The sequence below is a fragment of the Papilio machaon genome, chromosome Z, assembly GCF_912999745.1.
Source record: "Papilio machaon chromosome Z, ilPapMach1.1, whole genome shotgun sequence".
In the NCBI taxonomy this organism is placed as follows: Eukaryota; Metazoa; Arthropoda; class Insecta; order Lepidoptera; family Papilionidae; genus Papilio; species Papilio machaon.
The window spans coordinates 6,849,271-6,993,449 of record NC_060016.1 but is presented as its reverse complement, the minus strand read 5'-3'; the positions used below and the strand labels follow the sequence as shown (position 1 = coordinate 6,993,449).

Here is a 144,179-nt window from a genome sequence, read left to right as displayed (position 1 = left end):
TTCAAAAACTATCTTTAACCGGACAAATAAAATGTTTTGTTTTTTATTTATCAAAGTTGTTCACGATTGCAAAATCACAAACACGTAGACATTCTACGAAATGCGTAGCCAATGATTCCCGTAGCAGTCATTCGTTTCAAACGTCATATCATAGGTAGGTTTGTATAAAAGTTACATTATTTGCGAAATGGAATAAAAGGAGAGATGTGCAATGCTATCTATATAAGTACATAAGTCCGTATCGTTCGTTAATATACTAAAAATTAAAAACTAGTCATATAATATCTTTCAATGTAGCTATGGTTATTTGAATAACAATATACATAAAAACTAAGAGAATTTTATCTATTTATATTTATACTAGCTTTTGCCCTCGAATTCATGCGCGCTTAATTGAAACAAAATCGGAGTTCCATAGCCTGTGCGATATTCCAGACAATAATCTACGAGTATCTCTGTGCCGTACGTGCTGTACGTGCTAACGAACCAGATCAGATCACCTTAACATTCGCATTTACACTATTATTAAGCACTAGCCCGTCCGCGACTCCGTCTGCGTCCGCGACTCCGTCTGCGTCCGCGTCCGGCATTAAAAAAGATTGTAATAAGTTTTACGTCTGTGCCAAATATTCATCGAGATCTGTTCAGCCGTTCTACCTACAAACAAACAACCATCCATCCAAAGATACGCATTCATAATATTAGTAAGATTTGACACTTGTATTGTGATAATTTATATATTATTATCTACATAACAAAATAACTTGTGTTTTCGTAAATATGTCAATAAAATTAAAACAATATTGTCGATAATATAATTATCTTGTGATTCAGTGACGGAATAAGACGTGGGTGATGTGGGTGATAGCTTGCGGTACCTCGCACCCAAGGGAGAGAGAGAGAGAAATTACTTCAAAATATTGCAACAAAAACAAGAAACAACAAAGACAAGAACTTAACTAACAAATACTATAGCTGTAAATATGATTGATTAAATGGTTAAAGCAGAAAATAAGAATCTAAACTAAATCTATGTATTTTTAAGTACTTTAGATTTCATTTACAGGTTACAATTATACTTAACTCCTTTAACGAAAGGATCTAATTTAATACTAGTAGTAACTCGCGTCTTCGCCCGCGCGGAATTAAAGAAAATTGTTACTATTGTAACAATTGCACACTGGGAAGTGTAAGTTCCTAACAGTGAAAGAATTTTTGAAATCGCTTCAGTAGTTTCGGAACCTACTCAATGCAAACAAACAAACAACCAAATCTTTCTCTTCATAACGTTTGGATAAACTACACATAACGATCATCGTTCTACAATAAAATGATAAATCACAACTGCTGCCGCTCGCAACTCTGTCCGCGCGGCTAAAACTTAATAAGCTACGTCTGTGCCAAATTTCATCGCGATATACAGTTCTGGAGATACATTCAAACAAACATTCATCCATCCATCTAAACATTCGCATTTATATAGGTAATATTAGTAAGAAATAAGATAAGTTTTGCAAAGGAAAATTTATAAAATGGAAAAACGTTTTAATAGATGTTTGTTAGACATGAGATGTATGATTAATATGCATGATGTATAAAATTACAATACATTAAGCAAGCCATCAGTTTCCATTGCCGAAACACACGTATGGAAACATATTGCTATCTCTGTATATCATAGAGAGTGGAGAGAGGAGAGGCAATATGAACATATGTACAGGTGTATTAGCGGGGAATCGCACGGTAAAATATTAATCATAAAATTTTCTTGGAAACAACATAATCAATAAAACTCTGCGCATAACTTTACAAAGGCTTCAGCCATTTTGTTTAATCCCTATTTAATTGTTCTAGTAATTACCAGGATTACAAATTTTTGTGAGGAAAAACTTGAGAAGTTTCCGGGAAATCGTTTGAAATCAGATTACGAAAGTTTAGAACGAAGAAAATTAGAAGGCCTCGGGATATAGCTACAGTTACTATCCGTATAAAATAAAATTAATATTTTGTTGAGTTTCAAATACCAATCATGCTTTCTTATAAACTGCATAGGACGCTTGTCAATCAATCAATACATAGTATAAAACAAAGTCGCTTTCGCTGTATGTCCGTATGTATGCTTAGATCTTTAAAACTACGCAACGGATTTTGACGCGGTTTTTTTTAATAGATAGAGTGATTCTTAAGGAAGGTTTGTATGTATAATAAATGCATAATATAGTAGAGAAACACTGATCAATTTAAAGTTTTCTAATGTGATGTCGTAAATAAGCACGTTTTTTTGCGCTTATATTGCAAACTCTGGCTGAACCCTACGAGATAGACCAAAATAATGTACTACAGTATTGTTCACCTTAAAAAGTTCAACAAAAAAGTCCGCGATGGTATAAGTCTATCTGTTAGGGATAACCCAGCATAACCATTTTTATTCTTTTACGAAGTGATTTTAAACAATACAGCATTAATCCTTATCCATTTAAGTACCTTAAATAAATTGTGCATTTATTCTGTAGTAGGTATATTTTGCATTGCACCCGTGCGAAGCCGGGGCGGGTCGCTAGTAAATGATAAAATAAGAATTCAGGTTTTCTACAATTACGACTAGTAAAGAAATCGCAAAAACAAACAAACGCGGTAGTGAATATTCAACAGGTGGTTGGTATGAACTTGTAACAGGGTTCTTATTTTTGCTCGTGACGCGCTAAACTCTAGATCTCATAAAGAACTGGGCACCAAAATCCACTGAATTTATTTTTTTACAAAATCTTAGTAATTAATACACTATATGGCAACATTAATTTATTTAATAAAGATATATTTTCATATGTTATAATTCCAAAATAAATACAAAAACAATATTGTTTCTAATTTTGGAAAAATGGAACAGATTAAATAGTTTAGTGTTCTTTGCAATCTGTTAGACCTGGACTACAGCAAATATTAATAACATCATTGGAGTTAAAATAATAATGAGATCACGTAAAACAATAAATGATTTCACGTAAAAAGCTCAGACTATGTATAAATAATGCAGATAAGTTATTTGTTTACAAACACAGCATTCACCAAGCATAGCGTGCGACGCATTTTTAAATGATAACAAGTTTAAATGACAATTACTTTTTACATTAAATCCAAAGCAAAGTTAGCTTTCACATCACCCTCATTATTATACACAAAAATCTATAAAGAAAATTGCAAAATGTCACTTAAACAAAGCTACCATACGATAACGTATTTAAGCGCACACAAACATTTTTAGTTAAAAATTTATATCTCTATTTTTTTTATATAATGAACTTAATATAAGCAGAAAGATTTTGATAAACTCACCTGACCAGGGGGTCCATGTGACAACAGGTAGTCAAGGCAACGAGTCGTTGTGTTTTTCCCAGTTCGCGTGCGGCAGCGGCAATAGCCCGTCGAACACACGCGCCTGCCTCTCGCGGAACGCAAGCGCGAGCTCCCTCCTCAACCCATCGATTTTCAAACGCTACCTCATCGCTCTATTTACAAAAAGAAACGGCGACCTTCTCATCTTTCCACTTTCTCTAATAGAAAAATGTGTGACAGCCACATTATAATTAAGGTAATAGCGACTATCGAAACTTCTTTTTAAAGGGGCGAGATTTGAAGCGATCATTTTTCTTTTCTTTTTAACAAAATCTCTCGCGTAATGTATATTTTAATAATTTAGAATTCAATTCCATTGCTGGTCCTTACTCCATACTTGGATGAACATGCAATTAGGTTAACAAATCAACAAGTTGGGCTGAAAACATAATTTTTACAATGATACAGTAATTGCAACGTCGCACTTGTTGAATGAGGCGTGGAAAAAACAATTTTTAAAACACACATGTTACATATATTTATCATTTTAAGAAGAAAATAGAAAGGCTGCCAATGTTCACAAAGTTTTTGCAAATATTAAGCATAATCACATAAAAAGTTGCTGAAAAAAATTCAGCAACTTTTTAACCTCCTCCACCTTTTAGTGGTAGATGGTGACATTTTAGATTACATCTTCCCATGCTGACCCAGTACGGATTTGTTGATATATATATGACTGACTATAGATATTTCTATAAAGCTTTTATTTCTTAAAAGCTGTTGCACGCGTCTCCGTCTGTGCGGAATTAAAAAAAAACTTAATTAGTAGCCTATGTGGTTTTCCAAACTACGTTCTACATCTATGCCAAATTTCAAATAACAAACATCCATCCATCCATTCATCCAATTCATCTATCTATTCGCATTTACAATATTAGTAAGATTTTCCATCACCATGTTTTCCTTCACCGTAAGAGACACGAACGGTATTCGAAAATCTAAAAACACATTGGTACATCACGGGAATCAAACCCAGACCGGTTCAATCTCGTCAGATGCCTCACAAATGCGCCATCGAGCCAAATGAGCGTCAGCTTAAAATAAATGTGAAGAAGAAAAAGATAATAAATATAGTGAGAAATGTGAAGATGAAAAAGATAGTGTTGCAATGAACGAGCAATTTATTTAATTTTCATTATTTTATTACTTACTAGCTTTTACCCGCGACTCCGTCCGCGCGGAATAAAAAATTAGAAAACGGGGTAAAAATTATCCTATGTCCGTTTTCTGGTTCTTAGCTACCTGCCCACCAATTTTCAGTCAAATCGATTCAGCCGTTCTTGAGTTATAAATAGGGAAACTAACACGACTTTCTTTTATATATATATATATAGATTTCGTTCATTGTATTTCATTTTCATTAAATAATTATTAATCCCGTTAATTTTCCCAGACAAATAAGTTACATCAGTGTGAAAATAAATACACCATTATTTTTTCCCCGACTAACTGAAGGGGTAATGTTTTTCAAGGTTGAGTAATATGTATAAAATGTAAGTGTGTGTTTGATTTGTGGGTTTGTATGTCCTCGTATGTCCATCCCATTGAGACTAACTGTAGTTTAAAGAGTTTGACCTTTTTTGAATTATGACTTGTCATACGACTCGTATTCAGCCCCGGAGTACTTATACTGTGATTACATTCAGTACAGCATCTTGTTTTTTGTTTTTTTTTTCTCTTTAAAGTTCTTTTTTATGTAGCTGTTTTCCATTATATTTTTTATTTAACTGTCACCTATTTGTAAAATTTACAAATTTAACTATTTAACTATTCTTTATTGAACTAAATATGGATATAACCTACTCAAAAGTAGTGCTAAATACGTTAGTATCACCAGCCTTTTAGTTTAATTCAGAAGTTTAATGTTCCTAAATAACGAAATGTAATTTTTGAACAATTTAAAAAATGCTTAAAATCATCGAAGCTTTTTAATATTTTTTTTTTCGTATTTTGTTCTTCAATCGGTCTAATCATCCATCTGGATCCAAACATGGCAACATTTTGTCTAAAGTCTAAAGTGAATTTCATTGAAATTAATGTCTATTTTGTTTTTGAGTTTTTAGTCGGTGATTAAACCTGTTTTTTGCCAGGCCTAGCCTGATGTTTTTACTAAATATAATAAAAAAAACTTCAAAACAAATTTGATGGTGGTCCTTTTATCTGACAATCAATAACCGATTCGGTGTGCCAAGTGCGGTGTGAATTTCTCAAATGTCGTTTTGCGATCAGGATATTTTTTTTCATTGGTGCGCGTTATGTTACTATAATTAGTTAAAATATATAAGAAAATAATAATTCCAAATTATGTTACCGATTAACTGCTCAGCTATCACTGACAAACTTTGGGTGTTAACAAAAGATAAGCAAAATAATAATACTATGGTTAAATTTTGTTTTAAATTTAATTTGGTGTTAAATGCTATGTAGAAAGAGATGTTTCGCATGATTCTACTATCATTATTAAGTTTACTTATCTAATTATTTTTTCATGTCATTATTTTATTACTCAATTTTTAGAAATTTATGTTTTGTAGTCTTATATGTTTAAAGTCATTTTATCTGTAGTGTGTAGAGTATAATTGTAGTACACATAGGCCTTTTTGTCCGGTAAAATACCACAAATTCACAAAAGAACTGTGTGAATTGGAAGTATACTGTATTTAGCCCTATGATAAAAGGTCTGAAACTGTAATTCCATTTAGAACAAGAAATCTGCACCATCTACAATTGAATTGAAGTAATCATAGTTGTGTTTAACAATATTTGTTTACATAGAATGTGCTAGCATTTAATTTAACTAGTTTTGTGGTGGGCTTTGAAAGTGAAAGGAGTGCCTGGGAAATACCTGCAGCTTATTTGTGCTATGTATTGTTGAGCCAATACACACATCCAGTTCGCTGTTGGCGATAGTGACAGGTTTGGTGTCTCGGTAGGCCTACACCAAGGTTCGGCTTTAAGTCCGTATCTCTTCCTCCTGGTAATGGATGCGCTAACATCAGACATACAGGAGGAAGCACCCTGATATATGCTTTATGCTGATGACATTGTGCTTGTCGGGGAGGATGAATACGAGGTGCAGAGCAGGTTGGAAAATTGCCGAGATAAATTGGAGAGATCTTAAAATCAGCAAAACTGAACGTTTGTTCTGCGATTTTGGTGGTCCGACCAGCTTTTCTCCAATCGCTTTAAATGGTGTTGACCTACTAACCTGCTCCGATTTTAAGTACCTCGGTTCACTCGTCCAATACAATGGTGGTGTTGACCGGGATGTGAAAAGCCGAATAAATGCAGGTTGGATGAAATGGCGACAGGTCACCGGTGTGACTTGTGATCCAAGAATGCCACCCAAGCTTAAGGGACAGATCTACAAGTCAATCGTCAGACCTGTCTTATTGTACGGATCTGAATATTGGGCCACCAAGGTTTCGGATGAAAGAAGATTGCATGTAGCTGAGATGCGTATACTAAGATGGATGTGTGGTATGACAAGAAAAGATAAAGTTAAGAATGTGCATATCAGAGGAAGTTTGAAAGTAGCACCAGTTATCGAGAAATTGAGGAGCAGAAGGTTAGCGTGGTTTGGACATGTTATGCGGAGGGATGATAATCATATAAACAAAAAAGTAATGAGATTGAATGTGGATGGCTATAAAGGTAGAGGAAGACCAAAGAAAGTATGGATGGATTGTGTGAAAGAGGATATGCGTAAGAAGGGGGTAAATTCAGATATGACGGCTGATAGAGATGTATGGAGGAGTAGTACATACTGTGCCGACCCTCCATAGGGATAAGGGCAGGTTGATGATGATGATAGAATGTGCTAGCATTTGACAGCTATCCCATCTGATGTTATGTGGTGATGTGGTACACTCTAGCAGGTTAGCAGGTAGTATGTGTTAGCTTGGTGGTAGTGCATAGGCACTTACTAAGCTAGCTTAAGGCAGTTACTTAATGAGATTTAACAGTGAATAGCCATTAACTGCTAATAATATTCAATTTTATTAATAATATATTAATAGCAATATCTTATATCAATATATTATGTAAAAGAATAAGCTAAAATAGACAATGAACAAGTTACTTTTACAATTGTGTGTGTGAAAAACTACTTAAACTTCAATTGAAATCACACTATTAAAAATACCCACTGTGGCAGCATATTTATAAAACATTTTGTTATCTCATTATGGAATGAGAGAGTAAATTGATATGATAATATATTTGGCAAAAGTGTTTTGTCATTAAAATCCTATGATAAAATTAAGTCAGGATGGGAAGGGTACACTTACTTACAAGAAATCCACTGATTTGGCGGAAGAGGGGATGCTTAGGAAGTATCAGGCATATATCCTCTTTCTGTGCATCACCTTCTCCTTGATTAAAGGTAGGCAACGCATCGTTATTTGCAGATGTATATAGGCAATAGTCTCACTATTTCAGCAAATTCAGTTAGCCGTTTGCTTGTTTAACATATTTTTAATATAAAAAAAAAAAATCCCACCCTAATAAGATGTATTGTGGTCAACCAATTTAGAATAGCACTCTTTTCTCTATGCATCATGCTAAAACAGCCTTATTAAACTTAAATAATAATTCCTTTAAAATTAAAATTTAACTTTTTCAGAATCAAATGCTGCCACTGGTGTTTTCCTGAATTTTTAAAGATCCAGCAGTTTTGGGACACCAAAAGAAGCATTTTTTCACAGTTTTTTCATTATGTGCTATACACAGTGAATCAAAATTGTAAAACTTATTTCTGTAAATAGACTGTGAACTTTAAGAGTACTAGAAAAAGTTGCTGGCAAAAGCTAGTATGTTATAAACAAAATAAATCAATGAAACAAATGACTAGAGATCATCTACTCTAGTATTTTGGTTGGAAATAAGTATTGTATACATCACATTCCAGAGTGTTTTATAATTTGATTGTTGTTGAGTTAAAAAATAATGATTACATGTTTAAGATCTTATCTACATTATATGATTTTTTTAATCTAGTTTATGATAGTGGTGGAGTAAATAGCTAAACATAAGCAAATTCACTGTGGAAAGAACCTATAGTAAATCTATAATAAATACATAGATACAGTTAATAAATTTGGAGTGTCTGTATGTAATATCTAAAAAATAATTATTATCATTTCATGTAAGTGATTTATTTCTTTATCCATAAAAATAAAAAAAAAACTTTTTTAATTATTGTCTTGTCTGTCTGCAAGCCACTATTATTTATTCCGGATAATTACCAAAATGGCAGGACTGATTTTGACAGGACTTTAACTGGAAAGTAGCTAATGCATGCAGATATATGATAGGTCACTTTAAGTAAATCTGCACTGATGAAATCATGGGCGAGTGCTAATAAACAAATTGAAAAGAACTAGAGTTATTAAACTTAAAACTAAGACTGATATTTGCATTATTTTGTTGAAATTAATTTAAGCTACAAAAATTATAACTTTAATATTCCAAAATTTATGTTCTATGGATATTATTAGATGTATATTACATTTATTAATAATTAAGTCAAATGGTTAAATATGTAAAAACCGGTAGGTCTTATAGTTCTGTATTGTATTTTGTAAGCAATATTTTATGGTGGTTTTATGACTGTCATTTAGAGTGGCTTTGATTCCAGAATCCCTGATAGGTTTTAACACATTAAAAAAATATGTTTTATTCGGTTCAACATAATAATGATAATTATGATATAGTTATTATTAGAGTTTCTAATCAAGTTCATTTTATAATGTAACTAGCTGTCGTGTGCGACTCAGTCCGCGTGGTATTAAAAAACTTAATAAGTACTGTGTTCTACATCTGTGCCAAATTTCATCAAGCTCCGTTGAACTGTTCCATAGAGACCTTCAAACAAACATCCATCCATCTAAGCATTCGCATTTATAATATTAGTAAGATTACAAGTAAGATAGTGTGTCTCTTTAAGGTAGGGATGTTCGATTTTATGGATTTTTTAAAAAATCGATTATGTAATTTATTCGATTTTTCAAACAGCGCTATCGATGAGATGTTTCACGCCCTGCGACATATAATACGTTACTTTTTAAATAGAAAAAAGGGTTTGGAAGAGGGGAAGGGAAGTTGTATGGAAGTATCATCAGTTTTACAGCTTGAAACTTATTTTTAGGCTGTTAATTTGATATAAATAAATATGACATTCAAAATTTGTAAAAATTTTACCCTCAAGGGAGCAAAACAACAATAGGGAATGAGATGAAAGTTTGTATGGAAAAATATAAGATTTATGAGAATGTTTTGTATGATTAATATGTTTTGATGTAATTTTTATAATCTTAAGTAAAATAATTAGCCTAAATAATTAAAATGCTATCCGAAAAAAGTATTCCACGCGGACGAAGTAACTAGTACAGCTAGTTTATCATATTTGTGATTATAAATATTTTTTTAGTGTTTAAATGAATGTTTAAAAATTATTTGTTTTATATTTTCGTTTTTAAAATCATAAGTTTGTTGTTTTTTTTTAATACATCTACTTAATTTTATTTTATAAAATGTTTTATTGCAATAAGTGCTTAGGAAATATATTATATTTCTGTATTTTCCCTGTAATTTTAAAGATTTAAAAAAAATCGATTATTTTTTCTTTAAAAATCGACAAATCGATTTTTATCATCAACTGTAAAAATCGATTTTCGAAAAATCGACTTTTTAACTCAATGTTAACATCCCTAGTTGGTGGCCTGTTCCCCCCCACCTCTCTCTCATTGTGTTGCTATATACAATAATAGTAAAAGTAAAATATAACTGTATTAGGTCGGTGTGCTGAAGTCTTTTTAAACATTCGTTAGCGCTTTTGGTTCGATAACTTCATCGATTGATGTTCCGATTTCCTTAACCAGTATTTTACGGCAGTAAAATTTAGTTCAAGTTGACTCGCCAAATTTAGCCGGTTATTGGTAGAATGGTAGCGCCACATATCGGGTATGTTCCGATTTGCACTGCGACCACTGTACAGTGTGACGTCAATTCAGTATATTGTGAAGCCGTTCCTTTATAGCCAGCTATACTGGTTACGATTTAAAACGAAACGCAATCCCGTATACTGTCAGCCGCATTTTTTGACGCAGCATTCAAATGAGTGTATTCAAGTTTTCTAGTACATTAAAAATAACTGTTTTGGAGTACTGACAAATTAAAAATATTTTAATTAATATTAATTGTAAATTGAATTTATAATATAATAAAAGTAAGTACTTTTTCATAAAAAATAATATGTTTTTCATTGCTTAACTTATATTAACTTTGTGTAAGTTTTAATTGTAAGTTAACATTTTCAACACAGTCTAATAAGGTTCATTTTTGCAATTCTTCTATTGTTTTATTTATTAATCTAAACTAATTACAGAACTTTAAAATTTTCCAGTGCTTACAGTAGAATTAGCCAGTGCTCACAGTAGAATATGGCGGCGATTTATGACGTCATATATTTCCCTAGAGTACTGCGGCAGTATACTGGCAGTCCATAACGGAACGAATTTTTCTACAGTGATAGCACTGTGCAGTGCTCGCAGAGCATATCGGAACATACCCACTATTGATGTTACACATTTGACATTGACATTTGGTAATGTCATCATTTTGCATTTGGCCAGATACAATTATAAAATTAAGACAGAAAAAAATATTTTCACAAAACGCATCAATATTAAATTATTAATATATTTTATGCATATTGTTCATCAATTAATTTAAATATTAAAAATTCAGCTTTAATTCAGAGTCATCTATCGGCGGAAGTGGAATTACTTATTGGCTTCATAATATTGAATGATTCGTTTGGTCCACAGAATATCAACGAGAGTTGATCTTATAGTTAACAGTAATTAAACATTAGGTAATTAAAAAATAACTAGAGACTTCAGCACACCAGCATTACTCCATAAAATACTGTTGTTAAACACTGTTTAGTTAAACACGTGTTCCAACCCTTTGATCGCCGATAATTAATATTATTAACGTCAACGCGGTTATATGTTTCACCACAAATATGTATTTATTCAATGCATTCGGTTCGGTATAAGGACTTCATTATTTACTGGTAAATATGGCATTTCGCAAGCCTACGCGTTATGTTTCAATAACCATGTCGAAAATCCACTCCGGGCGCTAGCATTACGGTATAAAAGGGTTGACTTAAGTTTAATTTAAAAAAAATATAAAAAACACTTGTAGTTTTTTGTGGTAAAGCCCAAAATGTGTAAAAGAAAGGATAATGTAGGTGGAATTAGAGGATGTGTGGTTAAGAAACGCAAGTTGTTTATTAACCACACATCCTCTAATTGTTGATTTATGTCAGTGAGATAACAAATATTTTGTATACATATTTCGGAAGTGAAAACCCACAGTTAAACTAAGGCATTGTATGAAGTCGGTATGACGAGCTGTCCTTAAAAATGGAGAAATTTCTTCCATGGAAGGTTTTTTCAAGTCTGTATCTGTGTAATCATCAGCGCTATAATATTTTTATTGTCAATTTGTTAAAATATTTGAATAAACATTATTTAGCATATATATAATGCATAGAACAAAGTGACACTTGCAGTTACAGTTACCCAATTAAATTAATGTCAGTTAGTGATAACTTAGTGTATAATGTAATTGATAAAAAAAAATCATCAAAATCTTATAGCATAAAATGTGGTTAGTATATCGTTATTATTATGAGAGGCTACAAGGCATGGATATAAGTTTGCACATGCGCATTGATGTTAAATTCTGCCCAATTTCTGTATAATTTGTACATATTTACGGAAAATAAAACACATCATGTGAGCATTTACGCATGCGGCTTTCAAAGATGCATGAGAAATTGCGCAATAGATATTATGATTAGAAAATTATGTTCTGCGCAAATTCTACTTTCCTGTTTTGAGCTATACCATATAGAATGTTCTATACACTTTTAATAAATAATTTACTTTATTGTTATTTTTTTGTTATTGATGATGCTCTGCAAATCTTTGTAATAATTCTGGCAGGCTGTTATTTCAAACGTTTTGTAAGAGTTCAAAAAAATCTTTTTATTTTTCACCATCATACTGAAAATTTAAAAACTAAATTGTAATGTATGTATATAATACAATTTATTTTTTATAAAAGATTCTTCTAATGAATTATCCGGCTATTCGCTTCGCTTTGTCTATACTCCTAATCCGACTCTATGCCATTTTTCAGCTACGGATACGGGTGATGTGATGTGTCTTTTCTTGGAAAAAATAACTATTTAACTTCTTTTCATTTAGTTGTAAAAGTATAGTTTGTGTAAGATTTTGAACGTGTAAAAGTTTGTTTCTTGAGAAAATAAAGTGTTTCTAGGTTTAGTGTTTTATTGGTATCTCTAGAAAGAGTGAAATTGCAGATATAGTTACTCATGAAACAAGTGACGGGCTGACAAGTGTTGGAGTTGTGTCCTATTGTAACACTATGGAGTCCGAGTCCGAACATCAACCGAAGCTTAGTCCTGTTAGGGCATTTAGACGTAAGTATATTAGTTCGAATTCTGGGTATCTAAAGCGAACAACACCATAGTTACGGACTTACCATAGTTTTTTACGGAATTACCATAGTTACGGAAGAAACTATAAATTACTTATAAATAAAAAAGTTTTAAAGAATATCGAAACTGTAGTCTAGCGTTAAGAGAATCATATTGCACGGCGCCCAGAATTCTGCTTTGTGATTTTGAAAAATTACAAAACTAGCATTCACAACGCGCATTAACGATCGTAGGTTTCCACAGTAGACATTTTGAATAAAAGTTTTCGTGCTAGAAGATTATAACTATTGCAACTGGCTATTTTATTAGTTTTTAGTTATATCTCCTTTTATCTTTTATTTTATTACTTCATTTTTTTTTTGAGGAAAGTAGGTCCTAATGATTGTATTGATTTAATTTTGTCACACAGTACTACATAGTGGTAACATGGATCCAGATGAAAATTATACAAGCCTTTCTGAATACCATGATTATGAACCCTGCTTGGAATTTGATGATTCAGAATTAGTTCAAAATACTGGTTTAGGTAAGTTCCATTGCCTTGTATAAGCATACTGCTGGTCCAAAATTAAAATCATTAATGAGTAACATTATTTGGAAAAAAGTAAAAGCAATGAAAAATAATATGCAAACCATTCTATCTGAAATATAGGTACTATGAATGGACTATTTTTTATTTTAAAATAAAGGAGAAACAAGAAAAGTATTATTGAAGTCCCTAATTGTTAAATTGTTAGAGCATAATAAAGTTTTTTTTTTTATGGTAGATTAAGTTTGCAGCTGTCTTAACTCTTTGTGGTTATATCATTTACTTTTTTAATTTAGTAACATATTTATTTAGTCTGAACTTTTTTCTATTTAATATATCTTAATATAAAATATTTATGGATAGAGAATCACAATAAGAGATAAAAAAAAACTGTTGAGTGGAGCAATGATAATTTAAATTATATATTATAATATATTGATTTAAAAATAAATTTATAAAACAAAAAGTTAGGTTTTTTATTGTTGTCAATTATTATTAGTAGTTAGTGCTTTTTTTTAAATCATCAACATTTGACTGATTTTAAGTGACCACACAACATGAATAATAATGCATATTCAGTACAAAGGTTAGTCATTAATTATTCTATGAAAAATATAAAATCACACTTACACCTTACAATTCAAACCATTATTTAATATACATAGTATAAATAAAAAATGGCCTAAGTTACTCATTAGAAGAACTTTCTATTAGTGCTAAAGTTATAAAATTACCTCTAAAACAGTTAAATAATATGATATTTTTATTTTATTAATAACAGTATAGCTATAAAATATTTCTAAATTAACATAAGTGCTGAAAAATTGTAATGTTGATTTTTTGTATGACTAGCATTATTACAAGTTGTTAATAAGATAAGATGTGAATATACAAAATTTGAATTAAAAAATACCTTATACTAGGCTGCAGATGATAAATGACAGATGACAAATCTCTTACTGATACATTTAATAACACTTGATTTATTTCAATAAAAAAGTAAATAAATCAAACAGAACAATACTACAACAGTATGAAATTTCAGTTAAATTGTGTTTGTATTCCCATAGTAAGCACGTAGTAACAATAATAGAATGTCTATTTTAAATAACACAATTTTTTTAGCACCATTGCCCCCGGAATTGTTAGATATAGCAGATGACTTTATAGATGAAACACCAAGTGATGGAACCATTGAAGAGAACTTTGAAAAAGAACTTGGTAGTCCAAAAGTTTATGCAGAGGTTAGACATTACTATTCTACACCAAACATACAACAAAATACTTTATGTAAAATTAGTATGTTTACGTCTATCTAATCATTTTTAAGTCTAATAAATATAAAACCAATATATTACAAAATTGAATAGTAAAAAGTTCCAAAAGAAAAGTTCCAAAATATATTGCACTAGCTGTTGTCTGACTCTGTCTGTGTGGAATTAAAAAAAACTACATCTACGTGATCTACATCTGTGCCAAATGTCATTGGGATCCATTGAGCCGTTCTAGAGATACCTTCAAAACATCCATCCATCCCTCCATCTAAACATCCACATCTATATATCTATACTAGCTGTCGCCCGCGACTCCGTCCGCGCATAGTTAAAAAAACTTAATAGGAAAATAGATGTTGTCCGATTCTCAGACTTACTGAATACGCATAAAAATTTGGTAAAAACCGGTTAAATTATGCTGTTAAAATGTAGCTTATATGACACGTTCGTAGATTTACCATAGCAGCGCCATCTATTGATTACTTACTCAACCCAGTCGAAAGGTATCGACATCTGTTAGAATCATTTGGAGTTAACAGATAATTGTGACTGTCAAATAATAACAGACAAATAATTAGCAATAAATTAAAATTGCGACTATAATTTGAGATTTAAACACAGGTGGGCACAGTTAATCGAAAAGTTAACTTCGTTAATTCGTTAATTAAAAAATTAACTTCGTTAATCGTTAAAGCGTTAAATTCTCGAAAATTTTACGCAAGTTAAAGTTAATCGTTAACAGTTAACCATACCAAAATTATACATTCTAATTTTACACTTATGTGGCGACACTTGTTTAAAATAGTAATTTGACTATGAATTCTATAACACATTAGTATTAGAGACAAGCATGAATGCATTATAGTACCCATATTTCATTACGAGTGCGGAAAGCCTGTCATTGCAAAGAGTTCCGACAAATGTCTACAAGTTGACAGTTGGAACAAGTTGTAATGACAGTTTCGCACGAGTACTAAACAACCATTTTTGATACAGTTGCGAAAAAATGAAGCAATTTAATAGAATAATTAAAACACAATAAACTCAACTAACTAAAATGTTTGGAAAATGGCGCCAACCGTAAAAGAATACAAACAGATTTTTATTTGTTTTCTTCACCCATTCTGGGTAAGCAGGAACTATGCCCAAACAGCCAAGTCTTCAGTAGATTATTTTTATTGATATGAAATGAAAATTAAATTTAATGAGATGAAATAAAATGAAACCTAACCTAATTCATTGAGTCAAATCACTAAATTTGATATTGTAACAAATTAGGAGCTTCTTTTTAGAAATATTTCCATGAATCATAAAAACTTCAATGATTTTTTTTTTTTTGGTAAAAACTTCGTGGTTAGTTTTTCTTTATGACAGACATTATTTTGACAGTTGAGAAAGAGAACGCACGAGTTTGGAAAAGCTAAAGAAAAAGCACAAGTAAAAAGGTTTTTAATACAGTTGCTCAAAAAGTGGCGTATTGCAGGGACGAAGAGCGTTCGGAATGTGGGCTATTACATACTCTTGCTTTTATATACTCGTAATGAAATATACTATTTCGAACCTTCTTTTGATTTTGTCCTGTTGGTCACGTCTTTCCCGGACGCTCTGATGCATCACACTTGCACGCGAACTTCACATATATCAATTATCAACTCGTTCGTTCCCATTCGAGTCGCCGACAGTCGCCCAACATAGCTGAACTTACGAGTGTGGCGTGTCACGTAATTTAAACAAAATGACAGCACGTCTCCAAGTTTCTAATTTAACGATTAACGGAAGTTGAGATTAACGGAAGTTAACAAAAGCGTTAACACTTTTTGAAGTTAACTTAAAAGTTAATCCGTTAAGCAAAATGTTAACTTCGTTAATTAACGATTAACGGATTAACGAGTTAATGCCCAGCTCTGGATTTAAACTATCCTATCTCTCAAGTTGGATCGAACTGCACATGGTGTGCGAATTTTATTATAATCGGTTAAGTGGTTTAGGAGTCCATTGAGGACAAACATTGTGACACGAGATTTATATATATTAAGATATATAAAAGAAAGTCGTGTTAGTTACACTATTTTTAACTCAAGAACGGATGAATCGATCTGACTGAAAATTGGTGGGCAGGTAGCTTAGAACCAGGAAACGAACTTAGGATAATTTTTACTCCGTTTTCTATTTTTTATTCCGCGCGGACGGAGTCGCGGGTAAAAGCTAGTTTGTAATATTAGTAAGATTTTTTGAGTGGCCAGTTTTATTTTTATCCAAAAGGGAAATAGTTTGCATTTAATGCATAAATATTAATAGATGTGCATTAGTAGTTAGTGAAGGTTTTGCAATACAATAACTGCTCTACAACAAACAGAAATTAGATTTATTTTGGTTACTGGTTTTTAGATTGCAACAACTAGTCAGGAGTATGACTACTTTGCGGAACTTGCTAGAAATGGTGCCATTGATGTAGTAGGAGATGATGAAGTTGGTCGCCGTATCATCGTTATATCTGCGTGCAAACTTCCCTCTAGCAAAGACTTGCACCCAGACAAATTGTTAAGGTTTGTTTATTTTCATACTGTTTGATAAATACCTACTTGATAGCTTGCACTATTCTTGCAAGTATTAAAACGTAATTTCCCTCAATTCACAGATACTTGATGTGCACATTAGATAAATACGTGGAACAAGATTACAGTGTAGTATACTTTCATCATGGTCTCACTAGCCAGAACAAACCACCATTATCTTGGCTGTGGAAAGCTTATAGAGCCTTTGATAGAAAATATAAAAAGAATCTCAAAGCTCTATATCTAGTTCATCCTACAAACTTTATACGTATTGTATGGCAAATGTTACGACCCGCCATCAGTGTTAAATTTGGACGGAAGATGATGTACGTGAACTCGTTGCATGAGCTCCAGCAGCACTTGGGCTTAGAGAAAATACCCATTCCAGAACAAGTATTGGAGTAAGTTCCTTTATACTTTTTTTAAATCGTACAATATCGATGGGACCCATTGCGCATGTCGCCGCCGAGGTTTATAAACACCCTGACAGATGTCAATAAAATCATTTCGCTCAGTTTGCCTGCGCCGCTCTTAATAACAAAACACTGTGGTACCTGTGTATTAATAGGAGAGCACTGGTGACAGGTGAGTCGCTTGGATCCGACCCTAAGTGGTAATTTTATTGATTGGGGTTTGGTAATGTGAAAAAACGTAATTTGGCTGAGAATACTTGTTGCTTCTTTGCTTGTATATAAACATATGATCGATCTTCTTAGCACGCCTTTACACATAATTATTTTTCCGACATTTTTTTTTTTTACTTTTTTCGTGTGCATCTTATTGATTTCATAAAAATATCTCTTTTAAGACATCTTTTTCTCATTTTTGTCGAAATTTACTTAATATTTCCTCAAATATCAGACTATTTCGATTAACACCTTTGTAACATATGGTAAAGAACAAAAAGGTAGTTAAAAAAATACGATAGAGCGAAATAATTGAGGATGACTAAATGTTATCATTTATTTTATTTCTAAAGGTACGACAAGATGTTAGAATCCAAAAATTCACGAGGTGGGCGTCGCAAGGAAAAAGATGGTGGTGCACCAGCTAGACAGGGCCATAGTTCGTCAGATGCACGAAAATACGGATTGTCGCCGCCCGCCACTCAGCAGTTTGGAGTCTCGCTGCAATTTATAAAGGAAAATAATCCCGATATGATTGATTCCATTCCGCCCATAGTGCGTCAATGCGTTGAGTTTCTCTCCCAGCCAGATGGTAAGCTTATTCATTTGGATACAAAACACCATGCAATTTTTCAATGATATTAGGAAAATAAAAACAGTAGAGTAAAATGTACTGTACAATATTAATGTACATATAGCCAGCAACTCACTCGATTGTAATATAATAAATATACAAAAAATACTTTTTGCTAACATAAATAATTATAAATTTTAGCCCTGGAGACCGAAGGGATCTTCCGTCGATCAGCCAATGTTACAGTGATAAAGGAGTTGCTCAGGGCCTGCAACAGGGGTGAACCGCTTACATTCCAAAATGATCCACACAATGCTGCAGTCCTGTTGAAGACTTTCCTTCGAGACCTCGAGGAACCACTGATGACGTTTGAGTTATATGATGAGATCCTGAAGTTTCAAAGTAAGTTGTGGAACAAAATACATTTTAATTTATTCTAATTCAGAACTTAACCAAAGTGGTAATATACGATTGGCCATTATATTATTATTCACTTTTTATTAGAATGAACACCTTGGTGTTCCCGCTGCTCGTTTGCCCCCTTCTCTTATAAAAAAAAAAGAAGTTTGTATTGTTATGTGAAAATGAAAAATAAAGTGAAATTATTTACATTGAATACTCAATATTATATGGCCAGTGAGACAATTTTGTGAACTTTGCAAAATTGTATAAATGTTTTGGAACAAATAATGAATGATACTTTTTTTAAGTACTAGTCATATTTTTGAAAATAAGTTTCCCGAAATTTTTAAAAGAGTATGCATTTAAATTTTCAAAATTTTGTTTAATTATGCATATTTATATAGTAAGGCTATTTTACATGCTCAATTACGAAAACATTTTCCTAGTAGCTTCCACAGTGTGTACACAATACATCAAGCTCTTTCCTGTGAATTTATTGATTTATCTGCCAGACAACATACACTAACAACCTTGTTCCATTTCTGCGCCCTATATTCCTGGAACTGATATACATAGAAATTTATACCAACTTTAAGAGATTTTCTTGGAGTTGTTTACTCATTATACTGAAATACCGAGTAAAGACTCTTTAATATTTTTTATGTGGAAAACATAATGAGGTGCTTAATTTTTTTTTTCTTTTGTTATAGCCTGGTCTCATCAGGAAAAGTCTCGTCAAGTGAAGTTTATGATTCGAGAGATGCTACCTCTCGACAATTACAAGCTGTTGAAATATATCATACAGTTCTTATGGAAGGTGAGGAATACATTAAATAATTATACAGATTATGAAATCAATTCTTAATTTAGAAAAAAAAATTGTAATTTTTTAAATGACTCATTTTAATAAGCCTTTACAGAAACAAATGACAATTTAAGTAATTTTAGTTAAAATAATAATAAAGGGATATAATGTGAAATTATAAAGAAAAACTTAACTTGCTTGAATTTACTTTACTGTACTGCGTAAAAAGCCTTATTTATTTACTATGTTAATTAATTTAGGTGCAAGACAGGAGCTGCCTGAATAAGATGACGAGCAACAACTTGGCTGTAGTGTTCGGCCCAAATCTCGCATGGCCTCCAAATGGCCAAATGTCGCTGCAATCCATTGCTCCCATTAATGCATTTACCGATTTTGTTCTGGAGAACCAGGAGTCAATTTTCATAATCTAATTATATTTAAAATAACCCAACGAATCTAATTTTAATCTTACTTCGAATTATGTTAAGTTGCAAATGATTGTTAATCGCCTCAAGGCAATGTTTTCTCTATCTTTTAAATATAGCTCGAGTGTCAAACAATGATACCCAAATGCCAAATGTAATTGTACCCTTAACTTAATCAACATGATTATTATCTTGATGATTTTGTTTATTGTTTATTGTCTAATTAATATTGATGTTATCCTTCTAGTCCAAAGTTACATTTGATGTTAGTAGAAATGTTTTAAGTAAAATATTATTGATGTTAATTTACTATAAATGATTTTATGATATGTAAGTGTAGTAAATAATCGTAGGAATCTAACATTCTAGATGATCCCAATGTACCTGCAATCTACCAAGTAGCCTGTCCCTTTCCATTCAAATCATCTTCGTATTTTAAAAGGTATATTTATTTTGTTTGCACTTTCTTTTTATTGTGTAAGACTTTTGAGGTGCGGAAGAAAACAAGTGGATACAATCCTAACATTGCACAAAATTGGAAAATATTATGAGGGATTATTGTTCCATTTTGAAAGAAAATGGGCATGATTTTTTTTATATGTATATGAGATTTTCTTCCAGTATGTTTTATTGGTGATTGGGATATTATGTTATCTGTGACTAATTTTTTGTCATTACTTTGTCATAATAAAGTTATTCCATTGAAGATTATAGTCGCAATTGAAATTCCTTTAAACACAAATTCTAATTAAACTTGGTGCCATAGAAGTTTCGTAATTGTAATATTTTTTGCCACAAATATTTTTCATGTTCAAATAAAAAAAAGTATATTTATTATTTTTAATGTGAAAAAGAGCATGAAATAATGACCTACATATCTTTTTAAAACTAGGCCGTCTTTTTCAACCGTCTAATATGTTATTTGTAAACTATAATATGAAATAAGGGTGTGTATGGAATTGTAAGACTGTATTCTATGTATGAATCTCCCAATTTTTTATCATTCCACTTTTTATATTTTTTCATAGCTATGTTTTAACATAGTTGTATGTTCAAATCTTGTTTTTAAGTTATTATTATAAGAAACATTTATATTGAATCAAACTTCTAATAAGTTCCAAATAGGGCCTAAATCGCCGATATTGTGTCGAGACACAAAATATTAAAATGTAGAACTATTTCTACAGCTAATTAAACTTATACATTTGAATACCCTATACTGTGTAGTGTTTTTTAATGATTTAAAAGAAATGTTTTTACATTGATTATTAAATAAAAAGTAATGTCCCACCTGTTAAATTATATTACAGATATATCTCAGGAACAAATCAAAGTGTAACTGAAATACTGACATTGAATTTTGTGAATTAACATGTAGTTGAAATGTCATTGCCTCATCTTTCCATGCTTTCTTAAGACCCACTGATTCACTATTGTACCGTAACAAGTATGTAAATCTGTTTCTAATGCATTTTTTCTATCTCAATGTTTTAACTGACAGATAATGTAATTGATGAAATATGTGTACTAATAAAAAATAATTAGCAAGTTTTAGTTCATTTAACTGCAACCTTATCATGAAATCCCGATGCCTTGATTTTTTAAAAGGTTTTTATACAAGGGTTATTAAACCCCACAATCAGGTTAAACACTGCTGTAGGAGCAGTGGTATACTGTTTGAAAATGTCATCCTTAAAGAAATACATCAGGGTATATGAGAAAAGCAAAAAAATAAACAGCCCCTTAGTCTCATAAAGTGAGTGTGCTTCTTAAATGAATGCAGAAATGGGAATCTATAACGTGTGCAACATGGAAACATTTTTTTGTATTACATCCATATGAAAGTATCAAACACACACGAAATACTTAACCTTGAGTATTAAATTCCAAAAAATCTATACAAAAACAACCCTGTATTTTCTTGTACAGATATTATGACCCCAGAAACTGACTGTAACAAAATTAAACCTGGATCAGCACAAAAAGAAGTCAAGTAGAAAGACCACATACATAAGGTTACCTAAATTAAGTTAACCTCAAATTATGGGTAAATATAGAAATATAGTTCTTTGACTAGAAATGGAGATAAGCAGCAAGATAGGAAGTGTATTCATGTTAAGGTGTTCTAACAAACATTTTATACTACACACAAATCTGAGCTACCATTTACAGAGTGTAGTAGTCTTTTTTTTTAATTTTACACCACTTGAATCTTTCTATTTATTTACCTTTCTACTTATTTTGTAAATGAAAGAGATTTATTTAGAACGAAAGTTTAAAGTTTCTTCCTCTTTATAATTATAACTATCTATACTAATATAAAAAAGAAAACTTTTGTATTTTTATATATGAAGAATGGAATAATTCTTTCACTATTAGAAAGCTACAATATCACTGAGTAACATTACCATAAGTATATATATGTATACTATAAGCTATGCATAGGCTATATCACTAGATTATTTTATTTCCAGTGCGGAAGAAGTGACATAAAGATGGATGGATCAATGTTTCTTTCAAGGTATCTCCAGAACGGCTCAACGGATCTCGATAAAATTTGGCATAGATGTACGTCATAGTCTGGAATAGCACATGGGCTACTTATTGATTTTTTCAAATCCGCGTGCGACAGCTAGTATGTAATATTCTTCTGGTGGATTTATTGTACATTTAACAACGGTAGATGCATTTTAGTTGATTTTCTTCAACTCCACTTCTGGCGTATATTTGGCGAGTGAGCATGAAATGGTCTCGCTTCCCAATCAAAGTCTTCGTAGAATGCCAACAACCTTATGTCTACTAATGGTGTGTCAGTTAGTGGCACACTAAGCAAAGATAAAATACACAGTGGCAGTTAAGGAATTGTATATATAATAGGAACAAACATAATAATAAATAACATAAATATCTAACACAGATGACACGAAAGTTATTTAAAGAGTGACATTCTCCATCTAAATATTTTTTCCGTTTAAACTTTGTTCTATGTGAATTCCTAACATTAACTCCACTTTCCCCAGATCTTACATCTCAAATCTAGAAGTTAAATCTTTTTTCACTTTAAGCATCTCTTGCTTATCATTCCAAAAAATGAGTATGACATCGACATACACAGCTAAAATGATAATTTTTCCATCTTGTGACCTTAAACAGACACATGGCTCATTTTCGAATCTCTTGAAACCCAATTTTATCAACTCCTTATGTAATTTGGTATTCCAAGCTCTTGGGGCTTGCTTCAATCCGTACGGGGATTTTTGTAAGCGACAAACATAATCCTTTTTGCCCTTGGCCTCAAATCCTTTGGGTTGCTTCATATAGACGACTTTGTTTAAATCTCCATTTAAGAAGGCTGTCTTCACATCCATATGGTCGATGTTTAGTTTTAGCTTAGTTAATTCATCGTCAATCTCCTTACCAAGACCACTAAGTGTTTGCGATAAGGTCATCATGCTTGTAACATAGTCCCTGACTGTATTAAATTGCTCTAGCTTAGACAATGGTCTGCACCGATTGTTTAGACCTTTATCTTCAAAAGCAGACTTGAGAGCATCCCATGCTTCTTTTGCAGACTTTGCTTGACGTACATGAAAAAGGCAATGTGGTTAATTCGTTAAGCAAATTTTTGCTCTTGCCCGTTGATCTCTCCTAACGTCAGCGATGTCACTTACATCTGGTGTCGTCATTGTGTATTGCCACAGGACATCATAGATGAGATATAGTTCCATCATGAACTTCCATGTGCTGTAATCTATACTGCCGTCAAGTTTCTCCATGGCGGGCAGACTCGAATTTATATTATTTCCATGGGAACTATGCGACCTACTGTCGATTTGTGCTGTGCAGACTGCACTCCCATTGTTGTCCATTATTCCACAAATTCCTTCAATGCTGGTCTATAACCTAATGGTGTCAGTTAGTGGCGTAGTAAGCAAAGATAAAAATAACCAGGGGAAGTTAAGGAATTGTATAAATAATAGGAATAAACATAATAATAAATAACATAAATTAGATACACAGATGACACGAAAGTTATTTAAAGATGAGTGACATTCTCCATCTAAATATTTTTTCTCTACTAGGTATTCAAACTTATGTCATACCATAAAAAAGTTAGCACTCAATAGATTCCATCTCTTTAACACCTACTGTCTATATAGGTACATTTTGGTTTTGCTATAGTTTGACTTTTCGTTCGCCATCGATATTCCCAAGTATTTTTTCTTTTATTCATTTGATATAATTTCGAACGTCAACCAAAGACAAAGAGCGTTTAAATTTAAATGTCAGCTATAAAAACAGGCAACACAAACAAGGAACTCGATATATACTGATTGAGACGCAAAATTACTTATTATATTTATTGAGCAGTGAAATAAGTATATTTATACTAAAACTTAATATATTATATAAAGGTAAGAAATGCATTAAATGGATCTTGTGACACTTTTCTGCCGCTGAGAGCCATTATGAAAAAACTGACCTGAAAAAGAGGGGCGCTAGTGAGCCGTAGAGGTATTATGTCTTATGACTTATGTTCACCGGGTTAGAAAATATCCTTGTCGATCTTTAAGAACTACATGGGCATGGACCTGGGAAATTACATAAGTGAAAACATGTTAAGACAGCTAAAGATAAATATGCATGAATTGTGGAAAAAATTGTACTTCAACGGCATCTTGATACTTACATTTTCAGATTTTTATTTTATATTTCGTGTTCAGATTTTTTATTAAGTTACTATATTTATTCTAATTCGAACTAAGAGACTTCGATTTGCACTTATCTACAAGGAATCTAAGCCGATCCCCGCCATGTACCATTGTGTTATTCAATTTCTGAATTTGTACTGTGAGCCTAGCACAAATATTTGTGCCATCGTATCGTCATCGATAAAATTTGTGTAGTGGGCGTCAATACACCAAAAACCTTATACTAATTTTGACATAATTGACAATGACGATACAATGACGAATGTCACAAATATTCGTGCTAGGCCCCTTGTTCGTGTTCCGAACATCCGAACATCCGATGTCCTTACAGTGAATGAAAACATTTTGTACATATGTAAGAAGAAATTCAATGGCTACGTCAACCATCAGCAACATATCGTTGGTGGCTGATCATCTTTTGTCCCTGATAAATCTCATTGTATTAGGTTCAACAAAGTAAAATTGCATAACAAGATCAACACCGCGAGTGACGCAGACACCGTGCTACGTGACCAATTTGCAAACCCCCCCCCTGTCGTGACGCGCGATGCGAGCAAGGTGCGCAGTACCAGAGTGAGGAATAACAATTTGTTTTTTATGCAAGTGGGTGGACACTGGAAATTCACTTTTAAACTCTCTTTTGATATTGTAATCAAGTAATCATGAGTTCTAAATAATATTTACTTCAATAAGCGTTAATAACTGGTATTCAAACTAGATAGAGTATTATTAATAGAAACAAAAAGTACCAAACCATTGAACAAAACGTAATAACGAAGATTTCATAATATACGATTATTCGTGTACCAAGGGTGTAGGTAGCTCAGGGGTTAAGTGTTGACCTGCAGTCTACAAGTCCAGGTTCGATCACCGTCATGTACCAATGTGATGTACCATTTTCGATATTCGAATTCCATATGTATATTTAACCGACGTACTTATGGAGAAGTAAAATATCATCTTTGAAAAAAATTAACACAATATGTGTGTAGTATTCCGAATACAAGGCCCTCGGCGGGAACGTGTTGCTGACGATAATAATATACATAGTATACGAACTTTGAACGCGCAACAAGTGGGATGAAGTAGTCTATTAAACACTAACTGTGCAGTGATTTTACAGGGAATGTCGGGCCTCACAGCTCCGAAGTAGATAAGCACTGAATAGAACATAGTTCTTCTCTAGCATCTTACATATCAAATGCTACAAGAGTTTACACTTTTAATTTAAATACATACTATTTTTTAATCTTATATGTTATATATTTTGTATTTTTATATTGTTGTGTGTTTAAAAATAAACTCAAAAATACTGGATCTATTCAAAAATAATTTTGCCATTAGAAAGCTACATCATTAAATAACAAAGGCTATAATTATTACTAGATTTTTTAAATTATCTTACTAACAAATTTCATTTCAGTTATTAAAACGTTTTAAAGGGACACAAAATATGTTTAGGTAGATATCTAAGAGTTACTCGCTTTAAATGCTAAGCTTATTTTCCTCCTTACTCCCTACTTTAAATTCCTGAAATCCTGCATAATGATATTGTATTGATGTCGATGTATCACCGTGAACGGTAGTGCGCAGCAAAATTATGTAAAATTTGAGATCGTACATTAAAGCGAAGTAAACAAGATGTATAGCGAAATAAATAATTCATTCGATATCATTTACAGATTTACAGTCAAGGCATCAGTGCTACCATAATATACGTAGAAATGTAGGTCAAGTATTGATTTGTATATTCGAGAACCGGCAAAGCTTCATATTCATACCTATATAGATACTTATTCTAGGTGTTGCCAGCTGCTACGTGGAACATTTCTTGAATACGAAAGTAATAATCAAATTTTATTTTATTTATTCAGTGTGATTTAAAATACAATACGGGTTAATTTTTATGATAACGGGCTATATTTTAATACTTTTTATAGGTTTTAAGTTCAAATTGTCCGAAAAATATTTTGATGTTGAAAACAAAGCAGTGACAAACTTCTCTTTTTATTTTGAACATAAAGTTAGTTATATAATGATTGCTGGTTTTTACTCATGCCTACTTCTAGTTCAATAATTTTGAGAACTTTTTATCTGATTAATATTGAAAATAAAATTTTTAGCAAAAAAAACCTTTTCTTTTGTTGAATACGCAAGACCATGCTTTATTTTAGTTTGTCCGTCTACTCAATTAAAGCCGAATGGGTCATAGAAGGTAAATAATAAGGCACGATAAGTAAACGAATTTAAAGCCAAAAGCAATGTCATGATAGTAACATTTGATAGATTTATTAATTCGGAGTTTATGAACTTGATTTTTCTAATAAGTCTATAAAAAAATGTGTTTTGATTTACTTTCTGTTCTTACATTTTTTTAAATAAATCGAAAACTGAAATTATGTTTTAAATCAATAGAATTGAAAAATAAAAAAGCCAAAGTATATGAAAGTTTCTATAAATAGGAGAGAAAGAATATTTATTATGGCAACAACAATAATTTTCTCCACGGCGAGCGCCAACTACCGGCCATTTTCAGTACATGTTATTGATATCTCTCATTCTCAGTTCATGTAAAATTTGCTTGATAAATTATTCGTCTCGGTAACAATATGTGATCGTGTTTGTTCGGATATCAGCGTAAACGCATTGAAAACTTTGTCTCAAATGTGTTATGCGATAAGTTCCTTATAAAACTAATGACATTATATGAACTCGATGTGCTTTTGGCCATTTTACTTGGCTTGCGTTGGTGATTCGTATATAGTCACGTGACCAAGTGGATTTTGGATCAATGGCGCCAAATGTCTATAGCAGAAAATGTAAGTGAAATGCAATTGATTTTACATAAACGTATTTTAATATCTAAATATGTTAGTTTGCTTCTTCTTTCTTTCATACATATATATATCTTCATAAATATATATAGATATATATGAAGCAATGTCTATAGCTACAAAAATGATGCGTAGGAATAACGTCAATCTGGCAACAAAACAGTGCTGCTATCTAGTTGTCAATTTTGTTATGTAGTGTAATGGAGACTATCCGCGTAATAAATATTTACGGTTTTAATAATTAGAGGATGGAATTCCAACTGTTTGTGTTCGAAATTTGTGATGGTAATTTTTATAATGTTTATAACATAGTTTAGAATCCCGACTGCAACCTAAAATTGCGTTGTGGGCACCGCAGATACTTCGGTCGAACAAGAGCCATCCATGACCCGCCATACATTTTATTCTTGCAATAATGAAATGTCAAATGATTATGTTCGATTTTTGTTGTACTGTGTTAAAATCAAGTCGATAGTGTCTTTTATCATGTAAATGTTCATTATGATGGAATAACAAAAGACCCTTAGGTTTTACCATTATTACTTGTTCTCAATCTTTGTAAGAATCGGTATTGACGTATTTGTTCTGAACAGCAAAAATAAACTTTTATTGTAAATAATCTTAGTTATAGACACAGTTTGCCTCAATTCACAGATTTGTCATTGCAGATTTTGTCAACTGTACAATGCACCTGTATTGATTTATTTCATAGCCCTGTGCTGCTTTACCACGCATATTTATGCCATCTACTTATGTGAACAGTATTGCCCACCTAGATAAATGTGTACATATGGTTTTTGGGAATGGTTTTTTCTTTAATTTCACTCTTTGAAGCTTGAAATTGTGCAATTGTATTGTCTTTCAAAAATAATTTTAAGAAACAAAAACATAAAAAAACATGACACTTTCTCAAACTGGGAATATTAAAAGCAGATTCAGGCTTGATATACATACAAACTAGTTATTTTTGAATACAAATTACATTTTAATAACTTAATAAATAGCTGTTTGTTTACAGACAATAGTAACACTTATTTATTTAGCTAATACTTGTTGTATTTATTTTCAGGTTGCACCAGTTACTATTATGTGGATACAATCTAAAGTATCATCATGTAGTAGAAGATGTGACATTTTACACAATGTTACTACCACGTTCTAAGTGTAAAGCTTTAAGAGTATCGTGAACATGTAGGTTAAGATAAAGACTAATTGAGATGTCGTTACGAGGCACAAAGAGGGCAAGTGGTGTGCGCAGTGAGGAGGCGGGCAAGTGCAAACGTCGTAGGACAGATCCCGAAGACGCTCTGTGGCAACTACCACCTGTCAGTGACCTCAAGATGTCATCAATATACAATAGAAGTGCTTCTGAAGCACCAGCTGAACTATTCAGGTTTGTGTTCCATTTTAATTTGAAAGGAAATTAAAGTATGCATAACAAAATGTATATCTTGTTGCAAAGTGTAACAATCAAATAGAATTGTGATATTCATATAAACAAGTTTAACAGCTGGGCAAATTTTGTTTTAATGTACAAAGCTTTTGCATTATTCATACTATTAGCAATATAGCAATCTATGTTTATGTTTTCACTTTAATATCATTTTGCAAGTGTATAGGATGATAAGATGACAGTATTTCTATTTTGTTTACAATTTTTTTTTTGCTTGCGTTTTTATTTTTTATATATATAACACACTGCAACTATAAGATGTACATTCTTTGAGGATGCAGTTGTCTAGGAGTGCACTGTAATAGCAATGCGAGATTATATCAGTCTGGAGATACAGAGTGCTGGTTTATTGTAACCTGTAGGTTTATACTGCCCTTAATCTTATACAACCTGTTGTTGTGTATATTGTGCTGTGCTCACCAATGCTAAGATTTACTATCAATCTTTAAACAATCTGGTTGTTAAATATGTTTCACCTTTATGAAGTGTTCATTTTAAAATGATTAAGTAGTTACATCAAAAAGTGATATTCATTTTAGTTTGGAAATTAATATAAAAGCAAGGAAAATTAAAGTTCTTACACTAGTATTAACTTAAGCTTTTAATATGCCAAAAAAAATACTAATCATTTGATAGTTGTTGTAAATAACAACAAGTAACAACTGTAACTCTGAGGGGTAACCAGAAGTTGGCCAACATCCTTGGAGAGTTTCTGGGGTTTTCTTTTCTATTTGTTTGGAGTTTTATCATTCATTTAGTAAATTAAAGATAGAGATTTTTCTACTGAATTTTTAATTTATCATAGTGTTATCAACTTATATTTATTGAATATTAATAATAAATATGAAGTATTGTTACTAATCCAAAAGCTTTGTACAAGACCCTCTATAATAATGACTATCTGTGCTTTGCGATTTCATCTGTCGCGCCATAGCTTTACCATGAATTTCCACTGCTGATACCCATATAGAAACAAATTGTTATCTTTGTTCTTCAAAAAGAATAAGAAGGGTGATAATGTGTTTTGTGCAAGTATTACTGCAGTGGAAACCAATGATAAGGTTTGTATCATGTTACTTAGTCTAAAATAAACTTTTCTAATTATCCTTTAACTTCAATAGCTGACCAGTAAAGTTTTGTGATTTATTTATAGCTTTTACTGATTAAACATTCTAACCAGAAAGTTCTTTCCAAGCTATCATTGCACAGCATATAATAAGGAAAGTTTATGGAAATAGACAAATAAAAAATATATTAAAAATGTTTACTAGTGTTATGTTTAGCCAATTGCAAATGCAATGAATCTTTAGGGTAAGGTTTTTATAGTGTGAGGTTGATTTGTAAATATGACTTTGTTCTATATTGTATCTGGATATAATTGTAAAATTTGTCTATGCAGAATTTGTCTTAACAACCTAGCTCCATATTGTAATTTTACTTGCCAACTCATGTTTAGTTTAATAATTAAGTATAAGATAATCATAGAAGAAAAATCATTATAATGTTAAAAATGCATTAATGACAGTCAGTCTGTCCATACTAGCAAAGCGGTCAAATATTATTTGGCAAGTAACATTTTGGTATGTTGGTATATTATATATGTAATATATTGTTGTGAAGTTTTTTTGCTTGCGGAACTGTATTGTACCAAGATTAAGCCATAATTTGAGCTCTTTGCCACTTGTCAATGAGATAAAATGGAACACACCATTTATGTTACAATACAGTGCTACATGCAGTACTGTGATGTAATTGCAAAGCTGAATCTTCAACTAAAGTTGTTTAGTATTATTGCTTCATGAAACATTAAGTTTATTTTACATATTATCAAAGAAACATAATTCAATAAGTGGAACAATCAAAAAATTAGTTTAGCTTTGTATAATATTTATTTAGAAAGTTTTTGGAGCCATATTCTAGTTCAAACCTCATAATGTCATATATTGAATAAGATAATATGCTCTGCTGTGTTTTTGCTATTTTTTTGCAATAAGCTATTGTTATAACATTTAATATTATTTTGTAATAGATGTTGTATAGTCTATATCATTAAAATATTAGGTATCATGACATAAGTAAGTGAATACAAATTATTAACATCATAATATTTGCATTGTAACAATCAGGGTAAATTTTCTATACTAGCTATATAAGATGAGCAGGCGCACATAATGTATTGGTTAAGTATCTATTCACTTATACATAATTTTTATTTAGGGAAAGAACTATATTCAATATAATTGTCTGTGTGCAACTACTTCTCTTGTCTTTGAAAGATGTCACAAATTTTGCTTGTCCAGGAATATCTTATTTATTCTTTCGTAATTTAGCTACATACTTGGAAACTTCAATCAATATTTTAGTAAATATAATAACTTATTTGTAACAATTAAATGAATTCAGTGTGAATTTATAGTTTTGTATATTGAATATTAAGTCTTTCCCAAAATATAAAATAATTGATACTTTTTCAATTATTTGTTCTTTTTAATTTTAAAAAAGATTTTATTGTCTTTTGTATTCACTGTTCAGGTTTGTTATAAAATTGATTTTAATGTGATTTTAAACTACTTTTCTTTTTTTTATTTATGAAATCAATTATATTTACTGAAGCCTTTTTTATTTCCCTTATTTTATCTGGATAGATGTATTTTTTTTCTGCAAAAGGCTTGATATTAGATGAATTATTCCATTTTCAGCATAATATATAATACAACATGTATAGCATAATATATGTGAACATGTATAATTTTAGAATTACTATGGGTTTTGAGTTCAGTGACACTTGTATTGACACATATTGTCTGTCATCCCTCACATTCACTTTGAAATAAACAGTGACAATAATATTGTGTCAGTTCAAGTCATGGGGCAGTTGAAACCTACAGTTATTCCTTATTTGTCATGTAAACATTCCAATAAATAAATTAATATAAATTTAATTTAATACTACTATAATTCTGAATTCTCAAACAAATATTTCAGAAAAGATCTCATCAGTGCTATGAAATTACCTGATTCGGAACCATTAACACCGAGTGAATACTGGATTATCACCGATACCTGGAAACAGGATTGGGAAAGAGGGGTACAAGTGCCTGTTAATCCAGATTCACTGCCAGCACCGAAGGTCAAAATCATCGAAAATCCTTTGCCTTCAAATTTTGAAGAATTCAAACTGTAAGTTATCAATTTCAACTGAAATGAATGTTTCTTTTTTATAATTTTTAATCACTGTAACCATTTATTAAGAGTTATTTTCCCAAGTATAATATTTACTGACTACTAATTAAGATCCGTGCAATGTTTATACAATGAAACCTTCTGAATTTATTTCATGGAAGTCTTGTTAACTTATATAGTATGGTAACTACATAACTTAGACATGACAATACTGTTTATATCAATTCTGTTATAATACTAATAACCTGTAAAGCACTAACTATTCAATGTAATAAAACTTTCCAAAACAAATCCACAGACCAAAAGACAAATATATACATTTGTCTCGGGATGCACACTACCAGGCAGACAAGCATCACCTTAGTGCAACACCGGCTCTAGCCGAAGCCGCGTGCAGTTACGACCTCGACGCAACAGACACGGCGTGGCTCAAGTTGCTGAACGCAGAGCGGGCGAGAGCTGGCGCCTCCGCTGTTACCGAAGACCAGTTAGAAAAGGTCATTGAAGACTTAGAGGTAAGACAAAATTTAACTGAGAGAATCAACCTCTTGTCATCATGAAATGGTTAGATGTAATTAAGAACTGTTTTAAAAGTATTGAATATCACAATACACAGAAATGACTGGATTTTAAAATTATTATGATTAACACCAAATTTTTATTCCAAATAAGTTTTGTTTTGTATTACTTTTTCTTGTGAAGAAAACCTAAGAAAATTCATTAATTAGTTTTTAGGTTTATTGCTATCAAACATATACAGACAACAGACAGGATTGAAAGATTGTTTCACTTTTAAACTCCTAGTGATGAAGTCGCTAGAATAGCTAGTTTTAATATGTGAATGTGGAGGAAAGAAATATGTTTGTTGATGTCTTAAGGCGGTGTTTTATACTTTCAAGAAAGGGTAAGGAGATAAAATGAGATGGATGGATGGAGAATTGAACACAAAAACACCAAAATATAACTGCATTAATAGTTATAGGTATTAATTTCTTTGTCAAGCTCTTGTAATATCTTCTGTACATAAGTTGATTATAGAACTCTAAAATATGTATAGTATACCAGGAAACTGAAAGAATCTAACCAGTATTCAGGGTACATATATTTAACCATGTGGTCTAATCTATATGGGGAAAATTGAATTTTTTCTATGTGTCTCATAAGTGTTCTAAACAGAGGGCAGATTTTGATGCAATTTTTTACAGCTACTTGGGTATTTATAGCCAGAGTACCTACTCTCTGCACACACCTGTGAGCCCTAAAAAATTAAAAAAATTAAATAAAAAAATAACTTGGATTTTTTTTAAATTGAATTAACGTCTCAAATTGGTGTATAATTTGGTGTTCATTTCTTGTATTTCTTATATTATCTGCTGTACCCCAAAAACGCATAGATTGAATGTAGAATGTTGTTAATTTGATGACTACAAAGATAGAGAAAGACCAAAGAAAGTATGGATGGATTGTGTGAAAGAGGACATGCGTAAAAGATGGTGAATTCAGATATGACGGCTGATAGAGATGTGTGGAGGAGTACCACATATTGTGCTGACCCTCTGTAGGGATAAGAGCAAGTTGATGATGAATTAGCACATTGGGTTACAGGAGTTTTGGGTCTTTCACAAAACAGTAAATATACATACAATTTACAATGGTCTTGTTTATTATAGGTTCGGACGTGGGATAAAATTCAAGCCATCATGAAGTCTGAAGAAGGCTTGGGCATCGAGTACGACGAGAACGTAATCTGCGACGTCTGTCGGTCGCCTGATTCAGAGGATGGAAATGAGATGGTATTCTGCGACTCATGTAACATTTGTGTTCACCAGGCGTGTTATGGCATTACTGTCATCCCAGATGGTACGTATGGTCATGGTGAGTCTTCAACAGGCCCCTAACCCATTTGAATTCTATTTACTTGCTTCTTAGATTTTTTGTAATTATAGTTTTTTCTTCTCCAGGTCAATGGCTATGCAGACCGTGCGGAGCGGGCGTTAGGCCTACTTGTGCCTTATGCCCGAATCTTGGTGGCGCCATGAAGTGCACTCCAAATGGTCACAAGTGGGCCCACGTAAGCTGTGTTCTCTGGATACCCGAAGTATCCATTGGTTGCGCGGAGAAAATGGAACCTATTACGAAAATATCGTCAATTCCCCCGTCGCGATGGTCATTGGTATGTGTTTTGTGTCGGGAGCGCAAAGGCGCCTGCATTCAGTGCTCCGTTAAAACATGTAAAACCGCGTATCATGTGACATGCGCATTCAAACATGGTTTAGAAATGCGCGCAATTATTGAAGACGAAAATGCCGATGACGGTGTTAAATTACGATCCTATTGTCAAAAACATAGCGTGAATTCAAAGAAAGAAAAGTGTCCAGGGTCTGGTTCAGAGGAAGAGGAGGTAAAAAGGAAACGCCGCAAGGACATGACATCAGAAGAAAAGACTCAAGCAAGAGCAGCACGTTTACAAGAAATAGAGAGAGAATTCGACCGTCACGTCAGTGTTAAAGATATAAGCTCTCATCTGCTTGACGTGGATCAAGATGCTATTAATTACATTTACAACTACTGGAAACTTAAAAGACGAGCTGGTCATAATCGGCCATTGCTACCACCTAAATCAGATGATAGTGAGCTATTGACTCACAGACAAGAGCAAGCTGATCTTGACAAAATGAAAATGTTTGTACAACTTAGACAAGATTTGGAAAGAGTACGTAATCTTTGTTATATGGTGAGCAGGAGAGAAAAGCTATCACGATCTTTCTTTCGAATGCGGGAGCAAACATTTCATAAACAAGTAGCTGTTTTATCATCAGAGCCAGAATTGTCAGGAGTTGATTTAGCAGCTATTATCGAAGCTAATCATGGACCATCTATTTACGACAGATTATATTCTCATCCAAATGCACCAGATCACAAAAATGATTTTGATGAAATTTTGGCTCGGATTGCACCTCAAGATTCAAGTGATGAAAAGAAAAAGGATCGAAATGGTCTGGTTAAGGGTCAAAAGGCTTCAAATCCATATAAGAAGCATTATGTCAATGGATCTCGACGGAGTGAAAGTATGTACAGTGGTTTATCCAGTGGAGATAGTTCAGCTGAAAATAACCGATCTACAAAATATCGTGGACGAGCTATTGCCTCTAGTACAGATGAAGATGTTAAGAAACCTAGCAGCTCTCCTAAGAAAAAGATTTCACCTAAAGGCAAGGGCAAAAGATCACCGAAAAAACCGGAAAGAAAGAAGAAGAAAATACCACAATCCAAAGCAGTGGTTGAGAGTAGTAGTGAAGATGAATCTTATAAAATGAGTGTGAAAAAAGACAAGTCACGGAGCAAAACTCTACAGCAAATGGAGAAAGAAATGGATGCTGGAAAAAGTGGGCTGTCAGGTACTGATAGTGGTGACTTAATGCCAATGAGATCTACACGAAACAGGAAATTTTCGGGTAACATATATTCTGATTCCAGTGATGATACAGATTCTGAAAAAATTGATCATAAATCAGCTAAACAGAATAAAGGGAAGACCATTAGAAGTCGATCTGAAGGTTCACCTAGTGGTATTGACTCGCAGCAAGGTTTACCTAGGACAAAAGCAGCTATGAAACAGTTTGGCTCCACACACCCTGAAAAGAAATCAGATGACAAACCAGCTCCAAAGAAACGAGGTCGAAAACCATCTAATAAAGAAAAGAAGCCGTCTACGCCCGTTAAAACTCATGAGTCTGATGATGAAGCTAGAAATAAAGAAAACATCAAGTTATCCAAGCAAAAGGATAATCCATCTGATTTAATCGTACCACAAAGACAAGCTGCAAAAAAGGCCTCAGAAAATATGCGTTCCACCACTGCTGTGAAAAGAGAAGAATCAAGTACAGAAAAACAAGCTAGTAGCGACGAATCACGAGCTAAATCGAAGTCAAAGACAAAAGGTAAAGATGGCAAAGACAATGCATCTAAAAGTAGTAGTAAAAAGTCATCTAAAGATATTGAAAAGGAGCCCATTGCATATGTACCACAAAGACAAGCAGCTAAAAAAGCAGCTGCCCATATTAAGAGTGGTCTTGGCAGTAAGTTACCTGTTATCGATCCGTCAGATTCAGATAAAAGAAGGGAAAACGATAAATCTGATACAACAAAATCTTCACCTAAGAAAAATGAGGCAAAAATTTCAAAACCATCTTTAACTACTTCAAGTTCCTCTTCAAACACTAGTAGCAGTAGTTACTCTTCATCTTCAAGCTCAGAAGAAGAACAAGAAAAGCCAACTATGAAACCCTCAGCAAAGGCCCGAGAAATAAAACCGATTTCTAGACCACCATCTATGTTTTCTCCCCCTGGCTCTAGACCAACAGTGGACTTGCCCTTTCTCGACAAGGTGTCAAGACCATTGTCTTCAACTAGTGCCTCGAGTGATTCTGACAGCACTAAAGAATCCAGATTTTCTGGCTCTGAAAGTCCATCTCCGAAAAGACCGCGACGTCCCAGAAGGGGAAAAAGTTTCTCCAACGATGGTCACCCACGCAAGGCCCCCAGCAAGAAGCTTAAAACTTCAGAACGGGGGTCCGAGTGTAGGTTATCATCGCCATCTATTGAAAGAGAGAAATCGGTTAGACACGATGATGCGCGTGCCTCCGCACGTTCTCGGGCCAGAAGCGTTACTACAAGCGGAAATATGTCTAATAAGTGTGACGCCAGACAGAGAAAACCATCTAAAGACGACGTCCTCCTTGCCTCTGGATCAAATAAAACTCCCGAAGAGAGCTGCAAGTCCCGTAAACTTTCAGCTGCGGAGCGGCAAGAGAACGAGAAGATAAAAGATGAAATAAAAGAAGAGACATATGTTACCACTGACTTGATTAAAAATGATATTAAAGCTTCAAGCAGGGACATTACTCGACGTAGCATTTCAGTAGAAGAAAAACAAAAACCGATACCAATTGATACTGAAAGCTCAACAATTACCAAAAGTAGTCCAAGAAAAACTATTGATGTAAAGCAAAAGAACATAATCAGCAGACGCATGAGTGTTAAATCTTATCCATTTAAAGATACTTCCATCAGACTTCAGGGTCCCTGTGAAACTATTACAAAGCCGATTAGACGTGCATCTCAAAGTTATACTCACTCTGATCATTCTTCATTCTTAGTGAACAAAAATATAGATGTTGAACTACCACCATATATAGAAAACACAGAAAAGAAAATTCCATCCACTGTATCTGACGAATTTGCCAGTAATGATAAACATTGGTTACCGAAAGCTACAAGTCCTCACATTCATCCACCGCCTGTAGAAAAACCTGGAGACCATGAAAAATACATGACGGAAGATAAGTCATTTGACTCTGATTGTACTGATAAGAGTAGTATTAAAATGATTGCTAAGATTCAAGCTACTCTCAATGAAAATACTATGATTAAATCCCCAAAAACGCCTATGGATGCGAGAACCATTATGTTAGACCCTATGGAAGAAAATTCCTTATCAAGAAATATGCGTAAACGTTCGGCTGTCGATACAGAAAAGAAATTTATTATTCAAGATGTTAGCCATGTCCAAGGAGTCGAAATTTCAAAAAGTGCTAAAATACCCTCAACTGCAAATCCATTTCCAAATAGATCAATGTTTTCACCACAGTCTAAAGATACTGAGCTATTTGAATTTGACATATTGGATGATGAAGGATTTAACCATGAAGATATTATGAAGCCTTTTACTACCTACCCTGAGTTTCTTTTTAAGGAGGATTCCAAGGAACAAGGCGTTCAAGAAACGCTTAATCTCGTTGACCGACTTCGAATGCAGCTTAGTACCAAAAAAGCTGCCCCTGAAAATGTACCACAGGAGGAAGCAATTAATGTAAATGAGGATAAAGAAGCTATAGATGCAGGAGAAAACAGAATTGCAGTGGATACAGGTAAAGAACAGGAGGAAATGATTATAAAACAAACAACGCCTACTGAGCTTCAAGATATAAGATCTCCTATTAATGAAATCCACCATCCCAATCATAAACAATGTTCATCGACAGACGATGTGAGTCCTCAAGATGACATAGTCGAAATAGTTGATGACAAGGACGAAGAATCAGAGCAGTTGGCTAAAGAAAGTTGGACTGATATGCCTGTGCCAACAGCTCAAAGTGATCCGCAAGTAGAGCCAGCAGAAAGAACTTATGCGCATACTATGGCTTACAATGAAAATGGCAAAGAAAGAAGTCACGTTCACTCTGATGTTCAATCGATTTCTGAAGTTGCAGATACTATATCACTCTCCAAACAAAGTGATGATTCACAATCTCTGTCAGTTGTTGATCAATCATTACATAGTAACGATCAGGAATTATCACAAGACAACCAAGTCTTTGATAATAACAATTCGTTGATGCATTCGGATTGCGCTACAATATCCCCGCCATATGTGACCCAAAATTCAAAATGGAGGGAAAGCAAAATAACAACTAGACGATCATCAGATTCTAGCACAAATTCTGAAGGTTCGGTGTGTTCCCGAAAGGCCGATTTAAAATCTCACTTAAATAGCTGTGATTCACATCCTGGTGCCATGATGACAGATATCGATCAGTACGCACCTGTGCCGTCATATTCTTGTCCAGTTGAACCTTCAATGCCTCTGAACCAGTACTCTAACTATGCTCCAGACGCTTCACCATTTTTGAATCCAATGAGCACGCTTCCATTATTCGCGACGGGCGCTTGTGCTTCGTCGCAATTACCTCTCCCATCACCAGGTCGGGGCTTATATCCCTCTGGGTTGTCTTTTACTGCTGCGCCATTGATTCAGCCTTTGACTAAACCTCCATTTCCTCTATGTGCAGCATTTACTACGTCATCACAAAATATCGCATTGACAACGGCGATGATTGCACCACCAACGCCAAAGCCTTTAGATTCACCGCGCGATGACATTGATGTTACTGGAAGCGATAAGTTTTCGATTCATGTGCCTAGTCCTACAATAAGCGTGGATTCTTACAATGAAGCTAGTAATACTAGACCGCCCACCAAAATGTCGAACGATAGTAATGAGACAATGTCTATTCTTCACCCCCAAGAATCGAAGTCGCCACCTAAGACTGCCAAGATTACATCCAAATTCTCATCCAAGTCACCTGGAAAGAGTCCAGGTATTTCACCTAAACAAAGCGACGTTTCCAAGGGATCAAAACGGAACAACAATAGAAGCAATAGGAGTCAAAGAGGTCGAGGTCGGTCAAAAAGCCGCGGCCAGTCTGTGCACGCTTTTCCTTCCACAGAATTTACAGGAAATTCTATTCAAAGTAAATTGGTTGGAACAGTTTACGATTTTGATGAAGAGTTGGCCAATGATGGTGTTGATTTGAAAGCACTGCGGGAGAGACGAAAGTCTGTTGACATTAGAGACAACAGAAAATCAGATCATTCATATAAAGATACGTCACAATCACCAAAAGTTTTAAGTCCCCAACAGAGTAAAACTCCTGCAGCAGAAGTTAAAGAGATAGAACCTTCTATAGATATTGATAATTCGCCTGGTTCTCCTTCAAGTAAGAGTAATTCTGAGTGTACACCCGGATTCTCTCAAGTCGAGCCAGTTTTACCTGGACCTGTGGATATGCGTACGTATCAACAAGTCGATGCTCCTGTGCCCCCAACTAACGATGGCATCCATTGTCATCTTCTGGCATTCGCTAGTGGCACAGCCGAACAGCCATTGGTAGAAATAGACGAAGAAGTTGAAAAACAATTACACAGTGCCTTAATGGCTAGCAAACCACGACAAAGTACATCAACCGAGGTATCAGCTTCTGAAGTCATTCAAGAACCAATAAAAGAGCCACCACAATTGCCGAAAGTTTCATTGAGCGACTCGAGAAATCAATTAAAGGTTAAAATAAAAGGACCTTTCTTAGATGCAAATTATTCTACAAGTTCAACACAACCTACAGCACCGCAGCCACCGGCGCCTGTTCATGATTCCAATATAAATATTCATAGTAATACCACCAGTGGATCCGCTAGTTCTATGATGACCGGATCTACAAATTTGCGACGAATGCGAAAGAAGGAATTGTTGCGGCAATATTGGACGCAAGATATGAACATGGACGATCCCGCTAATGCATCCAATACTGGAATTCCGCCGCCTCCTGCTGCACCACAGCCAATACCTCGGGCTGTGATTACTATACCAAAAGCTGTTGCCTCGATGACTAGCATACCTACAAGAGAAGACTATAAAATATCTGATACTCCGGTCGAGAAGAAGAAAAGAAAAGTTTCAGGTGTTAATAGAGAGCTGCGACACTTAGAAGTAACTATGAATGACGATGTTGATACATCAGATGATATGAAATTGTCAAACTACACAAGTAATACTATCCAGAGCCATAAGAGACGTGGTCGTGTCGCCATAAAACAAAGTAAATCCCAAGCCACATCACCGGTTGCACCAAAATTGAAAATAAAAATCGGCTCTAACACTGTGCAGCAAGTGAACGACGAACCTGGTTTCCAATTTCGTCCACCGAAAAAACGACTAACTTGCAGTATTCCTAAACCTAGTTTAGAAGATTTACGTCGTGAAAGCATGAAGTATCGACGCATGGTGATGGCAGATTTTGAAGAAAATGAAAAAGAGAAGAAATTGAAGCTGAATAAGAGTGAAAAACGTAAGAAGAAGAAGGGAAAGAAGTTGGAAAAGGAAAAGCTGCAAGTGATAAATAGTGAAAACGATAGTGCTACAAAACTAATTATAAAAATAAAGCGCAAGAAAGAGGAGGAGGAAGGAAAATCGGGGTCAGACGAGGCCGGCTCAAGTGCAGCGTTAACGGTGTCGGAGCCACCGGTGGACCCCTTTGAATACGACCCTACGGCGCCGGATCCCCTCGCCATCGACCCCCCTTGCAGTTCGGTGAGCGGCACGGGCGTGCGCAAAGTGCGTACTGCAAAGTTGACGCCGATCCGGTTAAAATTGGCGCGCAGCTCACAGGGTTCGGGGTACGTGATGAAGGAGAGCGTCGAGGAGGCCTCGAGCACTGCGCCGGCGACTTCGGAGGCGTCGGCGGCCAACGCCGCTTCGGCCACACTTTCAGTTCCCCTCAATAAACACTGTCAAGTGAGATGATATAAAAAGAAACGTACTCGCAAATAAATTGCAAATTAAACGTGCGACCAAGCGTCGATCTCGTGTATATAAAGGACTGAAATGTTCAGTTACATTTGTGTAATAGTTGTAAACATAACATAATTCACTTTAATCATGTAGTCTACTTCAATATTTATTTATTTGTATAAATGGAAAGCTCAATGAACTAGCTTAAAGATATTGTAATCTAAGGTAAATTATACTACTAATGTGCATTATTAAGCCAATGTACATGTAAACTATATAATATTAATTAAATTTAAAGTTTTTGTTCATGTAAAATATGTATAAATTTTACTTTGTGCCTCATATTAAGGAATCTCATTATATTCGTCATAAAATTGATTTAAGTTCTTCTTGTTCAAATGTACTAAACGCATAAAATACCACTTATACTTTGAAATTATATCCCTGTACAAATATTATATGATTTACAAAGTTTTATGACATTTGCTTGCTACAATGGATTACACATGATTTGGCGATGTTTCGACACTCTTCAATGTCTTTCTATTTCTTTTTTTTACATTATTCATGCATTAATTATATTTGTCCAGTGTTCATATATACATTAACAATCATAGTTATCATAGTTATTATTTATAACGTTAATTAGTTATTAAAACAGAATATCAGTTACAAATCGTAAATAATTAGCAATCCGTTATTTTTCAAATTGTGAATGGTAATTTTGCACATGTTTCCCTTCATCTCTTTATTTTATTATATATCCTGAGATCACTAGTCCGATCGATGCTCGTTCTTACATTTAGATTGATTGTTCGTTTTCACAAATTTGACACTTGAATAGCTATGGTATTTCTCAGATACATGCTTCAACATATGATTACTAAATTATTTCTCAGCACTAGGTAGGTTTATCCCGTTAGCCACAGAATTGCGAAGTAAATAAAAAATGACAATTTATTATTAATGAATTCTATCTGTAAATTAATACGTATGTTTCTTTTTGTTTAAAACTGTGATAAATACCGGTTTCATTTGTTAAAAAATTAACTCTTATTTTTTGTATTCAATCTGTAAATCGACAAGTTTATCAAAGAACGATAGCTTAGTTTGCATAATCATTTTTTTTAAACTGTGATAAATATTGCTTTTATTCAAATATTTACACACTTCTATGACTAGTTATCACAACCATGTTTTGCTGATTTTACTACGATCTTACTTAATATCTTTAGGATTGTGATTCTTAACAAATTATTTTTTTGGTTTCGAGTAATATTTGCCCGTATAAATTATATAAACCTGGCGGTTTGCTATAATATTTATCGCTATCCGTAATAATTTTACACTAAAATTCTTTCTCATAATAAGTACATCCCATATTAATTCGTAAGATCTTGGCTCTGTTTTCACCAAAGACGCTAAATTTATGTATTAGAAAAGCGCATTATTTAAAAATTACTTCATTCACTTTTTCACATTAAGTCGACATCCTTTTTTGTCTATACTCAAATACAACTACCTATATTTTTTATTTTTTGAACATATAATAACAAAAATATTATGTATTTATTATGATCTTTGTATAAATCGCGATATTATCAACTTTATTTAAATTGTACATACGTTATTTATATATTAACATTTATCAATCAGTAGACAAAATGTAAACGCTTTGTGTAGAAAAAAAAAATCAAATTGGTATCTTTCATCCGCCAAAAGCACCCGCAAGTTAAGTGGTGCAAATGTATATAATATATTGTATATATGTTTTTTATTCTTCATTAGCATATCAAAGTAAATCGCGACAAGAATAATTGTTATCTTAAGCGTAACTTGTCATTGTATATAGATGTATTATAATGGACTGAATCATAAGTTTGATGATAGCAAGAATATGTCCTATCCGTGTTGTGTGCAATATTTGGCAATACTCATCATATAGTCAAGGTTAGAGACCTAGATGGGATATGTTAGTTTAAGTGATTGTTAAAGATAGGTTAACTTCGTAAAATATTTGTCCTATTGTTAATATGTGCATAAAACAAACCGACTTGTAAAGTGAAACATTGACTTATGACGTATTACAACAAACGATTGTCAAGTTTTGTGCATCCAAAACTCGATATGACAGAAGCTTAAAAACAATTATTCAATTCACAACACAAATAGTGTACAACTCACGGAAATACCAAGAATATTCGATACAATATATTAAATGTAACATTTTAAAATGTTCATTGATCCATACAGACCTTTACAGATTTGCCACATTAATGTAAGAAAGTTTTAAAATTCCATAAATATAATCATAGATCAGACTTTTTATTATTCGTATCTTGTCAATATATGGGCCTAAGTGTATCTAAGAGGAAGTTTTTTTAAGAGCTTTTTAGAAGTCTTATTGCGATGTAAGTCCGCGCTGTACATTCTATCCGAGGATTTTGATATTTTTATAGTCATCTAAATTTGTCTTTGATGAATTTTTATAGTTATCTAAATTTATCTTCGAGGAAATATTTTTTTAAAGTATTTATTTTTCTCTTACAATCATGAGTTAAAATTTAAATGCTTATCTTCACCCGCTTCTGTATTTTGGTTTAGAAATATAATAATTCTGTATATGAATAATCAAATCTATGTACATATTAATAAACTTATTATAAGGAACTAAATGTTTAAAAACTATTCATTAATCAGTTAAATATACAATTACAATAATGAGTAGATTATGATGAGCTATTGTTATAAAGTCTTTTTCAATTATAATGCAATAGCGTAGATGTAATCAAAAACAACTTTTATCTTATATTTATTATAATTGTCCACAGATTAAATGAAATAAGTGAATACCAATCGTATTTCGGTTGGAATAATCAATGCTGGATTTAATCATGTTACATTAAAATATTCTAACAAATATCCCAATTTTTCTAACGTCGCGCCCAATCATCCCTTGGTCACAAGCAAACATAATGCACGAAAATGTTATTTAAAACATTAATGACTAATCGTTATTTGCATTTCGTCTGGTAATTTTGTCGTTCGAGATCCAATACCTTTTCCGTCCTTTTTAGTTTTTCTTCCTTCGAACTGTTTCCTTGTTATATATTCACGTTAATACAATATCAAAATAAATTTAAGTGAAATTTTTGCCTCCATGTCCTAAAAAATGTTAGAAATAGCCGATCCCTGAAAATTTAGTACAGTAATGGAACCAATATAAATCTAAAACCAATTCATAATTTTGTCTATTGCAAGCTTATAAAAGAAGCCATGTACTCGTAACTACTCAAGTGCATATTAGAATCGCGGTGTTTATTGTTAATAACGTAGACATATTGTTAAGACATTCTTCATTACTAATTTAAAAATTTGCAGTGCCATTCGGTCCAATCCTCGGTAGATAGGGTGCGTGATTAATTTTTATTGTAGATTGAAACAGTCGCAATACAAGCCGTTTACACTTTTTAAAATCCTAAAACATTTAAATCCATTTATGTAAATAGCGAAAATATTGAAATGCGAATGTTTAGTAATCTTACTGGTCTGATGTTTTATTCTCCGTAGGGTCAACTACAGTAGGACCAACTCAGTGTTAGCGATAGAGTCCATAAAAACATTTAATATAAGAAATCCGCACTTATTAAGGGCAATGAATTTCGTTACCATAAATATAAAAATGGATTGTAAATAAACTGATCTTACTATTATATAATCTAATGTAAATACAATAAATTATTTTTTAAAAGATAACAATTTATTTTGATATTAATGTTGAGCTTTGCGCTGTCACTTTTTTTTTAAATCAAACGTTGTCAATTGGGAAACATTGAATAACTTTTAGGTAATTCATATAATTTCATTTAAATCGTCCGGAGCTTCAAATTTCAACGGTTTATTTAAATACTTTGGCAATTATTTTTTTGAAAAGAAACTAACACGATTTCTATTTACATATTTCATTTTTGTCGTTCAGATTTCGAGTGATGTTCCCAGTGTAAATAAAAATGACGATCTTTAAATATTTAGATCTAAAGTTTCACTTTGAACCATTTAACCGTAGTTCTTCGGTGTGCAATTTATCTATGTCCCCGATAATCATAATATTAAAATATAAATAATAAACCCCGAAATAGAGCTTAATGATAAACTGTGTGTTTTGAATGTTTTATAAAATAAATGATAGAAAAACATGTAACCATTTTCAAAAAAATAGATTTAGATGATGCATGTCATAATTCTGTTAAAGTCAATATTTAGTAATATATGTACTTTGTAAATAAACTCTTCATTGAACGGATGTCACTCGGAATCGAGCTGGAGGCCGACCGTTTGTCACATTATTGACTATATTATTAACTTGTCTTATTAATAAAGTATATAATTGAATGATTGATTGAATTGAATAATTACTTGGTACAAGCGTGTATTTTATTATCATATATTACATATTATGTCTGTGTCTTTTTATGAACAATATTATTAATAAATATATAAAATAAGTACTTTTAACGTCGATAAATGTTACAATGTCGTTTAGGACTCTTTATGTTAATCAATACGATTCTTGTAGTAGTAATAAAGCAGCTAAATGCTGGCAGATGATCGATACAAATGTAAGTTTAAATCATAAAATATTGAATGATCTTATTATGTCATTGAGCTTCAGTAAGCGATAAAAATATTTCCATGTATCATTCCTAATAATATTGTTTGTAAAAAAGTTCAAGTTAAAATTAAGTTCCTATGTATTGAAATGAAATTATTTGTATTGCCAAAAGTTGCAAATTAAAAACTTCAATGGAATTTAATCTATTCGAACAAAATCGAACAAGACGAATGTATTATGAGTTCTATATATTTTTTTGTTGAAACCAAATGTATTGTACATAACAAAACTCTTACATATTTTTTCAAATTACTGTACAGTACATACCTAATTTTAACTAAATCGTTTTACGAATCGTCTTCCGGCAAACTTTATCATTGTGGAGCAATATTTCGTTGAAGTTTGAGTAGGCTGAACTACTTTTTGTTTCATTGAGTAAATTGGTCTTTCATAAATTATTTTAAGTTACGCACAAAAGAGAAATTATTTTCAAATGAAATATGGATGTCGTTTATTACCTTGCTACTGTGATTTGTTTTATTTTAAGATTATTGTAAATCATAGTTTGGAATTAGTTTTGACGACCATGTTACGGAGGGTTATGATTTAACACAATACAAAATGAGTTTTAAACTAAGTAATTTTCAGTTGTATATGAAGTGGCGTATAATTTAGTCAATCATAAATCAGAATGTAATTAGAAGATATTCAATGTCGTCGTTCGATGTGTTTATCGTCACCCTTCTTTTGCGATGGAAAAATATCGTAATCAGAGTAGAAAAGTAATCCTTTATGTTATTTAATATTACATTTTTGTACGTTATTGAATTATAATTTTTTATGTAATGGAATGATTATGTGATTTAATAATGAATTTCTGATAATTAACAAATTATAATTTTTATCTTATATGTAATCTTTCTATTTGTAATAAATGTAAATTTTTTTGGTACTATATTAGACACGTGTTATTAAGGTTTCGTGCTTTAAGCGCATGATTATATATTAATTATTTTGTGTTAATGAGTGTTGAACATTATAAGTGTTGTACGGAATTGGAATTAAATTTAAGGCTTGTTGATCGGAATGAATGTTGTTGATAGCGTCACGTGTTTATTGAGTTGAACGACAAAGCAATTCAATTGTTACTATAGCGCAGGAACACTATATGTATTCTTTCTCCACATTCACTCCTAAAAACTCCCAATAGTAATAGTAAAACCTTTATATAGGTATTCTTTTAGAATATATTCCGATTAAAATGTGTAGTTTTAAAATATGATTATTATTGGGAGTACATAAATCAAAAGTCCTGTAAAACTATTTGAAATAACAGAAAAGCAATCATAAAAATTACACTAATATAGTTGTCAGCAGCATTTAAATACTTTGAAAATAATCTGATGGAAGTTATAGAATCTTATGACTAACAATACATAAACAGCACCTTATTCTGTTAAGATTTATTGAATGGGCTCATTTTGCGTATATGTATGTATGTGTGTATGAATATGAATGAAAGGGTAAGTAATACATGAAGGTTAATCCTAGCTATATGCTTACTATCGCACTGATGTTTCCTAAAGTGGAAAATGGATGAATATTTTCTGAGTTCATTTAAATGTGTAATATGTTTGTGTTGAAAAAATAAAATATGAATGAAAGGAGAGCTTGGCACTATCATTGAATGGATAAGACGTATGTAAAGTTAGAGCAGGATTCGATTTATTTCTGTGGCGGACAAACATGAAAACAAGATGTGTATGAGAACAATGAAAATACAAATATCTCGTATGCATAGCTACCTACGCTGTTCGCCAGTCACCTCCACTTACAACGGTACTTCTCGTAAGCTCAATTGTTGCAATATTTTTTCTAATAGCAATTTATCAACCATCTTTGATGTTACAAAATAAATTGAAACATAATTTACCGATTATTATGAAATAATTTGAGTAACGTTTATTTGGATGGGACTATTTTTACTTTTCCCGCAATTGGATCATTCCCCACTTTTTTTCTCTTCTTTTCTCTCTTTTCTCTCTTCTTATTTTCTGATGCAATAAAAGGGAAAAACTGAATTTTGCCTTTTTTGATTGCTTTCACAAATTTGTCGTGTAGTATCAGGATTAAAATATAGAACATTTCTTCATTTGTTACTTTCTCCTTCCACTTTTTTCACTCTTGTCGCGTAACAGAATCTATAGATTATCCATCAGATAACTGAATAATAGATCTTTGAGTGATGTGATGAAATAGTAAAAGAGTAACTGGTAAGGCAGCTCCGGAAGAGATTGTGGAAAAACTTTGGCTAACTGTAATATTGTGTTATATGAATGGCAGTGAAAGTTGGTATTAATGGAAAAAGCGCGAAAGAATGGTGAGTAATGTATAGCACATAGCTTTTGGTCTGTAACTAGATGTCAAAAAAAAGTTAAAGCGAGGTAATTATGACTTAAAAAGGCATGTTGTAAACGCAAAAGGGTACGCTCTGGTGATGTAGGATATAGACTGACAAGGAAAAAGATGACGAACGTGCGTTGGTTTATGCGAAGCTAAAATATTTTAAAAAGAACGAAGAGAAAAGTGTAGCTGACAACAAGTATATATTGAAAAAGTGTAACTTTTACGTGCCACATTCGCAAAAAGTTAGTTATCAATGTTAGAAATAACGTCTTGACTGCGCAATTCGTATCAGTCATTAGTTTAACAATATTTCAAAAATAACATATGTTTATGTAATTTTGAACACATATGTCGAAAATATATAAGCAAATGTTATATTTATAGCATTATCCTTATAATTACGATCAACAATATTTCCAATGTTTAAAATTAGTTTGTTAGAATCTAGTTTGTAAGGATATGTTGTACAAACTGTGTACAGTCTGTAGTATGTTTAGTGAATGAAGCTGGAATCGGAAGAAGATTGTAGTGGTATTGCTGTAACGCGGGTGTTGTAAATATTGTACAAGTGGTTTCAATGTGCACATAGTCGCCTCATTCATTAATAAATTTTTTAGATCACTTTTTGCTTTTATTGTCGTATACTCCTGAAAAGAAAAAAAGAGTGTTAACTGTAGTTTATATATGATTTTTCCTCATGGAAACCCACTGTAATGCAAACAATAACCATTAACTCAGTGGTTATCAATAACTACTTGTTATCTAGCTGATTCGAAATTTATCGAATGTTGCAGTTTATCTAACGTGGCTAAAGTACTGGCGATACGACGCGCAGGTTTAGAACTCCGATTAATTTATTATTAAACAATTTCTTTGGAACACAACCGCAGGAAAAGTGCATAAAGGGAAATGTGTAAAATAACCATAGATTTGAACTACAAAAAAACACATGTGTATATGAATATTGTTCGATAAACAGAGATAATCAGATAAGTATATGTTTATTGTGCGGGTGTTGCAACCCACGGAAAGGAAGTGAAATAAAATAAGAGCATGTGTAAAAACATGTAGTTATGATTTTTTTAATTACCAAATGTGCGAGTAAACGATAATGAGCAACTGCAAACGTAAATACGGGACACCGAAGAATCATCTGAAGCTGTTGGTAAGTTTCATTAACTTACGATTGACTTAATTTTTAAGGCTATAAACTATATACCTAACTACGAGTACATTACTATATAACTATAAAAAGGCTATTAAACTTCTGGAAATGGGCTGCAAAACCCATATTTACGTTTATCCGACTTACCTCCTTGGCAGGAAAGAGGAAGGAGTACGGACACCTCTAGACGACAATTGCTTTGCAATCTTCGATTTAAAAATATGCTTTTTTATTCGCTTGAAATTATATCTTCTACCGAAAAAACAGTCAATCTTCAAAAGATATCTTGCCTTCTGGGAAGAAGACAAGATTATGTGAGACTCGACTTTCTAAATCCCGAGGGGGTTTTAGTAAGTCGAGATCACTATCCTCGAGTGCAACTGGAAAGAAGAACGGGATTTCCAAAGGAACGCACCGGGAAGTTGTCTTGTTGCAATCTGGAAAAAGAACGATTCGCATACGGATTATATTATGATTAAGCTTAATGAAACAAAAAATTAGTGGAATTTATTTGGAATTTATAAATATATATTATTGGATTACAATACCATTGGAACTTTTAAAAATTACATTGAACGGCATCATATCCTATCATATTAAGCATGTATTTCCGTCTATTGTCGGTAATTAGTTTTTATTGTGCTGAGATAATAAAATTTTGTAATGATAAAAGTACACAGAAAGTTTATTAATTTTAGATACGTTCAAATAGCGATAAGTGCTGCAAACAGATTTCGATGCTTTTAATGAAAGTGTTTTTCTTTCATCTAAAACTTTTCTTTATTTAAAAATAAAACTGGTAAACTTACGCTTTCTATGGACTGTAGGAAAACATAAAAATACTATTTTTTATTACATTTACCTGGAATCCACACCTAGTCAGTTCTGGCAGGCGTTTAAAAACTTCGAATTACTTTGAAGTTAAAATGAATTCTTCATTCAGAAAACTTTCCTATGCTGTACAATATTTATAGTACTTCAGCTACATTGGGAACCGTGGAATGCTCTGTTGTATATAATTAGTAGTAGAAATAAGTAGTATAAGCGTTATAATTTTTTATTAAAACTTTAAAATGCCCCTTGAATGACTTTGCTTCCGTACAAGTTTATTGATATATAGATCGTATAATAAATGAGATAGAAATCAAAATATAGTCTAAGAGCAAGTAAGACTATCTAAGAGATGGAAACAGATAGATGAGGGTCGTATGAGCATAAAGGACTGCGGAACAAAAAGTGCAAAATGATAAATTGATTGAATTTTAATGTACTTTTTTGGATTGGAAGTATGGAGATGAGAACGTAAATTATATCTTTGGAGCAGTTAAAGTGGAGTCTTGCCATATTGTTATCCAAGAATTAGTTTCGTGAAATAAAAGAAACGTAATAATTCTATACTTAAGATAATACAATGAAATATAGAAATTTAGTAGCAAATTATGTAATAGTTAGTCTTTGGATATAAGTCTATGGCCACGGTAGATGAGGGGTCAGAGAGCGCATGTGCCAGTTTATGAACGGGCGTGCGGGACTGCGAACGCGGCAGAGCACCGCCACGCTTACGTGTGTTCTGATCGACCGGTAGCGCGCTAGTGAACCGAAGCCATCGCTCGCGACCTCATCATGCAACCCCCGCCTAGAAAGGTAAGTTTACAGCACGCATTCTATCATAACCCCAAAAATTCAAAATTATTACAAAACGCATTCACAATTTTTGGATTATCGAAACTTAATGAATTAGAGACAGAACGTATCAACACTTGCCTTTAGTTATTTTTATAATTATATAACAAAAATATTTCTGTCATACGTATAAGTGTAAAAACAGTGCTTTGGATTTAAAGCGAAAGATGGTTTGGATGGATGGATTTTAGTATAGTTAATTTAAGGATATCTAAAAAAAATTACATTTTGAAATTTAGGCCTAGGGAATGCTTTGATGCCAAATCATGTCATCCAAAAGATGAAAATCTCGAGAAGAGATCGATAACAATGTTTTCTGCTTCATATTTATTGCGGAAAAGCGCTAAAAACTGTAGTTTTTTTAAGGTTTCTTTTAGAAAACATGCGTATTACATTAATGAGTAACGTAAATATATTGAGTTAACAATGATAAAATAAACAAATAGTAAAGGTATATATCAAAGAAACCTTTAATAAATTACATAAAGTTTAATTTAGTACAGTTTTAATTACCTTATTTAAAAATTACAAAAAAATAGTGATAACAATATTGAAAATCATTTGTACCTGAACGCTTCCTGTTTTATCCAGTAAATAATATAGCTTAACTTATTATTTATTATAACAAATAACATGTTATTACAATAAATAATGACCATTTCATAGTTTTAAAAGAGTATACATTTTAGAATTTCGTTTAATTATATTATATTAATAAAAAAAACAAAAAGTTAAATTTAAGATAAACAAAAAAATGTATACTTATGATATTACACATATATATTTTAAAAATTGTTGACTTAATAATCAGCCATTAAAATGTTAATGTAATTTTAAGATATTATTTAATTTATTACCCTTTAATTAGGTTTTTATTTGTGAAATCGTCGGCATGACCCCCTCGATACTTCAAAGATAATATAAAAAATTAGTATAGTTTTATAAATTTCTTGCATGTATGTTAAATTAGTCATCGCATACTTGATTATAACCGATCATAGCTGATGGAAAAGTGTTTTAAAAACGGTAGAATATGGATTCTTCAGACGATGCATAGCGTCATCTATTACCCGTGCTAAAAATCTGAAGGGAACTGCGTATAACGCACTTTACATCAGCTAAAGCGGCCATTTAAAAAAATAGGTCATTTGTCATATAACTTCAAATAAACGATGCGTGTGATCTATATTTCGGAAGTTATTCATATATTAACTCCCACATTCGGAGCTGGTCACTAAGGAAGGCGCTTACAGTAGATTTAGTAAGGGACTGTTTGTGTAACAATTAAATGACTGACCGTGGGTTTCTGAGACCAAAATCCCAGCTTAAATCATACTGTTATCTCTGTTTTGTCAAATATAATTACAGGGATGAGAATATATGTTTACACCGAAAATGACGCAAAACTAAACATGTACGTAACACTCGTACGTACATGTTTATACAGACATTTTGATCTCAGAAATCTACGGTGAACGAGGCTGTTATTAGCAACAGATAAATGACGCGCGTTTTAAATACACGCGTTTAAACATTGTCGGAGGTTTCCGCCGTTGAAACATCTGTACAATAACATATATTGCTAACTCTAGTTTTTTTAGAAGAATGAGAGAGACGCTAATATATTTATATGAGTGTTTAGGCAGTGGAAACACACTATTAGGATATATCTATACTAAGTATCTTCGCATTGAAGAATACACAGTAACGCCCTTCCCATAAACGAAATGAAAACACAAGCAAGACCTTTTAGAAATAAAGGTCCAAGTCACTGTAAACTAGAAAAACTCTATATTTGCTAATAAAGGGGGTGTTCCCTATACGGTTAACCAGCGTACTGTTCGGCCCAATAGGAAAAATTAATTTGGCTGTATGATCGATCTGATGTAGGCCGATCGTTTCTATGGGAAATACCCAATGAAAGTAAGACTTTATGTATAATCATAGGGTTTCCACTGTCATAAGCGTAACAACACTTGAAAAAGATCAGATGTTTAATTAATAGCAAGAAATAATATGGAAACATATGTGATATTTTTAATATTTAATCTTATGACCATAGAATACTTATTCACCGTCTCCCTGGTCTTATCCCATTTTATGTTTTGGCTTAAATTTTCTATTTATATGGTCGGCTGCCTAGATGTCTCCAACTCTACTTATTGTTTACCCAAAAAATGTATAAAAGCTCTTTTTAATTTTTGAAATCCGTAATTTGAAATTTAATGCAGCTATTCTGAAATTGAAAATGGGCTAAAGTTATGTACGTATGGATATTCAACCGACATGTAGTTATCTGAACTCACTTTACGATTATGTCTCGTAAAATAATATATATACATATTTATAGTTCGACACTGACCCTTTGATCGCAGATGATTGAAACTATGAACGTGAACGTGTGAAATATGAACGAACGTGGTTATAAAAGCTTACACTTACTATTAAACATGTATGTACCACCAAATCTGCTTCTGGTATACTTATTTTGTAATTTATAAGTCAAGATCGCACTTCGGAAGCCGACACATAATCATGATTTTGATAATGTCTTATATCAGCGTGCGATGATAGTGTTGCCATATGTTTTAGCTAACATGTAATTGAAGTTTTTTATTGTAAGGTCCTAAGTCTTACAGTTGATAATTGTTTACTATTTAACCCTAGCTAACGTCTATCGTGTCACTACTATTGTTACATACTAGCTGTCGAACGAGACTCTGTCCGCGCGGAATTATAAAAGAAAACTTAATAAGTAGCTTATGTATTCTTTCACTTTATGATCTAAATTTCATGAAGATCTGTTCAGCCGTTCTAGCGTTCTAACCTTCTAACAAACATCAATCATCCTCAGTTTTACCAGAGAGAATTAAAAGGATGACAGTATTGGAATTCTAAGGTAAGAATTTCAGTTAAATGTTAATTGTCTATTAGCATTCAGAACAAATTGAAGAATAATTGAAACAGAATATGATTTATAGAAATCCCCATCTTGTCGTCATCATGCAAATATATGAAAGGAAATTCTCCGAATGAAATCGAGCTTTCTCGACGTCGTTTGAAGTGAATACACAAATGTGGGGAATGCCAACTAGTATTGGAATAAGTTGTAGTTGTAGGGAGATACATACGAATTTAAAATATTTAATAAGAGTGCTCTTTCAAATCGAATATTGGAAAAGCTTGTTCACTTGCAAGAAGGAAAACTTTATCAGAAAGCTGTATGCTATGTTTTATCACATCAGAGGCTAGCCTTCTCAAAAATTAGTCACGTGTATATAATTTTTTGTTCCATATTATAAGTTTAGCAACAATAACTAAAGAGTAAAAAAGCTGACTATAAAGTTATAATTCCAAATAATATGTTAACAAAGTGAATTAAATATGAAATTCCAAAATATCATTTAAAAAAAATAATGTAAAAAATGTATCTTTAAGATTTGATGTAATTTGTATAATAAAATAGGTACGTTTTTATTTATTTGAAAAGTAAAAGTGAAATGTGCTTTATTTCACTTTTACTTCAAATAAATAAAAAAAATTACGACATTGTTGCATTTTGAATATTTTCTTCTCGATTGTTATCAATGTTATTTAACCGATACATTTCCGCAAACAAATGTTGTGATCCACGTCACTTTTATGGGTTTTATCATAAAATATATTGTTTCGGACGACTTTTCTTCAGTATGTATTAACCTGCGCACATTCATTTTGATAGATTTATTATTTAAATAAAACAATTCCCATATACCTTAATTTAATAAGTCTGTTAACAAAACTATATTAACTCAATGATATACAACTATTTATAATAATAAAAGTTTAGATGACTACTTTCTAATAGAAAATAACGCAAACATTGAAACATAGTTACAATTTCAAAGGCTTTTGAAATCGTGGAACTAACGAGAATTGACATTAATAATTTAAATTAACGAGGGAACCCGCTCAACTTGTACTGCAAAGTTTAAAATAGTGTACGTACTTGTACATTACATCTGAAGCAGTTACTCTACTTGATTTATATTTCTATGGAATTTTTAAATTTTATAATTTTATTCCATTGTCCTGAACATATCTTTGAGTTTTTTTGTTTTAAAAATTCCAACTATATCTTTATTATATAAAATTCTCGTGTCACAGTTTTCGTTCCCGTACTCCTCCGAAACGGCTTGTCCGATTCTCATGAAATTTTGTGAGCATATTCAGTAGGTCTGAGAATCGGCCAACATCTATTTTTCATTTTTTTTTTAACTGCGCGCGGACGGATTCGCGGGCGACAGCTAGTATATATATGTATTTGTTTCTTGTTTCATAAGCGTTTTTACTGTTTAGTTTTATTAAATTCTACTAGATGGCGGTGTACGTTGGTTAATCGATAAAATTCTTCAATATTGTTTGACATCTAGTTTGCAAATACACCCAATAGATGGCGTTGTGTTCCATTTCTTAGAATATAAATTCTTTACTTATTAAGTTTATTGTTAATTTTGCGCGGACGGAGTCGCGGGCGACAGCTAGTATCGGTATAAAGTTTTATATTGTTAGCACTAAAAGGATTTTACACTTATTTTATTAGAGCATCGATATAGATAAAAAGGTTTATTCAGAACTAACTCTTATACTTTAGACTAACTTTTCTACACATACCTCAGGTATTATGACATTAACAAGTTACGTCTACAACTTTGTTAAGCTACTATGGAGTAAAGTGCTCTAAATGGCCAGTGTTGGAACTTTACTATGTAGGATGGAATCCAAATCAAGTTAAAATTTAACGTTATAGATGGCGTTAGAGAGCTTTTAAATGCGTGCCAATAGTTTTAATTTGCAATCCGAAAGTTTAGTACTTGTTCGATCTAACTAGCGGCGGACCGCACTATTTACTCACGATATCAATTAAGTTTAACCACTTTGAACCGTTCTTGAATGTTATAAATAAATAATGTCTATTTCTAAAAAATTGACTTGCTGACAGGATAAAAAGATACGACTTCCTTATTATTGCTTTTGCACGATTATAGAATGGGAAGTGAGAAGGGAAACAGGAAAACAGTTTCTACTGTCGTTCTATGAATTCGTATCCGCATTGCATGTTTCCGTCTTCACGTCCGCTCTCATCTTTGACTTCATCCCGGCAATCTCCTCACCGCACTTCCGCTCTCGATCTATGTTTTGTAAATTGCAAACTCTGACGTAGATTAATTCAGGAAGAGATCAAGCACTGGACTCATTATCTATAGATGGGACTAGCTTCATGCAAATACCTATGTGTTTTTATTTACGATATACCCTCATTCAACTTTCTTACGATGAAGGAAATCATCATGATGTTGCATCAATACGCAATCTTTCAAAAAATTAAAAGATGTGTAATAACCAACCTGTACTGAACCAGCGTAATTGACCTAGGCCTATTCAACCCTTATATTTAACCCAACTTAGGGAAGAATCCAGCTCCTGGTCGGGAGGTATATATTAGTTAATACGACTGCAGATTCATAACGATAATGCTCGATTTTAAACGTTACACAGGTAAAAGGCTGTTCATACATACAACATGAAATTAAATGAATACCTAGTGATTAACACATATTGAACGTCAGACAAAACGCTTCAAACATGCACGCATAGCATAGTACACATGCTAACACATAATATTTACACTCACATCAAACTACCATATCCTTTGTATTCTACACCGAACGTTAGATAGCACATATGCAAACGCCGATCCATTGCAAATCATTTTAGTTGATTATGATTTAAACAAGGAGTGTGCTCGAATAAGCAAAACACTTCCCGTAACTGGCATGTTCAGTTATCGATATCACTCCAATTGGAACTAGTTAGAACATTTTCACACCTAAAATCTTAATATTCTATAATATAACTAATATATAATATAATAGAACTTTTCCTTATAAGCAAAAGAAAATAAAAAATGGAAGGAAAAAAATCTCAAGCTACTGTTACAATGATACATGTACATGGTTGCTGTTGGGTAAAATGAGATTCAATAATGTTTTATACTTGTTTTTACCTCTACAAATATAAAAGTTGCGCTGATGCTTTTGTTTGGAGGAATCTCTGCAGCGCCGCTTGGTAGTTTTACAATAAAAATTGTTCACAGACAAAACAACTGCAAGAAGCTCGGTGTGAGAGCTTCGTATGTTCACTAAAAAAGACTATATTAACGTCATTAAAAAATATCTTCGATAATTTGTTAAAAATATTATAACTCATAACAAAGGAAATAATAGAAGACTATGAAACAAATTGCTTTCATGCTTCTTATATTTCTCGAGTACTTTACAATACGAGAATAACGTCGAAGCATTTCAGATGAACATAATAACTTCACCGCAATAACTCGTTGGTATAATTGAAAATTTCAAAGAAGTAAAATGAAGACTGCTCGAATAATGTTCAATATACTGACATGAAATATAAATATTTCATTTTAATCATTTAATTAAATAAATTCATTATAATTTTGTTATGATTTATTTTATATTTTATCAGTTTTCACAAACTTTAGGAAGTATTCTACAGCTTCTTTATTCCTATTTAGCATGGTTTTTATCTATGATGTTACGTTGATTCATCTCGGTGATGATATACTTTTTTTTTTAGTTCTAACCACTGTTTCAACAAAAAATATGTTATGAAATAGGTAACTTGAGTTTCACTGTTTAACTTTCAAAAATGACTAGTTGAAAGTTAAGTGAGTTAACAGTGTAGACGACAGTAACAACAACATCCGTTACACGAATTGGCCGGCTCGCCCGGTCAAATACCACGACCACACAGAAGACAGGCGTGAAGTGGAAGTAATTCCGCGTTTCGACTGATGAGTGTGGTGCCGGAGGCCTAATTTTAGTCCTCTTTCCCTTCCCACCCTTTTCTTATAAGGAAAGGATAGGAAGGGGAGGTGGATTTGATGGAGGAGGAGATGCATAGGAAGGTTAAATATTCTCTTGTTGTGCGTCTTCTCCTTCGTCGATTGGGGGTAGGCAATGCATCTGCAATCGCGAATGTCTATGAGCAGCGGTCGCTTCGCCATTTCGGCGAATTTATGTGGTCGCTTGCTCGTTTGCCACGTTGTAATATAAAAAAAAGTTAAGTGATTTGAAGGAATTGAATAGAAATTGTTTAGTTAACTGTTTACAAAGTAATTAATATTATAATTGTAGTAGTATTTTCATCTCGGTGTCGTTTAAGCTTGATAAATGAAATGCAAATTTACGAGTTTCACCGTCCATTTATTAACAACTGAGTTTATATCGTTAGGGGCAATTACTTTGAATAGGTTTTATTTTCTTCGGACAATTGTAGGAGAAAGAAGTCTCACTTAGAACTAGTTCTTATTTCTTTCTTGATAAGGTACAAAGTTAGGTTACAGTCCGGAATAGTGCATAGGATAACATATATCTATCACTTTTACAGTTTTCTCACAATAACCATTTTTGTCTTTATAATCATCAATAAAATTGATGCTCTATTTCCGACGATATTATTCGAGTTCATTATTAACCCTTATGTAAATAAATGTGTTCATTATCAAGAGAATTTAATGTAGATTATATTTAGGAGATATCGAAAGAATAAAATTATGCGCAAACGAAAAATGCTACATCGCGTTACAATGAAAAGCACAATTTTGCTTTCTTGGCTTACGTAGGTCAAACTATATGACCTACATTCAAATGATGTATGGAGTAACTATAGATCCTTAAATTTGCAAAATTAAAGTCTCTGATGGTATATATCTATCATCTACGGATATCTCACAATAACCATGTTATTGTGAAAAAACGTCGATTAAAATGCACACGAATAACAGCATCGTAAGCTTACGGCGCTAATATACTCGTATTATATTCGGTGTGAATCCTTATCTAAATAAATATGTTTGAAGGCTAGAGTATTAAATGTAGATTAAATTAGCCTTTAAAACTATAAAACATATATGTTGTGTGTATACAATTTAATTGGAAAGTCCTTTCCTTTTTTTGTCTTATTTCCGTCCTCATACAAATTAAGATAATTAAGTAGTTATCGAACTTCAAATTCGCTAAAAATAAAGAAATAAAAAAAATTAAGAAAAAAAAGAAAGCCGACTTCATAAATTATGAGATTATCTCAAACAAAATGCACTAAAAAGTAGCAAAATAATGTCACGAATACTCTAAAAAGTAAGAAAGTTCTTTCTTGTAACATGTCTATATTGTATAATTATTGTTATTTCGCAGTCGGTGTTGGCCTAAATAGGAACATAAACGTAACTAGGTCTGAGAGACCTCAGATATAAAATGTCACTTATTTACCTCGGAGATACATAGGAAGGGTAAATATACTCCTTCAAGGCGTCCCCTCCTTCAACAATTAAAAGTGGGCATCTGCTGGCCGCTTGCTCGTTAGCAACATATCTAAATATTATAGAAGAAATATTCAGTGGTTTTAAATTTAACATTTGTCTATGACATTTGTTAAATCGAGGTTCAAATATTCAATAAGCTTCAAATTCTTGTTTATTAAATATTAAAGCTCCTGAAATTGTTCAAACCGATTTTGCGTCAATCATCCATTATACTTGAGAGACGTTTTTCATATATAACGATTATTTATAGCGGTTATTATTTTCATTATTATGTCAGATTTGATTGAAAAGTTCACATTTATGTTGTCTACTTAACATGTACCTTTGTGTCCATTTTAAATCATCACGTTACAAAATCTATAGTTTGTTTATTTCAGTATAGTCTCTCTATTTCAGTTTAGTATTTCTATAGTTAGTTTCATTATAATTAGTTTGACAACTCACACCTATGAAGTATCGAAATTTGTATGACAGTTTATATCATACTTAATTGACGTGTGTTGTAGGTACGGACCGCACGGTAATCAAACAAAATAATGCTAAAATTTATGTATTTTTATTATCTATCGCATGGTTAATTGCGTACCATAATTATTAATCTTGATTTTGAAAAAATAAAAAGGAAAAGAAATTAACAACTTTATTTTCCCTCAAAAAATCCTTAATCATTATTGTCTATTATATAATATCTCATTATACTTCTTTTACAATATTTATGACAACAGCAATAACGGACTTTTATTAAGAACAAGAAATAGTCGTTGCTAAGAATTTTTTTTTGTTGTAAAAAGTTAAAATCATTTTCAACATTGAACTTGAAGTATTGAAGTTCTCAAAATACATAATTTGGTTGTTGATAAGTTAAACAATAAAACAAAACAAAAACAGTTGAAGACATAAGTTTTTTGTAAAAGTTGGGATCAAAGAAAACTTAATCTCTTAATGTAATATAAACTACTACAACGAATATTAAAACCTTCGCCTACGAGTTTGTTAGAAATAAACTTAAATATTGTCGGTTACACTGAGATTTTGAGATTACCTACGTCTTCTTCGAACATTTTCAATAGACGCTTGATCGCTTTCAATATTACTTGGAAAACTTATTTGAACATCCTCATCTTATGAAAAAATCTTTTTTTAGTTATATTTAGACGAGAAAAATATTTCTGCTAAATATTTATTCATTGTGTATACTTAAAGTATATATCTAATATTATAAACGCGAAAGTTTAGACTGATCTCGAAGAAATTGGCTTGGATGTAGTACAAAGTCTGGAAATACACATTGGCTACTAATTAAGTTTTTTTTAATTCTGCGCCGACGGAGTCGCGGGCTACAGCTAGTATATATGTATACATTGCACAGCAGTAGAAAATACTCAATTCGAAATGCAGTGAGATAGTAAAAAGTGCAGTAAATTCATGTACACACGTGCTAGTGGCCGTTAAATTGTAACAGTGTAAAGACATTTGAGATATACCTGGCCCGGGCTGGTAAATCCATTTTAAATTTTCAAATTTCCACAGATGAGTCAGTTCCGAGAGTCAGAATCAGTTCTACTCAGAGTGTGTTCCATTGAGCCGATCGGATTTAGACATATAAGTTTTGATTTATTAATGTTGATAAATATGCATAATATTTTATTTTAACTTTAACGGATATTGTTTTAAGCAAGTCTTACCCTCGTCGTCATGGTAACAACATTCTATTGAATTTCATACAGTAGATTTATCATCACATCCAATTATCTATTTTTAAAGTCCGTCCTGTAATTAGTATTAGACTAGCTATCACCTGCTATTCCGTCCGCGCAGAAGAAAAAGACTATGCGACTATGCCAAATTTCATCGAAATCCGTGCAGCCGTTCTGGACATACCTTCTAATAAACACCCATGTCAAACGAATGTATAGGTATAGTTGCAAAGAATATGTAACTACTTCGTAGTAGGTACATCACTATCACAAAATAAAATTTATAAATTTAACTTTATAAAACTAATTACAAGTACTGTAATGACTACATCTACAACATTTTTAATAATTAAATCCTGAATAAACGGTTACCGGTCTTCATCTAAAGGGAATTTCGCCATAAAATTCCTTTTTCGCCTATTTTCCGAACTGAATGAAAACTGCATATTTCGCATTTAAGAAATCGTTTTCTAGCTGGCATTTCATATAAGATTATTAAGACAGAGTTAAGCCGCGTTCACATTTGTCTGACGTGTCGTGTCGTGATGCTTTCTGTCGTGATGGCTACTGTTCACATCTATGTGACGCGTTATGACGAATTTTTAATCAGTTCCGTTATAGCTCTCAGAGAGTTTACACATTCGCAATGTTTTTTCATGAATCATACGATTCAGATTCAGATTATGAAGAAGATATGCAGTTATTGGTACTGGCAACACTTCTAATAAAACAAAGAAAGAGAAGAAGATATATGGATACATCCAGTAAATACAAAAAGAGAGACTAAAGGCGAGTTTCATTGTCTCGTTAAAGAGCTTGAGAGTGATGCTGAAAAATTTCATCAGTATTTTAGAATGTCTAACATCTGACGCGTCACAACACAACACGTGCGCGTGCACACTAGTCCGACCCGCTGTGTCGTGTCGCTGCGCCGTCCCCCGCACCTCACCCAACTGACGCGGACCGGGATCGCTACTGACGCGACACGACACAAGCCATCACGACACACTGCGTCAGAGAAGTGTGCACGCAACCATATTAATTGTATGAGACCGATACCTTTCTGACGCATCACGACACAACACGTCAGACAAATGTGAACGCGGCTTTAAAATACAATTATCAATTAAAACTAACAATTATAAATCTTTAAATAATTTAGTGACATGCTTTGACGAAATATACTTTGACGAGGGCGTTCAAGTCAAATATTTCAGCTGTGATAAAAAAAGAACGCGTAATGATGGAGTGAGAAGGGTTGGCAGCCATGAAAACGCCGCCAAACTCATACAAAATAATTTTGTTCGAAGTTTCGCTAGCCTGTATAGTTGTTTTTAAGTAACTTTCCACAATGTAGTCTACAATAACAATGCTTATCAATAAAAGTCACGTAAGCTATTATATTTATCAATATGGACGTAATACTAAATTTATAGACAGTTAATTTCCATTTATTCTTGGTAAACAAGTCTTATAATAGTCTTATGTCCGTTGTTGGCCTTGTCAGTTGATTGGATGTTATATAAATAAGTTGTAATTAAGGTTGATAACAGACACTATTTAATTAAACAAACACCTTCGGAACTTTAGAAATTCCATTTAAAAAATATTGTTACCAAAAAATGGATATAAAAATATTGAAAAGTGGTAGATCCCGCACAATATTTGTTGGATGCACGAATGGGGCAGGTCGAACGGTGCAATACCATGACCACACAGAAGATAGGCGTAAATTAGTAGAAGCAATTCCGCGTTTCGTTTAATGAGTGTGCGTGTCCGAGGCCTGATTTTAGTCCACGTTCCCTTCCCAACCAATTCTTATAAGAAAATAATGAATGAGAAGTAGATTTGGCGGAGGATGGAACGCATAGGTAGGGAAATATCACCTTTCTATACGTCTCCTCCTCTGTTGATTAAAGGTAAGCGTCACATGCAACTGCAATTGCAGATGTCAATGAGCCGCTTACTCGTTTGCCACCTTATAACAAAAAAATATATCAATCGAATACATCATTTCTTATATACGTTAAAAAAATCGGGCCTTTATTGACTAATACTACAGTAAATAAAGTTATAAACATGTACATACCAACGTGTACTTAGTGAGCAAAGGCAGAAAGGTCTTCCGTCCGCATTTTAACGTAATCCAATTATAATCGATAGATAACGTTCGATTCTGCTTTGATTATGACAGAACTAAACCTTAAGATATACGAGAACTGATGATCATCATCATCCAGCTTTTGTCTGTCAACTGCTAGACATTTCCCCAATGCCTGAGAACTGATGAATGTTACAAATTTAATCTGTCTGCCGAAAGTCTGATTTAATTAAAATTGATACAGATTAACGTTTAAAATAAATAAATTGTGCACGAAAAATTGTATCCATTAAAAAAATTACGATCTATTTGTGTATTTCGTAAACATTTGTATGATAAAGGAATACCTCGAAACACAGAGCGATACGGTTCACTTATTCCAATATTTTAATAAAACGTACATGGAGGAACATTTTAATCTGGTTCACTTTGTACAATGAAAATTGATAAAAAAACTCTGCTTATTCTTACTTCTTTCTAGTTTTCTACAAATAATTTGAATACATTTAACTAAATATCAGGTTTTTAAATTAATTAAGTCAAAAATACTTTTATATATGAACATACTAGATGTCACCCGCAACTCTGTCTGCGCGGAATTAAAAAAATACTTAATTAGTACCTTATGTGTTCTTCTAGGCTATATTCTACATCTATGCAAAATTTCAGCAAGATCTCGTTCTGGAGATACCTTCTAACAAACATCCATTCATACATTCTTATTTATAACATCAATAAGATAAAAATACTTCCACATGTCATATTAATACAATATTCTTTACAACAAACTAAACAAATCCTTAAATCTATTTCCAATAACTAAAAGTCTGTCAAAGGTATCTAAATGGTCGGAAGAGTTAGCAGTTAGCTCTGTACAAGAATTAAACTAAATAACACACATATATAGTTCAAACACACATGCATACATTAATTGTAATGCGAACATAGTTAAGACGCACCTAACACATTCACACACACACACACACACACACACACCTACACACACCTACACACACACAGTTCACACTGTTTTAATAGCAAAGTTCTATAGTAAAATTCATAAAACTGCAAATTTCAATGTATCATAATCAATTAAAATCAAAATCAAACCCACTTTGTAAAATTTATTTGTAATATGTTTGATTTCAGTTGGATATTTTATGGTCTGTGGGACGAGGGCCTGGTGATCCATCACACAGGGTATCACCCTTGTTTAGACACCAGTCCCTTGTCCATAGGAGAAAAACAATAAAGTTACTTTTATTTATTTTTTTACTATTTATATTTATTTGATGCTATATTCAATTTATTTATTTACAAAGAAATAAAAAATATTCTAAGGAATTATTAAACGATATTAAAAATATCGACTTATAAAAACTGAAATCAATTTCTACAATAACACCGTCCGTTCTAAATCTCAGTCATGCGTTTTACAGAAGACAATAGTTTGTACTGCATTGCTACATTCGTTGCCCGAGAAAGTCTCTCGCCGTTAAGTCGATCTTGTGCGGCTCGAAGACCCACTTTAGCCAAGAGTGGGCCGCCGAGTCGTGAGCCCTTTTAACACTACACAAGCTGTGAACTTTCGACCAAGCATAGGTTGAGTAAACATTCAGAATTACCTTCTAACGGTTCCTCGAAAGAAGGAAAATTATGCAACAAAGAAATTATTTGCTGATACTTTGAGACAATTTACGAAGGAGGAACGGAAAGAAAGGATGAACTTTACGTCTTTGCTCCCGTCACCTTATTTTGTAAAATTTAAAAGATATTAAAGTCGTACCATAACTAAGCATTTGAATTAAATTTAAATTCTTTTTTCTTAAAAGTCTTTTCTCCAATGATAATGATAAAAAACCTCGCAGAAAGCAAATACAGCGAATACAATTTCCTGTCTACATTAAATTCAAGAGAATTCCCACATAGTAGTAGTTTGAAGCAATCCTCTGCGCAAAATATTAGCACAGCTACATTGTAGCCACATCTCCGACATGATGTAATATGTGAGCACTAAAGCTTCTTTACAACGAGCGAAAGGAATTGCATTCGTCCATAAAATTTTATGCAAATCTCATTTGCTTTGAATGTTTAGATCTCAGTAGTGTCGCTAAGCCGTAAATTTCAATGTAAAATAAAATAAAGAAAAACTTAGGTGCTACGTGAAATGGCTTACGAGCGGTGTGGTTCCTGCTAGTTTTATGAGACATTTGGGGCCATTTATTAATTACGTAAGGCTTCCGAGGGCAACTAAGGGTGCCAAGAAAATCTCTATATGATTTTATCTTAGGGGAGAGAGGATTAAAATTAATTCTTAATTCTTTTTAATGAGCGATTCGACATAAGATTTAAAAAAAATAGTGATAAAATCTTACATGTATCGTAACACCCATTAATGAATTATCGCTTAACATCCTATTATATCACAATATAATATATGCACATCTATCTATATATATAAAAGAAAGTCGTGTTAGTTACACTATTTATAACTCAAGAACGGCTGAATCGATTTGACTGAAAATTGGGGGGCAGGTAGCTTAGAACCAGGAAAGGACATAGAATAATTTTTACCCCGTTTTCTATTTTTTATTCCGCGCGGACGGAGTCACGGGTAAAAGCTAGTCTATATATATAAAAAAAAGTCGTGTTAGTTACACTATTTATAACTCAAGAACGACTGAATCGATTTGACTGAAAATTGGTGGGCAGGTAGCTTAGAACCAGGAAACGGACATAGGATAATTTTTATCCCGTTTTCTATTTTTTATTCCGCGCGGATAAAAGCTAGTAGTAACTAAATACAAAAAGTAAAGTAAAAGAAAGATATCTATTGAAAATAAAACAGAATTGCTCAATTAATACACAACCTAACCCTTTAATGCTTTATCGATTCTAATATTAGTAAAACTAGGACATTGTATGCTAAATGAAATTATAAAGACACGGAAATACAAATATCAGAGTAGTACTTAGTCATATGGAAGTGAACCATTGTTGGGGACATAATTGGATTATCGCAGTTTGTACGACAAAAAGCAAAGGCGAACATTGTTCATGACATATTTAAACTCCTCGCACTCATGTCTTACTTGATACTCGTATTTTAAATTGCTATAATTTTCTATAAACGGTTTCATTTTCTGAAGCATTGCGCTTTGATAATTTATAGTCACATTTCTTTCTTTGCTTAGCCAGTACTTATATAGGAAAATAAGGACTTGACAACTTTTTTCAAAGTAAAATGAAAACCATTTGAGATGTTTCAAAAACTTTATTATAGAGTTGAAGTCCATTCAAATCATTTAAAAATGGAACTCGACTTCGCTTATAAGGCCACCATGGGCACGTTTGCAGCGGTCGATTCTTTGGACCCAATTTTCCATGACTCGGCCACACATTTCGGCCGAAACGGCTGCTATTTCGCGTTCAATGTTGGCTTTGAGCTCTTCCACACAACATCTTCGGTTTATTAGCACAGAACAATGACTTGACGTAGCCCCAAAGAAAAAAATCTAGAGGCGTTAAATCGCACGAACGAGGCGGCCAATCGACTGGTCCATATCTCGAGATAACACGCTCATCAAACTTGTTCTTCAATAAATCTATTGTAACGTGTGCTGTGTGCTTGTGGCGCCATCCTGTTGAAACCACATGCTGTCCAAGTTCATATATTCCAATTCGGGCCAAAAATAATCGATAATCATGGCGCTATAATTTTTTTCTGTAGTAAATTTTTAAGATTTGCAGACGTTGTTCGTTCGTATATTTCACCATAACGAAAAGGTAATGACGATGTTAAGTGAAAAGGTGCATTCACAAACTAAATTCAAAATTGTGAAGTCCTTATTGGAAAAATTATTGTTCATGATACGAGTATAAAAAGCTCACTTATTTTTTAATTTGCCATCCATCTCAATATACTCATACAATTTTAATTCAATCTAGAAAACGCAAGAGTTTAGTAAATTCGAGAAAATATAAATAAAACTCGAAGAAATTTAATTATTGGACTGCAAATAATATTTATCGAGATAGTTGGAGGGATGGAAGATGCTTTAATGCTCAGTGGTCGTCGTTGCCAATCTTCAATCTTTAATCTTATTGCTTCGGATTAGTTTTAAAACGAAGCGGCAGGACAATTTATTTTTAGATTTAAAATTTATGAAGTAAGACGAAAGTAATAGGTTGAAAAATGTATTATGGAACCTTTCAAATTTCCCATTCCTACGCGCGTTGCCGACTTAAAAGGCATTTATCTGAGTGTGTCAAAGTATCAAATAATGTTCAAATGGTGTTTTTTTAATACACGTCGACAATGAAAAAACATGTCAGAAATTCTGCTAGAGAATTTTTATTTACACGTTTATTTTATAACACAATATCGTCTCACCGTTGTGTCATTAGAACTTTTAGCCATGTTCTATACATAAATGAGGCCTCGTAGTAGTGTTTTTTAGTTCGCGTCAAGGTTTTTTGATAATTTAATTGAAAATTTGTTACACTCTTCTATGGATGAAAACATTAAAAATTTATTATTTTATATTTCGATTCAAACAGCTAGATTACTGTAAAATCATAAGTCTCAAAGGAAAAGGAATAATCTATGGTTATTATATGATACTATGCAATTTTTAATAGTGATGACTCATTTGAAATTAGAACTCGATACAAACATACTAATAATTAATCGGATTCTGTGTACATTATATAGTCGAGTTGTCAAGTAACTAATGTTCAATATGTTTCACAAGTAATCAATCACCTTGACGTAGCAGATCACAGCGGCTTAACGTTATATTGAAGGTTGGCGTAGTCCCATTTACTAACAACAAGGTTTCGGACTACGAATAACCCTTCACTAACATTGTTTCTATAATATGGTGTATATAACGTCATCATTTTAGAAACAAGTTTCGTTAACTCAATATTGGTAAACAGTATTAACATCACCCATTCAGGGTTGCGAAATATTTCATGCAAAACAAAAGTTGGAAAATTTCGCTGTGAATGTTTTACCTTCACCTTGGCAAATTAGACCATATTTTTGGGTTTGTAATGTGACTAGATTACTGAAAACGTTATGATGAGTACTAGGAGAAGACGTGGAAATTTGGAAGAGAGGCTCAAGTGGTAAAATTTATTTATTGTTTCAGAGTAATTATACGAAGTTTCTAAAGAATCTTCACACGGAGCAGATCGCCAAGCTCCACGCGAAGAATCAGCATGAGTGCGACTTGCTGGAAGATCTGCGAACTTACATCATCAAACGTTCCGCCATCGAAAAGTCCTATTCTGAGGTAAGATGAAGAAACTCGCTTTAGATTCTGTATGGATCATTATCATTATTATCATATTTAGCCTCCGTCATTTTATTTCTGCTCATAGCCCTTACCTTAATGTCTTCCACCAAATAATTTTATTCAAAAATATATTCAAAAACATTTTTGATTCAAACCATAGTTTGGCTACCCCTGGTTAGAATATGAATGACGCACTCTAATATATTCTAGAATCTAAAGAGACTACGTTGCGGGCAACATCGATGTAAACAAACGTTATTACTTATTGTTGTCGGATACGTTTTCTGAACGAACCCCCGACCTTGGAAAATTTTAATAGCCTATTGTATTTATTATACCCATTTAAGCGATGAACTTTTAACAACGACGTACAAATTTGTTTCAGATAAAATATAATATGTGGGGTTTAACTAAATAATAATAAAAAATAGGAAGTTTCGCCCTTTTCTGCTTACGTGAGATTTGGTTAGTTGTAAATCCATAGCCAAAAACATGACAATTTACAATAAATATATATCTTTGGATTATTATTATTAATTCTGAGCGAATAAATACACTCTATCGATTTTTGATATCCGAATCTATGTCGACCATCGGCAATCGTAATCCTCTTTTAAATCAAGTCTTCGTTCAAGAAATGATACTCAAATGCATACCTTCTCAGATATGACGAATGTTTATTAACGGTGATTTGCACTTTAAAAAAAAGATGGATATTTTCCTTTACCATATCAAAAAAAGTCCTACGAGGTTTCTACGAGTATGTTAGTTACTACTTATGTTCTGCACAATTTATGTTCTATATTTGTATCTTAGAAACTTGACGAGATTACAAATGTGTACATTACATTTTTATTAGAATTTGGAGGTAAAACTTAATATTAGTTTACTTTGTACGGTACCGAAATTTGTGTTTGGAAAAACCCTGTTACTTTCCACGTTTACGTTTCACGGCGAAATTTTGGCCAAAATTGATTTCTGTTCACGGTATTTTTTTTAGATAACTCATGTAATAAATAAAATATTTATCTTATAAAAGTATTTAGTCTAGATTGTTTTTATTTGATACTTAAATATCAGATCAACGATGTTAATTAAGGACTGTTACCGGGAATGGAACACCCCACGTCTTAATTGAAGCCACGCTCAATCTCAATTAGATTGAGTTTGTTAAAGCAAAAAAAGGAATGATTTAATTTCTTACTTCTAAATAAAGTTTTCATTCTTGAATACAGATTTTTTCCTTCATGCAGAGAAAATGTACAAAACTCGAGGTCACTGCTTACTGTTAATTTTTATTTCTTTTCTAATTTATAGTTGATTTACAAAGAAATATTATAACCTTAGACAACACTTTGTCGTTGATTATACTGGTCTACAGTAGTTTTGTTGCCATAGATGTGAAAATTATTTTGGGTCCTTTTGTGCACACAATTCTATCAAACTATCAATGATTTTGTTAGATTTGCTCTGATTTTTTTAAATCTTTATTTTCATTTTACATTATAAAAATCAAAAAACGAGAAATAAAATAACAGATATATTTGTAAAGTCAGTAATATTTTGAGAAATTGGAATACATCGAAGTAAATAAAGAGGGAAAATGTTGAAAATATATTTTGTATTTCCATGAAACGCCTTTTATGAGCTTTTCCTTTATAATTCTTCAGGGGACAATCTCCTTTCAAAGACCAGCAGTAAACTGCCATCCCTGATGACCCTGATATCTTTCCTCCATCACTTTTAGATCTTGGTGCAATCGCTCTCCCTGTTCCTCACTATAATTTCCTAAATTATCCGGAAATATTTCTAAAGTTTCCGAGCCCAAACAGTAAAAGACTAGACTTCTTACGTACGATCAAACAGCCCATAGTCATTTAAGAAGGTGATCATAATGTTTTTGGTTTAAAATCTATCTAAAAGATACTATTTAAGTAACTCTGGGTGTGACAGTGAAACTTGTAATATAATGAGCAAAGCAACGGCTCGATAGCCCATGCGTAGAATGCAATTGGCACTTAGCCACCGTAAAACGTGTGATGGACGAATTCTTCCATGTGCAGAGTAATTCATTTGTCTGGGTCGATATCGACTACAGTCATTTTTTCTAGTACCAAAAAATGTGTCTCGGTCCCCGAAATCGTTTCGCGAACGGCACAGTCCGTGTGTCTACTCCATTATTGTACCAAAATGTATGCGTAAATAATTACCGTTAATGAGGCACATTGAACATTATGTATTCAGTAGAACCAATTTATGTCTCTTGGAATTATAGAGAAATCATTTTTTCCATTCAAAGAAGTATATAAATATAATAAGTAACTGTCGTAGACTACTCTGAATTATAAATAAACTTACTCTCTTTGTGTTCTTCCAGACTCTGTTCTAAGTCTATGCCAAATTTCAGCCGTTCTGGAGATACCTTCTAACAAACTATCGCATTTATACGAGGCATGCCTTTTAAGTTTTGTCGTTTGAAGAAAAAAACACAACTAGAATCTTATAATACTTTTTATTGTTTTTAAAGGTATTCACCACGTAGCTTAATACACTTTTCCATTCGCTCAAACCAGTTATTATAACATTTATTCCACTCTAAAGTGGGGGTGTTGAAAATGACTCACTTGAAAGCGTCGACTGCTTCTTCACCAGGCTGGAACCTTTGACCACGAAGACTTTTCTTAATTTTAGGAAATGTAAAGAAATCGTTAGGGCTTAGGTCAGGACTGTATGGAGGATGGTCAAGAATTTCTACTTTTTCCTGCTTCAAATACTCAATCGTTTGACGAGCGCTGTGTAAGCTTGCGTTGTCGTGGTGCAGGATAATGCGTCGCTTTGAGTTAGATTTTCGCATTTCGGCGATGACTGGTGGTAAACAAACTGTGGTATACCACTCTGCATTCACCGTTCTACGATCTTCAAGTGCAATTGTCGCAACATGGCCTTTTTTTCCAAAGAAGGTGGCCCACCATCTTCTTTAAAGTGCTTCGCGGACGAACAACTTTAGTCGGCTTTGGCTTGTTTTGAAAGACCCAGATTGTAGATTGTTGTTTGGAATCAGGATCGTAGGCATAGATCCAAGATTCGTCACTACTGATGATATCGTAGACGTGGTTTGACTCTCCTCGGTCCAACCTTTGCAGAGTTTTCTTACACCATCTGACGCGGGCCGCCTTGTGATCGTCTGAAAGCAGATGCGGTATCCAACGGCAAACTAGCTTTCTCACACCAAGCGCTTGATGCAAGATCTTCTGAATAGTTGTCCCTGAGATGCCTAATAGAACCTCTATCTCTCGATACGTCACATGACGATATTCGAGAATTAGTTGTCTCACAGCAATGATGTTATCTTCGGTGAAGGCGGATTTTGGACGTCCTTCGCGAGATTTTTCACTAAGACTAGTATGTCCACGCTGGAATTCTAAATACCAGCGTTCGACAGTCCGCAGACATGGGGCTTCATCACTGAACACAGATGTTAGCTCTTCAAAACACTGAAGCCGTGTCAGGCGTCTTTTAAAGTTGTAGAAAATTATTGCACGAACAGTTTCCTTAGAAAGATTCATTTTCGTACGTTACCTGGCAGATTCAAATCGACGCTGTGACTAAACAGTAGCATTAATCTTAATACTTTCAACTGTTTTAAGATTCAAAATGTAAGCACACTCGAATATAAAACAGTTCAAATTTCAAAATTGCCGGGAAATATTAAAACGACAGAACTTAAAAGGCATGCCTTGTAATATTAGCAAGATTCCTAGACTTGTTTATGGCTTGTATGAATTTGAACAACATGTTTACTTTGATCTCATTTTGAAACTCACATAGAAATCTCGTAAACATGTACGCTACAAAAGCTTCGTGCCTATTCGTGTCGGCTAATTATTTCGCCTGCGTATTACGGTTACATATTTTTCACATTTGTATAAAAATGTATTTAAATGTGTAAATAAAAATCTTTTTTTTAGACGAGGCACAAGTTGAATAGCTCAGAAATAATTAAGAAAATCTCAAAATCTAACACATCACAAGAAAGTTATGTCTGTAGGTATGTTTTTGCATCTTAATATTTCCTTTTCAAAATATTTGCTACAGGTTGAGCACCTGTCTTTTGTCGTACACATAAAAACAACACAGAAATGAAAAAAAGATAAAATATTGAAAACACAAACTTGTAACCCTAACGGTAGATAAATCCTAGAAATATCAATATACCTATGGTATGAAGTTACGTTATGGAATGAATAATTAAACGTAAACTGCAAGGTAAGAACAATAGTTGCGGCAACCTGTCAGCGTGAGGCTCGACATCTCACAATATGTTCCGTTTGTTTTTGTTCTCGACTTCATCTGTACTATAACGGAATACGAATACTGTACACAATATACAATTCTTTTGATAGAAATAATCTTAGTTCTTACACAGCTTAACACACAAAAATTAAATCGATCTCAAGTTAATTATTAGAATGTGAATATATAAATCTTTTTCGCGGCGAAAGCCTACAAATGTTGGAACAGAAAGTACTTGTCGTTTTATAACAGACAAGGTTAAATCTAAGGTTAATGAAATATACCTTTTATTCGACTTAATAATGCATTATTAAAAACTAATAAAAGGTTCTAATCTGTAAATAAAAACCTCATAGTTCTGTAAAATCTCGATTTTGATGCATGAAAAACAGCATTCGCAGCATGCACGAAAAACAGCATTCGCAGCATGCACTACTTTACTTATTTCATCAAAGAAAAATGTGTTTTAAAGGCATTGTGAGCTCGTTGAAATTAACGAAGAGTACGCCACGAGTATTAAAACATAAATAGTATATGTTCAAAGCCGATAAAACTGAAATTATTGGTTACTAAAATGAAAATAGTAATTAATTGAAATTATATTTCCATCGAAAAGTGGACTCGAAGAAATGTTGCTATTAATTGTATAAGTTATACACTATATGACTAAACTTTTACGAAACTAGGTGTGTGAAGACACCAATATCCAATATTAATTGCCTGAAACTTCTTTGAATTCTTTATCAAGTAACTGTTATACAAAAAAACAAAATTTGGTAAAAAGTTGAACATCTACAATGATTATAGAGTAAACTTTCATTGCTAAAGTAGTCATTATCTATTGATACGTATCAATAAAATTGTAGTGTCCGACCGAATATCGAAAAAAAATTGTCTACATATAATTTGTGTCTAATTATGAATTCCCACCGCCGAAGCACTTGTAAAGTATATCTCTACTTTTTCAAGGAGAGGGAGCGAAAAGACAATATCATTTTGTACAGGTGTTACAGTGGAAACTTATAAAAGTAAAATAAAGTTATAATATGTTTCTTTTCAAGCTTTGTTACTTTTAAACACATTTACATTTGTTTATAACTAGCTTTTGCCCGCAACTCCGTCCGCGCGGAATTAGAAAACTTAACCAGTCGCCTATGTGTTCTTTCAGATTATGTTCTACATCTGTGCCAAATTTAATTAAGATCCTTTGAACCGTTTCTGACATACCGTCTAACAAACATCCACCCGTCCATCTATCCATCTAAGCTTTCGCATTTCTTATAATATTATTAATATTAAAAAAATAAAATATGAATTTATATATTTACCTATATTTTTTACCTGATGTAACTTTCTCACGGTGAAAGGGGTATTTAAAGCACTTTAATCATATAGTTTGCAAACTACACATCTAAAAACAAAGCAACTTTTCCATTCTACATTATTAATAAATAAATTTGTAACTAGAATTAATAGAAGTGTTGTGAAAATACAAATATGAAATTAAAGGTTTTTTGATGTCTTTAAAATAACAAGAATCATCATAAAGCACCAGCTTTCATCTTATAACATTCAATCTCATAGAATCTTTAGATTTCTGGAAAGGAAAGATAGTAAATTAACTGATTCCAACCTAAGAATCGTTTTCTAACTAGATTTTCATCTGTGACATTTTAGTATGCAATCTAACATTAAATCAATATATTCATTTTGTTCCCAGGCTCTACTGAAAATATCTTCGGCCTATCTGAATAAGAAAATACCAAACATCCCTGACATTAAAGTCGATGGAGCTGAAGAAAAGTGGTATGTACTTTATTTTTTTAATACTGTCTCTAATACATTTTAAGTAAACAGCTGTGCGTTATTTACATGTTCGATTTTAAACAGATGTAATAATAGTATAAAATACAAATAGAACATAAAATAAGAGGTAACTCGAGAGCTTAGAGGTAACGTTTTGCACATCTGACACATAAAAAGTCACTTCATTCAATGACACAATGTCACACAAATTTACAGTCGTGAAAAAAAAAATCTCGGTACCCTCGACAACAAAAAACAATATCATCAGTCATCTTTATCACTCGCAATCAGTCGCAATGACAATTGTCGATAAAAGGGAAAAAATAAATGGATACCCCAGGTCAAAAGTGACCACTGTCATATTCAACAAATCTGTCATAAGTTATTGATATGTCAATTTATTAACATTCTTAATTTAGCTAACTGCAACCGACAGTGCTGCTGAACCGTCTAGCGAAGTATTAGGTCACCTCGTTGACCTCTTTGGGATATCAAACTGTGCAAGTCTATTACTGATTCTATTCACATAAGTACATGCATATAAACTAAAAAGCAGTTGGAACTAAAAAGCAGTAAATTCTAGCAAATTTCGATGTATTGCTCTAAATCCTTATTAATATATTACGACAAATTTAGTTGCGGTTTTTAACAATTGGTTAAAATTGTTTACAGAATTTATTATTTATGGTTACAAATAAAAAAAGTTTCTTTAAAGTAAATAATGTTTCAACATTGTAGAAAATTACATAATGCAAGATATTCCGCCATCTCTTGAAAAGAAACTCTGCGATATACATAGTATTGTAGAAATTATAATGAAGAAACTGAGTATTCAATTGGCTGAGTAAAAATTATAGGTTATAGTCCAACAAACTTATCTGGCACGGTGAGAGAGACGCGCTATGACTACGGTTAATTGTGTCAGGAAATATATAAAGCCTATTTTTAGTTAAACAAGGATATCTGGCCGATGAAAGAGGTGATTTTATCGCGGTTAGTTCCGTTTAAAAATATATTAAACCTACATGGGCATGGAAAATGGCATGAATAAAAAACATGACATATAAGGTACATATATTGTAGATATCTATAGACGTAAAAACGATTTATGAAAGAGTAATGTCTTGACAGAGATAAGGATATTTTTGACCCGGTAAGTCAAACTAAAATGTAATAGGTCACTAGAGTCCTCCTATTAATGTCAAAAAAGTGTCACAAAGTCCTATTCATACATATTTTCGTACTGTTGCTGTCGTGTCATTTTATTTTTCCTTGTGCCATTTTCTGTATCCTGGTGATTTTACATATTTGATATAACTAACCGCTATAGTGGCGCCTCTCTTAACGGGCTAGATATCCTTTTTTGACTACAAAGTAAGAACAAGGATTTTGTTTTTTAGATTGACAGGGACATCTGTGTGTTTTTGTAGTTTATTTTCACCTGTTTGTATTCTATTGGGTCAAATGAGTTTGCCAGTTTATAATATTACTAGCTGTCGCCCGCGACTCCGTGCGCGTGTAATTAAAAAACGTAATAAGTAGAATGTATTCTTCCGGATTATGTTCTTCATCTGTGCCAAATTTAATCAAGATCCGTTGAGCCGCTCCAGAGATACCTTCAAACAAACATCCATCCATCGATCCATCGATACTTTCGCATTTATAATATTTGGTTGTTGCGTTCATGTATCCATAAGAAAGTATATATTTTACATTAAACAACATGAAATAACGTCAGAGCACATTGTAAATTAGCAGATTTTAATTAAAACTACATCTCTTAATTACTCAATTTAACCGTATTAATGATAGAACACTACACAATAACCTGCTAAATGGAAAATTTCCACAAAACAAATTTGTGCATTAAAGCTTTGTGGGTGTTTTCGCATAAAATTATTATTTGAATATTAATAGCCGTCAGATACGATGTGTAGTTACATTGAAGTGGAAGTTTATTGGAGCCGACGGAGACGTATTGTTCAATAGCCCTTCATATATGTTAATCAAGGATGTGCTGGAATATGTTAAAGTATTAAGACCATACATTTACCTATTAATTCTACGATCTTATGAAAAAAGTAATTACTGTATAAGATTTTTTCCTTTGCGTATATAGTTTTAAATACATTTGTGTTCATATTTTTAAATAATCGCTTAGCGCTAAAGAATATTCCTTGTTCACATTCCATAACACATTTTAATTAAAATGCTTTTAATATGCTCAAGATATTATCGAACGAGCATATTAATACTGACAGCTTACATGAAGAGAAATGAATTATTATTATACTGTTCTTAAGATACGGGATTCATACAACGATTAGACTGTTTGAGCTCCCGATATTTCGGCACAGATTTATACGCCATGATCACGGGTTGACTGGCGTTGTGCGGTAGTGTGTCAAAAAACCTAATCGTGGTAAGAATCCCTTTTCTTACGAACTGTATATTAGTAAAAAACATGAAAGTTAGAAGTTATATATGAATTATTATGTTTAAACCAAAGCTTAAATATTTTAATATTATCAATTCATAATTTAAAGTCCCTTACTTTTCTATTTATTATGAGAAATCTACGTTAGAGAACTGATTCTAATTTATTAAATAAAATTATTGCTAAAAATGAAATAAGATTAGCATTATTTATTCATCTTTCCTACGCCTCTCCAAGTCGAAGCTAATAATTATACGTTCATATGTAATATAATCGCTAAATATAGCAACAGTTCCCAAGTGACATAAATATCTCTTCATCTTTTATAAGTTATTTTTTGTAGTAATTTTATACATGATCGAAAAAAATCCTTCAAGCATTTATTAGAGAGGGCTTTCTGTGTTAAACCCAAGAGCTTACAGTACATACTGTCTCATTATCTTCGAAAAAACAAAGATAAAACAATATTTCTGATGTACAAAGCTCTTTGAATGTCAGACTTTTTTACATTTCGATGTTTTTGTAACGCTATATAAATGGAATTGAAATGTTTAATTTTTTTGATATACTTAATGGAATAACAAGGTTTTATATCTATAAATATGCTTTGCTTCTCAAACGGGAAAGTTTTCGTTTGGTATTTCAGAAACTGTAGCTTGCTTTCGCCTTACGAATTTGTATGCACATTGCCGCAAAGCGACTGCTTTTTGGTATTCAAATATTATTAGGCAAATGCAACTTGCTTCTGTCGACCTCTACGAAGCGAAATTGTAACTTTCCGAGCTTATGATATATGTATATTTTATATTACCATCACAGAGCGCTTGTTACTATTGTTCTACTACTGACTACATCAAATATGATATGCAGAAAATGGTCCGCGAAAGTCGAATAAACTTAAATAACTTTTTTTAAAGGGACAAATAAATAGAAGTATGTACTAATGTTATCTGAAACCGGCCGTTTAAATATTATTAAGTGGCAGGATGACATTAGGGCTTTATTGTAATATAGCAGCAACTCGGCTAACTTTATCTTTCTCTTCTTAAACTCAAGAAAATTTAAAAAAATCTTTTAACCTCTTAGTCTCTCTTGATTGCTAAACGATCCTAGTTATTGTGAATGCTTCATCTTTTCAGACCCTTTTTGTCCAAGCATAAAAAGCTTAATCATAATCGATTCTACAGTAGAATTGGAAAAAGAATAAAGACGAGAATAGAATAAAAGCAATGTTTACTACAATTTTCACGTGAAACCTAATCGACGCGTTCATACCCGTAATGCTATTATTGTCTTTTTCGCGTCACACGTAATCGGCGCTCCATTTGTTACAATAATTGCTTCTTTTGTTGCGCTTCTCGTTTTATCCAATATTCTACTAAAGTTCTTTAAAATAAAAGTGAAAAATGTAAAAAGACTTCACGCAAAATGTATCAAAGCATCTCTCAGAAATATCGTGTTTTAAGATAGAATTAGAATAATATAGATTATTTAATTTTACAAACTTTGAGTGGATTGTAAGTTAATTATTATGCCCAAAAAGTAAGGGAGCAAGTTGTTGCGTAAGATTTATTTTATTACATGAAAAAATGAAAAAATATTTATTGACATCCAAAAATACAGTGAATTATCCAGGATCCTCGCACTAGGCGCAGCCTGTATCGCGAGGACCCTGCTCAGTGATTTAACAAGAAACATCGTTAGATGGCAACACATGGGCATTAAACAATGTTAGAATAGTTAGGAGTTAAGTGAACTACACAAGAAAACAAAATATACTCATTATAACTCACATGTGTTTATTATCTTTCTCTTTCTAGAAATATTCTGTGCCAGCCATGCTTCTAGATGTTTATAATTATTACCATACTTCTAATAAGTTATGGCCAGAAAAAGAATTCTATCCGATAACTTAGCGGTAGCAAAATGCGTAGGCACTTGAATTATCTGTCAAAGATTTGGCGTTCGGTGCGAATCTTAATAATTTTCGTTTTTAATCTGCATATCTTTAAATATTCCGTAATATATATTTTATTTAGTTACCACTTATATGCATACTTAAACATATAAGTGGAATGGAAGTCATTTTAATAATAATAACAAAATACACATTTAATTTTAAAAAGTAACTTAAATAAAAAAGGTAGAAAAACAGTAGTCATTGGCCGATCTAAAAAGGTTTATTAAGTAAGGTGCTCTGGCTATTTAAAAATAAACATCTTAATACTTTTTTTACAAAGTATAAATTGAAAGAGAAAGATGTTTTATAGGTAAATAGGTCGACTGACTCATTGGATTATACCAAATATATCCTAGTAAAATTTAACGAATAAAGACAAAGATTTTCTATACTGTACTGCGTTAAACTCGTAAAATTTGATCGTTTACAAGTTTTTTAGCAGCATACGGCAATGTTTGTTATTTTTGTTTAAATTTGTATTGAATAGCTTTATGAAACAAATTCGTCAAACATGTTTAATCGTTTACCGACCTTGTAGACGTAACAATTACGAATGACGTCATTGATTTTTACAATGTTGATTGCTAAATTATAACTTATATCGAGATATCGTGGATAGAATATAAAAGCAAGTTGTTTATTAGGAACATGTGGAATGTCTGGCGCACGGTACTTGAAGAGAACGAGAAGTTGGCCCGCGCCCGGCTCGCTGCCTGCGAGGTGTTCCAGCAGCAGATCGCTGACGAAGCCAAGTTCCTACGCCAGCATAAGATGAACGTTGCTAAAAAGGTAACAGACTAATAACCTCCGCATATAGTATTCTATTTCTCTCCGTCTTTGTGTCACCTCTTTCTAGTGGATCATATCGACATGTTCCTCAACTTTTCTCATACGATGTGAAATATATTTTTACCCGACTGATAAAAAGGGTAATATTTTACGCGTGTATGTAAGCTTTTTAATGTACAATGTGGGTTTATATGTATGTATGTAAATTTCATTGTGACGGCCTAGAGCCTCAATGATTGAACCGATTTTGTTGAGTGAGGTGTGATATGATTTGTCTTCTTCCAAGGCGCGTCATATATATTATATATTATATTGCGTATATTATATTGGCACAAAACACATCTAGTGAACGTGAGAGATGGAATTAAAAAATGTCACTCGCCAAATTTTTTTGTTCATTATCTTTTCGATGTTTTCGAGTATATTCTTAAACAAGAATGTATTACAATCTATTTATTAACAAAAATCTTTGTTTTAAAACTCGAAACAGTTAGGTATTTTAGTTTAAGGTTAGGCTATTGGCGGAATATCCGATCACCAAATAAATCAAACACTCAGTGCGTTTGCTCAGTGTTTGTTTTACACTATCAAATAACTGAACTATAAAGAACACAAACATAATGAGAACGGAAAATACGATTAAGTATCTTTATTAAGGTTAATTAAGCGATGAGTATATGCTTAAGCATTATTTATTCATGTCGCCCAAAATACAAGAATGTTTAATTTTACTTTAGCCTCCGTCTGACTCTATTATCATTAAAAAAGTGTTAATTAAAATATAGATGTTAATAGATGACCTGTGTTTTTGAATTGCTATAGTAACATATTTACCTATAGGTATTAACATGAACATGTTTCAGTCACAAAGTGTGGTATTAAGAAACAAAATTTTTTAAAAACAAAAAGTGATGTACGTTTTCGCTAACCTCTAAACATAAAAAAGCTAAAGACCGTGGTATTTTGTGCCTATTTCATTTTTACCATTTTTGCGCTGATGGCTGCGTTTGGTAGATTTGATGATGATTTGAACTACTAGTTAGATAATATTAACTGTCACAACAGGCGCGTTAGATTCGGTAACAACCTACCCATTTATAGAGATCAGTAATTATTTTTATAACATTGTCACAGATTATAAAGTCATTTTAACACATCATTAAACATGTTAATTGAAGAAAAAACTTCAAAATACGTGTAAACGTTTCATTTTTAAAACAATAAATAAAACACAATATTTTGAAATGAAAGCATTCAGAGTTAAGTTGTTTCAGCATTATATCGTCGGAAAATGTACGTAAATTCTAACCTTAACTCTGGCTCATTTATCACATCCTTTCTAATGCACGTCGCAATCGCAGTCATCTGTGCGACAAACATCTCGAAGGTTACCAACAACTCGTACATTACACGAAGCTTTCGCAAAAACGAAATAAAGTCTTTTACTTTCTATTCACTGTTGTGAATACACATTACTTCCATTTCGTGAACACTCTGTCTAACTTCTCTCGAGTCATACAATACGTTTTATACTTACGCTGATATTTTCAATCCCGTCTAGTATTTTTCATAGTAAAACATTGTAAATAGTAACAAGTGTATATATTACGCAAGCTTTTATATTATATACCGTTTTGTATGTAATCAAATTATTTCTTCTATTATTAAATTAAGGATTAACCAAAACTTTTGCAAATTTCTACGTTTATCCGCTTGAACACAACCTGGATATCAATCGGAATGATATGCAAGCGAAGTATACAATAGTGCCTAGGAGTAATTTGATATTTCATTTATAACTTACTTTACTACGTAGCACCACCTAGCACATTCAATAACTAACGCATGTCGTTCCTACATATCTTACAATTTTATAACCTTACTAACTATTGCCTGCAGCTCCGTCCACGCAAAATTAAAAAAAGAAAACTCTATAAGCAACTCTTGTTTTTTCATACTATGTTCTACATCTGTGTGAAATTTCATCAAGATCCGTTGAGATAGTTTCTAACAAATATCCCTCCATCTAAACATTCGCATTTATAATATTAATAGTAAGATTTTGCTCTAGGCAAAAGCCCTTTGACATGCGGGTGTGCGATATAAATGGTCTGCTTCCTACACATTTTTCATCTTTGTTACCGTCCTTTGCATACCCAAACGAGTTTAAATTGGTTTGGTTACACAGCTCTTTGGCACATGCAAATGGGATAGTGAAACACTTTACGCTGAGGCATTTTTATACAAATTTTCTCCTCCTGTCTGCACATACTCATTGAAAAGGACTACGTTTCTACTAACTTTTCTGTAGGATGTGTCACGGAGAACTCAAACAATATTAAATACAACGCAAATATTACTAATACCATTTCCAGTCACCAATGAAATTAAAATAACACGTTCAAATATTTCATTGCCAATTGTGGACAACTAGTTTGTATACAATTAAATATTGCAACAAGTCTTTGTAAGCATGGAATATGCTTTTCGCACTACCAGGTACGTACAATGTTCCTACAGTAGACGTACTGTTACGTGACATAACGTGTTTGTTTTATCGGAACTAATCTCTCATGTTTGATTTGTCTTCGAACATGCTACGAAGGTGCTACGAGATTACATCGACAGTTAAGTTATTCGTAAAGAAATAGCTATTTTAGAACAAAACACTACTAAAAGTTTATTATTAAAAACTGAGGTAAATTATTAACTTAAGCAGACCAACTTCTTGAAATAGTCTTAAAGCTGTAAATCCATAAAAGGGTAAGAAGTTTTTGTTAAAACATTTAAAACTATAAGTTTTAGTTTGAAACTATTCGCTCGGTAACAAACGCGTAATGAAAGTGTCAACTTAGTTTTCACCGACAGCCCCTAACGTGATTAATTAACGCTGCAGGTTGCATGTCCTGATGTTCCGTGTAAACGGTGCGGTCCGCACCAATGCAAATTTACCTTCCTACGGTCGAGCGCTGGTCACTGAATGCACTAAATGAATTGACGCCGTACTTGATTAACTTAGAGGTGAACTTGTTGGACCTGAACATTCAAAGGAATGCAAATTAAATGACTTAATTTATTAGATATCGGAATTTTTTCATTTTTCTAGAATCATATTAATGTTGAAAAAATTGCGTGAAATAAAACAGCACAATTTGTATTTACCCTGATATTTTTTTATGAATATGTGGGTTACATAGATTACATTTTGGAATTTCTATATCAATTACTTGTTATAACAGTTTCTTAAACTCGTAGTACAAGCCGGAAAACGAGCAATTTTGTTAAAATACTGAAGTGACTACAGCCATAGATGCTCGTAGTCTAAGAGCCGTTGTGAGGTCGACCTTAACCCATTTGATAACCAGTTGAGACATATTTTTATCAAACATTATTGATTAACAAACATGCCTATGATCCGTTACTTTGAATTAAATTACTCACAATCAATTTTCTTTTTTGCAGTCCATCCTATACGATTATTTTTGTAATTATATTATCTTTGTACCAAATTGGATTGATTTTTAGATCGGTGTAATTACCTATATTGACTTACATGTTCACGCCTGCTGGCAAATTAGCCATGAATAGAAATATTTTAAATTCTATTATGAATAGAAATATGTTAAATACAGTTGAGATTAAATTCATTTGGTTATCAAAAGAGTAAAGACGATGAAAAAAAATCAATTCAATTACAAATAACTTTGAATACATTTCGATAGGCAAATAATCATAGGCATGTTTGTTAATCAATAGTATTTGTTAAGAAATATGTCTCATGCGGTTATCATATGGATGGAGGTCAACTTTCAGCGCCATCTAGTAGGCAATAAAAAAGTTGTAGATGTTTTGCCTGCTTTTAATATACAGAAAAGAAGATATGCACGAAGAAGATTTCATCCCTTTTTGATAAATTTTGTCTCGACCAAATCCACTAGTTATTAAATATGGTAATTTATTTATCAGAGCACCGACTTGCTGGCCCAAGCACATAAGGAGCTGCAAATGAGCGTGCTCGATGTTGACAAGACCAAGAAGTTGTACTTCGACGAGGAGCACACAGCTCACGACGTGCGTGACAAGGCAAAGGACATCGAGGAAAAGTAAGTGCATTCATATACCTCTTCAACCTCGTGTCTAGCCGCGTCAACCGCGGTTCATTGTAATTCTTATAATAAAATGTATTTCTCGGTCACTGTTCAAAAATTATCAATATTTCTCACATAAGACAGAATTCCGTGAGAACGAGTTACAATTCTGGCGAAGCCGTCTGCCGCCGGCTGCTGTCTCATAGCTTTAATCTGTTAATTGAGATTAACGTCGAGTTCTAATGTCGCCCGATCCTTTGACTTATTAAAGCTCAAAAGCTTTAGTTACTCTAACCGCATTTAGGTGAAGTAAAATCTAAATATTGATTCACCGAAGTGATAATCAACCTAACTTCAACTTTTAAAAATAAACAAGGTTTCTTTAATAAAAGAAAAATTAAAGTTGTATTATATTCAACAAGTTACTCATTATATTAGATTTTGTAACAAATCGTGTGCATGTCGGCGGAACGGTCTTAATATTTTATACTGTAAATGAGCGGGCGGTAAATGAGGGAGAGGTTCACAAAGATTACAAAATACATAAGCAAAACAAGTTCCTCTGAATTATTCACTAACAGACTCACTTTAATATTTTCTTAGCTGCTAGACTTTCTGAACCTGAACCCTTTTAATATACATACGTGTAAATTAGCTTTTTCCTTCAATAAAGACTCCTTTAAATGTGATATCATCACGTGATGATATGCATACATGTCTTAAAAACATGTGAGAAGTCTTTTTCTCTATACAAAAACCACCACTTGTAATAATATATAACTTTCATATCAATAAAATTAAAGTGTCGGTAAAAATAAAAACATAAGCATCATCCATCATACCTCGATTCATTGTTCGTGTTTTAGATTTAACAGAATTTACACGTCAGAGTGAGCAGAATTCGCTCTCCGTAGTCTGTAATTCCTCACATGTACATTGATGTAGTACCCTTACTGACGTCGATATTATAGCATCTATTGTCCTGTATCGTATTGCTCTTAGCTTCAGCTAACTGGCAGTGATTCAATTAAGAATTGAATATTTCACTGGCATGGTACATTCTCTAAAGTTTAACTTAATTCAATTACGTCTCAGTCTGTTACGGTACACAAATTATATTTTTTAAATATCAGAAATAATCAATAATTACCAAGTACAGATAACTTTTTTTACTTTAGATTGAAGAAGAAGAAGGGTTCGTTTTTCCAATCCATTACATCCCTTCAGAAAAACAGCGCTAAAGTTTCATCTCGTCGTGACCAACTCGAGGAGAAATCTACTGGAGCGAGAAACGATTACTTGTTGAGCATTTCTGCAGCTAACGCTCACCAGGTAAAAATATTAAAAAACATGTAGTGCAATTTTTAATCAGTTATTATATAAAAATATTTTTATAGAACCGATACTTTCTGGTGGAACTTCAAACATGCATGCAAAATATGGAAGCTTCAGTTTACGAAAAAGTGTCTGAGTTTCTTACTCTGATGGGTCGCACTGAGCTTTTGACTTGTTCTGCCACTCAGCACTCCTTTGGTAAAATTAGGGATCAAGCCCAACAATTGACAAGGGAGTACAATTTGCAATGTCTTTACCTTTACTATCCCGTGCTTAAGCAACACATTCAGGTAAGAACTTTTCATTAAATACTTCTTAATATACTGAAGGTTATCTATCATTAGCCATGATGTTTATTATTTGTGATTTATATCAATGTCAAGAGAATTCAAAAAGTTAGTAGCAACTATCAACAACCGACTACGCATCAATTGGTAATAGTCTTCTAACACTACTCTTTCCAGTGCACACACGCAAAAAGGAAAAATAAACATTTACAGATTCTAGATTAAATAGATTTTACATTTAGAGATTTATAGATTTCTATAGAATATTCCTACGTATGTCCTCCACGTTTAAGTAAAATATTAATAAACGTAATTAGATATTCCGCCTCAGGTGATTCATTTTCCCAGTGTTCTTCATTACAATCAGTCGCCGTTTGTGAATTTATAATCACAGCGGGATTGACTCGTCTATAATTAAATACTGTAAAATGTTTATAAGCGAGAAAAATGTAAAACATTTTAACTTGTGCATTTTCCACGTACTTTAATTTACACAATCATAGTACCTTTACGGCACATTGCAACATCATTTTTAATTGCTCTTGGCTGACTTAAAACATTTTTGTAGTATGAATTTGAACCATGCGATAATGATCCCATTGACACCGTGACTATGGAGCACGAGTCAGTGTCGCAAACTCTGGCACAAGAAGCTCGTCGTTGGGCGACCCGTGTAGTTCGGGAGACTGCTCTTGTAAGAGATGCAACTCGTAAACTACAGCTTTACCAAGCAATGCGCGATGCAGGACAGAAAGTAAGATTCAATTAAAAAATATAATCTGACTTAACATTGACACCAATGCAAATACAAATCTTTAATTGTAACCAGGTTGACCCTAACGATCCCAATGGACCGGAATTAGAAGTGCGAATGGATGAGCTACGATCAAACATTCGTCGTTCTGAGACATCGCGGGCAAAATATGAGGCTAGACTGGAGTGCTTGAGAACTAGCGGTGCTCCCGTAGACGAATGGCTCAAGGAAATTGACTTATTGGCCGTACAAGATACATTGCCGCGTAGTAGCAGCCTGCTTAGCGTTCGTACCGATGCCTCGGGCGCAGCTGTACGTAATGACTTTATCTGTTTTGAGTTTTGTTTTAAAATTTACTACATTACTACGTACTTCATATTCAGGATCAACCTAGCTCGGATTCATTCTATGACAGCGATAATACTGAGGGTGAAGCAGGTACCTCTGCCGCTGCTACAGCTGGAACAAGTGGACACCAGCGTACCACGTCCGATTCTCAAAACGAGGATGAGCAAGATGAAGAAGTCGATGGTACTGATATTTTCATACAAAGATAATAACGAAAGATATTTTTATACTAGAAAATGTAAACTTCTGTTTATTTTCTAGGTGATTTGGAAGAAGATCGTATGCGTATAGAGCAGCTGACCGTTGGATGGGATGATCCAACTCAAGTTAATTGGGACGAGTCAGAACCTGAACCAGCAGCCCCGGAGACAACTACTGAGGCACCTGCTGCCCCATTGTACAAGTGCACTGCTTTGTACTCTTACACAGTAAGTTCTACAGCTAAAAATATCAAACTTCTCAGCAAAAACAATGTACAAAAATGAAAATTTTAAAAATTGTAGGCTCAAAATCCGGACGAACTGTCCATTATTGAAAATGAGCAACTGGAAGTGGTAGGAGAAGGTGACGGCGATGGTTGGCTCCGTGCTAGAAACTATCGCGGAGAAGAAGGATACGTGCCCCATAACTATCTGGATGTGGAAAGGGAACAGGTAGGTACAACTCGTAGAGGATTAATGGGAAAGGTAATAATTTGAAAAACAAATGTTAAAAAAATAATGTGACTTAATTTAGCCTTCCAGTACACCAGGACTCGTTACTCAAATTTCCTTCTCTTCTGTGGACTATACCGTGGAAGGAGAAGATGCTGATGTGGTGGTATCGCCAGATCAAATTTCAGTGATCTCAGCTCCGACCGCTAAACCCGAGGAAGCGAAGGTCGAAGAAGTTCCTAAAGCCGAGGCACCGCCTCCAGAACAGTTGCCCACTCTCGGTTTTTGTTTTGCTCTTTATGATTATGACGCAGAAGCATCCGATGAGCTCAATCTCGAGGAGGGACAGGTAAATATTTAATTACAAAATACAGATCACAAAATTATAGATAATAAATTCTCAAACCTAATTCCAAACCAAAATTTAGTAATTAGGGAGGTATGGAAAATTTAATTTTAATTAACCTTCAGTCAGAGCAAACGATGTTTGAAAGCTGAAGCCGACGCATATTACATGTATTACGCATATTTGAAATAATTTTAATGAAAGATACGCAGTTATTAAACTTCTACGTCTAGTAATTAGAATAAAATCTTGATCTTCTTAATCTCAAATAAATGATGTTTTAAATAAATAGAAATAGATTTAGATAAACTATATTCATACCATGTTTGACTATTTCAAGCGAAATTGTAGTGAAATACTGTTTTATTTATAATGATGCTGGCGCAGCCACCCAAAATAGGTCTTGACCTCTATTCTTTCCAAAATATTAACTTCTATTTCTGAACAGATAATTCGTATCGTCTCACGTGAGGCTCATGACGTGGATGACGGCTGGTGGCGTGGAGAAGTTAACGGCGTCGTCGGCAACTTCCCCTCGCTTATTGTCGAGGAGTGCGATGAGGTGAAATTAAACGAAACGAAATATGCCATAGTATATGCCAATCTTTTACCTTTGTATTACCTATATTTATTTGTAAAATATTTTAAGAACAAAGGAATGAGTATTTGTATAATGGGTTCACCTAATTTCTTTTTTGAATTTTTCCATAGTCACTTTACATACTAGATAGACGTTGATCAATGCATTTTTTAATTTAAATCTTGAAATGTGATTAGAATGGAGAGCCGCTGAGTACTGGCGAAGACTGGACTCCTCCAAGCTCTGCCCCCCCTGTGTTTTCATCTCCACCGAGGACTCCCGAAGCCGGCTATGATGAGGAGGGTATGACAACTTTTATATTGTCTCTCATTTTATTTTCCTTTCTGCCGCCGCTCGCACTGAAACAACTACTTTCTTTCTCTTATTTCGTCCTATCTCTTAACCGATTGTGTGTTAACGTAAAACAGTGTTGTTCCCGTCCGAACGGTAAATGTTTGTGTTGTAGATGTGTCTTATATGTTTTATTGTAATGTTAAACACATTGTAGCGGAATAATGTGCAATTAACGCGATAGATAGCTTTTTTGGCTGATTGGGTAAATGGTTGTCGTTTTAAGCCCCAATTGGAATGGTATTTTGTAACATACTGTATGTTGGTAGAATTCGTTAGGTAATACGGCGCTGAAAATCATAGGTCATCTACATTATCATGTTTGCATGAATAATTGTTTAATTTTGCACGATTATGCAGTAGCGGTAATTATTATTCAAATAAATATAAATATAAATCAAATAAATGTCATGAACTACTTATCGCCGTGTTGATATTTATACAGCTAAATTATTTGAACGGCAGAAGACATATGTTGTTATAAAATATTCTATTTAAATTGCAAGATGATGTGTGCATTTGAACAGTACAATTGGTTATCCTATGTCAATCTTCATTGTGTTTCTACCTTCAAGTTTTTCCACTTGATATTTCAATGACTTCCTGCCACTTAAATCTTTCTTCCCGCTGTAAATGTTTGTATGAAATCCAACACGATAAAACAAAACTAAATCTCTATAGTTAACTTGAACGTAGTATCAAAAAATTCACTTTGAAAGAATGTAAAGAATGTGATAAACATCAGCCTTTGTTAACTATAGAGAGGTTTTGCATTGATTTAATATTGTTAGGGTGGTTTTTGTGGTTGAAATATATGTACCCTATCCCTGGACGCCGCTAGTTGTCATGATGGATAACAACAATAGTAAGAGCGTCGCTCCGCCGGTCGAGCCGCCGCCGCCCCCGCCAGCCGACCTCGGCGACTCAATGGACAGTCAACCTGACTTCAGCTTTAATTTAGAGCTAAGTAGGAACCAACACGAGCAATACGATCTTCAATTCGACGAGGCAAACAATACCCAGATCACCCCCGCTGTCACCATAGTAGGTAAGTATGCGTGTTTACGGAAATGATGTACATATTGCAGTTATAATATAACCATTTCAATGTGTAGTTTACAAAAGAAAATAATTTTTAAAAGATAAAAATGGTACAAAATACTTTTTATGTTGTGTGTACTATACGAGTTTTATTTTTTTATTATTTTGTATATGAATGTTAATAATTGCAGCATTTATAAAATAAGATATATTTGTGTCTGGTGTAACTTAACAAGTTCACCCATACTAAGTTGAACACAAGCTCAGTGAAAAGTGGATGAAGCTCATTATCTGCTTGATTTCAGCTATATGATAATGTGATAGGTGATACAAGTACAGTGGAATTCGTTCGCGGTATTCCAATCTCCACAGTGAAAATGGCTTAAAAGCCTTATCCCTAAAAGTCTAAAATCATTGTTATACATAAATACGTATTACAGTTTACAACTGTAACTGTCATTATGGCATTTGTAGTTGAGAGTTGCCAGGTTTTAATTGAACTGGAATACCACCAACGATCGTGCTTGTTCACAAATTATGTAATGGCGTAATATTAACCGTATCCGAATTCTTTTCATGCACCAGTCGATGAAGTTGTCGGTGATAATATTGAGGATGAGGTTTGCTTTTTGTTTATAAATTTTGTAATAAAATATTAGGCATGCTTTTATTTCTTGCAGCGATTGTTTTGCAGTGTTTCTGTTTCTTGGCACTTGCTGCTAGATTTTACAGTGCCAGATGTTACACAAGGAACTTTCTGAAACATTGCAACAAATTGTATAATTAACTTTTTATTAATCACATTTCCAAAAGTAACAACCACCTATGACTTTTAAAATACTTACAACATTTGGCGCTTGAATAATTAGACATAGCGTATCGATAAACGTAATAAGCTTTAGTAAAGATTAAATAATTAAAAGACATGGCTATTTTAATAAATACTTTGTCTTATATATGTTGATTTATGAACTTCCATTCTTGTTTTTTTTTTTAATATAGAGTTATAAAATTATACTATTTAGTAATATTTTAAATGAGTAACATCACATTCCATATAACCATTATTAGTTCTTCCATGGCTTTTCATTCTGCATGATTAATGCATGCACATATTTAAATTATGACAAATAATTTAATACCTATTAAATTATTTATAAATAATTGTTAATTGATATTAACGCTTAAATATTATTGACTCCACGATTTTACGATGTTCTTATGTGTCTTTACTGTTTTTAAACGTGTGTTATGCTAATAGGACGAAGAAGTGCAGGCCCCTCCGCCGCCACCGCCCCCGCCTCAGCCCAAACCTGCGCCTCTGATTGTTGAAGCTGGCAGCAGCGGCTGCGGCCTCGGAGTGGCGCAGATTGTGATCACCGCCGCTACACCCATGGTCGAAGAGCCTGACCAGCCGTTCCCTCCGCCAGAACAGGAGCCCCAACCCCAGCAAGACGAGAACGATGACGAAGAGTCCTCGCTCTCGGAGCAAACGGCCGTGTGCTTGCGCGACTCCGGCGACGGCACGGCGCCCTCCGCCCCTCACCCTGCATCCAGCTCCACTGCGTCCGAGGGCGAGTCGACCGGCGCCTCGGTAGCCTCCGGTCCCCCCACCGCGCCTCAGTCTCCCCCCGCGGCACCGCGAGCTGGCCGAGCCTCCATCCCCGACGAACTGGAACCCGCACAACTCGCGAGGCTTACCGACCTAAAGGAGTCTAACGCTTAGATCTGAAGTCTCCGCTGAATGAAACTTCTTACTCTATCTCTAAGCTCTGTAATCGATGTTACTGACCCGTCGGTAGGTTTTTTTTCAACGATGCTACGCGATCATCCCCCAAACGTTTAACTAAAACTTTTATACATATATATAGTAGTATCTAATGATTACTATATTTGATCAATTTTGTGATCTGTATCACTAAAGAACATCGCGCAAAATATTATTTACTTACATGAAAATAATAATAAAAGTATTACATAAGAAAAAAAATCGAAAGGTAGTTACTTGTCACGTGTTCATTTCTTTATCCCCCACTATTGTTTTAGTTTCCATCGGAACGACATGACCTATTTAAATATAAATCTTTAACACTCTAGCTATGGGATGGATCTTAAAAAGTATAATACGGTTCGCACTCACTCGTTGGTGGTCTCTTTGCGATGTGTTTAAATAAACCACTAGGCCGTTTCTCAACGCATGCCTTTAATAATTCGAATTTCAAATTTCGACGGTAATTATGCAGTAACAATTACTTCATCATGTCAAATAAGCTTAACTTAGTTATTAAGCTATTTACGAACTTTTATACACAAATTAATAAGTAGTCAAATTACTTTTAGTATTTGAATATTTGACAATAGAACTAATAGAGAAGCAAGAACTTTGTTGAAGTTTGTAATTGATTAGTATTTACTACTTTTTGTATTAAGATAACGACATCGCAGGATCTTAAAACTTTTATAGAGTATTTTATGAATATATTCCTTAGGCCTAGTTAATTCTAATTTTGTCAGTACGATAAACAGAAAATAATACTTATATTATGTTTTCAAAACACATATATTACATTATGATGTTACAAACGAGCATTTCCTCGATGTCCTTACTCCTTTAGTACTTCTATGGATTCTGTCGAGTTAGTGACGTCAAACAAACTAGAACATCCATTGGCCGATTAAACATCGTTATAATAATATTTTGTAACAATCACTCTAAGAATTATATATTCAAGAAACAAGTATCAAATTCGTATTTTGCTCCGTAAGCAATATATAAGTGTTGTATAGTACTTAGTTTACAGTTTGTTTTTTTTTAATATTTTATTGTAGCAAAATTGACTTATTGTAAATACATTTTACAATTGGATAATTACTTAATTTAAAAAAAAACAATATTTCCATTTTGTTAAAACCATACGTTTATGTTTTTAAAATTTATTTTGTTGATTCCATTGCATTATACATTTGCCTACAGTGGCCTAACAACTAAATAAGTCAATAATCTTAATAACTTATCGAATATACGTTTGCAGTGAGAAGCGGTCGTAAAGTAGAGATAATGTATATAAATAAATATTTATTTACTAACTTCTAGTTCGCTGGTACAGCACGTATATAAGGAATGTCAAATAGATGGCATGTTAGTGTTATAGCCGTAGATATAGCGCGTTGTCTTATATCTTGATATTTTCGGAACTAATTTGTTTTTAAATTTTAATTATCATTTTTGCATAAATAAATGAAACGTAGTACATACTGTGCCGACCCTCCGAAAGAAACATTATGACGTGGTCCATACCTAGTGAAAATAGTTCTTATTTTTAAGTAACTTATTGTTTATTTCACTTTTTTGTTTTAATATTTTACTGTAAGGTAAAAAGGAATTCAATATTTCGATATTTTGTTCCATTTATCGGGACAAATCCCAAGATTTGAAGAACCCTTTGAGATAAACTAATTTTCAGTGTGAAAAGGTATTTAATTAGACTGCAATGAGATTATATATGGCACTTTGGCGGTAACGAGCAATTTCGTATTATTTATTTTTTAGCTACGTCATTAACCGAACTATACGGATGATGTCTGACTTGACTCTAGACTTATAATTTTTATTTCTACTTATGGTCTTTTTAAATAAATGTACTTATACTGAAAATAACTTAATATAGATCAATCAAACAGTTTTCTAATATTAGTTTAAAACTTGAAACTGTTAAGATATAACCAAAGCGCAAAGGAAGTTTGGTATAGGAAAATTAGGTTGTTGATTATTACCACTGGATAATGTAGGTGAAGAGGAGGTGGGCAATTTGTGGTGAAAATGTTCAAAGTCAAATAATCTTAAGAATATACAGGGTGTTACTACCTTCTCGTTTCTGCTTCATCATAATTCTAAATGAAACATTTTCGCAACTTTGTAATACTTTCTTTACAGTATTACATGCTATCTTACTAAAACTATTGGAGGGATATTTGTTTACTTTATTATTTAAACTTTTCTATTAATGTAGAAAACTTTATAACTAAAAAATTATTATAACTTTTTTTTTTCAATCTGTTACCACGGGTTCATAATACTTAAACGTATTTCAATTATTTGTTTATAATCATTTAACAATTATAAACGTAGTTAAATAAATTTTGCTTAAGATTATATTAAATGTTGTGTTATAGGATTTAAAAAAAAATATTGTAGACACAAATATGTAATTACACGTTAGTAATAACGTAATTAACGTTAATTGTTTAATGTCAGTAGAAATAGAAGGTTCATTATCGATCATTTGAATAATTATATTATCGTCGTTCATCGGTCAACTTAAATAGCAAATTAATGATTTAATTATTGTCACGCTGCTACTAAGGCTTTAGTGGAAATCATATATTTATTCGTAGATATATCATTAAACGATCACTATTAACTAGAACTGTATTTAGTTAGTATTTTATTTAGTTCTCTAAAATTCGTTAAAATTTTATTTTAGTTCTTATAATTAAATATTTAGTTTTTTTTTTGTTGTTATCATATACCTCAGTATTATTCCTTTGTTACGTTGAAATGGTTGTGGTAGATTTAAAAAAAAGTTTTGGTTTTTAATTAATTTTCATTTAAATAAATTCTAATGATAATTTTGCACATAATTTATTCAATGTATACCACGCACAAATCTATAACATGAAATAATAATCTCGTATAATATTTAGCTTGGAAAAACCATACCAAAGGAAACCATCTCAAAATATTTTGCTGCTATTTTAAGTCGCCAAATCCACAAGCGAGAGAAGCGAAGTGTCGTAGCGATGATGCGGTGATAACATCACATACCGTAATAGTTACGTGGAGATTACGTAGCACATAGTGTCGCACGCGCAGCGATTTCGTACCGTATATTCGTAGCGACTTGTAAAGCTTACGCAACATATCAGCTATATTCGTGTATAATGTCGTAAAGATTACTAAAATATGTTTAATAATAAATTACTATATAAATACCGGATTCTTAGTAATTCCCTCGCTCATGCTACGGTTGACTCTAGAGCAGGTCTATATTTACAAAAAAATATTTATAAACATAATCGTCAATTTCCTAATAATTTCATCAAAATTCAACTAGAGTAAATTGTTTTAAATTATTAAACACTTGATATTTATAGAAAATATTTTCTATGGTTTTTGATGTTTTAGTAATTATTATAAAAAAAAATATTATTAGTAGTAGAGTTAAACCATCAGCTTAAATAATTAATGCTGCGGAATTATTTCATAAATATTAAGATGACATTGTATTACATTTATTACGTGTTTCGATGTTTTAAATAATTCAATGATATTTTGCTCTCTGAGAGGATTGTAGCACTCTGTAGAACATAATATCTCCAATCACTGTATCTAATAATGCACTGAAAGTTATTTATTAAATACAAACTGATGATGTTTATGATATGATATTACTTTACCTAGAAGTGTTGTCATATTAAAACTTTGCTTTGTCTTTGAATATATTGGAAAAGTAATATTAGTCACTTTAGTCGGAGTGTTGAATAATGCTTAAATATATAAATACACACTCAGATTCGTGTTTTATTTTAGAATTTATACTAGCTTTTACCCTCGACTCCGTCCGCGCTGAATAAAAAATAGAAAACGGGGTAAAAAATATCCTATGTCCTTTTCCTGGTTCTAAGCTACATGCCCAACAATTTTAAGTCAAATCGATTCAGCCGTTCTTGAGTTATAAATGGTGTAACTAACACGACTTTTTTTTATATATGTATATAGATTTATTTCTACGGTTTTGCGTAAAGAAATTGGATGGCTATAAAGGTAGAGGAAGACCAAAGAAATCGATGGAATGTGTGAAAGAGTATATGCGTAAGGTGGTGAATTTAAAAATTACAACTTATAGCGCCCCCTCCCCTTCCCGCAGGGATAAAGGCAGGTGGATGATGATGATGACCTCTGTACATCTACGTCAGTTTTCAGTGAAACATACGTTCAAGTAGTGAAAAGGTTTCAAATGACAGATCACTCGAATTTTAATGAAAAAGTTAGAAAAACAACTTTATTTTAAAACTTGACATTAGTAAAGTTGATCACATTTAATAAAGAGCACCATTTTACTGCAGAAGTTGTATTTTTGTCTGAAAACATTTAAATATTCCTATAATACGTTGATATGAAAGTATGTTTGTTTTCATTGAATAGGACAACATTTTAAGGGAAACAAGTTATTTAAAAAACTTTTTATATTTTTTAAAACTGAGTTTTAATGTGTTTTAAATACCTTTAATACCATTAAAATTAAATTAATAATACAAATTATCCCGCATTCTGAGGTAGGTTAGATTGTGTTAAATAATTTTAATTTATAATAATTGACACCTCTGATAATGGCCTACATAGATAAAAATGCTTTAGTAAATGAATATTAAATTTACATAACTTTGTTTCAAATATACGCGTTACAAAACAACAAATCATCATTACCATATAAAATTCATTCTTTTATATTTTGCCATTTAGAGTACATTTAATATTTATAATTTCAAACAACATTCATTTTGTATTGATCGTAAATTTCACGGAACATATCACGACAGTTCATTTTTATTTTAAGTTTTGAACAAAGTAAAAATACACCAGATAATTTTCTATGGAGTGAATATATTTCTTCAGGAGGTGGGCACAATCTGTGAGTTAATATAGTCGGTACTAAATCTTGTATACGTCTCGTTGTCTTCTGTGTACCGAAATCAAATTCTCCGCTACCTTCACTTGTGAATACTTCGCCCATTATCATCACCGTGTCGACGTGGGATTCTTCCATTATCTGAACATACAAAAAAAATAGTTAAATTACATCTTAAAATTGGTAAAAGTTTAAAAAAAAATTATAAAACTCGACTGATTGCCCCTATAACACTTCGGATAAGATAAATTAAATCTTACTCGTTGAAATTGATTCAGATAAACTCCATTTAACAATTTAAATTATATACAAAACCACATACATATTTTTATATCAAAAGGTGGCAAACGAGCAAATGAACACCAGAATTCGCCGAAATAGCGAGGCGACCGTTGCCCATAGACATCGGTAAATACTGATGCGTTGCCTACCTTTAATCAACGGACAGGGAGACGTACAGAGAAAGGATATTTTCCCTTCCTATACGTCCCCTCTTCCGCCAAATCCACTTCCGAGGGTGGGAACGAAAGAGGACTAAAATTAGGCCTCCGGCACCATAAACATGAATACGCGCGAAAAAGATACAATATCAATCAAATAATAAGTAAAGGTTAAAATAACGTATACACAGTCAGGTCATAAGTATTGTCACACAGTAAAAACTTTTCTTTTAGAATGCTGGCCACAAAAAAGTTTATTGAATTACAATTTCGCATTGTTCATGAAAATAAAACTGTATACTTTTTAGAATATTACTCATTTTTAAATATGGAGTGGACGCTTAAAGAAGACCGTGTTGCAGTTATTGCGTTGCATCGTTGCGGTTACGCGCCAATTTTAATTCTTAACATACTGAAAAAGTTGAATATAACCAAAAGATTCGTTTATCGTACCATCAAACGATACAATGAAGACTCTAGTGTAGATGACAGGTCGAGAAGTGGTCGCCCTCGGTCTGTTAGGACTCCAGCAGTGATAAAAACTGTGGAGGCGCGAATTCAAAGAAATCCCAAACGTAAGCAGAAACTGTTGGCCCTTCAGATGGGGTTAAGCAGAACCACGGTGAAAAAGGTGCTGAATGAAGACTTAGGGCTTCGTGCATATCGAAGAAAAACAGGACATCGTTTGAATGCTTGTCTAATGGACCTGAGACTGAAGAGATGCCGCGCTTTGTTGAAGCGGTACGCGGGAAAGAATATAAAATTCTTTTTTCGGATGAAAAAATTTTTATCGTAGAAGAGAGTTACAACAAACAAAATGATAAGGTGCACGCACACAGTAGTGAAGAAGCGAGCAACCGTATTCCGCGTGTCCAACGAGGTCATTTTCCATCCTCGCTCATGGTATGGTCGGGAGTTTCTTATTGGGGCTTTACAGAGGTACATTTTTGTGAGAAAGGTGTAAAAACGAATGCAGTCGTGTATCAAAATACAGTCCTGACGAACCTTGTGGAACCTGTTCCTCATACCATGTTCAATAACAGGCACCGGGTATTCCAACAAGATTCGGCGCCAGCTCATAGAGCGAAGAGCACACAAGACTGGCTGGCGGCGCGTGAAATCGACTTCATCCGGCACGAAGACCGGCCCTCCTCAAGTCCACATTTGAATCCGTTAGATTACAAGATATGACAACACTTGGAGGAAAAAGCGTGCTCAAAGCCTCATCTCAATTTGGAGTCACTCGAGACATGCTCGATTAAGGCAGCCGCCGATATTGACATGGACCTCGTTCGTGCTGTGATAGTCGACTGGCCGAGCAGATTGAAGGCCTGTATTCAAAATCACAGAGGTCATTTTGAATAAACTTTAGTGTCATTAGAATCTATGTTTTGTTAAGTTCATTTTGGTATATAAATGGTCACATAATGAATAAACTTGTTTCAATTATTTTATATTAAACATGTGACAGAATTTATGACCTGACTAGGTAATAACTAAAAGTAATATGTTATCCAACAAAACACAGGATTGACTTACTTTAGATTCATAACCGGTAAGAAACTTCATGTCACGTGACATGCGCAATATGGCCGCGCGATCACCCTCTGAAGCCGCTTTGATTATTTCAATGTACTGATCCATGAACTCCTTAGGATACTCGCGAGTCGCACCAAAATCCAATAAAACAACCTAAAACAATAATTCATCATTACATAAATTTAATTTTGAAAAAATATCATAATATTAAAGTTAATAATTAAAGTAAAATTAGGTAAAATGAAATAAAAAACTTTAAAATAAATTGTTCAATCACAAAATGACTTGACATTAGAAAATAAAAATATACTATGGAAGGCCTGAAAAAAGCCCAAAATGTTGTACATTGCATAATAATAATTAAAAATATTAAGACTTACACCATAAATAAAAATGAAATATTACACAGAAATAAACTGTTAACCAAAGTACTAAAATTATGACTTCATCAGTGCGGAATAAAAAAAAAACTTAATAAGTAACCTATGTATTATTCCAGACTATGTTTTATATCTATGCTAAATTTCGTTCAGCAATCCCGGAGATACATTCTAACAAACATCCATCCATCCATCTAAGTATTGTCATTTATAATATAAAGTAAGATAAAATACTTTAAAAATTAATTCACTGTAAATAAAAATCACATGTTCACTAGCAAACTGCTTACCTGTTTAGTTGATGTGTTGTAAAAGAAATTCGCCCAGTTGGGATCAGTCTGCATACAACGCAACACAAACATCTCACGCAAGCACAACTGCATTATTTTCCTTGCTATATCATAACGTATCTCGTAAGGTGCGTCAAATAATTTATCTAAAGGTGTTCCATCGATAAGTTCAGTTGTTATCACCTCCGCTGTACAAAGATCATCTGAAAGACATTTTACAAAACTTTTTAATTTTTCTGCCAAGTAAGGTTGGCGAGCGGCAGAAGGCCGGCCGTAAAAAACACAACTCACCCTAGCATAGTATGGATAAATACTTATATTTGAAACATTTTATAAGGATTTTAACATTAATTATAACCATTATATTCAACAATTAGAATTTATAAAATGTTCAATTTAATTAAGGAAGAGAAAGAATGTTTAATATAAGAGAACAAAAAGATAATGTCAATATCTTACCTATAACATCTGGAACGAAATATTCAGGGTACGGTGCAAGGAGTCGTTTAAACTTCTTTGTACATTCTGCCTCCCGGATATAATCTACTTCCCAAGACAATTCCTTCTTAGCAACTTCAACTATATTATCAATGAACATTCCCTTCGGGAAGACATTCCACACCTTTAAGACGCCAACCAAATTGTCAATATCACTATTGATGCCCTTAGCTACACCTGGATACTGTACTTTCATTGCCACTTCTTGACCACTGTGAAGAACAGCTAAATGTACTTGCCCTTAAAACATAAATATAACCCATTTTAAAATAACTCATATGAAATATAATATGAAGGTAAGGTTGTCTGGCAAAGATCGCTGCTTAGCGATAAGACCGCCTTTTGTGAAAATCCTGATGTACTTTCTTTTTTTTGTAACTCCATTTTAGTGCACAATAAAGTATATTTGCATTTGTATTTGTATGTATGGATGTTATAAAAAAATAATTATGTGTAATATATTCATGTATTATGAAACAAAATAATTCATTAGAGCGAAAATAGGTAAGAATAAAGAGATTTTAATTGATTTTCACTTTAAAAACAAATCAAATTCGCATTAACTATATTTTACAGTTACTTCATAATAAATGAGGTATTTAGTTGAGGGGCAACATTGAAATTAGCTTACCAATAGATGCAGCAGCAAATGGTTTGTCTTCAAACTGTTGCACACGATTACGCCAATCGGGACCCAATTGGGAACTCAATACTTTCTCAACTTGCCAATTGGGCATAAAATCCGCACTCTGCCGGACTCGCTCAAATATTTTTTGGAATTCAGGAGATATCACCGTTTCGTCTTGAATACTTAACAATTGTCCTAACTTTAAGGCTGCACCTATAACAAAAACATATGGCTATAAAACTACAGCTTCCATAATATATGGATATAGGACAACAATAAATTGTTATTGAAACATACATATTTACTACTGTACTATGTAAATTTTAGCCTAATTCATTCAGTCATTATAGTTACCTAGTATCAATCATTCATACAAACATCTTACTAATATTACTATTACTATAAATGTAAAATGGATGGATGGATGTTTCTTATCGTGTATCTCCAGAATGGCTAAATGGTGGTAAACATTAGCATATGTGTCTGGCGTAAAAGGTTATTTATATTATTAGTAAGATTTTAAAACAATATTCTCACTCACCTCTAACTTTACATAATGTATCAACAATTCTCTCTGCATTAGCTGGCGACAAGAAAGCATTACTCGATTCATCAACCTTTCCGGTAACAGATTGTATTGTATTCCGGGCGTACTGTGCCACTGTCCCAACACCCAACCCAGCTGCCAATGAGCCAAATGAAAACATCCTTCCAATTCGTGAAGATGGTACTACACGTTCCTTGGAGTTCGAACTCAGCTGTAAAGTTAACAATTGCTATAATTTTAACTTTAACTTAAAATAATTTAATGATCCCACTTATTCAAGTAAAGAAAAGAGGACCTCTTTTCTTTAAGTTAATACTTTTTGATGAGTTCTTTTCTTAAATTTATGAGTTTGAGAGATGTAGAAAGATTATTAATTAATTGTTAATTTAAGTAAAAATGTTGTATGTTATTTCTTTTATTTATCAGAAATGCAAACCTGTTTTTATTTGAAGATTGAATATTCCTATTATATTCATTATACAGGAAATGAACATGCTCAGTTTTTGTTATACTGAAAGTTATGACTTATACAAAATTTACATAAATTAATCCTTTCAAATAGTATTAAAAGTATTAGAGAAAAATACTTACCATAACTTTAGGCTTCTTTTTTGCAACTGGCTTTGGGATTATATTTCTATTCATAGATTCCTCATAAGAGGAAGGGTTTACTTGTTGCTCTGGTTGTTTGAGCTCAGTTTTTATACCTTCTAATGATGTTTTGACTACACCTTCCATGTGAATTTTCTCTAAAGGTGCTTCAAATTCATCTAAATTTTTCCGTTCAGTAGATGATGCTTGCATATCTTTTGCCTTATTCAATATTTCAAATGTCTTATCAAATTCTTTATTCAACTCCTCTATCTCATGTTTCAAATCTTCATCCAATGCAGCTTTACTTTCTACACTAGTACTAACAAGAGGAACATGCATGGTGGCATACTTTCTAAAACCATGTGCCACTACAAACACTCGCTCAATTATATCTTTTGGAGCCACTTCATTTGCCTTGTAATTTTTAATTGTATTAGTTGGGCAGTTCTGTAAAAATGGTCTAATACTAGAATTATTCCATAATAATCTAGAATTTTCTTGCTGTAATTTAATACCTGCTTCAACTACTTGCCGAAGTCCCTTTATTACTCCTAATAAATCGCTGATTTGTGACATAGTCTGAAAAGTATCAACAATTTAGTATTAAAGACTTGTATATTGAACAATCATACTGTTGCACATAATGACGCCGTTAGTTTGAACTAATATTATAAATACTAATAATGCGAATGTTATATGGACAAATGGATGGATGTTTGTTTGAAGGTATCTCCATAATGGATGAAATTTGGCACACGTGTAGAACATAGTCTGGATGAACACATAGACTACTTATTTTGTTTTTTTTTTAATGCCGCAAAGAAGGATTCGCTGGTGACAGCTAGTCATAAATATGTTTAATATTACTTGTCGTCCAGTCCGTCTTAAAAGTTATTAAAGAAAGATTGAATGATTTTTTCTACGAAAATGTCAAATACGGACGAGGACAAAAAGCACAAAGTATTGCATAACATAAAATCACATTTTTTTAAAACTGATACTTCATAAAACTAATCGAGACATTACTTCATTTACAAGATTATTTTATTATATGGTTTTTAATATTTTACAATTTAAATTCTTTACCCCGATTTTATTTACATATCACAAACAAAGCGCAAACGCAAAAATTATAATGTCCAGGTTAAGTACTGTATGCAGAAGGGTCGTATAAAAAAGGTAAAAAAAGAAGTAAAATTGTATACACCCACAACAAATGCCTTTCAATAATAATTTATCTTCATCGAACAAGAAACAAACCTACTTTTACTTACAATATTCAGATAAAATTTTTGCTAATGTCAATGTCAGAGGTTTGATTTGATATTCTAGTGTGACGTGTGTAAATCTAATCCACTGTTGCCACCTCCGCCACTCCAAATTATGCTAAAAGAGCTGTTAAAATGTGCTATTTAAAAAAATATCCTAAAATAAAAAAATAAATAAATTTTAGTTGAGTTAGTCATATGAGATGATATTAACCTGGGAATTCTTAGTTGGTTTTTCGGAACAAAATTATTCAACGAACAGCTGTAGAAAAGATCATTAAGGAGCTCAGATGAAGAATTATATAGATTTGGCATGCGCGTTCACCCGTAAGGGACAGATAGAGAGTACTATAGACTATACCTATATATAAGTAAAAGGATTGGGGTTACCAGTTATTTGTTTTGTCCCGAAAATGAATAATTACGATATAATTTAATATAGACCAATTTATATATTCCCAATTAAATTGTAATTAATAAACGTAATAAATATAAAAAACAATGCGTAATTTTTGTTTATGTGACTAAGATTACATAAACAGATTTTTTTAGTAATACTTAGTCAGGTCATAAATTCTGTTACATGTTTAATATAAAATAATTGAAACAAGTTTATTCATTATGTGACCATTTATATACCAAAATGAACTTAACAAAACATAGATTCTTATGACACTAAAGTTTATTCAAAATGACATCCGTGATTTTGAATACAGGCCTTCAATCTGCTCGGCCAGTCGTCTATCACAGCACGAACGAGGTCCATGTCAATATCGGCGGCTGCCTTAATCAAGGATGTCTTGAGTGACTCCAAAAAAAGAATTTCCCGATATTTTTTTCCCGCGTACTGCTTCAACAAAGCGCGGCATCTCTTCAGTCTTAGGTCCATTAGACGAGCATTCAAACGATGTCCTATTTTTCTTCGATATGCACGAAGCCCTAAGTCTTCATAAAAAGCTACAAAAAACATACCAATATTATAGTCATATAATTTTAAATTACTCTGTATATCATTACAGTGAACACTACATGTAAAACTACTTAATATTAAACTATTTTGATTGTAATTTCTAAGAAACAAAATTTACATGGGACAAATTAAAAAGCATACTCTTTAAAATCAACGGGATAAGAAAGTATCAAATATTTAAAAACACAGCATATACCAGAATTAAAAACTCCTTTTGAAATCTGTTGAAAATAGTATAAAAAATGTGAATTGTTTCATTTATATACATTATACATACTATAATTTATTTCCCCTAAATTCAGGGTAATTTTTACAACAAGATGGTGGTATTATTTTTACGGGTAATAACCAACCAATTTGAAAAGAAGTTTAATATGGCCGCTTGTTTCCCAGATCTACAGTATATTATTTGACACAAATGACATCTGCGTTTGGGCGCATAATGTTCGAAAAATACTATTTTATTTTAGCTGATTTTACCCGTATTTTAACATATTAGTTATTACAAAGACTGTAAAGAACAACTAGTTTGTATTTTCTTCCTTATTTTGTATGAATACATGTGAATAAGTGCGTAGTTTCAGTACTTACGAGTGAAAGGTTATGTTTTTCTCTTTTCGCTCACTACGGCTTTTACAACCGACGATACAGCAGTATACCATGTTTTATAAACTTTACCTTACTAAAACTGTAATATCAAAATATTTTTGCACAATTACAGCCACTAAGTACTCACAATTTTCGAAAAATAGCACGAATGTCAAACTGTGTTAGGGACAACCTAGGTTGTTTGTAGGGGACAACCTTTGTTCCAAACAAAGCCCAAACCCTGGTACGCAGAAAGGGACGGAAGATAGTTATCCCTGTCTTTGTCACGTCACAGGAATTGTGTATAACTGTATCTCTCTCACTCACGGTATTATTATTACCGTGTCATAGACTTGTTAAGGAGTGTAAAAATAAATGCGTAATAAAACTACATTTTAAGCTTTCAAAATGACTGATTATTCAACAATGAGCTTAAATGTACAATTGTTAAAACATATATTTTAAAGTTAAAAGGGGCCACCCGAACCACCGCGCCCGCCATTTTACCGATATTGATAAAATATACCGCCCTTTATTATTGTGTTCGTTATGTTGGTATCAATATTTTTCTTCGTGTGACAGAAAATTTAAATAAAACATTATTATTCTGGCAATTATTTATTGTGCAAATAGAGAAAATTCAAATTGTTTCCGACTCTTACTACGCAGTAGTTACATACTCTTTGATATATATAGCCTTTTTTCTCTTTTGTAATGTCTGTGCTCAGGATCTGAAGCACAGAATCGGACGTTTCGTATTTGTGAGTTGTTTGTTTTTTTTTAAAGTGGTGTGACTCGCATAAAAATACGGCTTACACAGCTAGAAACTTGGTGGTAGCTGCCTTTGGAAAATACATAATAATTGTAAAAATAGAATACTTGAAAGCAGCGACAAAGAAAATACTACAGAATGCTGAAGCTATTTTTCCGTAGTCTTTTTTCTCCACGTTTGTACAGGAAGCACAGGGATGGCCCATGCGACGTAAGTATATTTGCTACTAATATCGCTTTCGATTTTATTCAATTACCCTAACACTAGACGTTTAACATAAGAATCATAAAAAAATCGATAACGCTGCCGAAACCGTTGGAAACCGAATTTATACCTGTTTAACCATTTTTGAGAGTAAAGCGTTAAATTATTGATTTCTTAATATAAATTGTACATTCGACGCAACCTTAAACGCTTTTTGAACATTTTATTTTCTGAGATAAAAAAATTCTAATAAGTACTTGGGTTCTTAGAGGGATCTAGAAGTTGAGATTTATTGGTGGTTATTATTACTATGTCTTACTTTCGCTGTTTATATTATTCAGATTTAGTTAACCTTATCTAAATACATTTGACATACAAATGACATGTAAAACCGAAGACTTACCAAATAGTTGTGAATATAGTAGTCTGAATAGTTATGTGATCATTGTTTATCTCAAACATTTATCGTGATTCATAAGATTTGATTCCAATACATGCTAAATTTTAAACTTTTTGGACTTTGACCATGACAAGTTAGTAAATCTTGGGATTTTTCAGAGTTTGTGCTTTAACAGAAACATATCAATGTAGGGACATTATTCTCAAACTGTACGCTCAAAAAGCATGTACCTGCATGCTTTTTGAGCGTACAGTTTTGTGAGTCATATTTGCATGTTCTAGAACATTTGCCAATATTTTTCATAAGGTCCATCCATTTTTAAGTAATTTTATTACAGTATCATTATTTAATGTTAGAGAAGTGATGCTTCATATATGTCCAAGCCGAGGAGCTAGGACACTACCTAAATTTGATATTTTTTTTAAATTAATGTAAATCAAATAATTTAAATTCTTGTAAAAAATAATATGTGCACAAATGAGCCGGGTCAACTTGTGAAATAACACAACCATATAGAAAACAAGCTTGTATTGGACACAATTCTGCGTTTCATCTGATTAGTGTACATGTTGCACCACATTTGCTTCCCATCCTTTACTTTTAAGAAAATAATGAGAAGAAGAAGTGAATTTGGCAGAAGGTGACATATCCTCTATCTGTGGGTGCTCTCTATCTCAGCTATGGGCTTCGCTATTGGCAAATTCAGATGGCCGCTTGTTCATTTGCCTTTTTGTCTTAATTTATATAAAACAGTAATAATATATAAAATACTAACCATGGGTTTCTGAGAGCAAAATCTCAGTTTAAAGCATATTTTTATGTTGTAAATTTCTTTTGTGGAAAATATAAAGTTAATTGATTATTTATGCATCTTCACTATGTATTTGAAATACCTAAAAGTTTATAAATCCCAAGTGAATAGGAATAAATGCTCCAAAACTAACGAGATCACATAATTGTTCGGATTTCTAATTAGGCTAGTTCGTAAATTTCGTAACAGTAACATATACAAAATATTCAATGATGGGATATTTTGCACTATGCATTCAGGTACATTTTTTTGAGAATGCAGTTTCGTGTGTTATATTCGCATATTCTAGAACATTTGACAATATTTTAATAAGATCCGTCTGTTTTTAAATTGTACTTAGTTTTTATACATTTCATATGTTATATATTTAATATCACTTGCCCCACCGAGGGGCAAAGAGATTTTCTAATTAGATTTTTTTTGAAAGTTTTTTAAATCTAATAATTTAATCCTTTTAAAAAATAAACTCAAACTAAATAATTTTCGTGAAGGAGAAAGTTGGTGGGTCAGGTGTTAAGCACTTGACTTGAAATTTGCAGGTCCTAAGTACGAATCCCGCCATGTACCGATGTTTTTCGACTATCTATTTACATATGTACATTTATCCGATGTTCTTACGGTGAAGGCAAACATCGTCATGCAACCAACTTTGAATCTCTTCTCAGATATGTGCAATATCTGAGAAGAGATTCAAAGATATGTGTGAAGTCAACCAACCCTCGCTGGGTCAGCATAGTTGACTATGGCCTAATCGCCTCTAAATTAGAGTAGGCTCTGAGTCCCTCAGTGCGGTTGGGGTAAGATGTTCTTGAAAACATCCTATTAATAGGTTGTTTATCAATCTTTACCATACATTTAAAATACCTAAATCTTTAGAATTACCAACATACTTTTTGGGCTCTTACTATAACTTTGGTAATTTAACGGAAAATTTTAAGACTTCGAGTTCGTATTTTACAGTAACTTATACGTAAATTCGATGACGGGATATTATGCACGATGCATTCGGGTACATCTTTTGAAAGTATAGTTTCGTGCGTCATATTCGCATGTTCTAGAACATTTGCCAATATTGTATAAGATTCCTTTTATTTTTAAATAGTTTTATTACTGTATCATTATTATACATTGGAGAAGTGATGTGTCATATATTATGTCCCCACCCAGAGGCCCAGAGACTACCTAATTTGATTGTTTCAAAAGTTATGTAAATGTAAAAATATATTTAAAAAAAATTAAAATAAACTAAATGATGTTCTTGAAAATATCATGTAGGGTACATGGCTGTGCACAGTCTGGAAGTATAGATTACGATCCGGTCCAGTCAGGTGCTTGACTTAAACTGACCTACACCAACTGATAAACAATATCCTACGTCGCATTTGTTTTGACGACGTACGATGTTATTTATCTTTTTGTAGGTACAATTGGTTTTAATCTTTTTTGCGGCTGACCTTCGGATGCGTGCTGCGTAGTACTCCTCCCCCGTTTCACGTTAAGCCCCGCTACACATAAAATTATGTTCTGTCTAGCCACTGGTATAATATGACGAATAGCCAAGGTGTTTGAAATAATGTGGGGAGCGTCGATGTCTCGATGGGAGTGGTTAAACACTTGACTTGTAACTTGCAGGGCCTTATGGTTATCTGTGATCTAGTCACTCCTAGCCCCTTGACGGGAGCATGATAACAAATTATCTGTCGACAATTTAATGCCCGTAGGCAGAAATTTTAGTAGAAATAGATTGTTTTTGGATACATTTGGTTTGTATTGGATATAGATTGATTCTTATAATGCATCTTGAGTTCTATTCTAACGTGTTCTTTCCAAGTTAACGGTCTTTTGAGATGTAGACCTAGGTATATAATGCAGCAGTTTTCTTTATGTAGAGTTGTAAACATTAAGGTTTACGTGTACAGATTAATAGACCTAGTATAAGACTTTTATGCCAAACTGTATCAAAGGCTTTTTGTATATACAATAAGCCAATAACATTCACGTTTCCGTAGACAATTAACATGTAAATAAAATAATAACATTTATTTCAGGTACTTTATAATCCTAATAGTTTGGAAAAATGGGGTGATTTGGTTATCAAAACTGTAAGTAAATATTTTGATAACTTGTGGTTTATTGGATCTAACTTTATCCCTAAGAAAACATTTCAAATGGGAAGTAGATTTTACTTTGAGTGCCCACTGCAGAATAACATTTTTTTTTAATTGAGATAACTATGTAAATCTCTATATGTGACATGTATAAGAATCATTTTATTTTATTTCAGGTAAATGTTGTCGCAAGTCTAAGCTTTTACACATCACCGTTTATTTGCATGTATGTTTATCGAAAAGGCTTTTACACTTTTGAGAAGTTACAAACTCTTATACCAGAAGTTGTCGTACTTGGTTGTCTCGTGGCTGTGTCACTAATTATGCGAGCGATTGGGAGGGTGACCAATCCCAAATATGTTGAATTTTTGAAGGCTTTGACTGATACAAATACTGACCCAGCAAGTTATTTACAATCCCTGAGAAAATATGATTTTGAGTTTAATAACTGGCCTGTCTCATATACTGTTCCACCCATAAAGCGGTAAAATTTTATTTTAATATTTTATTACATATCTACAATTACAATTGTATACATGTTTATATATACATTTTATTATTCAGTTCTACTTGGCTGGAGGTTAACCCTTTTAGTCAATGCTCTCAACCTGACTTGCCTACGTATAAAAGAATTCCACTTCAACTGTTGGCATTTGTAGCTGCACACACATTTGGAATGAGACTTATCTACCCAGGGGCACTCTATATTATAGTTTCTTCGCTGTGTAAGTTGATACATCATTTGACCAATTAATTTATTCCGCAAGTTGTATTCTTATTCACTTATATTTTTTTAGGGAAGTTCTTATTAATAGGCAGATCTCAACTTGTTGAGACATTTGGTGGTCTTCGAGCGAAATTGCGGACTGCTGACGGGAACTCTATAGACACTATGTTCGTTGATAAGAGACTAAGTTCAGACAGGGGAAATACTTTGGTTGTATGTTCAGAAGGCAATTCAGGATATTATGAGATAGGTATAATGTTCACTCCAATAAGAGCTGGTTATTCTGTCTTGGGTTGGAATCATCCAGGATTTGCTGGAAGTACGGTAAGCAAAAATAAATTCAACATTAAATGTTAACATTTAAAATTTATAAATTTAAATATTATTTATTTAAATTTGTATAATTATATAGTAATAATAAATATTTATTATTGTTATAGGGCAAACCTTCTCCATCTCAAGAACAAAATGCAATTGATGCAGTAATGCAGTATGCTATAAATAAACTTGGCTTCAAGGTTGAGGACATTGTTCTCTTTGGCTGGAGTATCGGTGGTTATAATGCAACTTTTGCTGCTGTTACCTACCCCGATGTTAAGGCTTTGGTAATTATCAAATCAATGTTTATAATGTTTATGTATATGTTGTAACATTATCATACTGAAATTAACTATTTGTTACAGTTGTTGGATGCGACATTTGATGACATTCTGCCAATTGCTCAGAATCAGATGCCCCAATCATGGGCTATACTTGTCGAAGAAATTATCCGTTCTTACGCCGACTTAAATATATCTGAGATGTTACAAAAATACAAGGGACCGGTATGTCTTGTACGGCGTAATAATGATGAAGTGATTTGCTTAAGGTATGACACAAATACAATATTTTTTATATTAAATAAAGATAGAGAGGGTCCAAAATAGTGATTTTCTCATTTACCATATAATATTGAAGTTAATGTATTTTTTCAGACAAGGATTGGTTCATACAAACCGTGGCAATAATCTTGTTAAGAAGCTTATCGAAACCAGATATACAAACCTATCGAAAGAAGAATTGGCATTAGTTGATAAATACATCCGTCTTTTCGGTCCCCATCGGGCACTCTTACAAGCCAGAGACATCGGAGAAAGTGACCAAAAAATTTTGAAATTGGTAAGTGAATAAAATAATTTCTTACTTAAACAAATCAAACAACTAACGACTTGGAAATATAACATCAAATTAATACAAAAACAATTTACTTTGTATTGAAATTATTCAATTTCCACAGATTTCGAAACACATGCAAGAATTAAATGGGACCCACTGCATACCTTTGCCTCACGAACAATTCATCAACATCATGAACTCATTAATGGAAGATTAAAATAAAATACCTAAAAATAAGTTGGTGTCTGTAGGTGTTTAAATTTTTCGAAACTCCATATTAAATTTCAGTAGCTTGCAATAGTCTCTAGCCCTAACAGTTTTGGTTTCATAAGTCATGACTTTATGCTTTCCCAAATAAAATAAAAGTAAAATTATTTTAAAATTGTCTCAAAATAGAAAGTCCCTTGCAACCTCATTATTACAAAACTAAGAACTATGTGGTCAGTTAAAATGTTATATTGCTGTTTTCAAATATCTTGTCGGCCCAAGGTCATCGGCGCTCTGCGCAGTGCCCTCACCCCGCATCTCTAAAATTGTGCTCTGAGTAGCGACTTGCGTAAAATTAAAAGCCGCCAAGATATCTAAAAACTACAATAGTTGTTTATGACTCTTGAAGGGAGTAGTTTTTGGCATCTTGTTGATATATATAAATGTTAGAATAAGCAAAATTGATTCTATTGGCTAAAAATTTTGACCACTGTTTATTTTCATTTACAAGTATATAAATATTTACTATTTAAAATGTGAGTGTAACCCTATATATCTGTGATTGGCTAATGTAGTTGTTTAAATTATTTTTCAACAAGAAATCAGACAAGTACAGCAAGTACAGTCATGAAAAATATGTAAGAAAAAAGATCGGAAATAAAAATGAATACTTAAATGTAATCTGCCAGCCATATTTGATGATTTTATATTTAAATTATTGTAAACTAATATGCATCCCGTCTTACTTTATTAATGTTATAAATGCGAAAGATTAGATGAATGAATGGATGGATGGATGTTAGTTATTATGTATCATTATAACGGCGAAATGGATCTCTATATAATTTGATATAGATATAAAAGACAATCTGGAAGAACATTTAGGCTAACAATGATCCCGGAATTATGTACAGTGCCCGTTGGATACATTTTATTAATTTTCTCTAAATTAAAGTAGTAGAGGGCTAGGGTTCCCACTACTCCACGTCTAGCTATATTTTGCTTGGGGGCAGGATGGATCACTCCTGCCAACCCTGCTCAACAAAGAACCCTAGCATTTTACTCGACAACTCCATAATAGTTCAACACATCTTTTTGTAATTTGGCACAGATATATATCATAGTCTCGAGCAAGACATGATACTTTTCACCTATTTTTTAATTCTGCGCATACGAAGTCGCGTGCTATAGCTAGTTATTTAAAAAAGCAAGGAAAGTGCTAACATTTTGTACATTCCAAGAGGCCAAAACATATACCTCGCCTACTTAATGCATTTCAGCAACTTGTTTGCTTTTCGTTTTATAGGTTGTTTTTAATTTATATCACCATTTTAACCGGCAGTTTATGTGTGTGTGTGTGTGTGGTTTTAAAGATAGTAGAATATAAGAGGATTTTATTTATGTATCACTTATCTCTGTTTATTATTTATGTATATTATTATAATAACAGGTGTCATAGATTTAAACTACCTAAATTTTTATGACCAAACCAAATCTAATTTAAAATGTAATTTTTAGTCGTTTTGCTGTATACTTATACACAGCGTAATTTTTGTTTTGAGCTGGGTCCTGCAGTTTTAAAATCTGTAAGATTTAACTTGGTTAATTTAAATTTGGTTATTGTGTGAAATGTTTAAGTCATAAACTTTAATAAAAATATGGTAAATCCAGCATGCCTAATATACTTATTAAATTATTGTAACTATCAAAATTGGCATTTGATAAAACCTCTCTGTACAGGTAATACATATGATATACATTTTTTTTATTTCATTTTTAATCATTGAAAAATGTTATTATTTTGATATTTTATCAATATGAAATTGGATTTATGATTTCTATATTACATTATATTATTTGTGTGTACATTATATTATTTATGGATTTTACTGTAATGTTCCATTTCTTTTATTTATGTATATATGATATGTATTCAATGAAATTGTACAATAATGTGTCTATTTAAGGATAATTAGTTTAACAATTGCTGTCAATGAAGTAAAGAATTAATTTTGTAAGAGGATTAATGTTTTTAATTGACGGTTGTCATAGTCTCAGACCGTATGTTATTGTTATAGTAGTTATTTGGCTATGTATCTCACAATTAACTAAAATAACATAAATACATCTCTTTTTTGTTTGTGAATACCTCAATTTTTGGCCTAAAGTCTTATTTCTTTACGTATTGAAGAATAAAATAGTCATAGAAAGAAACAATTTTTATCTATGTTGTAATGTAATTCAAAAACAATAATCACGAAATTTTTGATCGCAAGTACTAAGAAAACAAACATCAAAAATCGAAAAGATATATAACCGATTTTACTCAAACCATATCTAGTGAATTATCAAGCTAATGAGCCTTAAATAGACACATACATACTTAAGTTTGCATAATTGTTATGAACTATAGAATATTTATTGAAAATAAAAAATATTCATTTGACGACTGGCATTCAATTTTTTATAACCAAAAGTAGGTTTTGAGAATAACATACCTTAAATTATGATATTTTAGCCCCTGCAGGCTAGACTTTTAGTCACTGAATGGGCTCCAAAATTGTTTTCAAACAAAATAATCGGCCGATTTCTTGATCAGTATGGCGTGCTATGGGTGCACATGCTGCCAATAGTTTAGTCGGCTGACTCAGCTATTTAATTAATTTACTGCTCCCCTTGGTATGGCATAGACATGCATTTAAAATTGTAATAATTGAAATTGAATTACAAGAAAAAGCTAAAGTACTATTATGAAATTAAACATCAATCTTAGGTTCTTTATGGATTTCTTAGAACTATTTAATATACTATTATATGCAAACTACCAATGTGTATGGCAAGAGCTAACAGACATTGCAGCAAATGATATATATGTAAACAAACCAAGGATAATATAACATATTTATTGGTAAATCATTTTTAAAACAGAAGTCACATAATTTTCAATACTAACACGGCTTAATCCAAGCCCAAATACTTTAATATTCAACTTCACTACTAGTAAGTAAGGCAACCACTCTACAAAAATCGTATGTCGGCCTATTGTTAGTCTAGTGTACCCATAACAAACCCGACTATTTAGTTGTTCCAGTGTGCGCAGTTATTATAGCCCGACCTGATCGGGTGATAAAAGTCTCTAGTCTGCGCGGGCTCTTAACCAAATCAAGTAATTACAATAGCATATTTACATCTACAAATTACGAGTTTTCTACATAGAATTAAAATAAGATCATCAAGGCCGTCAATTTTTATAGTACAAGGTGGCAAATCAGCTAGCAATGACACGATTTCTTGCCGACTACACTAAAATAGGATTCATTCGAGGAAACACGGAATTACTACAGGCTTTCTGTGTGAACGTGGATTAGCAGCGGTCGAGGAGACTATTCGAGCAGTAGGCAATGCAGGTGCAAGCTCTACCACTCATCTGTATTAAGATAGTGAATTTTCATATTTAGTTTTTAATAAAACAAAACTAAAATTTGTTTATATTTAATGACAGAACACGACAAGAGCGACGTGAGGTAACGTGACGGAATCAAGTGTTGCAAATGGTTGCAATTGTTCATATGCATATTATAGATTTCTTCACTTTTATTCAAAACTGACTTGATTGGAACTAAAATATATTACACGTCAAAATTTTAAAGCAAGTAAACAAGGTGACGTTTTGAATTTTCGTGTTATGAAAATAATAATAGGTATAGCCAGACCAAAATATGCCATGTCTATGCATCCAAGAACTAATGTCATTAAAAAACAAATCCAGTATTTTAGACTTACATCACGTTAATTTTATAGTTAATTACTTTTCAACATATTAACTATTACTATTAACACATGAAATAATCAAGTAGGTACTCAATAATTCAACTCGACTCGACGATGCGACGGCATTCAACAATGTCAATGCCATGGCAACGAAACAAATTTATGAGCTACTGACCTCTAAGGGCCTACGCAGACCGGGACGGCATGGCAAGGGATTTTAATTTTTACTAATGGACATTCAACCGTACTATTATATAGAAATACGACAGGTTGTTTTTTTTCTTTTTAATTTAATTCCACGCCGACGAAGCCGGGAGCAACAGCTATAACTTTTCGCGGGATTATGGATAATACAAATATATGTATAATTACAAGCAGGCAAGTGTCGAATGTGTATTGTTCGTTTTTAATTAACTGAGTTCGCCATTAAAAGTCAAAGGGTTTTAAACTGAAATATATATATTTTTTTAATTATCTTGCAACACCGGAATTTTGCGTATGCACTTATAATCTATGTTCCCATCGTTTTTGGTTGCTCGATTGACTTTTAACTATTTCATTTTACTTTTGTATTTTATTAAGATATTAGCGAAAAACTCTTTTACTTTACATTTCCCCTTAATATTAATTGTTATTTCGGTTATTTTAATTATCACTGCATAGTCATGAAACATGATGTTTTTTGTGAAAATAGTTTGTTTAACAATTTTATTAACTGCAATAATTGTAACGGGAAGAATACACAAATTGCCTCTTTTGGTTCGTACTAATAATATTAAATATTAAAAAGTAACACATTGCGTTAAATTTCATGGTGTTCTATAATTTTAATATCGGTAATAGTCGTAATGCAGTCGGATGCAATTTAACTTAATACTAATGTTACAAATTGTTGAGTTTACGAATTCCCTTCGATAATAAACGTCTTATACACTATATAAAATGGCCTAGATATTTTCAGTACAGTATGAAGGTTTTACTCTTAACTGTCGCTGTTAATTTCATTTATTTATCCGTAATTCAAAAGTAAATTGACTAACTTTGTTTTCAGGATGATGAACGCCATTATGTGGATTTGACTACATTTGGATTTTTTCAAGGCGGAGTTCTCGATGTACGCATGCTTAATTTTAAGTTACCTTCAGGACCTATTTTAGGGGAGGTAAATTTATTGATTTTAAAAATACGCCTGTTTGTTTTTGTCTTGTATTGTAAAATATATTTTGTGAAATTACCTCCCTTTTTAGTATGGATTCACTTTGGATAGAACTGCAAATGATGCTATAAACCCTTATTTAGAAGCACACTCTGATACTTGTTTTCTCAAAGAGAGTGTCAATAGCGTTGTATCACCAAAACATCCATCTATTGTCTTCCTAAAAATGGATTTTGTTAATTCTAGGTAAGTACTGGTTGTTATTCACTACATGGTGTTTTGTAATTTATAAGATGTATTTTATGATGGTTGATGGTTCAACAAACAAAAACAGAAAAACAACATGATGTTTGTGGAAGCTATTTAGTATTGTAGTGTATAATAATTATATAAAATTAAATGTCTGCATGTCTGCGCTGTCACATATTTTTATAGCAATACCATTGCAGTAACGTAGCTGTGCAACAATTTGTCACACAATTTGCTTCCATACACCTATATATTTTTTTAGGTTAAATATCTCTTGCAAGGGTGAAATAACCGCATTACATCTATATCAAAACCGGACTGCAATACCTACAGATCGTGCCAAGAGACAATCTCAATATTTGTTTATTAATCGAAAAAGGAGTGTTCCAAGAGGTAATTTTAATGAACATTCAATATACATATTAAACATTTATTTAAGATTTTGTTAAAAAACTATGAATACTGTCCTTATGTAGGGTCAACACATAATACTTTGTACTCCATTTCTGTGTATCTTCTGTCATGTCACCTTTCATGCAATCTATCCATCTTTTCCTAGGCTTATCTCTACCAATATAATTGTCCGCTCAATATGTTAACCTTTGCTACTTTGTAAGTACGATCATTCTTAAAAAGTTGTGCTTAGTTGTGCTTAGTTTTTAAATGAATATCCATAAAGACAACATTACTTTATGTACATAAAATTTTTTGTATATTAAATTGTCCTTATTTCTAGTTTTATAACTATTTCAATTAAAATTTTTGTAACTTAGATGCTGAACAAAGTGATAAGAACTATGTAACACAGTGTTCAAATGCTGTACTGCCAATAACAAAAGAATCTCACGGAGGATATGATTATTACAATACTAGTGTAAGTACAATTTATTAACACGGTTACATGACAAGACATAGTTATTTATTAACTTTTACATAAAGTTATATCAAATATTTTTTAAATATGTTATTTTTTTAAATAGTTTGCAATGTATGTGGCGTCTGATAATGAAGAAGGACTGTACAACTTATATTTTCATAATTGCCCAGGAAAAGAAGATCCTCCTGCTATAAATGTTATGGTAAGTTATTGTTTTGTCTTATTTCTCTATATTCTAATATACATTTCCAACTTTAAAACATTTTTTAAAATTTTAGTTGGAGATATATGAGAGCAATGATGGAAACTTCCTATCAGCAGGCGAAATGCCTTTACCAGCTTTATACAGTATGATGTCAATTATTTTCTTCTTGAGTGCTGGCTTTTGGACGTTTATCTTGAAGACAAGCAGACACACTGTGTATAGAATTCACATTATAATGTGTGTTCTTGTATATCTTAAGGCACTCTCATTAGCTTTTCATGCCATAAACTATCATTTCATACAGACAAGAGGTGAACATGTAACAACATGGGCGATACTGTATTATATTACACATTTGTAAGTATTTTGTGACTTAAAAAAATTGATGTATGTTGAAATTTATCCTAATATAATATTTATATTTTTAGATTAAAAGGTGCCGTGTTATTTGTGACAATTGTCCTTGTAGGCACCGGTTGGAATTTTATTAAGCACATACTGGCTGATAGAGACAAAAAGTTATTCATGATTGTAATACCATTGCAGGTAAAGTGTTTAAATAATATTTTTTGTATTATTTCCTTTCTATGACATATCAAGACTATTGTAATTTAAACATTCATTGAAATTGATTAATATCTTTTAAGTTATGAGTAATAAAAAAAGGCATTTACTTGTAGTAATTTCCATATCTTTTTATATTAAGCTATGCATATGTCCTAAATTGAAGAATAACTGGTACCATGTTAGGCCAGATTGACCAGTGCAATATCATGACCAAATACCAATAAAACAAAAGTATTCAGATGCTTAAGGATCTTTTGGTCAATTAATATTAGGTTATGACTGATGGACCCGAACTAACCCTTGAATTGAACCCGCAGGGTTCGCTCCGAGCCCCTCAGTTGGATTTATGATAATATAAATACTATTGATATGTGTTTTATTTAGTTACGTATGCTGAGACCCCCACGAATGCCCGCGTCAGCGAGATATTCTAAAAACATTGTATTACATTGTAACAATCATTGTCTGACTTAGCGTAATGGATGTTGATAACATTCCTGAGGGTCAAATTACCAGATAGGATAATATTTCTCTAGCATAAGAACAATAGCATTGTAAGTTAGTCTTAAGCCAACTCTGATAGCGAGCATACGAACTTTCGTTAGCACTTGTAATCAATATACATGTCTAATTAAAATAAAGTCGTATTTTTAAAAGGCCTTCCAGCTCCCACAACACTTGACTATTTTGTATTAGTTGACAATTATGTTTGTATTTATTGGGTATCAACAATGGTAGAGCTCACACTAAAATCTTTTGACCAATACCACACAGACAGGCCCCAAGCGAAAGCAATTCTGGGTCTGATGAGTGCATATGTGTTTAGCTGATGTCTACGGGCAATAGTTACTTTGCTATTTTGGTGAATTATAGTGTCAACTTGCATATTTGTCAAATTTTGCGATTAAAAAAAATTGAAAATATATATGTTTGTATAGGTGGTTGCGAATGTGGCTGAGATAATAATAGCGGAGAGTGAGGAGGGAGCGGCAGAGCACAATACATGGCGATATCTTTTCATCTTTGTTGATCTGCTTTGCTGTGGCGCCATATTGTTTCCTGTTGTATGGTAAGTGATTTACAATAGTCATCCAATTAGTACTAATGTAAGTTTATAGCTCAGTACATCTCACTATTCTATTGATCATCATTAAAATTTACACAAACATTATCAGAAGCACAGAAAAAAAACTTTATTTTAATTGGTCAGAGACAAATCTTGTGAAAGGGAACAAAAGGAACTATAATGTGTACTTAATACAAATGTCACGACAAACAAAATCGACTGTTGAAGTTTTGAAACTAAAGCATTTATTAAATTGTAATTATATTTATCTGCCAAAAAATTTAAACGCCAATCATTTTTGACAAATACAATTTTTTGTTTTATTGCGGTAAAAAAAATTATTAATTAGTGTTTTAATAATGTCTAAATTAATTATATTATTAAACTTTACTAATAACTAAGAAATAAACAATTAATAACTAAGAAACAAACAAAATAAGAAAAGAGGTTATATTTGATTTATATAAATATTTTTATATAACAATAACAACATTTTATTTAGGTTACATGACAGTGGTTGGAATTGTTTACAGATATATCTAATTACAGCTTGCGCTCCTAATTGGTAGTTATACCAACTCACCTTTTAGGGCAAGTGTTGCTATGTAAGCACTTTTATTGTGGTTTTATATTTAGTTGACAGCAGAATTGAAACAATAAAAACGTATCATCACCTTGGAAATAACTTCATATGGATATTTTAAGTCAGAAGCATAAATTTTAATATATCTTGGATTAATTTATTTGATTAAGGTAAATGTATGTTGCTTTCAGGTCAATACGTCATTTGCAAGACGCTTCCACCACAGATGGTAAAGCGGCTATCAATCTTCGTAAACTGAAATTGTTCCGCCATTTCTATGTAATGGTCGTCTGCTACATATACTTCACGAGGATAGTTGTTTCACTCCTTAAAGTAATTATTTTTTTAATTTAAATGATATTGAAAAATAATGTTTTATAAACAACTAGCTTTTACCCGCGACTCCGTCCGCGCGGAATAAAAAAAATGCGCACAAGATAAAAAAGTTCGTATGTCCGTCTCCTAGTTCTAAGCTACCTCCCCATCAATTTTCAGCTAAATCAGTTCTACCGATCTTGAGTTATAAATAGTGTAACTAACACAACTTTCTTTCATATATATAGATGTAATAATTTTTACTTTTAAGGCTTTGTAACCCAGTGGTCATGTCACTTTTTTTTCAGATCTTAGTGCCATTTCAATACTCTTGGATTGATGAGATGTTCCATGAAATTGCGACATTTGTGTTCTTTGTGATGACTGGCTACAAATTCAGACCTGCCGCTGCTAACCCATACTTTACACCTAATTATGATGATGTCGAACCAGAAGTGTAAGTATATGAATTAAATTGTCATTTAAAGTATTAAATAATTCCACTACTTAGTCTCTGGTTTTTTTAAAGGTAGTTAAAGAGTTACTGTATTTTTTTTTCGAATCAAATCGAGTGGAAATTTATGTTTAAATTGGAAATGCTAAGGTTCCGCCTTAGTGACCAATTAATGACCGTATAGAGTAGCTTTAAAAATCAAATAATCATATAATTTGCAGGTTAACAGAAATTGGTATTTTGGATGGTGTAACACGTGTACCGAATAGAGAGAAGAAGCGTGAAGATATGCAGCCTCTGATGCAGGAGACCAATTATAACTCGGATTAATTATAACATTTCAATTACTTGTATTAGTTTCTATAATATACACTTCACACCATAAAATTTATGTATAATCAAATTTTTTTTTACGTTATTAATTGTTTGATTCAAATTAATAAAAAAATAGTTTTTAGTTTCTAAATCTTAGTTTTTCGATGCTCCTTGTAATTTATTTTTTAGATTAAATTGTGTAATCTAGAAAACATTTTGACCAGAGGGGTCTGGTGAAATGTGATGAGATTTTAGATTCCCCCTCCCTCTTGTACCTAAAAATCATGTTTATTTTTTGTATAAAGTATATATATATATATATATATATATATATATTGAAATTTTTAAAAGATTCACTAAATTTACGCCATCAGTCAGAAATTAAATGCACGTGATATTATTTTAACGCCTCTTCGTGATTTTGTCAAAATGTTTCGTACCTCACGTGATTAATGTACTAATTCTAAGGTAAATATTTTTTTATATATTGTCTTACGAGATATGGATAAATGCATCAATCAAATTATGGCGCTGAAGCAGTTTTAATTTTGAGTTATGTCATTGAATGACACCAATTAGGATATAGTTAGTTGGTGCTAAAAAAAAATTATAGATTCGTAGCTGATTAAATAAATTCACCTGAAGTATTTCTTTTTTTGGTGTGAAGTGTACAAGTTGAAATAGAAGCAGTATTGTATATTTATAAATTTAAACGATAGTAAGTACTACGTTAACTTGGATTTTTATTTTGAAAGATTTCTAAATTACCTTCAGATTAATTTATTTAATAGATTGTGTGTTAATGGAAGTTTTTACTTAATATCGACTTAAATATTTTCTTTAGCAATACATTTACTTGGTAGTGACATCTTATGAATGAATTTTTGATTTATACAACCTTAAGAAAAAAGTTATTTGTCTATGGGCTATGTCTCGTAAATAAAATGAATTAATATTAAATGAAAAATAAATTTGTATTAAAATTAAAGTTTCAAATGTAACGTGTTTAATGTGTATTTACATCACATCAGTGGAAAAATAATGAGGCAAAATAATTTTTCGCAATTAATAATTCTGGATAGAATCACATAATAATTATCTCTTAAATAAGCTAAAGAAATCTTTAGTTAAACATTTTATTTGGTTGACGGATTTTCAAGATTTAATACTACAATAAAAAAAAAATATTCTCCAATCAAAACTTAATATTACGGCAACTCATTTGTGGTTTTACTTTTTTGTCTAAAACAATAGCTTTATTGATAAATTATAGCGAAAATGTAATACATTGGCGTTCATAATTAAACCAAATAAAATATAATTCCTGTGAATCATTGGTGAAAACTCAAAATACTGTATAAAACTGATAGCTATCTCTGTCTACAATGTAGACAACAATCACGTGACGTTAAGATAAAATGTAATATAACTAGTTTGTAATCTTTTTTTTAAAATTAAATTTGATATAATATTTCAAATATTTTATCAATAACTAGATTCGTCTCCTGTTGTATATATCATTAAATTTAATATACATAGATATAGGATATATAAGTTATATGCTAACAAATGTGTTGTAATATGTGAGGGTTAGATTATATTCTATTTAATATAAAGTATGGTTAAAATTACATAATCCCAATAAATTTTTACATTAAATTCCAAATCAAATTATTATTACAGGGAATTCGATATTTTTTAAATTTTTTAAATTTTTTTTTTTATATAATTTAGGTTTTTTTTTATTTGTTGAATCGACTCCCAAAGATGTTAAACTCTTTCGTATGTTTATTTTACCTTTAAAATCTATTTTACCATTGCATCTGATATAAAACCTCTTTTGAATAGTGTATCAATCATATGACATTCCTTAGTAGAGATATTTAACTGTTAACATTGATTTAATTAAGAGGATTTAGTAAATAGAAAAAAAAAGTTTTTTTTTAAAATTAAGATACTGTCATGACGTCATTACAAACCATTAACAAAATTTGTCCTTTCCTGTTAATGACTTATTAGAAAGGATTTAATGTAAATAATTAAGACGTACATTTTAATCAAATATTTATAGTCTTATAATTTTTACTATTTTTAATTAAGCCGTCATTTTGTACAGTAATCGAGGCGCTAATACCTCAAAAATCCGTATTAGTAATAAATAAATTAGTATCAATTTCATAATTAATTAATTGGTTTAAATGTTAGGGTAATGAGGATATATGATTGGTTTTTTTAATAAAGGGGTCATTTAAAGTTATTTAAATTTTTAATATTCATTAATATTTTATTTACTTTTTTTAAAATATTTTTATTCCCAATCTGGATTTAGGGTTAATGAAAGGGTTCTTCATTTTTAATTTGTTCTAAAATTAGGGTTCATTTAAAGTTATTCGTGCTTAAACTGTATTTGAAACTTATCCATCTAGCTTTGTTTAAGGTTTTTTTTTTCTTTTATTTAAATTCGCACTGTTTGTTTTTATGTAGAATTAGGATTTTTAACATTATATCTTGTTTTTATTGTTTTGTTTAGGTTGTTTTTTCTTTAGCAATTTGGTTGTGGTATTAATATTTTTTACTTAAATTGACGTTCGTTTGTAATTATTAATTTTTAATCAATATTTTTTCCGCTTCTTTCGTTACTTCTACTATTTTTTTGTTAATTAAATATTCTTAATTTTTTTTTATCGTTAAACTTTTAGCTATAATTTTTTGTTAGTTTTGTACATTCATATAACGGCCAAGTAGTAACCTCAATACATGTTTATCCTTTTTCTTAAGTAAAAGTCGAGCTGTGAGAAAGTAATAGTAATAAGAATAATAATTGATATCGTTTTTTTTTATATTCAGACGTTTTCATTGTCAATCTATTTTTAAATATTCATGAAGAATTGAATTTATCATTCAAAATTTTAATATCTGTTTTATTTTTTGTATTTTAAAGATATTTAATTGGCTGTTTAATAATTGGATGAAGTAAAAAAATATTTTTCTGACCTGGTTTTAACATAAAAGACTTATGGTTCGTTGTCCCAAATAAATTATTGCAAGTGCACAAAAATATTAATATACTGCGCACTTTCTTTAAGACAAACATGGGTCAGTCTATCACAAGTTTTCATAATCCAGGACAGAGTTATTTCTTGTTTTTTTTTTAAATTCTTATTTTATTTTGCCTAGCTCTGAACCCTTTAAGCAGAGTCCCTAAAGTGTTTTGATATAGTCTTTGAAATATTTTGAATATTTCAAGTTTTTTATGATTATCTTTTTGTATTTAATTATTTTTATTTTAAAATATTAATTAATTAATAAGGTTTAAATATAATTTAGGATTAAGGTGTGTACAATGTTTCAAGGCTCCATCACAACCATCACAAATTTACCCTTTCTTAGTATATTTAGAAAATGTTCATTAGTTTATAGAATAACGAATTCAATTTAAAGTTAATGCTATGGTACCTATGTAAATAATCGTACCGTAAAAACAGATTATTTGGGAGTGACACTACATAGAAACAAGCACCCCTTCATGAGGGCGCCACAATCTCCAACGATATTGCAACATTTACATCTACGTCAATACGTCCAACGAACTAATGTCATTTAAAAAATCAAATCTAGTATTATTATATGACTTGTTCTATGTTAATTGCTTAAATATAAAAATTACATATCAATACAATACAATACTTTGATAAATCGACAATAATCAATAATGTCAAAGGCAGGGCAACAATTTTTTTTAATGAAATTGTTGCCAGTAAAAGAAATTAGTTCCGTAGGTTTAATATTCTGTTTATTTTACTTTCTAATTATAATAATATTTATATGTAACTAGATTATCAATAAGTCTAAATTGTGGAATACGATTATTTACATAGGAGTCATCGATTTAGTTTTTTTACTTTTTGTGTTAAATTAATGAAATAGTTTTAATGCCGATTTTTTGCATCAATTTTAAAAACCTATCGTCAACTAATTTTTTGTATTCAATTACAGCAAATTATTATTAGATATTGTAAAGAAATTTTAACTTGGAAAAAATACCTTGTGTTAGGAACAAACATATTATTATCATTTAATCTATGTCTAAAATGTCAGTATTTTTGGGAAAGAGTTTTCATAATTTGCATTTTTAACACTTGACCAACTTCATTATTCAAGACTTAATAATAACACTTAGTACGTATTTTTTTAGAATATTTAAAATAATATTAGTGTTAATTTGATGTCATATATATTTAATGACACTTTTAATCTTAGGTCTAGTGTTTAATTAAAGGAATAATTGGTCTAGTGTTTAATTTGAAATGCTTAGTCTTAGTATAGTAGGTTAAGGCTACATTTTGTACAGTTATCTAGAAGTTATTACGCCACAAACCACCTGTCGAGGCCTCCTTCTTCCTAATCTGCGTTCTGCCAGTGCAAGGATCTAAAAATATTTTACTTTTTCTTTTTATTATAGTTCAGATTGTTGCATAAACAATTTCATCTGCAGAACTGTCATCCTATAAAAAATTCTTTGCTTTTTATTTAGAAAATTTATTCTCGCTTGCTAGTTTTTCGATAAATTTAATAAAGATTCTTTTGTATAAAGGTGTCCTAAAAAGTTTCTCATCTAATGACTATTCTTATTGATTAAATTTACTATTTAATGTAAATAAATAAATATTATAAGTAATAATAATATTATAATTGGCCATTGTCAACAATCTTAATTTTTAGATTTCGTAAAATTACAATACTGTTTTTATTACTGAGTCAAGAGTTAGATTCCAAGAAATAATATCAAAATGATTACGAATAACAAATATGTATGAAATGATTGCTTTCTATTTCGTATGGTTTTTAATGTTTTTACGTTATATGTTTCTCTTAATTTTGGTTGTTTTGTAAGTATTTTTAGGTTAGAATAAAATAATACATAAATAACAAAAAAAAAAAATAGATTAGAACATAATGAAAATTTAAGATACTTAAGTAAATAACATTGTAGTTTGTAGTTTTAATTAAAGTAAATTTATAAGTTATTGAGTAAAAAATTAATTTAAGTTCGTAAGTTAAAGTACATAATAATGTTTTACATACCACCACAGAATTTCATAGCATTAATTGTGAGAACGATATTATTTTGTTCTATTAACCAATCTATATATTAGTTTATGAGCGATTAATAATATAAATGAATTTTTTTTTGTTCATACAATTGTCTTCGGTAACTTAACCTAACCCACTCTTATCGTCTGTGTTATATTTCACTTATCGTCAAATTGGACAATAAACACTTATTTTAGTTTAAAACGAGAGACTTAATAAAATTCTTAATGAATAAATTAAAGAAATGTTATGTAATTGTTATGACTGTAATAGAGAAATTATGAAGTAAATTTTTTTGTATAATTTTTTTCTTTAAAATATCTAAGCATTGTTTACCAAAACTGAGAGTTAATTTTGTGCCAAATTATTATTGTAAGATTTAAAGTTACTAAAATTTAACGACTGGCTCAATAAATGTTTATAAAACACATTTCTTACTAAAGTGTAGTAAAGTTCTTATTGAAGTAATTAATTGACCAATCTGTAGTAGTAAATTTTTGTGATATTTAACTCTATATTTAACAAACATCTTTAAGAATTAATTACGTGTTCCGTGTTTTTTTTTTTTTTTTGTTGAAAAGAAATTCGTAATTCGTATTTAACAGTGCTGTTGCCATTGTCTCATAATGTTCCCATATCATGATAATCTTTTAATTTCTCAATCACTCCTGCTTCTTATATATACTTTAAGATACTTCAGAGTAAATCCTTTCCATACAGCATGTCGGGCTCTTGTACTTTTTATTATGCAAATAATTATTTTCTATTTCCTATGTTTTAATTTAGGAAATACTTCTTCTTTTACATTGTCTATATGTTCATTTAAATTAGATTTTATTTAACATAAGGGAATTATATTTAACAGTAAAATAAATAAATTAATAATAATTAAGTAAATTTAAGCCGTAGACAATTAATGAGTTTCATAAGTTTTTAATGCGATTTTTTTCTCTACATTATTATAGAGTTTTATATTTGTGTTTTGAGTTCTCATTTTAACAATGTCTGGTTTTGTATATATTTCATCGTTTTAAATTACAGCATACAACAGTATTATTTGTTTTTTTCACATTACATTTAATGCAATTAATATTTTTTTTTATATTTCATAACATTTTAATTAAATAAAAATACATGTTATTACACGTTACGTTAATTAAACTTTTTAAAATTTGTTTATTTTAAATTTTTATATGTAAACAAATTAATAAAATATGTATTAATTTAAAATTGGAATATTTTTACTATGGGTCTTAAATGTATTGATATTTGTATTGACACATTGTCATCTCTCACATTCACTGAAATGAACAGAGATAACTATAATGAGTCAAAACAAGTGTCACGTCAGTCAAAACCCCCAAAGTAACACATATCATTTATTCTTACATTTTAAATAGGAAATAAAACATTTTATTATAATTTTTAGTATCTGAAACATGTAATTCCTCTCGAGAAAACATAATCGCTACTTTATTCCAAATTTAAATATCTTATTCCATTACAATAAGTTTATTGTCGATTTTAATTAGAAATGTAAGATTTGATTATAGATTGATTGTAATTTGATAGACATTTTTATTTTTACCCATTTACTACTTCCGTTCATAATAATTATGAGCGGAAGAAAGAAAATAATAAAAATAATGAAAATAATAAAATAATGAATTAATAATAGTAATAAGAAAATAATGAAATTGTTTAATTATTTTCTTATCAATTTCAACTATTGTAACTCATGTTTTAATTGATTCTTTGTTGATTGATGTTTTATTTGTTCTTGTAATACATTTTTTATGACAGTGGAACTGTAAGGTTAAACCATGATTACTAAGTTACAACATTTATTTTTTTACATTAATTATTTCATAGGTCTTGACAAATCACAATCGATGTATTATCATAATAGATAGGTACCAAATAGTTGGATAGATGTAAAGCTTGAATAGAGAAACGCGCATCAAGCAATAAACTTGTAGATGTAATATAAAAAACGGTTTTATCTATGTATAATATGTGTATAGTATAAAAACTTATTGTATAATTTAAAGTTAATAAATATGTATATTTTGCTTATATATGGTTTTATTTGTTACTAGCTGTCGCCCGCGACTCCGTCCGCGCGCAGAGAAAAAAAACTTAATAGCGGTATAAATTTTTTCTCACCTTTTAAACCTTCCCTAGACCTCCACGAACATTTCAAGACTAAGATAAGATAAATCCGTTCAGCCGTTTCCGAGTTTTAGTGAGACTAACGAACAGCAATTCATTTTTATATATATAGATAGATAGAAGATTTAAAATTCTATGTTGAAATTACAACAAATTACTTTTTTTTAATTAATAAATATTGTATGTGCTTTCAGAAAACAATCTAGTGATGGGGAATTAGTTAAAATACTATTCTAGAATCATAAATAAATATATTTTGTTAATGAAATAAAGCAGTGCTAAGATGTTAAATATGCCATAAAAATTATTATAAACAATGGAAGTGATAATGTTGTTTAGTACTTACGTACATTTTAATTGTAGTACGATGATGAGTCCTGGCGCTTCGCCAGTCAGTACACGATGCATACCTGACGCGTACCGAGCCGTTTCCAACATACCATCTAATAAACTTTTTATCTAGAATGCCGGATACGGACGCCAATTATATTCCAATCCTCTTGGAAACCATACTTTCTATTCATTATAAGCAAAATAGTTTTTCTGCTAAGACGTAACAGGTTGTCTGTGTCTTTATACATGAGTGCTAACAATGTGAATTGAGAAGATATGAGTTATGTGGTAGTGGGTGCGAAACAGTATCAAGATTGAGGGGCGGCGTTGGCCGGCGGCCATGGGCACGTGGCGTCGTAAGGAAGCCCGATGCGATGCGACGTAAACACGCCTATTCGCACAACTGATCTTGGCCAGATCTTGACCCATTAACACGGGTGCCGATGTCAGAGCTGTGTCGCTTGGGGTATTAATAGCTGGTAAGCGGGAGCGGGGTTGTGTTGAGCGTACGCGCACTCCGCCTACGGGCCATTCCACGAGATCTCCGTGCGCCGGGACGATGATTGCGGGAAAATGACATCTCGAGGCATAAGACGGAAGAAATCCTCACTCTCCGAAGTGAAAGTGGCTGTGATCGGTGCACCGTCCGTCGGCAAAAGCGGTATGTGAGCTCGCGATACATAAACACGCACGCGCAATCTTTAGTGTTTTGTTTGCAGGATAAGTGTTGTTTATACAACTTTTTAAAAGTTTGATAATTAGCCCTTGTGATGCTTTACGAATGGTAAGTTGTGGCCTTTAGTTACTATAAAAACTGGTACTAAGATGACCATTGCTTCCATTTTTTACCTGTGTTATGGTTAAAAAAGTACATAAGTTAACTTTGGATGGTTTTGAAATTTATGTAGCTAGTTTATCGACTCAAATTCGCTTTAATTTTAGCGGTTTTGGCTGTGGGCGACGTTTGTACTTGAATACATTATTTTAGCAGTGTCGTTATATAGAATTTGATAAAAAATTACTTTTGAATTATGAGTCAACGTCCCAACGAATTCATGGATAATAAACCAATTCCTACGCGATTCTGAAGACATCATAGCTACGACCACGAAAATAAAATTAGTCAATCAAAAGTTACTTCCAAGGTTAACGAAACTTCACTAGTAAATTATTTTATTTGAAGCCACATTTAAAATATTTTTGGACTAAATAAAAAATAAAATTAGACCGGTTTTGCAGATACCAATGTATTTTTTAACATCAAATATTAAAAGTAGTATTAGAAAGTTATTAGACACAAAGTAACAGTTAAAACTTATGGTGTAAGCAAAACTTAGGACTGTAAAGTTTGGCTGCCAGTTAAGCCCGCTAAAGACGATCATTTTTAGCTGTGCGTGTGTACCTAGGCTCCATTGTAAAGCTCGTTCCAGACGGTCAGTTTTTAACTAAACAGTCAAACTGTTCCGTTAAAACTATGCGTAAAGCCACTTTATCATCTCCAACAAAATCAACTCACATATTACGAAAAAAACTTAGATTTCTAAATTTACCTATGTAATATGTAACGCTTAATACAAATTGCAATCTGATTTTGTCTGAGAGCGTTTAAATACTCCGTCCAAATTTTACATTTGTTCGTGTAAGATGTCTACAGTTATACCTAAAGGTCTACCAGACAACACGAGACTTTTGCCAGACAGTTGTTTCTACTCGATGTCGCATGACATTGCCAAAATTTTAACACGAAGGTCTTTACTACACGTAGTTATTATTTTAGATCTACAATTATGCATCTGATTATTTATACAAAGGGAGTATGCATATAATTATGTATCCAAATATTAATTTAGAAAGTACGAGTACTCATGATTTGTCTCAACCGGGTCACTTCCGATTAGTTGAAAAGATAATGAAAAATTAATTATTATCCTTAGTCGATAACAGATTCATCCAAGTAAAATGTACCTATACAATATTCCAAAATGCAATGTGTCCCAGGGATGGCAATTTATTAAGCTGTCAATTTATCCACCTAAATGTGGCATCTTTTTAGGCACATTGATATCTATATATATAAAAGAAAGTTGTGTTAGTTACACTATTTATAACTCAAGAACGGCTGAATCGATATGACTGAAAATTGGTGGGCAGGTAGCTTAGAACCAGGAAAAGGACATAGGATAATTTTTACCCCGTTCTCTATTTTATATTCCGCGCGGACGGAGTCGCGGGCAAAAGCTAGTGTTTAATAAAACGAAATTAGATGTGGCATGTATAAGAGATTTTTTATAATTCCTGCCTACTTCTATGGATGACGGTATACTGTTAGTGTTATAAGTCGTGAAAATTTTATAGATGCGAAATAAATCATCAAACGAGATTAGAATGTAAGCATTTTATTAGAACTACGATCTAAAAATGTTCCTCCATTGTGGCTTTTATTGTTTTCAACGATTACATCAGTGTTATATCATTAAACCAGATCATTTTACGAAATAAAAAAATAATTAGCAATAATTGTAAGCGAACTAGTTAATTATTTTGTTGGAAATGTAGCTTCTCAATTAATTATAATTTTGATAACTTACATAGCTTAATTTATTTAATAATTACTGTAAATATTGAACGATTTATTATTAGGCGATAGCTTGACACATTCTACACTTTTGTTTAAATCGAAGTTTTCGTAAATCCTACGATTTCATCTATTTAAATGTCACGTAATATCTCTAGTAATGTATTTATTTAATCTCATCTTCTGATTAAATGAACAATTGTATATGAAAAGCTTTATATGTAGAAGTTGGATTGTTACGTACTAGTTTTGCTGCTGCGTTCTGTTCTTACTGAGGTCATTTTATTTATTTATAACAGTAACATTGAAAAACACGTGTGTAATGCTCGCGACCATTGCCGCAATGCGAAACTGTTATATACAAAAACATGTTTTATTTTTACAATATAAAAATAAAACAGACTCGAATACCAAGAGCTAAACCTTCGATAGGGAGTTTAGAAAACAACATTTGGTAAACATTGTGCTCATAATGTTTAGGAAATACGAGTGTCCATTTCCTGTATTTACATTGTCAATAATATGTAACGACTACAAGATGCAAGCTTCATGTTGGCTCGGAAACAACTAGCATTTGTCTTTAAAAGTGGGTGCCTGGTGAGTCCAGTACGGGTGGCGAAAAGTGTACAAACGGGTGTATAACTTCCACCTGATAGTTAAAATTGTATCTTTCTCTGCGTATATCTTGCGATTTTTCGAGCCGTCATAAAGTTTGTATAGCACTATACTGTGTTTTATATCATGTTTATTGTTTTCATGTGTTTTCAAAGAACTCTCTTCTTTGTAACACTTCCAGAGTAATCAGAGATAACACTTTCGATTTTTGTAGAGGTGAGAAAATCGCATGTGAAGCAGTAGGCAAAAAAACGAATTTTGGCAACACAATGTGGTGATGACTTCGTACCAATCATGGGTTTAAAAGCACAATAGAACAAATATACCGAAGTGCATTTGTTTGTGGAGTATATTTTTATATCGAATGGTTGGAAGGCAAAAAGTCACTTGGATTACTAATCGTTAACATCTTTGTATGTCGTATACATCACAACGTACACCCATGAAGTTTCAGACGTCATAAGCTCATAAGTAGTGTAGACAACTACGGTACAAAACATATCCCTTTGCTCATTTATCATGGTCTGTTGCAAATAAACCCACGCTGTCGGGTTCACTATTTTTGTGTTGTCAAAATAGATTCTGTAGTTGAATTCTTAATACTCGACACGCAGTAAGAATTCAAATGCGAGTTAAGACGAGCTTATTACGGTATTTTTTTAATTTACTTGCCTTTCAGTATAATTTTTAGTAATGGCACATAGTACCTAGTCAATAAATTAAAACTTAATATTAAAATATTCTAGGGAGACCTGGTGTACACGAAATTTATTTTGTATAATTAGTTAATTAATTCTTGGTACTAAATAACAAATAATGATCAAAAATGGGACATACATATTCTATAATGTTAGCCAGGAGACATGTGACAAAGTATCTTCCCGATGGCGTTAACTTAGATAATATAGATTCAAGATAAGGCGCAGATGGCACGTAGGATGGTTGTAATTGGAATGATTTCGACGCTTCAGGTCTAATTTTGGCGGCAACATTGTGTATTGGTGCGTAAACTTCGACTTGTATATGGGTCAATGATCATGAATTCCATTGCTCTCGTACTTTCCGTACGTACATACACGTCATATTTTATTATTTTGATATACTCGCACATTCGAATCATAGCTTATAAATATGAAACCAGCATAAAATTATTACCCCATCAATCACTAATTTACTTTACAAATTATATTAAAAGGCACATATCTCCTCTTTTGCTTGTAAACTAACATCTAACTTCTCTTTTCTTCTACTTCTTTGCTCTTATTATGCGGAATTGAGTCTTCTCACTAGCTGTCGCACTCAGAGTTCAAGAAGCAAGCTTCATTATAATTTTAAATGACATATTATGTAACAAAATCGACATTGCGACCGGCGTTAGTGAAGATGTTTATAAAATTTAATTACACTTGATAAGACGATCATATCTGTCTAAACCTGTCGTAGAAAAACATTTGATCTTTTTGGCTTGTTTATAAGTTCGCAATGGTTGTTAACATATTTTTTTAAAAGATTACGAACGTTTCTTCTGCATGCACTTTGATCTCAGTTGATTTCAGAGTACATTAGGTAATATTAAAACGCGCACGTTCAAATATTCAGGCGTGAAGAACAATTGAAAATAACCTCGAGTTCGTGCACTGTCTAATTCTGTAGTGCCGAAATTTGAAACGCGCGAATTTTTGTGTTCTTAATTAACATTTTTTTGCCACTGCACTAACTGGCTACTTAATTTTCTCTTATAAATGAAAATAAATCTCTTAAAAATTAGAAAATTACTATTAAAGCTCCTTTAATAAAAAGTAATTTTGTAATTTTTTCAATGTCTTGATGTAACCCTAGACCGTGCATGTGCGTGGCGTAATAAAAAAGAAACACGCCCTGTGTAGATGTTTTCCCAACACGATTGTTTCGGTTTAAAATAAGAAATCCCTCATGCAGAACTCGATCGTACGTGCTTCAAGGCAATTTAAGGGATGTATATTCAGCAGTCGATCGTATTTATAAAAGTTTCAGGAAGCTCAATAGATTTTGGTTGGCTAATTTATTTAAACTAGGTTTCGTTTGTACTTCCTCCATATTAATTCCAATTTTGAATCAAGGACAATATGTTGGTATTTATTTTAGATACTGGAGAGAATTTTATAAATAAAAATTTTTCATCTCTGTTTTTTTAAGATTTCATATTTTTACAAACCTGTTGAAAATTGGCCACAGAAATTGGGGACAGAATATTTTTAAAAACATACGGTAACGCTACCCGTCTTTTACAATTATTTAGCGCATGATACAATACTTATTACTTTTTGTCATCGTAAATCGTTTAGATGTGTGATATCACTGTAGAGTGCTAACGAAGTGGCAGAGCGCCAAAACGCGAGTGATAGAACAATCTGCGTAAACTACGTTTGTTTACGAATTGTTTTATGGAATAAAAATAAACAATAGCCAATCATTTTATCATGATTTAATGTTGATAAATTGGAGCAATCCGATATTGATGAGATCATTAACAGATATGCTCATATGTAACGTTAAAATGTAATGAAACGATGGTGGGTACGTGTAACTCTGTACATGGGTTTAAACACGTGGTAGGCAGAGACTACTGGTTTCTTTTGACCGTGATACTGGCACACGTCGTTCGATTCTTTATCCTTATATCTACGTAAAATTGCTAGTTGGTTACTGTTTTTTTATATCAAAAGGTGGCGACCGTTGCCCATAGATATAGGCAATTATAGAAATATTATAGTTGGTAATTGCGTTGCCTACCTTTAATCAACGGAGAAGGGGACGCACAGAAAGAGGATATTTGCCATTCCTATGCATTCCCTCTTCCGCCAAATCTACTTGCCCTTCCCATCCTTTCCTAATAAGAAAAGGATGGGAAGGGAAAAAGGACTAAAATCAGGTCTTCGGCACCTCACTCATCAGACGAAAAGCGGAATTGCTTCCACTTCACGCCTGTCTTCTGTGTGGTCGTGATATTTCACCAGTCGACCTGGCCCATTCGTGAACCCAACAAATATTATTGTTGCGGGATCTACCACTGGTACTCTTTACGTTATTTTATATTCTTTATATTCTTGAGAAGAATTCTGCCAACATAGCTACTTACATTTGTTATGTAAATCTTCTTACTCTCTCTGCATTTATTCTTTCAACGTGCATCAACGATATATACTCGTACTTTTTATAATCCTTTTCTAAAAGTTCTTAAATTTAATTTCGCAATGCTCTATAACTTGGTATCAATACTATAAAAACGTTGTTACATTACGTTGAAACATGTCATCCAAACGAGTTGATAGCAGTCAAGAAACTAATGTTGACGCAATGCCCCCTATTCATTCACGGTTCGTTACGTTTGACGTCACCGAATGGTCGCTCCAATTCCTAATAGACTTCTATAAATTTGGACGGTATGCAATTCAAAAAGCAATGGTAAAATAATATTAAAATTTTTGGATTAATGAATATTCAATGCTGGAGGCAGTGCCCAATAATTGATATGTACACTGAAAGGAACTAAGATAGATCTATGCAGTGCCGAACACGGACTGCTTGGAAGCAGACCAAGAGAACTGCAGCTCTTCATGTAAAGTGGTATTATTGGCCTTAATTACAGTCTGAACCATAATAAATTTACCATAATTAACCATAATAAACTTAGACAGTGTTTCAAATACATTTTAGTTTAAACGTACATCAACCCTTTTATGCCGTGACTCTAGCGCCCGGAGCGAATTTTTGACAAATCATGGTTATTGAAACGTTATCGTTGCGTTAACGTTATCGTTAACGTATGCGTTGGCTTGGAGAAGTAAAATTAAACCTTCCTTAAAATAAACGCAAAAACATCCTCGTATCTTCGTAAAAATATACCGTCTCAAAATGTTTTCCAAGGTCCATTAATGTTAATTCTACGTGACGGAAATGTTTCAATTTTAGTACGTTGTACGGAAAAGCAACTATGATTCAGACACCACTACCCGTACCAAACGATTGCGTAGGACTCTAACCCACTAGAAACGTCTTAACTATTCACAAAAATTATGTTTCGGCAGAGTTTATTCTATTTTTATTAAACATAAAGAAGTCACTGCTTCTTTCCTGCTATCTCTGAGTATTTTAAGACTTTAGAATAAACAACGGTTATTTGCGAACGGCGCGACGATATAGCTGTTTTACTGGTAATGAATAAAATAGTTGTAGTTTAAAGCAGTTTTTGTAAATAGATGTAATGTTATTAATTTACGGATTTCTTAATAACATGCCAATAATTCGTTGAATATCGAAGTCATGACATTATTATTTTAAAAAAATTGTGAAAAGTTGTATAATATTCAAGCCAAGGCAGTTTGGGCAAGCTACCAAAGAGTTCAGCAACGAGAATGTGGGCAATAGAGCTAAGCTGATTACTATTAAACTAAGCGCCCTCTACCCCCAATTCCTTTAAGCAAGTCGACTTTACAACAAATTTTCGGTCTAGAAGTTTACATTTATATATCTGTATGATAGGACAATCTTTATAAAGGCAGAACTTACGTATAATAGATATTAATTTCATATCTTACTAATGTAGTGTTACTTCCATTCTTTGTATTCCCATTTTTTCTCTCATTATTATTGAAATTTTTATGACATAAACACGGATTTATTTCAAATCAATTAGAATCCGTCAGAGGTTTAATTCGTTAATATTCAGTTACTTCATCACATGAAATCGACTGTAAGATAGTGCTTGATCGATCGTTACAATTATTTCTGTTTTCACTAAATGTTCTTGTAATAATATGTTTTTTTATGGACGTCATAAAGTTGTTATACATTGAAAATTGAAAAAAATATTTTTAGTTATTTTTATTATACCGAAAGCGTTTATTGACATGATTGCTACGATAATGTGAAAACAATAGGCAATATTATCTATATCAATCAAAGATTAATGCATGTCTTATTAGAGGTACACTCTTTGAGGAAGGGACAATCATACTTTTTGAATTTAACCACTTTTTTGTAATTTTATCATTATTTTGGTTTGCTTAATGTGAAATTTGTTTGTTTTTCACCTTTAGTGTGGTGTAAAATAATAGAAAGTTTTATTTAGTAACAACCAATATTAGGTTAGCAAAACAGCATTATATGTAGAATGAAACATACCGGGTCAGTAACTATATGCCTTTATGGAATAATTCGTTTCTATTCTCGTGATGTAATGTAGCGTAGATCGTGCCAAATATTTTAAAGTGACGCAATTTTAGGGGAATGTGAAAATAAACTAAATATTTAAGTTATGAAAATTAACAAAGGCAATAGACAACTGTATAGTTAAAGGTACATACTACATACTAACGGATAAGAGGTCTTGGGTTCGAAACTACCATTCGATATTATAACACTAACTGTAGCCCGTGACTTAGTCCGCGCGGATTTAAAAAATAAAACTTGATAAAGTAGCCTTTGTGCTCTTCCTGATTATGTTCTTTATCTATGTCAAATATCATCGAGATGCGTTGCGCCAATTTGAAGATACCTTCTAACAAACATCCATCCATCTAAATTTTAGCATTTATAATATTAGTAAGATTGACATTGCCTGAAACCAAATCCTAGCTAAAGCTTGATTAAAATATATTTTGATCAAAGCTGTTTTGCAAAATTAAATTTGATTTTTTAAAGATACGAAAGAAAGTATCAATACAGTATGACGTACTAAAAATTATTACCGTTTCGCAATTATATAATTAGCGTTGCGACATACATACACAAGTGAAAGTAATTTTTTTGTAATTTTCAAGGTAAATATATTCCAACATACTCGTACATTGCAAATTGCGTTTGCTGTTAAAAAACTGATATTAACTGCTGGCCATAAAATATCCAAGCTCAATCTGTATTTTAGGATAGCAAAAATAAGATCGGAATGTCAGATACTGGCAACATTGTACGCAAATAAAACGTAACGTGTACACAAATGGACAGTAAAAACAAACACTCGTTTTGAATTAAAAAAATACTACGTGAATTCGATACATCACTATCTCGAACAGAACGATTTGAGCACTTTTGTGTGTTTAGCTAACGCATTTGTTTAACATTTTAACAGAATTTTGCTGCTGGTACGTTTTATTGTATAGGTGAAATTATAAACGTCTTACCTAGTAATTAATGACCACCCTCATTAATAAATATTTATAACGTTGGAGAGAATGTTAAAGTTGAAGAATGTTATTTTTTTAGTGTAAGTGAATTTGAACTCAAGAAATGGTTTTATCAACATACCATACCTTTAAAACCAAATAATATATGCGTGCTTCATGACCTTTGGGACTAGCACGAAATTTGTGACAAACGCCATCCTATCTTCATCACAAAATTTGTATTAAAATTTGTGTAAGGCATCGGGTGTACTTTACACGAAAAATCTCATACTAATTTTGGCATAATTGATGATGACGATACGATGGCCTTTGTCACAAATATTCGTGCTAGGCCCTAGGCCCATTATACTTACAAAACATTGTCTTCTATCCTTTTTGACGGAACAGATAATAATAAGTGGAAGTGAAAACTTACTTTTCAACGTAATTGCATATTGTGTATGAAGTGACGTGGTCCATTTGGTAAATATTAATTCGTGAAACAACTTCCCATCATTTCCTATTAAGAAAAGGGTGGGAAGGGAAAGAGGACTAAAATTAGGCCTCCGGCACCACACTCATCAAACGAAACGCGGAATTGCTTCCATTCGACGCTTGTCTTCTGTGTGGTTGTGGTATTTCAACGGTCGATCCGGCCCATTCGTGCACCCAAAAAATATTATAGTTGTGGGACCTGTTAAAATGTTACATACTAGATTAGATTAGGTTAGATTTTTAACAATGAAACTTCTATTTTATTTTAATCTGGCCAGTAGATAAGAAATGCGTAAGAAATAAATTACAAACAATTTTTTTATTCAGATAGATTTCTTTTGCATTACAGCGCTGACGGTTCGATTTCTCACTAAGAGGTACATCGGAGAGTACGATCATCAACAAGGTATCGAGTTTTATTTTCTTTTACTAGGGCTAAGACTTTAGTGCTAGTTTTTCTTATCAGTCTGTCTCTAAGTATCACATTATTTGAAAAAAGTTGTGCTATTGATAATCCAATCGACACACGAGATGGCCTTAAATATCTCTATTGCCTTCAATGTTTTTTATCAAGTAAATCTTTTCCAAGAAAGTAGGAAAACTACACTGTAACAGATAATCTTTAAAACAATCTAAATAAATAATAAATCAAGTTTAAAGTTATTTTAATTTTCTCTTCCAGATAGCAAGTATAAACACGAAGCTCTGCTAGATGGCGAACCTATACTTTTTGAAATATTGGACACGTGTCCAAAGGTAACAATTTTCCTTATTAGTCTACTGATCGTCGTGTAATAATTAAGTGCAGTTGACCGCCTGTAGCCTAAACTGTCCGACCAATTTTAAGTGTCGAAGATCGATATTTGCCTGAAGGGGCGAAACTATTCATGTTTTTTTAAATTGCTTATGAATTTATTTCGACAACAATTTGTACATCCTTACAGTCAAAAATTCAATATAGGTTATATTTCACTTATTAAGATTTAAGAAGCTCCATGTTATATTTTGTCACCAATACTTCCGTTTCTGTCTAAACCTTTATTTGCTTGTTGAAAAGACTGTCACATTAACCCATGTTCATTTTATCGGTCTATTATTAGGTATTATTTTACTTACAGTTTTCTATTCCATAATATATGTTATCTGCAGAGTTTGGACGAGCTACCTGGCAACGAAATAGCGCAATGGGCTGACGGTCTCTTCCTGGTTTACTCAATCACGGACCGCGAATCATTTAACTACGTGCGTCGAGCCAAGCAGAGTCTGCACCCAGATGTGCCGCTCACACTTGTAGGCAATAAGGCTGATATGGTACATTTAAGACAGGTAAACCTATTAATATGATAAGATGACCTAATTGTCAAAGTCTTTACCTAAGAAGTAATGGATGTATTGAAAGCACTCATTTTTAAGAATGGAATGACGACTGAAATGAAGAATGATAGATTTTTTGAAACGAAAACTTTTTCTGACGGCACCTTCATAATGTGCTAGTACTTTTATTATAGCAAGACTTTCCAAAATTGTAAAGAAGAATTCGATATGTCCATATTTAATTCTAACACGACCAAATTTGTCACTGCACTAGAAAAGTTGGTGTTTTGCCAAATACGTCGCTTGGCAAAGTATCCCAACTTATTGGGCCGATTTCTTTACAAGATTAATCCGGCCAACATACTACTAGTATATACTGAACAACCCATTACCATATACTGCACACAAATTAAAGCGTTTTTATTCCTACTTATTTAAGTGAGGAGGAAGCGATGAGTTCAGAATTCATTGTTGCAATCTAATTATTTTTTTTAATTCAGATTTTGAAAGTGTATATTCGGTAAAACACTTATCGATCGAGCCATCCCATCTAACTTCTTAAATAATATACTGTACAGTGTCGTTAACATTTACATAAAGTTATGTATATATTTATAATATATATTTTTATTGTCTTTACATGTTACAGGTGAGTCCAGAAGAAGGTGAAATATTAGCGAAAGATTTTGAATGCAGCTTCGCAGAAGTAGCTGCAGCAGAACAAGTGAATCAAGTCGGGGAGGTGTTTCATGAACTTTGCCGTGATGTGTTATCACTCAGGAAACGGGCGAAGCACAGTTTGCTCGACAGAATGCTCGGCTCGAAGAGCGCATATCGAGTCTATTCCAGAGGGAAAAGTGACAGCGCTTTGCCCAAAGACTAATTATAGACAATATTATGTGCATTTAGTCACGTAAAGTTTGATAAGTAGATTGACCTTATTTTGTGGTTGGTTGATTAAATGATTTCATTTCATACTCGTAATTACTTGTGCTTTGTGTTAAAATAAAATATATATATAAATAGTAAGATAAAAAGTACTATCGAATGTAATTTTCCCTGTTTTTATCATTTAATCAACATAGCAATGTTCCATTATAAGATCGACGTTTTGTAATAAGAAAAATAGTTAAATATCACTATGTGGTTAAATTACTAGCAAGCTCGTAATAATAACTCATTCTAAAAATACAGCATAGATAATATAGTTGTGAGTTTCCACCCCTGTACAAAAACGTACGAGTATTATGATTATGTCCTTTCATCGTATTATCATTATTCAAAGTGTGAGAGGGATGACAATATGTTTTGTACATGTGTTTCGTCAATGGAAACACTCTGTTGCAATGTAAACTGCAATATTTTGTTCAAATTTTGGAATGTCGTAAATGTGATTAAGTATTAGATTTTTTTTTAATTATTGAATGTAAAACTAGATTAATTAGCTGAAAATTTATTAAGTTCGTTTGTTCTTAAATCACTTTTATGCAATTGATTTTATTATTTTTATCTCATTGTAGATTTAGCATACCTACTGAAAAAGTATAAAAATATTTTGTAATTACCTTTAAACATGAATAAATGTTATTTTTTAAGCTTGTATCGTAAAACTAGTATAATATCTTACAAGATGTGCTGGAAATATTTTTATCTGTGTAAATAAAAAACAAATGCCGAATGTTATCTACTTAAGTCCGCGCATTACATTATAACGGCTGGTGAAAGTTTTCAAAAGTAATATTTTTTATATTCATATTTGATTTTAATTTGTTCAGTTATTTTCAAAAAAAAGAGGCCTAAAGTGAAAATATTTGATACTTGTAATAGTGGTCTTACGGAATAATATTTGTGATTGCGTGAATGATGAAAAAAAAATGGTTCTGCTACACCAAAAGCCAGTTAAGTTATCCGATCATCTAAGTATTAGTTGATATTTATGTTTCAATAAATAAATGAATTTTAAATATTTTTTTCTTATTTATTTCTTGTTAACTCTGAATACCAACTAAGTTGTTTAACTAAAAAAAATTGACGGCTCCATTAAAGTAATTAAAATTAAGAGGTTTCAATAAAAACAATAATATATGTTACTATAGGAAATACTTGCGAAAACAAAGATTTGATTCATAATTTAATAGAAAAAAAAACAAAATTAAGTTATAATGTTAATCACTTATTTCACAATAAAAAAGAAATATTTCCCTAAGTTTTCTCGACAATTCATCGACACCGTATAAAGAAATTTAATAAAAGAGACTATCATTACAATAACAAACACACAAATAATGAGCTGCGATTAAAAAATGACTAGCCAGTCACAAAGGCAACCCCCAGAGTCAGGAGTACAAAGGGTAATCTCTATAAAGTGGCCCTAAATTAAAATAAAGACGCCTCCCTAGCGGCAGGGGTGCGCAGCCGCGTGCACCAATCACGGCACGGCTTTCACACTACGTCATCAAGTTGACAGTTGTCCTAATATGAGATTTAAAGATGGCACCGGGAATCGACACCGATGACAAATTTTTATTATTAAGTTTTTTTTCCAACCCCCAAAGGGATGTGCTACGTTATCATCTAAGTGAGTGACATTGACTCGTATAATAATGTTATCAAGACAATAAATAATTAAAATAACGCTTTTTAAACACATTTAAGAAAAATTATTACGTTTCTTACATTTTTTTAGTATAAATAAAATATCCGTGAATTTACTATTTAATATTAACTAATGCTATTTTTATTTAATAAAGTGTTCTCAAAATAAATGATCTCAATAATAAATCCAAATCGACAGTAATTATAACCGATAGTAAGAACATAGTGCAGTATCAATGAGGTTGTCATTTCAGTGGGTATAGAGATGGGGCGGGTAAAATATCGCAAGGCACCCCGCGCCCCTGCAGCCCTTACTGGATGCGCGTGCGTCACTCTACAACCAACCATCTCTGACGTAAACACACTCCCGGAGTCACAAATCAGTTTACTAATTAATTTTTTCATGTGCTATAGTGAAGTGAATTTATAACAAATTAATTAAAAGTAAGTACTACATATTGAGTTTGTAATAATTTAAGAAGCTTTGCGATTCATTTATTGTAAGTAAATGCGAATATTATAAGATCAGTGGTTTTGTGCGATGTGTGTGATTTTCTTATGTGCTGTGCGGATTTTGTATGAGTGTTAATTTGTATTACATTAGTAAAAGACCGACTAGATTTAAACACTACTTTTCTGCGTATACCAATTTAATTTAAATTTTATTTACTTACCCTTCATATTATTTTATAATCACAGTGTGTACTAAATATTTAACAATGAGTATATCAGTTCATTACGTTTTATTACATTAAGAAAAATAATAATAATACATAATTCATACTCAATTATTGCTAAAATGTCTATGAATTAAATGATTATATTTAGGCAATATTTTTTTAAACAATTGATGTTCAGGCATAAAATATCGTTGATACGGTTTTTTTTAAACAATATAACGTGAGTAAAATAAGTTATTTTATGGTAATCTCGTTTATTTAAGGGTTTACCCTTGGTAGTGCGGTAGGTCGAAGATCAGATGTCCTATCAAGTCCGTAAGTCGATAATGCGGGTGTAGAGAGCACTCTATAAATTTTACACAATGACAAGAAAATTAGCACACAAAATTTAGCCTAAATCTTAAACAATGTTCCGCGTTGATTAAAAAAAACCTGGAAAAGACTTCAAACCGTAAACTTAGTAGTCTAAGATTAACCTTTGCTAATATAAGAATTTATCCGATTTGTATTTTTGAAATAACCGCTATCAAATAAACTTGTTGCTAAACATCAATCAAGTTCAGTAATTTCTTGTTATGTGACAAATGTAACATAAAATGTTTCCAAATACACAGAACATCTAAATCCAGACAAATATATTTTTGAGACTCAAATTAAATTTTATGTTTACGATTATTCTTTATCGTTCCATATTAACAAGGTCTACATCATATTTAAATTAAAATATTACATTCATCATAATAATTTTTTCGTCTGGTAATCTGCATTATTATTTATTAAACAACTAGCTTTTACCCGCGACTCCGTCCGCGCGGAATAAAAAATAGAAAACGGGGTAAAAATTATCCTATGTCCGTTTCCTGGTTCTAAGCTACCTGCCCACCAATTTTCAGTCAAATCGATTCAGCCGTTCTTGAGTTATAAATGGTGTAACTAACACGACTTTCTTTTATATATATAGACTAGCTTTTACCCGCGACTCCGTCCGCGCGAAATAAAAAAATAGAAAACGGGGTAAAAACTATCCTATGTCCGTTTCCTGGTTCTAAGCTACCTGCCCACCAATTTTCAGTCAAATCGATTCAGCCGTTCTTGAGTTATAAATGGTGTAACTAACACGACTTTCTTTTATATATATAGATAGACTAGCTTTTACCCGCGACTCCGTCCGCGCGGAAAAAAAAATAGAAAACGTGGTAAAAATTATCCTATGTCCTTTTCCTGGTTCTAAGCTACCTGCCCATCAATTTTCAGTCATATCGATTCAGCCGTTCTTGAGTTATAAATGGTGTAACTAACACGACTTTCTTTTATATATATAGATGTAAACCAATGAGTTTTAGGAAATGAAATATTTTTATAACAAATTTATACATTACTGATGTAAAACTGTTTATTACTTTATGGCGTTAAATGAATTTACAATTGAAAATGGTATCGTAACCAGTTGCGTTAATGTTAAAAAATTAATTTTCACTTACTTGTGAAGTCGTTAAAGTTTAGTTCATTAATGTTTTCCCGACACGCCTATTGAAAGTTAATTTTGTTTCTTTAACTTTCCTGCAAAGAGTTTTACTTCGATATACATATGTAAGGTACACATAAATCAAATAGTTCCGAAAAGTAAATAAATTAGTGTTGTCTCGGTAAATATAATTTAACTACATATTTCGATGATGTATTAGAAACTCAGAGTCATGAAAATTATGTATTACATGGAATATTATTACAAATATATAATGATAAATATATATTAGAGTATGTGTTTGAAAAACAATAGAAAATCATTACGTACAGGTAAATAATCCATATACCTATATAACAATTACTATAGTTCAAATCTCTATAGCCCTAAGCATCCTCAACTCAATTTTACTAATATTATAAATGCGAATGTCTAGTTGTAGAGATAGACGGATGGATGGATGTTTGTTAGAAG

The 144,179-nt window shown here is 32.2% G+C and overlaps 7 protein-coding genes across 16 annotated transcripts; 6 read left to right on the top strand and 1 right to left on the bottom strand.

Moving 5' to 3' along the window:
- The first annotated feature begins 12,605 nt into the window (after window positions 1-12,605).
- Window positions 12,606-20,700, top strand: LOC106717074 (rho GTPase-activating protein 1). Its single transcript, XM_014510774.2, has 9 exons — window positions 12,606-12,913; window positions 13,341-13,457; window positions 14,586-14,704; window positions 17,123-17,280; window positions 17,373-17,690; window positions 18,269-18,507; window positions 18,691-18,891; window positions 19,602-19,708; window positions 19,957-20,700. Exons 1-9 carry the CDS (start codon window positions 12,859-12,861, stop codon window positions 20,125-20,127), a joined length of 1,485 nt encoding a protein of 494 aa, XP_014366260.2. The 5' UTR covers window positions 12,606-12,858; the 3' UTR covers window positions 20,128-20,700.
- A 6,735-nt stretch (window positions 20,701-27,435) lies between these two features.
- LOC106717235 (PHD finger protein rhinoceros) lies at window positions 27,436-41,672 on the top strand. 3 transcript variants are annotated; one of them, XM_014510990.2, is made up of 6 exons: window positions 27,436-27,652; window positions 28,737-29,060; window positions 32,106-32,300; window positions 32,602-32,818; window positions 33,974-34,163; window positions 34,265-41,672. In XM_014510990.2, exons 2-6 carry the CDS (start codon window positions 28,885-28,887, stop codon window positions 41,440-41,442), a joined length of 7,956 nt encoding a protein of 2,651 aa, XP_014366476.2. In that variant the 5' UTR covers window positions 27,436-27,652; window positions 28,737-28,884; the 3' UTR covers window positions 41,443-41,672. The 3 variants fall into 3 exon arrangements, with proteins under 3 accessions (XP_014366476.2, XP_014366474.2, XP_014366475.2); XM_014510988.2 differs by having other exon boundaries at window positions 33,974-34,178; XM_014510989.2 differs by lacking the exon at window positions 27,436-27,652 and adding an exon at window positions 27,876-27,952 and having other exon boundaries at window positions 33,974-34,178.
- Window positions 41,673-49,479: 7,807 nt separating this feature from the next.
- LOC106717314 (protein nervous wreck) lies at window positions 49,480-92,224 on the top strand. Of its 4 annotated transcripts, none has more exons than XM_014511154.2 (18): window positions 49,480-49,613; window positions 68,637-68,780; window positions 74,797-74,882; window positions 79,924-80,068; window positions 84,035-84,171; window positions 85,335-85,488; window positions 85,554-85,781; window positions 86,347-86,532; window positions 86,608-86,844; window positions 86,916-87,063; window positions 87,142-87,308; window positions 87,384-87,533; window positions 87,616-87,882; window positions 88,328-88,441; window positions 88,657-88,762; window positions 89,652-89,858; window positions 90,437-90,471; window positions 91,113-92,224. In XM_014511154.2, the coding sequence occupies exons 1-18, from the start codon at window positions 49,560-49,562 to the stop codon at window positions 91,575-91,577; spliced, it is 3,030 nt and encodes a 1,009-aa protein (XP_014366640.2). In that variant the 5' UTR covers window positions 49,480-49,559; the 3' UTR covers window positions 91,578-92,224. The 4 variants fall into 4 exon arrangements, with proteins under 4 accessions (XP_014366640.2, XP_014366642.2, XP_014366643.2 ...); XM_014511155.2 differs by lacking the exon at window positions 49,480-49,613 and adding an exon at window positions 51,123-51,257; XM_014511156.2 differs by lacking the exon at window positions 90,437-90,471 and having other exon boundaries at window positions 91,113-91,267.
- Window positions 92,225-96,368: 4,144 nt separating this feature from the next.
- Window positions 96,369-102,799, bottom strand: LOC106717065 (atypical kinase COQ8B, mitochondrial). Of its 5 annotated transcripts, XM_045686024.1 has the most exons (9): window positions 102,543-102,560; window positions 101,972-102,035; window positions 101,454-101,903; window positions 100,857-101,073; window positions 100,319-100,528; window positions 99,649-99,927; window positions 99,190-99,392; window positions 98,520-98,672; window positions 96,369-96,681 (listed from the first exon to the last, which is right to left on the bottom strand). In XM_045686024.1, exons 3-9 carry the CDS (start codon window positions 101,793-101,795, stop codon window positions 96,397-96,399), a joined length of 1,689 nt encoding a protein of 562 aa, XP_045541980.1. In that variant the 5' UTR covers window positions 101,796-101,903; window positions 101,972-102,035; window positions 102,543-102,560; the 3' UTR covers window positions 96,369-96,396. The 5 variants fall into 5 exon arrangements, with proteins under 5 accessions (XP_045541980.1, XP_014366241.2, XP_014366244.2 ...); XM_014510755.2 differs by lacking the exon at window positions 102,543-102,560 and adding an exon at window positions 102,731-102,799 and having other exon boundaries at window positions 101,454-102,035; XM_014510758.2 differs by lacking the exon at window positions 102,543-102,560 and adding an exon at window positions 102,721-102,776 and having other exon boundaries at window positions 101,454-102,035.
- Window positions 102,800-104,991: 2,192 nt separating this feature from the next.
- Window positions 104,992-110,815, top strand: LOC106717328 (phosphatidylserine lipase ABHD16A). The gene is made up of 9 exons (XM_014511182.2): window positions 104,992-105,264; window positions 108,518-108,571; window positions 108,754-109,061; window positions 109,142-109,302; window positions 109,375-109,628; window positions 109,745-109,909; window positions 109,988-110,172; window positions 110,279-110,462; window positions 110,581-110,815. Exons 1-9 carry the CDS (start codon window positions 105,193-105,195, stop codon window positions 110,674-110,676), a joined length of 1,479 nt encoding a protein of 492 aa, XP_014366668.2. The 5' UTR covers window positions 104,992-105,192; the 3' UTR covers window positions 110,677-110,815.
- A 4,217-nt stretch (window positions 110,816-115,032) lies between these two features.
- On the top strand, window positions 115,033-120,283 carry LOC106717148 (protein GPR107). Its single transcript, XM_014510873.2, has 12 exons — window positions 115,033-115,196; window positions 115,489-115,599; window positions 115,685-115,839; window positions 116,105-116,235; window positions 116,616-116,716; window positions 116,823-116,921; window positions 116,998-117,281; window positions 117,353-117,470; window positions 118,430-118,560; window positions 119,332-119,473; window positions 119,764-119,912; window positions 120,131-120,283. Exons 1-12 carry the CDS (start codon window positions 115,110-115,112, stop codon window positions 120,237-120,239), a joined length of 1,617 nt encoding a protein of 538 aa, XP_014366359.2. The 5' UTR covers window positions 115,033-115,109; the 3' UTR covers window positions 120,240-120,283.
- A 7,927-nt stretch (window positions 120,284-128,210) lies between these two features.
- LOC106717335 (ras-related and estrogen-regulated growth inhibitor) lies at window positions 128,211-139,940 on the top strand. Its single transcript, XM_014511189.2, has 5 exons — window positions 128,211-128,484; window positions 138,001-138,057; window positions 138,334-138,407; window positions 138,801-138,977; window positions 139,615-139,940. Exons 1-5 carry the CDS (start codon window positions 128,397-128,399, stop codon window positions 139,846-139,848), a joined length of 630 nt encoding a protein of 209 aa, XP_014366675.2. The 5' UTR covers window positions 128,211-128,396; the 3' UTR covers window positions 139,849-139,940.
- Window positions 139,941-144,179: the final 4,239 nt, after the last annotated feature.

Excerpts from the sequence above, each read along its gene's own strand:
- LOC106717074 (XM_014510774.2), top strand. The coding sequence starts at position 12,859 with ATGGAGTCCGAGTCCGAACATCAACCGAAGCTTAGTCCTGTTAGGGCA. Across the intron at positions 17,691-18,268 it reads ATTCCAGAACAAGTATTGGA|GTACGACAAGATGTTAGAAT; the intron begins GTAAGTTCCTTT and ends TTATTTCTAAAG. Across the intron at positions 18,508-18,690 it reads GTTTCTCTCCCAGCCAGATG|CCCTGGAGACCGAAGGGATC; the intron begins GTAAGCTTATTC and ends TATAAATTTTAG.
- LOC106717235 (XM_014510988.2), top strand. The coding sequence starts at position 28,885 with ATGTCGTTACGAGGCACAAAGAGGGCAAGTGGTGTGCGCAGTGAGGAG. Across the intron at positions 32,301-32,601 it reads AATTTTGAAGAATTCAAACT|ACCAAAAGACAAATATATAC; the intron begins GTAAGTTATCAA and ends ACAAATCCACAG. Across the intron at positions 32,819-33,973 it reads AGGTCATTGAAGACTTAGAG|GTTCGGACGTGGGATAAAAT; the intron begins GTAAGACAAAAT and ends TGTTTATTATAG.
- LOC106717314 (XM_014511154.2), top strand. The coding sequence starts at position 49,560 with ATGAGCAACTGCAAACGTAAATACGGGACACCGAAGAATCATCTGAAG. Across the intron at positions 49,614-68,636 it reads AGAATCATCTGAAGCTGTTG|AGTAATTATACGAAGTTTCT; the intron begins GTAAGTTTCATT and ends TTATTGTTTCAG. Across the intron at positions 85,489-85,553 it reads CTGCAGCTAACGCTCACCAG|AACCGATACTTTCTGGTGGA; the intron begins GTAAAAATATTA and ends ATATTTTTATAG.
- LOC106717065 (XM_014510755.2), bottom strand. The coding sequence starts at position 102,032 with ATGTCACAAATCAGCGATTTATTAGGAGTAATAAAGGGACTTCGGCAA. Across the intron at positions 101,074-101,453 it reads AAAAGAAGCCTAAAGTTATG|CTGAGTTCGAACTCCAAGGA; the intron begins GTAAGTATTTTT and ends TTAACTTTACAG. Across the intron at positions 99,393-99,648 it reads TTTCGTTCCAGATGTTATAG|ATGATCTTTGTACAGCGGAG; the intron begins GTAAGATATTGA and ends AATGTCTTTCAG.
- LOC106717328 (XM_014511182.2), top strand. The coding sequence starts at position 105,193 with ATGCTGAAGCTATTTTTCCGTAGTCTTTTTTCTCCACGTTTGTACAGG. Across the intron at positions 109,629-109,744 it reads CAGGATTTGCTGGAAGTACG|GGCAAACCTTCTCCATCTCA; the intron begins GTAAGCAAAAAT and ends TTATTGTTATAG. Across the intron at positions 110,463-110,580 it reads ACCAAAAAATTTTGAAATTG|ATTTCGAAACACATGCAAGA; the intron begins GTAAGTGAATAA and ends CAATTTCCACAG.
- LOC106717148 (XM_014510873.2), top strand. The coding sequence starts at position 115,110 with ATGATGTTTTTTGTGAAAATAGTTTGTTTAACAATTTTATTAACTGCA. Across the intron at positions 116,717-116,822 it reads ATGATTATTACAATACTAGT|TTTGCAATGTATGTGGCGTC; the intron begins GTAAGTACAATT and ends TTTTTTAAATAG. Across the intron at positions 117,471-118,429 it reads TGATTGTAATACCATTGCAG|GTGGTTGCGAATGTGGCTGA; the intron begins GTAAAGTGTTTA and ends ATGTTTGTATAG.
- LOC106717335 (XM_014511189.2), top strand. The coding sequence starts at position 128,397 with ATGACATCTCGAGGCATAAGACGGAAGAAATCCTCACTCTCCGAAGTG. Across the intron at positions 128,485-138,000 it reads ACCGTCCGTCGGCAAAAGCG|CGCTGACGGTTCGATTTCTC; the intron begins GTATGTGAGCTC and ends TTTGCATTACAG. Across the intron at positions 138,978-139,614 it reads ATATGGTACATTTAAGACAG|GTGAGTCCAGAAGAAGGTGA; the intron begins GTAAACCTATTA and ends TACATGTTACAG.